Source organism: Mchenga conophoros, linkage group LG1 (genome assembly GCF_057382185.1).
Source record: "Mchenga conophoros isolate Kocher_MC1m ecotype Shallow Benthic linkage group LG1, M_conophoros_male_GT1.1, whole genome shotgun sequence".
Lineage (NCBI taxonomy): Eukaryota > Metazoa > Chordata > Actinopteri > Cichliformes > Cichlidae > Mchenga > Mchenga conophoros.
The window spans coordinates 3596618-3740008 of record NC_140526.1 but is presented as its reverse complement, the minus strand read 5'-3'; the positions used below and the strand labels follow the sequence as shown (position 1 = coordinate 3740008).

At 43.4% G+C, this 143391-nt stretch overlaps 5 protein-coding genes and 1 non-coding gene across 10 annotated transcripts; 3 read left to right on the top strand and 3 right to left on the bottom strand.

Annotated features, from left to right (window-relative positions):
* Nucleotides 1-24959: 24959 nt before the first annotated feature.
* Nucleotides 24960-49972, top strand: hsd11b2 (hydroxysteroid (11-beta) dehydrogenase 2). Its single transcript, XM_085285876.1, has 5 exons — nt 24960-25468; nt 40030-40242; nt 43161-43346; nt 44439-44576; nt 47046-49972. The coding sequence occupies exons 1-5, from the start codon at nt 25189-25191 to the stop codon at nt 47447-47449; spliced, it is 1221 nt and encodes a 406-aa protein (XP_085142002.1). The 5' UTR covers nt 24960-25188; the 3' UTR covers nt 47450-49972.
* Nucleotides 49973-56393: 6421 nt separating this feature from the next.
* On the bottom strand, nt 56394-56465 carry trnaq-cug (transfer RNA glutamine (anticodon CUG)). The gene has a single exon. It is a non-coding gene; the product is annotated as a tRNA-Gln (tRNA).
* Nucleotides 56466-59414: 2949 nt separating this feature from the next.
* Nucleotides 59415-67231, bottom strand: LOC146582746 (calcium and integrin-binding family member 2-like). Of its 3 annotated transcripts, XM_085285805.1 has the most exons (7): nt 67160-67231; nt 64679-64981; nt 64373-64407; nt 62894-63005; nt 62622-62769; nt 61824-62019; nt 59415-60099 (listed from the first exon to the last, which is right to left on the bottom strand). In XM_085285805.1, exons 2-7 carry the CDS (start codon nt 64727-64729, stop codon nt 60078-60080), a joined length of 564 nt encoding a protein of 187 aa, XP_085141931.1. In that variant the 5' UTR covers nt 64730-64981; nt 67160-67231; the 3' UTR covers nt 59415-60077. The 3 variants fall into 3 exon arrangements, with proteins under 3 accessions (XP_085141931.1, XP_085141768.1, XP_085141857.1); XM_085285642.1 differs by having other exon boundaries at nt 59415-62019; XM_085285731.1 differs by lacking the exon at nt 67160-67231 and having other exon boundaries at nt 59415-62019; nt 64679-65101.
* LOC146582745 (isocitrate dehydrogenase [NAD] subunit alpha, mitochondrial-like) lies at nt 65971-74637 on the top strand. The gene is made up of 11 exons (XM_085285632.1): nt 65971-66110; nt 67234-67299; nt 67479-67562; nt 68152-68266; nt 68359-68546; nt 70985-71118; nt 71789-71891; nt 72185-72249; nt 72334-72418; nt 73195-73347; nt 74193-74637. The coding sequence occupies exons 1-11, from the start codon at nt 66084-66086 to the stop codon at nt 74274-74276; spliced, it is 1104 nt and encodes a 367-aa protein (XP_085141758.1). The 5' UTR covers nt 65971-66083; the 3' UTR covers nt 74277-74637.
* A 2035-nt stretch (nt 74638-76672) lies between these two features.
* LOC146582744 (ras-related protein Rab-8B) lies at nt 76673-91735 on the top strand. The gene is made up of 8 exons (XM_085285540.1): nt 76673-76976; nt 85454-85514; nt 85650-85710; nt 86257-86334; nt 87733-87822; nt 88099-88164; nt 88249-88299; nt 88520-91735. Exons 1-8 carry the CDS (start codon nt 76853-76855, stop codon nt 88607-88609), a joined length of 621 nt encoding a protein of 206 aa, XP_085141666.1. The 5' UTR covers nt 76673-76852; the 3' UTR covers nt 88610-91735.
* A 689-nt stretch (nt 91736-92424) lies between these two features.
* plekhg4 (pleckstrin homology domain containing, family G (with RhoGef domain) member 4) lies at nt 92425-139211 on the bottom strand. Of its 3 annotated transcripts, none has more exons than XM_085285331.1 (24): nt 139109-139211; nt 116173-116370; nt 111648-114525; nt 109424-109591; nt 109117-109240; nt 108947-109040; nt 107677-107763; nt 107476-107592; nt 106826-106924; nt 105829-106116; nt 104769-104891; nt 104460-104651; nt 96314-97194; nt 95974-96223; nt 95737-95826; nt 95421-95645; nt 94526-94696; nt 94262-94442; nt 94072-94188; nt 93839-93980; nt 93667-93767; nt 93389-93543; nt 93199-93261; nt 92425-92692 (listed from the first exon to the last, which is right to left on the bottom strand). In XM_085285331.1, the coding sequence occupies exons 1-23, from the start codon at nt 139109-139111 to the stop codon at nt 93223-93225; spliced, it is 6723 nt and encodes a 2240-aa protein (XP_085141457.1). In that variant the 5' UTR covers nt 139112-139211; the 3' UTR covers nt 92425-92692; nt 93199-93222. The 3 variants fall into 3 exon arrangements, with proteins under 3 accessions (XP_085141457.1, XP_085141370.1, XP_085141549.1); XM_085285244.1 differs by having other exon boundaries at nt 93199-93257; XM_085285423.1 differs by having other exon boundaries at nt 93199-93257; nt 113571-114525.
* Nucleotides 139212-143391: the final 4180 nt, after the last annotated feature.

Genomic DNA, 143391 nt, shown 5'->3' with positions numbered 1-143391 from the left:
TGAATTGTACCATTATCCCTGAAACTAAAGCTGCAGAGGGGGCTCTTACCAGCTCCTGAAGATTTAACTCAGAATCTGGCAGCAGAACAGGGAGCAGCTCACTGACAGAATTATGGAATAAAACTACCCAATTCATCAGATTTTTTTCAAATGAATATGACTCCATGATTTGCTTTTTTGTTGTTGTTTTAAATTATTTGTTTGGGAGTGTGAACATATTGTACCAGCTGCTTCACTTTAGCTGTCTCTAGACTTCAGTCTCTCAGCTAGGTGTGCCTGACCAGCACTGAAGTTGGTCTAATGGGAGCGTGTGGTATTTCAAAGCAATGAGACGGTGCACAACAGCGCAGCTTTGACTCCTGCATAATCTACAAAGGAATCTGTGTGTGTTTAAAATAAAAACAAACCAAAGTGTCCTCAAACAAATAAAACTCAACTAAAATTAACTCAAAGATAATCAAACTTGTCATGCTTGACTGCCTCCAACTGTGTCAAAGGCAACAAGCAATAGGTGGCTGAAGGTGAGGCTTGCAACAAACTTGCACAAAGGCAAATAGAGAGATAGCCGAATATGTTTTGGGTTTTTAAAAATGTTAGCAGTTAGCTCGCAAGCTTTCTGACTTAACCCCCAGGTAAACATGAACAATCAGATATACCACAACTGTCGCTGGAGATTCTGAAACTTGTTCTGATGCTACTTTTGGCTGGTGATATAGAACTAAATCCTGGACCTAATTCAAACATCAGTGATTTGGACTGGCTACAACTAATTAGCCTAGTTAGCCTAGGCCTGCCTGGGCCTCCATTTCAGCTGCCTGGGCCTCCATTTCAGCTTCCTGGGCCTCCATTCCAGTTCCATGGGCCTCCATTTCAGCTGCCTGGGCCTCCATTTCAGCTTCCTGGGCCTCCATTTCAGCTTCCTGGGCATCCACCTCAGCTGCCTGGGCCTCCATTTCAGCTAGCTGGGCTTTCACCTCAGTTGCTCGGGCCTCCACCTCGGCTGCCAGGGCTTACGCCTCAGCTGCCTGGGCCTCCAACTCAGCTGCCTGGGCCTCCATTTCAGCTTCCTGGGCCTCCATTTCAGCTGACTGGGCCTCCACCTCGGCTGCCTGGGCCTCCACCTCGGCTGCCTGGGCTTACACCTCAGCTGCCTGGGCCTCTAACTCAGCTGCCTGGGCCTCCACCTCGGCTGCCTGGGCTTACACCTCAGCTGCCTGGGCCTCTAACTCAGCTGCCTGGGCCTCTAACTCAGCAGCCTGGGCCTCCACCTCAGCTAGCTGGGCCTCCACCTCAGCTGCCTGGGCCTACACTTCAGCTGCCTGGGCTTCCACCTCAGCTGCTCGGACCTCCACCTAGGCTGTCTGGGTCTCCACCTCGGCTGCCTGGGCCTCCACCTCGGCTGCCTGGGCCCCCATCTCAGCTGCCTGGGCCCCCACCTACTGTACCCAAACTACAGTCTCCGGTAAAGGGTTTCTCATCATTAAATGCTCATAGTATTGTCAACAAAAGGACAAGAAATCCTGCTATTAAAATTTACAGAGGAACAAAGATCTGCAAGACATTTAATCAGGCTAAAGTAATCTGGGACACTAAAAATAAACCAAAGGGGCTTCTATGTGGACACATTAACATTCGCAGTATGTTACCAAAGCATGAGCAACTGGAACATATTCTAAGCAATTCCAGTATTTCTATTTTGGGTATCTCTGAATCTTGGCTCACAAGTTCTTCTCCTGAGTCTGCGGTTGTCTTTCCAGAGTACACAGTATTCAGAAGGGATAGAATTGGAACAAGAGGAGGAGGAATACTTGTGTATGTAAAAAAACACCTGGATTGCTCTTTACTTAGTTCACCAATAGATGTCGAAATAGAACATATTTCTGTTAAAATCACTCTTTCCCCAGAAATGTCATTTACGTTGATCTGTTTATATCGCCCTCCTTCAGCAAAGAATATTTTTTATGAACAACTACAGATATTACTTAAATATCATGCTATAAATAATAAGTCTAATGAAATAATTGTAATGGGAGATTTTAATGTCAACTGGGACTGTGAAAAGGACAGAAAAACACTCAAGGACATAATGGAGACTTTGAACTTTACTCAACACATTGAACAACCCACAAGAATAACAAGACACTCTAAAACTAAAATAGATCTGGTTTTCAGTAATAAGCCCGAGCGAATTATTAAATCTTATAATTTTATCACTGGTATTTCAGACCACAATTTTATATTATTTTCTAGAAAACTTATAAAATCACGGGTTAAGAATGACTTTCAAAGTTCATCTAATAGGAGATCCTTTTATGAATTATGCTCCTCCCCTTTGTGAGTGTGGACGCTTCATCTCTTTGCTCTTGAATGCTTTGCTTCTTATATTGATTTTTATTGATTTTTATGCTGATTTTTTCCCTTTTTTCCGTGTGCGCTTACCTGCGATAACTTCTGGACACTTGTAGATCATTAGGACTAGAGTGTTCTTAACAGAAACAGCAACATTTTATGGTTACCTTGTCCTCAGCGCTCCGTGTGTCTGTGGCCTAGACACAGCTGAAGCCTGATTACAGCGTCTGGGCACCGAGCAGCCTCAATAGCCTGGAAAGGTGCTAACCGCTAGGCAAACTAGCAACAAGATGCCTTCCCTCTCCACAGATGACTACCACAGCCTCCTGCAGAAGATTGCAGTACTGGAGACAAAAATTCATCGCTTAGAAGTAAACGTGGAGGTAAATGGACTGTGTGGAAATGAAACAACCTTGCCTTTGATTCAAAACAATGGCGATGAGCAAGCTAGTACACAGCTAAGGAGCACAGATAACATGACCACGAAAGTAGACTATGTGCATTATTATAAATCCTCAAGTGATAATCCCCCCTTAGACTGTCTTGGTGCAAAACCAAGACATAAATCATGTCTCCTGGAAGGGGGAGGACGTATCACAGGCAGGGCACAGCGAGCTGAAATCTCTGAAACCGACTGGCCTTCACTTCCTACGAGACAGAGAAGCTCTTCTACCCCTGTATACGGGAGGAAACAGGACTGGACAACCGTTAACAACAAACCTCCAAAACAACTGAATGTGAAACTGCAGAACAGATTTGCTGCACTATCAAAGGACCCTGGATCTATATCGGACAACCATCCATCTAAAAGCAGCGAAATAAGGTCTGAAAATCTGTTGAAAAGTGAAAGGCCACAGGGAAAGCTAAAGGCTAGGCCTGAAACTCTGATTGTGGGTGACTCTGCCGTAAAGGATGTACAAAGGATGTGCGGTAAGAACACTAAAGTCCTCTGCTTTCCTAACGATATGGTCAACAACCTGAAGGAGAGAATTCTTCAAATTGCAGATGAATATCCAACTGTGACAAACATTGTTCTGCATACAGGGTCAAACGATGTGTCCAAACAACAGTCGGAGGTTCTGAAACGGGACTTTACTGGATTATTAAATACTGTAAACTCTCTGAATGCAGCTGTATTCATCAGTGGACCTGTACCGCCGGTCAGAGGAGGAGACGAGAGATTCAGCAGGTTGTTTACACTGAATAAATGGCTTATATCAGCATGTGCTGACCACTCAGTGCATTTTATCGACAACTTTAATATTTTTTGGGAACGCAGGCATCTGTTCAAAGCAAATGGATTTAATTTTAACAAGTCAGGGGTGAAACTGTTCACCTCCAACTTGTTTTATTCCATACGTCATCCATCTGTGCTTGGTGCCAAGGCTGAGATAAACGAGGAGTTATCTCATAAAGAGGAACAAACAGTACTCCAAGAACAGACAAAGCCCAGCAGAAACCTTGAGGAGGAGCTCCATTTGCCCCCACCCGGGAAGAGCCTCAGAAAGGAGAGACATCCATGGCATCTGAGGAAGAGCCTCAGAAAGGAGAGACATCTAAGGCAAGAAGAGGGGTCCCTATTTGCCTCCAACTCTCTCAACAACACCAACGACCAGGACAAGGGATCACGACCTTCCCCAGTCCCCCAAACCCCTGACAGGCCATCACCCTCCTCCCCCTCCCTTTCTCCCTCCTCCCCACACCTGAAATTCACTGAGGAGATGATGGAGCGGGTCAATGCTGGGCTCAGATCTACCCCCCGTCCCAATCCCTTTTTGTCCCCCATAAACCCCCCACCAGAGCGGCCAAAGGTTCGCCATCGAGCCCCACCCTCAACAGAGCAATCGAAGTCACATTGCCCAGCCTCGCCCCCCTTAGTTCCTCTTCATGCCCTGTCTCCGCAGTCTGATGTGTGATGTGTGAAGGGTCCGGGCTGTGAGGATTATGGCAGTGATGACTTTTCCCAGGAGAAGCTGGGACCCTGTTTACTAGAAGGTTTTAAAATTTCTGTACTTTTAGGTGACAGGAGACATGTGGCCTGGTCAAAACACAGAGAGCTGCACTCTAAAAGATCTTTAAACATAGTAAACATACCTTGTGTGCCACAGACTGCTCCCAAACACGAGGGGACAAGTAATACCTCTAAAACACTTAAGTTGGCTTTATTAAACATTAGATCTCTAGCTGGGAAAACATTTTTAATTAATGATTTAATCACTGAGCACAGCCTTGATTTTATGTTTTTAACTGACACTTGGTTGGACCAAAGTAACAGTGGAGCTGTTCTCATCGAGACGACCCCTCCTAACTACAGTTTTATCAGTGAGGTCAGGGCGAGCAGGAGAGGAGGAGGGGTTGCTGTCTTATTTAATGAATCATTTCAATGTAAGCAGCTATCTCCTGGAAGTTTTCAGTCTTTTGAATATGTGGCTTTACAGCTGAAGGCCCCATCCAAAGTTGTGTTTCTTAATGTTTACAGGCCTCCCAAATACTGCACAGACTTTTTTAATGACCTCAGTGAACTGCTGTCTGTGATCTGTGTTGATTTTGACTGTGTAATTATTGCTGGGGATTTTAACATTCATGTGGACAACCCTCAGGACAAAGGGACTAAAGACCTGAGTAACACTCTGGGCAACTTTGGGCTGACTCAGCATGTAACAGAGGCCACACATAATAGAGGACACACTCTTGACCTACTGATCTCCAAAGGCCTGAGCATTTCAAAGGTTACTGTGTCTGATGTGGGCGTGTCTGATCATTACTGTGTTTTCTTTGAAAGTAAAATCTCAGCCCACACAAATATATCAACAACAGTGATCACAAAACGGTGTATAACTGAACACAGTAGTGCAATTTTTAACCAGGTCTTCCCATTAACACCTGACCTGTCCAGAGGGTCAGTCAATGAGCTCGTCAATAGCTTCAATGCTAACATGTTAAATGTAATGGACACTATTGCTCCCATTAAGGTGAAGGTTATCTCTGGAAGGAAAAAGTCTCCATGGAGAAACTCCACACTGGTGAAAAATGAAAAAAGAGAGTGTAGGAAAGCTGAGCGCAGATGGAGAAAAACAAACCTCCAGGTTCATTATGACATTTATAAAGAGAAACTTCACAATTATAATTTACAACTGAGGAATGCAAGGAGGTCCTACTTCTCTGACATCATCACTAAAAACAGCCATAATGCTCGGGTCTTATTTTCTACAGTTGACAGGCTAACAAACCCTCCTGTGTCAGTGGCAGCTGAACTTCATTCAACCATGGCCTGCAATGACTTTGCCAAATTCTTCACTGAAAAAATCCAAAAAAATAGACAAGCAATTGGTACATCAACAGCAGATCCAGGATATGTACTGTGTCCACCAAAAAACTGCTTAAATACCATGAAACAGTTTAAACCTATTAACAGCAAAGACCTGGAGGACATCTTAGGTCAACTGAACTCCTCCTCCTGCTGTTTAGATGTCCTGCCAACAAGTTTTTTCAAAAAGGTCTCAAAGACTTTAGAGTCAGACCTGTTACAGATCGTCAACTTTTCTTTATTATCAGGTGTGTTTCCAGAATCACTAAAAACTGCTGTAATCAAACCTATACTGAAAAAGGACAATCTTGACAAGACACAAATGAACAACTACAGGCCGATCTCAAATCTCCCGTTTTTAAGTAAGATCATTGAAAAAGCAGTTTCTCAACAGCTCAGTTACTTCTTAAAACAGAATAATTGCTACGATGCCTTCCAGTCAGGTTTTAGACAGAACCACAGCACTGAAACCGCTCTGACCAAAGTGTTTAATGACATATGTCTGAATACAGACAGTGGAAAAATGTCAGTCTTTGTTTTACTGGATCTCAGTGCAGCATTTGATACAGTTGACCACAACATATTACTCAAACGACTGGAGAACTGGACAGGTCTTTCAGGAACTGTACTAAACTGGTTCAAAACATACGTAGAAAACAGGAAATACTTTGTATCAATAGGTAACTTCACATCTGAGCAGACAAGTATCACATGTGGAGTTCCCCAAGGTTCCATCTTGGGACCCCTTCTGTTTAACATTTACATGCTCCCACTGGCACAGATTATAAACAACAACAAAATAAACTATCACAGCTATGCAGATGACACACAAATATATATCACAATGTCACCAGGAGACCGAGGCCCTGTACAGGCTCTTGGTAAATGCATTGAGGAAATCAATGACTGGTTGTGCCACAATTTTCTCCAGCTAAACAAAAACAAAACTGAGGTAATAGTCTTTGGCGCCAAAGAAAAACGATTACAGGTCACCAGAGAACTTCAATCTATACATCTAAAAACCACAAACCAGGCGAGAAATTTGGGTGTAGTGATGGATGCAGACCTAAACTTAGAAAAACACATTAAGACAATAACAAAGTCAGCTTACTATCACCTCAAGAATATATCAAGGATAAAAGATCTGATGTCTCAACAGGACCTGGAAAAACTAGTCCATGCATTCATCTTTAGTAGGCTTGATTACTGTAACAGCATCTTTACAGGTCTACCTAAAAAATCAGTCAGACAACTACAGCTCATTCAGAACTCTGCTGCTCGAGTCCTCACTAAGACCAAAAAAGTGGACCACATCAGTCCAGCTCTGAGGTCCTTACACTGGCTGCCTGTCCGTCAGAGGATAGACTTTAAAGTTCTGATGCTGGCCTATAAAGCTCTGAATGGTTTAGGACCAAAATACATCAATGACCTCCTGAACCATCCAGATCCCTCAGGTCATCTGGATCCGGTCTTTTATCAGTTCCCAGAGTCAGAACCAGACACGGAGAAGCTGCATTCAGCTTTTATGCTCCTTATATCTGGAACAAACTCCCAGAAAGCCTCAGATCAGCTGAAACACTCAGTTTATTTAAATCCAGGTTGAAGACTCACCTGTTCTCAGCTGCATTTTTTTTTTTTTTTTTTTTTTTTTTTTTTTTTTTGCCTGTCCCGTTTGGCTCTTTTGCATCAGAATTGTTGTCTAAAGGCAAAGAAAGATGCCCAACGGATTTACTTTACCAAACTGACCATCCCAGCCTTGCCGTAATGGTCCATTTGATTCACCTTTTATTGTTCATTTTATTTTCACTTACTGAATACGGGACAGACTTGACTGGGGGAAAGAAGGGGAGAAAGAAAGAGGGAAAGAGAAACAGCTGAGAAGAGGGACGGGGGAGAAGGGCAAAAGACAAAAACCAACAGAACGGGCAGAGAAAAAAAAATGCATATATCAATCACCTGGATCACCTGCTGAGAAAGAAAAAAGAAAGCAAGCAGGAGAGAACAAGAGTAATAGAATTAACAACATCACAATGATATATGGGAATATGACAGTAAATACTAAATGTTAAACATTATTGTGCAGCACATAAGATCAACAGAACACAGTGTGCTTTGAGGTAGGAGCCAAAAAGGGTGTAGTTTGTGGGTGTGATCACCCGTGTGTACACCTGTGAGCATGGACGCGCTTGTTTTTTGTTTTTTAAAAGGTTCCTTCATGTAATAATCTGCTAGAGGGTGTGGGGGGGCCACAGCCCCGTCCTCCAGGGCGTGAAGCAGGTATGGAGGAGATCAAAACTCCAGACATCCAGAGGCCCCCAGAACACAAGAGACCAAGGAAGACCAACAGAGGGGCAGCCGCGCCACTGTCCCGGAAAGAGCTGAGGAGAGTCCCAGATGAGGGCTCACTCAGCAGCCGCGGAGCAGAAGCCAGGGGGAGTTGCAGTGACGCGCCCGTGAGCTCCGCCGGCAGCCAGCTGCGCCTGAGTGACCGAGCCCCAGGCCAAGAGGCCAGTGGCACCCCACCTCCGAAGTGGCCCGAGCGAGCCCCAGGCTCCAGGCCCCGATAAGCGGCCGCCAAGGAGTGAGCCGGTGTGTACCTGGACGCCCATCCCCGGACACAAAGAACCACCAACGCACCGATGTCTGAGGGGGTCCGCCACTGGCAGGGGAAGTGGTGGTAGGGGGAGATAGGCCTCCAAACCTTGGAGGGCCTGAGATGTCCCCAGAGAGGTGGCGCCTGACACCCAACCTGACATATAGACACAGACATACAGGCACACACAGATACAAACATCCATTCCCACCCTCATGCTCTCATATGCATTTACTCCACACTCAACCAACGTGGAGACAGACATAAAGAGACGTTGTACACACGATCACACTCCCCAAGCGTACTCTACAAACCGGGTCTAGGTGCCCCCGCCCCTGGAGGGGGGAACTGCACCCAGACCCAGGTGGTGTTTCCCTTTTCCCTGCGGTGGGGGGAGGCAGACCGCCCCGACTCCGCAGCAGCAGGAAGGCTCCACACTCCAGACCGCAGTCGGACGGCCAACTCCTCCTCCTAGTCCTAGCCCCCCTGCTCCAGCAGGTCGCAGAGAATGGGGGTGAGAGAAGACTCCAAACCTCCCTCCACCCGCTCATTGTAATGTTGATGCATGTGTGTTCTAAGGTGCATTTAAAACCCAGGAGGGCTTGGAGCTACCTGCCAGAGAGCAGCAGGTAAGCGCATGGTCCCTCCTGCTAGCCCTCAATGTTCTCAGCTGCATTTGAATAAAGCACCAAATCCACACTTTAAGCTTAAATTTCAAAACTTACATTTAACTACTGATTTTATCTACTGTTCTGATTTTATCTGTTTTGATTTTATATACTGTTGTTTTTTTGTTTGTTTGTTAATTAGTTAGTTAGTTTATTTGCTTGTTTTAATCAATTTTAAATCATGCTTTTTATTTGTTCTTGTTTCTAATGTCTCTGTAAAGCACTTTTAATCACCTTGTTGTTGAATTGTGCTATACAAATAAACTTGCCTTGCCTTGCCTTGCCTTGAATTCATACCAAGAAGTCAGCGACAAAATGTAGCAGAAGCATTAGCATCAGTTAACTGGGAGCCTTTATTGTGTAGTGATGATCCACAATTCTGCAGCAGTCACTTCACTGACATTGTCAAGGATGTTATATCAACATACTCCATTAGAGGTCGACAAAAAATAAAGACAACATCTAATTTGCCCTGGTTAAACAAAGAGTGCAAGAATTTAATGAAAACAAGAGATCAATTACTAAAGCAGTTTCTGAAAACAGGTCTAACTCTGGATAGACAGAGATTTACTTCAATGCGGAATAAAGTAACAAGAAGTTTGAGACAGGCCAAAGCAAAAAATTTTATAAATATAATTGAAAGAGCCAAAGGTAATGGTAAAATTATCTGGCAACACTTAAATTACTCGGCCGTCATTCAAACAAAAGTAAAAACACAATTGAACTTTATGTAAATAACTCTATTGTTAGAGAGCCTCTATCTATTGCCAGTAACTTAAACACTTTCTTTATTTCATCTGTTAAGGAGATCAGTCAGAGCTTTGACTCAGTCATATGCTCTGATAATGTGAATGATGTTGGTCAAAATTTGTTCACCATCACTCATATTTCAGACACTGAAGTTGCTAAACTAATTACAGGTTTAAAACAATCAAAAGCACTTGATGTATATGGTATTAACACAAACTTCCTAAAGGAACATATGGATTTTCTTGTACGTCCAACAACTCATGTTTTGAATATGTCTTTCAAACACTCCATTGTTCCAACAGATTGGAAAATTGCTGCAGTTACACCAATTTTCAAAGCAGGTGTGAAGACTGACATGGCTAATTATCGCCCCATAAGCATACTCCCGGTCGTATCTAAAATAGCTGAGAAGTGGGTGGTTAAACTCCTCACTGCTCACCTAGAAAACACCCAACCCTCATTACATCCATTGCAGTTTGGCTTTCGGGCACATCACTCCACAGATACTGCCCTGTGTATGTTAGTGGAGAACTTGAAGAGCTTGCTGGACAAGAGTCCCTGTGTTGGAGCTGTATTTTTAGATCTGAGGAAGGCTTTCGACTCTGTAAACCATCAGATATTGTTATCCAGATTGACTCGGTTTAATATCTCCAGTCAGGCTCTTCAGTGGTTTGCCTCATATCTCTCACACAGGAAACAGTGTGTGGTGTTGGATGGGGTTAAATCTCCATATTTAGACTGTGATACAGGGGTTCCTCAAGGATCTGTTCTTGGGCCCTTATTGTTCTCTCTTTTTATCAATAACTTACCTGAAGTCTGTCCAAATATATTTACTCAAATGTATGCAGATGATGCAGTTATATATACGCAAGCAAATAGTGTCCAGCAGGTGGCAAAAGATCTTACAGCTGCTTTAGCATTAATACATAGCTGGCTGGAGGACTCATGCCTAATGTTGAACACCTCAAAAACTGTCGGTATGTATTTTTCAAAACGCCCCTTAAACTTGAAGCAGTCAAACATATTCCTGGATGGAGTAGAGCTTGAATTAGCTCCAGAATTTAAATATCTTGGGGTCATTCTAGACCCAACATTATCCTTCAAGAGTCACATAAATAAAGTGTCCCAGGTACTTAAATTTAATAATCGAAATTTTAATCATATACGTAATACTTTAAATATGAATGTTGCAAAAACTTATTTTTACTCAATGATCATCTCTCATATGGACTATTGTTTGACGTCCTGGTCACTTGCTTGTCCAACAACACTTAAAACTATTGAAAACATTTATAAAAGAAGTTTAAAACTACTTGACAAAAAACCGACTTCCCACCAGAATCAGAATCAGAAACTTTATTGTCATTGTCATGAGAACAACGAAATTAAGAATGGTCCCCGATCATTGCATCATCCCTAGCAATATCAAAATATAAATAAAACAATAAAATTCAATAAATAAAATAGATAGAATACTTAAAATACTAATAAGATATAACAGTAAAACATTCACATACATTCCCACACACATGCTTCAGACCGTGCATAGATTAACACAAGAGTGGCGTGATGGACATTTTTTTGTAGTATTCAGATGTGTTATTGCAGTTGGATAACAGCTGTGTTTGAGTCTATTAGTCCTTGCTCTGATTGCCCTGTACCGTCTGCCTGAGGGCAACAGTTCGAACAGGGAGTGGCCAGGATGTGAGGTGTCTTTTATGATGTTTTGGGCCTTTTTAAAACAGTGGGCGTTGTGTAGAACTTCCAGTGTGGGGAGAGGGCAGCCAGTGATCTTTTGGGCGCCACCACTGTCATGTGTTAAAAAAACATAAATTACTGAACTTCAATAACTTAGTGAAACTTAAAAGAGTGAGTTTAATATATAAAGTCTTACACTCCCTTGCTCCACCACCACTAAAGCAGTTCATTAGGCATAAAGAAAGCTCAGACAGGACCACTCGAGCTACAATCCGAGGAGACTTGTTTATACCCCACAGACGGACAGCATTTGGGCAGAACGTCCTTTCTGTCCAGGGTGGCCATCTGTGGAACAGTCTTCCTCAACCCATTAGAGAATGCTCGACATTCAATTTGTTTAAGGCAAAGGTTAAAAACTGGTTATGGACAAATCAAGTGTGTGATCATGTATAAGTTGTATAGTTTTACTGTTTTATTTGGGAACAGAATGGTGTGTATGTGTAAGTTTGGTGATGGAGTTTTTATTATGAATGAATGATGAATTTTTATGAATTATTATGTCTATTTTTATGCTTAAGGACAACAGATGGAAATTAGCCCTTGGCTATAATCTGGTATGTTTACATTCATGTAATTTTTTTTTTACATTTATGTTCATTAACATGCACTGTCCTAAATAAATAAATAAATAAATAAACTTGATTGATTTTTGCAGGAAATTCGAGAGTTAAAAACAGAAATAAGGAGCTTTTTTAATATTGTAAAATATATGGATGAAAATAAGAAAGCAGAATAAAATAACAGGATAAAAACAAAGTTTAATTGTGGTCAGACGTTTACATTCATTCATCGTGACCATGAATGTCAAGATTTTTAAAGATTTTAATGTGTTCTTTGAACTGTTGTATTTCCATAAATATGTACAATACATTTGTACATTTACTTAATCTTTTAGTTAATGGTGCTAAATATTCCACATTGTCTATTAACTTGACAAGTCCAGTGTTTATTAACTTCTCGTTAATAAGCAACTGAAAATACCAAGATTACCAGTTCCAACAATTACACATAAGTACAAATTATTTTGATGTGTCACTAGTTCGCCAAGGTCAAACTGTCACCATTAGATGTAAGACAATTTGTTAGCATGTTCGAGAACAACTCAGGAACCACCAAGGCTCAAGTCTGCTATGAACTTGAACCCGCTAGTTTTATATCTCCATGGACTGAGAGGGTGCCAGCCAAGAAAGAAACCCCCTGTTTAAAAGTAAACACTTTCAAGCATGACTGAAATTTGCAGCTGTCCACATGGACAAGTCAAATGCTTTCTTGAGACAAGTTTGATTGTCATGTGAGACAAAGACTGAGCTGTCTGGCCACAATGATAAGAGGTTTGTTTGGAGGAGTAAAGATACCGTATCATTTTTGACGAGCATGATGGTGGTAGAGTCATGCTCTGGGGTTGTTTTGCTGCCAGAGGTGCTGGTACATTGTACAAAGTGGATGGAATAATGAGATCACCTCCTAATTCTTCCATTTCACTTCAGATCAACAGCTAGGTGGTTGAAATTTGGACACAGTTGGGAGTTTCAGCAATAAATCCAAAAACGTTCCCAAAGCTCTGTCCTCAGTTTGTCTTCCCGTTCTTAAGGATGTTTTCTTGACAGCCACGTTTCCACTGAGACCCTTTATGATGGCACTTCAGTGGATGGATCTACTGAAGGGCTAGATATACAGTTGCAGTCAGAAGTTCACATACACTCATCATCAACATGAATGTTATGACAGTTTGGGGCTTTACGTGGTTTCTTTGAACTGGTTTTTGGTTTTTCTTGGTGGAGTGATTGTACAGATGTACAGTATGATTTTACATCATACTGCATAATGACTTTAAAAAACAAACTTCACAGAAAAAGTATGAAAATATCAACTTTAAGGTGTATAAACACTCTCACCGTGGACACTGGTATATATTATACAGTTGTGGGAAAAAGAAAGTACACCCTCGTTTTTATTGTAAGGTTTTATATACCAGGATGTAACTAAGGACCTGGCCACCTCAAAGTCACTGAGTCCACCTTGAACTTCAGCTGTCCGACAGCTAAAGCTGGGACCAAACTGGGTCATGCCATAGGGCAATGACCCCAGGCACAGCATAAAATCTCCAACGGAATGGCAGAAAAAGAAGAGAATCAATGTGCTGCAATTACTAGGGGTGCAACGATACACAAAATTCACGGTTCGGTTTGATACTTTGGTGTCACGGTTCGATATTTTTTCGATACAATAAAAAGTTCATGCCTTTTTAATTTGTCATTTATTAAAATTATAAATATATATTTTAACTCAAAAGTACAGTTTTAAAATTTAATGTTGCTGAAACAACAAAGTAATAAAAAAAATAAATCTATCTGATCGAGAAATCGCTCATCTTTGGAAAAGAGAGTTTATTACAGAGAAATGTCTCTTTCCAAAATAAAAGCTATACTATATGCTTCTTCTGGGCTATATTCTCAGCAGCATATTAAACATATCAGGTCCCCATAAGGAGAATCATGTGCTAACGGCTGTCTAAATGACTCGGGTAAAGTTTGTAGCATGCGTGCTTGTTGTTTTTGTCTGCTTCCACTTGTCTTTGCACTAGGATGATGTTGGAGTAAATGTGCAGTCATATTCGTTGTGTTCCCACTAGTGCTGTCAGCGTTAATCTCATTAAAATGACTTTAACGCCATAACGCGGCAAATCTCCGTTAATGAGCTACTGCGGATCGTCCCGTGCGTGGGGCTGGACGGCGTCAACACGTTAACAAGCTAACGGCGCTAACGCACTAGTTCCCACCCATGTAATTGAGCATTGCGTGGCACATCCGACATACTGTTTTACTTTAGTCCATGACGCGCTTACCTTCAGGGTCATACGTCACATGAAGACCAAAATAGTTCCAAACGCCAGATCTGAATGAGGGTTGGGGAGGTTCAATTTGCCATGTTGCAACGAGCTTAGCTTCTGTCTCGCTAGCTTGCGTTGCGCTCAGTGGATCTGCGCTCGACAGTGCAGCCTAGGCGGAGTAGTCGAACGCAGATCCACTGAGCTCTCAACACAGACAGCATCGTCAGAAGAAAAGTTGATAAAATAAATTAAAAATGTTGTATTGTTCGATACATATGCGCACCGAACCGAAAGCACTGTATCGAACGGTTCAATATCGATACAAGTATTGTTGCACCCCTAGCAATTACCCAGTCAAAGTCCAGACTGCAACTTGATTGAAATGCTTTGCCAGGACCTTCAGAGAGTTGTGCATAAACAAAAGCCTGCAAACCTCAATGAACCCAAGCCTGCTGTAAAGAAGAGTGGACTAAAATTCCTCCACAACAAGAGGAGACAGATAAAGTCACAGAGAAAAGCATTACTTGAGAGTTATTGCTACTGAAGTCGGTTACAGTGCAAAAATTTTGATCATGGGTTATCATTAGTTTCACAAACTCTAATAAGGACTAGATTATTTTCTAGTAATTGACAGAGGGTGAACTCTCTTTTCACTATGATGTTTGCCTCTTTCGGTTCTGTTTTGGACAGCTGGAAGCTCAGTGGTGCAGCGCTGAGAATTTAACATTACAGTTACTCAACTCCTCATTGCAGCGACAGGCTTTCATTATATTTGGGGTTTAAAACCTCGTGTGTGTTGAGTTTTACAGCACACCATATATGATTTAACATGACATGATCTATGGGTAGAGTTTGAGCTCAACATGAAGCATTTGAGAGGACGACTTAAAAAGATTTTGACTCAGTGTGAATTCAACCAACAAGCCTTGGTAATATTAGTGCCTTGCTTTGTGCACAGTAACCTTCCCCTGACCCAAAAGCCCTTTGAATCAGTGTTGATGTCTCAAGAAAGAGGTTGGTTCAGAATGTCCAGATTATACGAATACTTTTCAGGGAAAGATTATGATTTGCAGGATTCGTGGCTTGGAGGCGTTGTGTTTTTGTAGGAACAGCACAGTCAGTGGGGGTTTGGAGCCACTGCTGAAGAACAACATGCAGCGGAACTAAAGCTGAATGAATCTGATTCATTTGGGAACAATAAACAATTGAGAGTGCTCTGATGATGGAGAGGTTATCAGGACTCAGCTGAGCGAGAAGAGAACAGCACGTGAAGACAAAGTGTTCTGACAGAGAAAAAAAGAAAATGGGGATTCCCTTTTGTCAAGCATGTCAGTCACACACAGGGAAACAACTGTTATTCTCATTAATCCCAAAGATATTTAGGTTTTTAAGAGAGTAATGACCAGCAAATATCAGCCCAGCTTTAAATATTATCTGTTTATAACAGTGAATGCTATAATTACAATATTAAAATAATAAAAACCAAACCAAACAATAAGAACTGGAGAATATTTCAGGAAAGAGTGAAAGTGGGGTTTTTTCCTAATGTCACCTGGATGCTGACTCTTCGTTAAAGTGGAACATCATGGGAGTTCTGGCTGTTCCACCTTCAGTTACCAATTTACTTGCCGTCCCTGAACAGAGCTGACGGGCCCCTGAGGACATCAGATAAAAGTGACTTCAAGATCACACGTGACATGATAGATGATAGTGGCCTCTGGAAGGAATGTTTTACTGGAGGTCGGTCATAAAAAATTACTCCTAGGAGAGATTTTGGATCTCAGTGACATCTGGGCCGAGTACACACTGAGGGCCGAGACTTTAGCTTAGATTATGTGCATCTGCGCATTTACCGACTATGTAACCTGTGACACTGATTGTAATTGCACTTTATATTTCCAAATTTGTAACGCACTGGGGTTTGCTACGGCTTGTGAAGGTTATATTGTCAGTTTGAATATAAAACCTTGTCTTGTCCTGATGTGTGATTCCAGACGTGAGCTGGACCTGAGGTGGGAAGTAACAAACACTTCTTTACTGTAGTTAAGTACAATTTTCAGGTATCTGTACTTTACTTGAGTAAGTTTTTTTCTGACTACTTTTTACTTTTACTCCCTACATTTTTAAACAAACATCTGTACTTTTCATCTGTACTTTTAAACTGATTTCATTCTAAACAGAAATACATGTCTGCCAGTGCTGTTCATTTATTAATTATGACGTGTGATTCTTTTCCCCACACTGAACTGTTATAACCAGGTTAGTTTTCCCCACCTGCTGAATCCACTTTAACCCCTGGATGTAATTTTTCTTCACATTCTAGCTGAGTATAATAAAAATGTAAAAAAGTTAGACTAACGTTTTTATTCCTGTCTACTGATAATATTTTATCATTGTGTTAACACAGCCCAAGGTTCAGTTAGCTTTGCACAAAAACAGAAACGTCCTCCAAACAGCTACTATTTACTTTCTTACTTTGAGTACATTTCAGGGCCTGTACTTTTTTACTTTTACTTGAGTAAAGACGTTGAATCAGTACTTCAACTTTTACTGGAGTAGTTTTGAACAGTAGAATTTGTACTTCTACTTGAGTATACAGGGAGTGCAGAATTATTAGGCAAATGAGTATTTTGTCCACATCATCCTCTTCATGCATGTTGTCTTACTCCAAGCTGTATAGGCTCGAAAGCCTACTACCAATTAAGCATATTAGGTGATGTGCATCTCTGTAATGAGAAGGGGTGTGGTCTAATGACATCAACACCCTATATCAGGTGTGCATAATTATTAGGCAACGTCCTTTCCTTTGGCAAAATGGGTCAAAAGAAGGACTTGACAGGCTCAGAAAAGTCAAAAATAGTGAGATATCTTGCAGAGGGATGCAGCAGTCTCAAAATTGCAAAGCTTCTGAAGCGTGATCATCGAACAATCAAGCGTTTCATTCAAAATAGTCAACAGGGTCGCAAGAAGCGTGTGGAAAAACCAAGGCGCAAAATAACTGCCCATGAACTGAGAAAAGTCAAGCGTGCAGCTGCCAAGATGCCACTTGCCACCAGTTTGGCCATATTTCAGAGCTGCAACATCACTGGAGTGCCCAAAAGCACAAGGTGTGCAATACTCAGAGACATGGCCAAGGTAAGAAAGGCTGAAAGACGACTACCACTGAACAAGACACACAAGCTGAAACGTCAAGACTGGGCCAAGAAATATCTCAAGACTGGTTTTCCTAAGGTTTTATGGACTGATGAAATGAGAGCGAGTCTTGATGGGCCAGATGGATGGGCCCGTGGCTGGATTGGTAAAGGGCAGAGAGCTCCAGTCCGACTCAGACGCCAGCAAGGTGGAGGTGGAGTACTGGTTTGGGCTGGTATCATCAAAGATGAGCTTGTGGGGCCTTTTCGGGTTGAGGATGGAGTCAAGCTCAACTCCCAGTCCTACTGCCAGTTTCTGGAAGACACCTTCTTCAAGCAGTGGTACAGGAAGAAGTCTGCATCCTTCAAGAAAAACATGATTTTCATGCAGGACAATGCTCCATCACACGCGTCCAAGTACTCCACAGCGTGGCTGCAAGAAAGGGTATAAAAGAAGAAAAACTAATGACATGGCCTCCTTGTTCACCTGATCTGAACCCCATTGAGAACCTGTGGTCCATCATCAAATGTGAGATTTACAAGGAGGGAAAACAGTACACCTCTCTGAACAGTGTCTGGGAGGCTGTGGTTGCTGCTGCACGCAATGTTGATGGTGAACAGATCAAAACACTGACAGAATCCATGGATGGCAGGCTTTTGAGTGTCCTTGCAAAGAAAGGTGGCTATATTGGTCGCTGATTTGTTTTTGTTTTGTTTTTGAATGTCAGAAATGTTTATTTGTGAATGTGGAGATGTTATATTGGTTTCACTGGTAAAAATAAATAATTGAAATGGGTATATATTTGTTTTTTGTTAAGTTGCCTAATAATTGTGCACAGTAATAGTCACCTGCACACACAGATATCCCCCTAAAATAGCTCAAACTACAAACAAACTAAAAACTACTTCCAAAAACATTCAGCTTTGATATTAATGAGTTTTTTGGGTTCATTGAGAACATGGTTGTTGTTCAATAATAAAATTATTCCTCAAAAATACAACTTGCCTAATAATTCTGCACTCCCTGTAGAATGTCTGTACTTTTTGCCAACTCTGCCAAAAAGGCAGTAAAAGAGCTGATGATCCTCTCAAATGTGCATCCTTAGCCAACATAAAGGACAAGTTAGCCACCTTAATGTGATAAAAGAAAGACTGTGCTGACCGGTCACTTGTGTGCTTCACTCTGATGCAGCTTCACTCCAGTACATCTGCCTACAGCAGGATACCTTCACTGTTTTCACTATTTATCTTGAAAACTGTTTAGATTCCTACTCACAACTGCTGCTCAGCAGATATCGACCCACATCATGGATCAATTCGCCAGATCAGGAACATGCAGCTGTGAATGCAGAGAAGAATCAGTACAAATGGGGGAGAGAAAAAGACACAAAGTTAAAGGTCACAGATTCTGCTAATTTTTTTCTTGGCCTCTACTAGAGTAACCTTGCTTGGTTCCCAGTTCAGGATAACCTTTATAATATATTTTATAGCCTCTCAGTTTATTCTGTCTTGTGGCCTCCTGCTTGGGACGTGCTCAGGATGCCTGTCTCACCTAAAACTTGGACTAAAATCTGTGACATGTCTGTTTCCATCTAATATATAAGTTAGTTGCAAGCATTAAGAAACATAATCACAGAGAAAATTGTTAAGTTTAGTTCTTTAATGCTCACCACTACCCACACAGTGGATATTCATCAGCAATAAGTCACTGTGGTGTCTGGGCAGCTGTCAGTGCTTTAGAGATTACATTTCTAATTCAGTAGATCGTCTTCTCTAGTAGAGCTCTGTTGCAGTGTGGTGGTAGATATACCACCACACTGTTGTTTTGAGCCTGAACATGAGGCTTCGTGGCCAGAAAGACACCAGACTGATCCTTTAAAGCTGCAGTGAGGTAGTGCGATCAGTTTAAGTAGTGGCTCGACCCCTGCAAGAACGTGTTATCCTCCAAACTGAAGTTTAGTCTGACTTAACAACTGATCACTGTCAAACATCCCGTGAGATTTTTCAAAGATCGTCAAGTTTTTTTGTTTGTTTGGTGTTTTCCTTTGGTAAAGTACAGTACATATCACTCTTTGGGTTTCAGTTCTGACATCAATTTAGCTTTTAATTTACATTTATAAACAGTGACCAGCACCTGGAAAATAAAGTCTTTTAATAGATAGCTTTAAAATGTTACTGGAAGCCCATAAAAAAGCGTCCATCAGCAGACCATCGGATTGGTTCCAGCACTGCCCCTAATTAGGAGCTGGGTCCTACCCAAGAGTTTGTGCTCGCCCTAGCATGTCCAGGCTCCAGTTTTTGCAAAGCTTCTTGTGACAATTTTAACTGTTGATGGTGCCTTACACAACACAAAGTAAATAGAACTAAACAGATAGGAGGAACAAACTGCAGCTTCACCAAGGTGACCCGACATCCTCTTATCTGTCGGTCAAGTTCCTGCAGTGCCTCTCCTGTCTTTAATCTTGCAGGTTGCAGGACATCCAGTTGAAACCGGCGGTCACGGTGTGAGTGGAAAAGCTGATCTGCAACACGTGGAGAAAGGCTCCTCGGCCCCTCCGGGGTGTGATACGTGTCAAACAGCACTGAGATTAAGGGAAGGGGGTTAGAGCTGCAGTGTGACCGTGCAGCTCAGCAGGCATGTTCGCAGCGGCGGGTAATCGTGTCAGACAGGTGACAAGACTTGCTGTGAACTGTTGACCTGAACCCGATGCTGCTCACGCCAAAGTCACAGAGGAGAAGGAGAAAAGAAGCAGGAACAGGGTTATTAGTGCTGAGACAATGGGCCTCGCTCTCAAACAGTGTGTACGACTGCTTTTCCTTACCTCAATCTGTTGCAGTACGCTGCAACCAAAGTTAGAGCTACCTTAGCAGCTTCCATATTTGTACCCAGAATGATTCATGTTTGGATATTTTACAAAATGGTAACATTTATGTTACAGTTTTTCAAAGCAACAATAAAAAATGCTTGTGAGTTTAAGTAAACAGCAATGAAGAAAGGTTTCATGCATTTACCACAGTGATCATAGCTCACATTTAAATGTTTGTCATATAAAATTAATATTCAGAGAACAATCAATTCTTGTTGGATTTTATCGCTTCCCCTCTGGTTTCAGAGAAACATCCCACATCTGGGTGTTTTTTTCTGTTCTCGTGGGGAGTTTCTCAACTCATGCTGACACATTAGGTGCTTTTTGTCCTCCAACCTCCTTCCTTCTTTTTCGTTGGTCTCTAATTCTCTTTTTGATGTCAAACCTTCTTTTGTTGATCTGAGCCACAGTCCCAGGGGGCAGGCAGCCTTCACCACCTTGATTATTCCAGCTTTAGCACTGGACTACTTCTGGCTTCAGCTTTTGTTTGACACTGATTTTTCAGACTTTTTCAGAACACATCAAATACATCACAGCTGTCACAGTGATGCACACACTAAGGTAAATGAATTTACTCAAACAGAGAAATGAGCTTGGACTGACTGCTAACGCTGGACACATACAACCAACAAATACATTTTCGATTAAAAATCATACTCAGTGTGTACCCTTAATTAATCTCGCTTAATCTACAGTTTTGTGTGTGAACAAGGTATATTTCACATCAGTGTCTCTGAACTAACCTTTTGTGCTTAAAGGTCCACAGGGACCTTTGCCCTATGTCCAGGGAAGACATAAGGAACACTGGAAAGATTTATTTACATTTTGGCTGAGGTGTAGTCATGTTTGAGAAGAATGCAGCTCATGAAGAGCAGTTTGCTCAATCCTCCTAATCCTGAATGTCCTCTCAGCCTGTCACAGTACTTTGTTTAGTCCCTGATTAATTTGGCCCACAGCAATTGAACTCTGAAGGTTTTAATACCAAAAGCAAACAAAAGCAACTCTCAAAACATTAGCTGTCCCCAATACAGAGTACAGCATGTTAATACTTGCTGAGATTTGAAAGCTCCAAAAAGTCCAAAGTGCAGCGTTCAGTGGAACAGCAACGGGTCTGCTTTGTGGTCTCAGTTCACCGTTACCCGCCTGTGCACAGATCAAAAGTCTACTGACTGCCTCTGAAGTCATCTGATACACCAGTCTTGAATGAAGTCTTGGTTTTCAAGTATATAAGCACTTAAAAAGAGAACAGCAGACTAATCCTGAGTCACCCTCTCTGCGCGCAGGACTTGATGAGATGCTGGAAAGCTTCCTCTGAGAGTCTGCTCAGGGTCCACATGATTCATCATCTCTTTCGTGCACATCGACGGTTTGCTCTGTTACTTCACAGTAAGGAGTTCCTGGGTTCAAAGCTGAGCTGTGTAAAGTTTTCATGACCTCCATCTGTGTAAGATGTTATCAAAAACATGCTAAATGCCCTTGACGTTTTGAGCTGCCCCCCTACAGATGCCAACCTACGCTTCCATCCATCTTTGTTCTTAACTGCTTGTTCCATTTGGGGGAGGATGGAGAGATCCCAGCATGTCCGACATTGAGTGGGACTATGATGGTTTGGCTTTGACCATAGGACAAATGTGTTTTATCTGAGTACCACTTCTCTTCTCTCAGGTGTTGTGTCAGTTAGCCGTCTTCAGGTTTTTTCTTTTTGAGCTGTTAACTTTTGTAAATTAGAGCCAAATGAAATGTGGGACATAGGATAGAATCCAATACAGTCCTGCATGAAGTGGAAAAGCTAACGATCCTAACTTAGAGTTGCAGGGGGGCTGAAAGCTAATCCAGCTGTAATAGGATGAGATGTGGGCTGCACCTGTCCACCATGGGGCCAACGCAAAGTCAGACACACTCACTCTGACATCACAGGCTCAGGGAGGAATACGAACTTCACACAGAGATGGAAATGCTGACCGAGGGGCTTCTAGCTGTCAGGCGACTGCACTGAAAAACTGAAACTCTTTAGAAACAGCCTGGATGTTATCAGAAGGTTTCTCGTAAACATGATGTGCAGATGCAGGTCTGTTCCCTGCAGCACTTTTATGGTGAGAAACATGAAAGACCACCTAAGGCCAGCAGCACCTGCTGTTTGTGGAGAAAGTAAATTTACTGTTGACTTTTCCATAAATTCTTGGAAGCAGCAGCTCACCTGAGATGACGCGTGCCATCGTGCTGTCTTTAAAACGTTTACAGGTCCAACAGGTTCTGGAAGAATACAATAATAAGCTTTATTTATAAAGATCACAAAGTGATTTACAGCATGTCCAGATAAAACAAATCAGCACAATAAAACCTGATAAAAATCAAACTTCTAAAGGCGTGGAAAACAAATAACCAAATTTCCCATCATCCTGTTCTCATATCAAATTCGTCTTCCTGAATTCTAGCTAATATTGTGATAAATAACCAAAACAAAACAAGTCTGATCGTAGAAGTGTTACACAAGAATTTAAAAAGTGGCTACTCAGCATGTTAGATGTGAACACACGTGGGTTCAGAGAAGACCTAAACCGCTTTGATCAGATTAAAAGAAAAAGCAAAGACAAACCTAGAGCTCCGAGACCAGCCCCGTCTCGTACAAATAACAAACCAAATTATTTGATGTCTTTCAGCAACACATTTATTCCTGTGTGTGCATGTTCAGTCCTTGAATGAGGTCCCTTGGCTGCAGCCCTGACACTGATGTGTAATTTACAGTTGTAGAAATAATGGATGAATTCATGTCAGCGTCCATCAGAGTACTTTCTTGGAAATGTATCACTTCTTTTTCAGAAATCATGAGCACAGTTGTCTGGAAATTAGTGTTACCCAATGCAATATACAAATGAAATCAATGACAGCATAAAAAGGGAAGCTTGATGGAAAAGAGAACAAAGTTAGTGTGAGCCGAAATAGTAAATTATGTAGAATTTGGCTCTTTGGAGCCAAAACAGAAGGAAATAAAAGAAAAGCTTCAGCATGCACTCTTTAGTGATGTTAGCTAAACAGCAAAAATTGCAACTTGTACTTTCCAGTTCTTATTCTATAAGTAATTTGGCCTCACTGGCCAGATTTAAACTGTGAGAATTTTGACTTTAGAGTAAACCCTGAAAAGACGTCATCAAATCCAGCTTGTCACTTCTTTTAATGTTCAAGCCTCTCGCCCCTGCAGTCAAAGCTCATCCCAGCTGTGTGTGGACTTGTTCTCCGAGTGTGCGATGGGATTTTCTGGCTTCTCCTGCTGTCAAAAACATACCAGGTTAACGCTCCTGTCAAAGTGGCGTCCTCACTCTGAGCCATCCTCAGATCAGCGGCTCTGAGTGCTTCTGCATTTTTTCAAATGATATAGGTTAAAGGCTTGGTTGGAGTTAGACAAAGGACAAAATACACTTTATTTTCTTTCAGCTCATCATTAAGAGCCAAACGTCAAACAAATGCAACGGCGCAAGAGTTAAGGGGTCGGCATTTGGCTGTTGCTCAACAGCTGTTAATCAGAGAACAGCCCAGCTCCTCTCTTTGTCCCTGGCTGGGAGTGTCAAGCACCAAATTGAAATGAGTCGAGAAAATTGTTTCTGAGCCAAGTTTCAGTCAGAAGAAAGCCCAACAGTTCCAAGTCTCCTTTGTCTGGTCAATCTCAGCCGGCGCAACTGGAGCAGGTCGCGTTAACTGTTCGATGAGCAAACGTCGACCCATAAAAAGGAATATCCTGCATCCATTACTCAAAGGTATATAGGCATCATTACAGTGCAAATACAAATACAGCGATGCAAAGAACTTAAAGGAGACGAGAGAGGTGCAGGGGGGTGCTGGTGCTTGTTTGAAGGTTTCGATTTTTAAAAAAGAAAATGTGTTTTTTGCATGATGTGCGGCAGTGTGACAAAGTAACTCCAACTGGAGCTTTTGTGTTGACCTTTAAGAGTGCAGTGCAGTCGTTATTGACGTCACTAAATTCGATTCATCAATACACTAATCGGTAATCTGTCTCAGTCTTCTGATGAGCTCCATGTGGCGCTGTAATGACCTCATACAAATTTCAACATAAAGTTCAAGCACAAAAGTTCATTCTTAAACCACTGAGCCCAACATAAGGTCTGCTTACTGGTTTTTCCTGAACACCGGGCGCTCAGAGCTCTGGAATTGGGATTTTATTTGTTTGTCTTTTTTTTAAACAGTGAATGAGATTTTAATGCGAGCTGTCAGTCGAACAAAGGACTCAGTCTGTCCGCTGAGTGAAAACCTTGTATCTCCACTTCTGGCAGCTTTCCTGCTTTCAGATCAGCTGCTGCACAAGTCAAGGTCACATTCTGACCTGTGAAACTCATAAAAACATTATCAGTAGAAACAGAGAAGTCATATAAGACATGACGTTTCCCGCGCCGTGTGTGTGTGTGTCAGGTTTGTGCTTTGTTTTTATTTTTATGTTAATATTGCATAAAAACTTTGATAAATGATCAGGTAATTCACACTCATGATTGTTCTTGAGCCAAACTTGCTCTCTCAGTGTGTGTGTGTGTGTGTGTGTGTGTGTGTGTGTGTGTGTGTGTGTGTGTGTGTGTGTGTGTGTGTGCACGCGCGTGTGTGGGCTGCAGATTAGATGCAGGGCTACAGCCTTTAGTCCCTCCTCCTTCCCCTGCAGATCTCTATATATACAGTGAGTGAGAGAAGCAGCCGAAGAGCTCTGTACCGGCTGCTCGTCAGAACACAGAGTGTGAGAGGGAGTGTGTACAGCAGAGAGGGAGAGCAACAAATAGACACACACTCAGACTGAGTTACTATCTGACAGAGGGGACAGCACGCTCTTGTTTCTTTAAACTTCAAACTTGCAGCTGCAGGAAAGAAGGACAGACAGGTAAAAATTAGGCAGACAGGTAGAACAGGTGAAAAAGCCACTCATACTCTCCTTCAGTGATGGAAGACTACACTCTCCCCTTCTGGATTTACCTGGCCATTGTGACTGTGTTCATCGGCGGAGCCATGAAGAAGATCTTGGCGTCCCACCTGAACACCACCTCCACCGTGGTGGCCTGGCTGGGGGCCACCGTGCTGGTGGAGAGGCTGTGGGCGTTCTGCCTACCGGCCATGCTGCTCCCGGTGCTATTTGGCATCACCTTCTGCATCTACTATGCAACCAAGACCAGCCAGCCACGAGCCATGCTGCCTGCCCACGGCAAAGCCGTAATCATCACAGGTAAGAGGAGGCACTGCCCACTCATTCGGGTGTTTTATCGACACTAGAAATCAGACGTTTGTGTATTTATTCTGGGTTGGGTCTTATTTTCACAACAGTGTGTGTATGCAGTCTTTTTAGTTGTTGTCAGTTGTGCACTTTAGGTGAAATCCTCCTAATTTCTCCTCAATGATAAGGGTTTCTGTCAGATTTAGGATCCTGGGTGTCGGGAAGATGGGGAACTGGTTGCTCCAAAAGCATGAAAACCAACAATCTTTGCTTGAAAACAAGCAAACTTTGTAAATTTCTGAAAAGTGCATCATCAGATTTTGCTCAAACTTGTTTTGAGTTTATCAACGTATCTATCAGCAGGAGCATGTAATTTAAGATATGCTTATTTTACCCCGAGAAAAATCTGTCCTGAAATTACAGTACATCGGTGTTCTCTGTCTAAAATAAACCTCAAGCTGGCAGGAATCCCAAAGCTTATAAAGATCCCTGATCCTGTAATTTGCAGTTAGAATTTCATGCAAGCATGCAAAAGCAGAGCAGAAAAATATTAAATGCAGCCTTAAAACTTAATATTATACTGTTTTCAACAGAGCCTCTGAGGGGAAGGGTAGAGGCGAGCAGGCTTTCAGAGGTGAAAAGGAGAAGTTTTGTAATCTTTAGTGTGACTGTAAATGATCACAGACGTGGTGAGGTCCCGGTGTACTGAGCCCTCTTTAAAAACCATTCGAATCACCGCTCGGATCAAGGAGGTGATCTGATCCCAAAGGAAAACAGTGTGTGTTGGCTCTCTGTTTGTGTGTGTGACAGGGAATAAACTTTATGCACAATGGGCGCCTGCAGGGAGGGGGTGGGGGAGTGTGGTGGTCAAATGGGATTTCCCTTCACAATAAAAGTCAGCGTATAAGGGAAACGTCAGCGGTGTGTTTGCTGATCACAGATGACTGTTTTTGCTGCGCTCTCTGTTATCTGAGCACTGTGGAGTGAGTCTAATAGAAGACTTATATTCATGGGTGTGTGTGTGTGTGTGTGTGTGTGTGTGTGTGTGTGTGTGTGTGTGTGTGTGTGTGTGTGTGTGTGTGTGTGTGTGTGGGCTGACCTCCGTCTCCATGCAGCCTTAATCACACTTTTGTTGCCTGACATCCAGCTGGCCCAGGCCTCTTTGTGTCATAGTTAACGAGATAATCAGATCTACAGATTAATGCGTCACTTTAATCACACCACGCTTTGCTTTTGTGTAACTGTACTCTCCTGTAATCTCCGTAGAAGCACACATATAGTGGAAACTTTCCCAAACTGCTCCTCAGGTAACCCTGAAAGGTAGGAAACAGCCGTTACTGTGGAGACAGAAAGACGCTCAGCCGTTGTGTTAAATTACCTGTTGCTTCCCTGTAAATGTCAAACACAGATCACATTAAAAAATATAATGAAATCTGCCTTGATCTACTGAGAGGGTGTTCATTGTTATTCATTAGTCCTTACCTGTTGTTTTCTTAATTTATTACTTGTTTAGTTCTCCTAGCTTCACATTTGGAGAAGTTAAGCTCAGAAAATAGGCGCGAAGTTTCTTAATTTGGAGCCCAAGTTCTATCGACCAATCACATCCGAGCAGATAAAAAGTGCGTGTGGAGAAAAAACAAGAGGTCACATTTGCAATTTCATAACAGTGACAATGGTAAGTCTCGATAGCAGCCAGTGACATTCACTGCCATCCATCTAATTTCTTTCTAAATAATTATAGGGTGTGTTTATTTTTTATAGCTCACTTGATTAGATTCTATCAAGGCATAAAGTTAAAGGTGTGGTTCCGGCGATGTCTCTTCTAAGTGCCTGCTGAGCTTTCTTAATATTTGACTGACTGTGTTGGAGCCTATGGAGAATTTTAATGCAGTTATCCCCTGGCTTACATAATAACCTGACACTCCAGCCTCTGGCAGTCACTTTTGGCTGCAAACACTTAAGCTTCAAAACCAGACTTCACAGTGGCTACGGTCACTTTTTACAAACAGCTACTATAATGATAATTTCCCATGACACACAGTTTCTGAGATTTTTTGACATATAAAAAACAGGCTATTACCAACGCACATATTTCCTGTAAGGCAGCACGGTGGTTAGCACTGTTGCCGCACAGCAAGAAGGTCCTGAGTTCAATTCCACCATCAGGCCGGGGTCTTTCTGTGTGGACTTTGCATGTGTTTGTGTGGGTTCCCTCCGGGTACTCCGGCTTCCTCCCACCGTCCAAAGACATGCAGCTTGTGGGGATAGGTTAATTGGATAATTGCCACTAGGTGTGAATGTCAGTGCGAATGGTTGTCTGTCCCTGTGTGTTGGCCCTGCGACAGACTGGCGACCTGTCCAGGGTGTACCCCGCCTCTCGCCCTATGACAGCTGGGATAGGCTCCAGCGCCCCCCGCGACCCTGAAAAGGACAAGCGGAAGCGAATGGATGGATGGATGTTTCCTGTAAGCTGCGCACGATCAAAAACCCAAATACTGGAGCAATTACATAAATACACACAGGTAAAATGCGTCTTGGGAGGTTTTCTGTGTATTTTTCAAACAAATAAAAGTTATGTTAATTATTATCATCCCAAACAAAGTGAAATGTCATTCAGCTGCACAGGATTGGCCCGTATTTCCTGTTATATTTTCTTGCTTTGTGGGGATGTCAGTTTGTTTGCAAACACCTTTACACTTTGAACAAAGGTGTGGTCCAGATCTCTGCCACTCACCTCCCACACAGGAAGGAGTGCTCCTTTGAACGGGAGGAAAAAAATCTAGGTTAAACAAATAAAGCCGTTCACGTTCACGCATTAAACTGCACCGGCACCAGTGAGTATAACACATCACACAGCATCCATCAAGCAGCAGACAGATGTTAGAAAAACAGATGTTAGCCATAAACTGGTCTCGGTGTCAGTCAGTCCACTTCTCTCGTTAAGAGTGAAATGTCTGGATGAACTGGCACAACGTTTGTCTCCAGTATTACTTACCCTACAGGCACAAATGATGGTAGGATACTGGAGGAGCAGAAGTCTGCATGAACAAACTCAAATGAGACGACACCTTTAGGGTGAAAGGATGATGGGGTATTAAACAGCAATAGCAGGAGCAATGAGATGAACTAAAACAATACTCTGACTACTCACCAAAAGACTACCTCTAATAGCAATGAAACAGCCAAAACTCTTAAACCAATTAGTTGGTCTGTGGATTTAATAGATCAATGAATAAAATATTACGTGTTCCTCTAACAGCTAAAAAGTCAGATTCTCACGTCTGTACTAGTCTGATTGTACACATCCGCCATGGCACAGATTCAAAGTAATCCCAAACCAGAACAAACATATCCTGCAGACTAAGCGGTCTGACACCGGAGCTGTAGGGCTTCAGGAGATGGTCTGTTGACATGGCAAGACATAAATCCCTAAGACACACACGAGCATGCATGAAGATCACCACAGCACACATGGCCTTTACAAGATACAGCCTCACATCTTTGCACACCAACCACGTTATCCTACTATCAAGTACTTCACGCAGATACGGTGCGGAGCTTTATTTGAGATCTGATTACAGCCTGAAAGCTCTCTCACTTACGTGGCCCTTTGAACATTGGCTTCAACCCAGTAGAAGGGGAAATATCTACGAGGAGATTTAAAGCTGGTCCAGATCCCAGATCTCAACCAACAGATCGTTCTTAATTGGCTCTGCCGAAAACTGTTAGGGTCAACGTTTGGTCATTTTGGAAATAAGAGCAGAGGGTGGAACAAAAGGCTGCAGTAAACCTCTTAGAAAGCAAGTTGATTTGTTCTAAACAGAGCCACATTCTTCAAAGGATGAGGGCTGAAGTCACAGGGCTCGGTGACTGGGCAGCGCTGCAGGTTGATGTCCTGCCAACGTGTTAAGGAAACCTCTCAGAGCCTTTAGACTCTTTCAGAGGGAGGGAAGGGAGTCATGGTCAGAACTGCTGATGACGGACACCTTAAGATGGTAAGTTGATGAGAATCTAAGGTTTTCTAAAACGCCTGCAGTAGTCTCCTGCAGGAGATGGCCTAGACCAGGGGTGGGCAATTCCAGGCGTCGAGGGCCGGTACCCGGCAGGTTTTAGATCTCACCTTGGGTCAACACACCTGAATCACATGATTCATTCGTTACCAGGCCTCTAGAGAACTTCAGGACATGTTGAGGAGCTAATTTAGCCATTTAAATCAGCTGTGTTGGTTCAAGGACACATCTAAAATCTGCAGGGACAGCGGCCCTCGTGGCCTGGAGTTGCCCACCCCTGGCCTAGACAAATCCCAGTCCTCTACTAAGTCCAAAGCACCATCTTGCCAGAAGCCCACCAAAATGTAATGGTTTCTTTCATTGCTCGGGCTTCGTCTCTCCAAGTCTGATGAAATTTGATCCTGTTGACAGACAAACACAGCTAAAAACAAACTTGGTTCTGTTAGACACATTTGTATCAGAAGCATGAATGTCTAAACTACACATTTCATCAAACCACTTTCTCCACGTTGAAACAGCTGCGTTCAGTAACTAACAATCAAAATATTTCTGTAGCAAAACCTACATTACATCTATAATCCCTTAACTGTGAGTAATCAGATTTTCTTCCTTCTACTTATTCGATCTCAAATCAAATCAAATCAAATCACTTTTTATTGTCACATCACATGTGCAGGCACACTGGCACAGCACATGCGAGTGAAATTCTTGTGTGCGAGCCCCACAAGCAACAGAGATGTGCAAACACAACAACACAAACGAGCAAAATACAAGAATGGCCAACCTGAAACTAATAAATATATGTACAATATATAATAGTGTATGCATTTCTGGATGTGTATACTAAATATTTTCCTACGTGTGTGTGTGTGTGTGTGTGTGTGTGTGTGTGTGTATACACATTTTTACAAATTAAATAGTAAAAAAATAAAATAAAATAATAATAATAATAATAATAAAATATATAAAATATACAGAGTTGAATATGTGCAAAACAAGTGGCATTTATATACAGTGTGGAGTGCATAATGTTGAATGTTGATCTTTGCTCTTTTGTATGCCCGTCTTCTTTCATCATTTTATTCATGTTTTTCTCTCTTGTTCTCTGTATTTACTCAATTGTGCTCCATTTTCCTTCATTGTTTTCCATTTCTACATTTTACTTCCTTGTTTCATAGTGCTGTTTCCCTTTTTTGGAATATTTTTCACTTTCCTTTCCCATTTGACTCGTGCACTTTCTTATGCTTCCACCCCTCGTTTCTCCTCCCTCATCTCAGTCACTCGGTTCAACAGAAAGTTCATCAGAGTTCACCTTTTCATAAACGCAGACTCAGAGTTCACCTCATGTCGTAGTCAAGAGTTTTAAAAGTTTTAAAAACTGTTTGCAGCTGCATCCGGGGTGAAGTCTTGTGTAATACGCCTCTGCTTATTAACAGTCTAGAAACCGAGGCTTTGTTATTCAAAGGTTTGATTCTGCAAGCTTTGCAGTCTTGACCTCTGCTTAAAGTTGGACAATTGCATTGATGAAGCAATGGCAACCTTCATCATGTCCTCACGTCGAGTTCACGCACAGAAAACTTTTCTTTCACGCAGTCAGGCAAATAATAGCAGGATATTAGAAAACATTGCTCAATGTTTGCACCAAAAGCATTTTGTTCATAAAAACACCACAGAAGGCAAGGAGTGAAAAAACCGTGTTCACTGATTCCACATCAACAGGAACAGTAAGTGAAACGTGGAGTCTCATTGTCAGCTTGGTCAGCAGAAACCAAAATGTCTTCAAACCCAGAAAGCTAAATCATAGATTTAAACTGTAGTGCAGTTTCCAGACAAATTCAATTTCTCAAGCTGAATCTTGATAAGATGACATGGAATATTTTCATTTGTAAACATGCAACCCTAGAATTTCATCTTGGATCCTTAAAACCTCTCTGTGAATCATAACAGAAGTATGCTTTAGACCTTTTAGTCCAAAAAGTCTAAAAGAAGATTGGAAACCACTGCATTCTCCCAAATGGTCCATAGAACTTCATAAAATACCCTTAAACATCTCTACAACCTCTGCGGAGACACCAATCATATTTCTCGTTTGCTCGTCCTAGAAGCTCCTGTGAGTTTCTTGAACTCTCGTGGTTACATTCCTGGGTTATTCCCTGTGTTAACGATGAAGTTCTCTGAACACAGATATTAGGTGTGAATGTGATATTACGACAGTTCTGATCACTTCCAGGTGTATCTCACAGCTGATTTATAGACCCCCATGACCTTCCAAGTCCAGCAAAAGGGAGAAATAGAAATCCTCAGACACATTTCTTTCACACCTCTTTAAACTTTTTCATGAAGCTCTAAACACTAAGCGATGGCTCACATTTCGTAGTTCAGCACAAACATTGGCTGTCACCCTTTTTCACTAACAGTGTTGTAACATCACAATCCTGACTTTTTCATCCCACATCTGTAACTTTTTGGGGTCATTTTTTAACCTCGTTTGATTGATGGCAGTCTTTGTATCCTATAACGTTTTCTGTCTGCAGGGTGTTATATTAACCAAAGGATATTCCCCAGTACAGGAAAAATTGCCTTGGTAATCAAAGAAAAACGTTTTTCTTTCCCTTTTCCCCTTGATTAAAAGGGGAAAACAGTTGGAGGGTTTTTGGGGGGGTTTGTTTCTTTTTACAAAGACATATTATTACTTCTCTCCAAACCACAGGGTTAAGTTTAGGATTGCGAGCTGGTGTTGGGGTCTTCACTGATGATCACTTAGACCTCAGACTTCATGAGTGATTCGTGGTATTTTTGTCTTTTTCTTGGGAAGAACATTTGCCACACACTGTGCAAGTTTAATATCAACAAATTAAAATTTTAGTGGTTTTATGTGAGTTAGCTCTCCTGTCGGTGGCAGTTTCTGCATGTGCGGATGGAGCTGATGAATGCAGTTATTTAGGTCTCTACAAAGTGTCTTTTCGACCTTATTCATATTTGTTCTTCTCTGTCTCTGCACACATTGTTTTCTTAACCTCAGGAGCCTCTCAGAGCCTCAGCCATAAATTGCAGCGCTGCTCCCCTTTAGACCTGGAGCCTCTTTTCTGCAATACCGCAGTCACATATTCACCTCAAAACCTCTGACCACAAACACAAACATTTTTTTATTCCTACGTATTCGTTTTTGCCCTGATCATATCTCAAACGGTGTCACTACCTTGACGTACGAATCATGACAAAGCAAACCAAACAAACCATCTCAAATACGTTTTCCACCACAGCATGGTGCAACAAACAACAGGACTTATTGTTTCTGTAAATGTGGTTTCTCCTGTCGCTGTCCTTTAGCCATCAACCAAGAATCTGCAGCTCCCGGGGAACCTGAAGATGAATAGGATCATACGACGATTTGAGCGGACATATCAAATTAATTGTGTTATGTAAGGGGAAGGGGATCAGGGTCAGACAAACTTGTTTGTTCTTTGATGTGGCTAACACAGAAAGTGTTAAGCTGGGCTCAGCTTTTTCAGCACTGTGATGACGTGGTGAATTTTTCATTAGTCAGGCTTCCGCGTCTGCAGTCACACACTCGGTATACCGAGGATAGACCAGCGCATTAACAGGCGTGCTTTTCTTCTCTGCTCTTTGAGATGAAAATGCTCTTTAGGGGGGAAAACAAATTGGATGAATTCAGAATTTCACCAAAAAACAACAAAGATGAAGTACTTTAAATCTGCACACAGTATAGTTCCTTTTGAGACCCTCGGCTGTGTGTGGTGGCCCTTTGACTCAAGACTCAAGAGCTGGTCTCCTGGCCTTATGTCAATTTTGTTTGAGTCTGAGAGCTAAAAGACATCACAGCATGAAACCGGCTCCCCCTCCCCACATTCCCCTCTGTTATCAGATATCAAGCTGCTCACAATAACAAAGCACAGCTCAAAATATCCTGGCAGTTGAACAGCAAGTGGAACTCAGCAGAAAGCGTTTGCAGCTATGAATCAGGTGTTTCTGCAGCGTGGAGCAGAGCTGAGGTATTTATTTCACTCTCACTCAGCGGCTTTTTTCTCAGGACGTGACTCTGGAAATCCTCCAAGGACACGGATAGAAACAACTTGCCAACGCCTCGACACTCTCGCCAGCAGAGCTCTTTCAGACACCCGCTGCACAAAAGAACAAACAGAACAGCGAGTACCGCTGTGGATCAGGTTGTAGGACCAGGACTTCTGGGAAACTGGGCGAGCTGCGGGGTACGTGACAGATCCCCACGGTGGCTGTTTCTGAGGGACACTGCAGTCCTGCTGGAGGAACATATGTGGGTGTGTGAACACAACGGCTCTGCGGTTGGTTCCTCATAAAGTTTGAGGAAAAATAACAGCTCGCTCCACTGATCAGGGAATGAAGGAATTCAGGAATCTGTTAATTATTATTGACTAATTACTTAGTTTAAAAATGCAGTGAAACAGTTCCAAGAGCGTCTGAGACCGCATGCCTCTGCCAAGGCTGAAAACTCCTTTCACACCATGCATGTGTTAATGCCTAATCTTAGCCCAGATAACAGTAAGATTATTGTGTAATGATTAGGTTCACGCATTAACAAAGAACTTTGTGTTTGAGTCAATCTTTTGTCAGATTCTGTTCGAAATGAAAACTCTGCATTTGTGAGCTACACCTGAAGGACTGGATGGAGGAAGTGCAGGGTGCAATGCTGTGACACCAGAAACCAGGTTCACACCCAGACTCTTGCCTGTGGCTGAGCCAACAAAAGCTCTTTTGTGCAGGTTTAGGTACTTTTCAGGACCTGAAACAGGATCTGAGCAGAACCAGGAAGCCGTCATAATGCTGCAGGTAGTACAGGTGGAGCCTGGAGTCAGGAACAGACTGTCAGACACAAGACATGAAAACTTATCCCTAACCTGGCAGCGGTGTCTCACACGTGTTTCTCTGTAAGCGTCTGAGTGGTCATTTTGCCTGTTTTGTAATGTTTTGTGTTTCCAACAAGAACAGTTAACAGATGAAGGTTCTGGTTCGGGGGCCATGAGCTGCGTGACTAGAGTCCCAGATTAGATATTGTGCTAGAACACTGTGTGATATTTTGCTGAAAGTATCATGTATTTATAACATAGGTATATATGATTTATATAAAGCAACTTTTTGGAGTCAAAGTCACATAAACCAAAACCAGTGTTTGCTTTCTTTTTTTCTTCAGAGGCAAAGACAAGTGCATCTCGTTTTCTTTTTCGTTGGCTCTGCAGCTTGACGTTAACAGTAAAAGAGAGATACTCCCATACAGCTTATGACAAAATTTGATCCGAAGTGATTGATGGCCCTAATCATAACCTTTTGACCTCCCCCCTCCGGAAGCGCGCCATCTGTCGCTAAGCGTGTCGAATTGCATCCTGAGAAGGGAGGGGGGAAACCTCCGGAAGCGCGCCATCTGTTGTTGGGGAAAAAAAAGTTTTTAGAGGGAGGGAGTGCAGCGGGGGAGGAGAATAAAAAAGCAGAGAGGTGGAGTCCGTCACAATTTCTAAGGCACAGACGCAAGATGGATTTCCTTCTGCAGCCCAGCAGCGTTCCTGTGTCCGATGAGATCTGCTCTCCCAAAGAAGAAGGCTTTGAATATGACATATTCAAATACAGCATATTTACTATGGAAGGCCTCGATCCGGACCTTATGACCCTACCGGAAATACTCCGGAAGTGTCTAGTCATTTTCAGACCTGATGCGTCATGTTCCCTAAGCATGAGGGGAGGGGTATGGTTCCTGAAGCACAGCGGTGATGCAGCAGATGATTCTGTGATGTATAGAGAGACAGAGCGGCAGTTAGTTTTCCGCAAACTCATAGTTTGAATTCTGTTTCGATATTATGACAATTTTCTCTGTTTTTTACAATAGCGGGTGTAATTTTACTTTCTTAAGCTGCACCGGCGTTTGTAATGGGAATAAAGAGTGACTTCCTGTAGAGATTTCAATAGTATTTTATTTTCCTATAATACAGACGCTGTAAAAAACCTTTAAGATACACCATAGCTTGTGATGAAAAGAAGAACTTTCTATCCGCTTGTAACCTACAGGCTGCCTATGTGTAAAAAATGAATAAATATCCCTTAGTGAATACTACTTTTCCTTTTGAGAGACTGAAAAACAAACCATAATTGCCGCGACAGGCGATCTTGTTTCACACACACACACACACACACACACACACACACACACACACACACAGCGGGTCAAGGAGGAGTGAGACAGCAGATATCAGTTTTTTCTCAATGCTTATAACCTATAACGCACCCCCCAAAAAATATTATTATTATTATTAAAACATCTATATGAGGTAGCTTTTGCACAGCCTGCTCCTTGGTAGAGTTTTTTTCTTCATTACTTTTACAATGGGTTTTCTCAATAGACAGAAAATGATGACGCTGAGGAGTCAACAGCCGATATTATCATTGCTTGTAACCCGGTAAATAATTTCGTACATCTCCCTATAAAATAAGCCTTAGTGGAAAAAAGCTCATATTCGAATAAGTTTATTCCCCTCTGTGGGGAAAGAGTTTTTTTCCTCAGAGTCAACCATGAGGCGAGTTTTGTCAACAGGAGACGAGCAAGAATAACTGTTGCCCATAAAGTAAAACAAATATCCGCCTCAAAGTCGTATTTTTTTTTTTTTTTTTTCTCTAAATGACATCAGAAACAGCAGTATGCGACATTACGTGATGGCAGAGCTTCAGTTCATCCTTTGTCATTTTTTTTTTTTTTTTTTTTTTTAACAAATAGGACAGGGGGAATGAATGAGAGAAAGAGGGGGAGAGAAAGAAAGAAAACCAAAGGGGAGAAGAGACGGTGAGAAGGGGGGGGAAGAGAGAGAAAAAAAAAAAAAAAGAACTCCTGGGTCACCTCCACTTTTGATAAAGATCACGCCACCTGTTTATTTCTAAAGAAATTAAGCATCTTTATTAAGCTCTTATTTATAAAAGTCTACACAATAATAGACACCGTGTGCTCTGTGACATTACAGTCTTCTACTTCTGCTTCCATCGGTTTGCATTTTAAACTCCCAGCCTTTCAGTTTGTTATGAACGACTTTATATCACAAAATGTTAGAAATATAAAGTGAACCATGCGACTTTTTTTTTTTATTTTCTGTTTGATGGAAGGACTTAAGACACGAGTTATTTAAACAATTCTAAATGACAGTGTGATGGCCATAGCACTTTATGTGGGCCAAATGTGTTAAGGATAATGTTTATCAATGTAAAATTGCAAAGAACTTGTGGATAGATTATAACATTTTGTAAACAGTTACCTCAGAAGCTGTACTGGTAGATCTATGTATGTAAGGTAAAACTATCCACAGTACTTCCACTTAAGTAGCTAAACATATAAAGTCACCCTTACCAATAATCCACTGCTCCTTGAAAAAGTAGCGCAAACAGACAACTGACTGAGCAATGATAAGTAGAGCTACCCGAGGCCGAGACTCAAGCAGAAGAAATTAAAAGTTGTTGTTTTTGTGGCTCGAAAAATTAAAGAAAGTATGTTTAATAATTCAACAAGACCCGCACCTTCAACACATGTACATTCAAATTCTGGTACAGGCTCAACATTGCTGCTGTTCAATAGTTTTTATCCGTTCGAAAAAAGTCATTTTACGGCTTTAATGTTTCCAGCTGATAAGGAGAATGAGTGCATTTCAAATGAGCGTCCGAAGGCTTTAAACATCTGCTTTGTCTGTAACGACAGTATCACACTACAGAGCATTGTTTTTACTAAAATTCAACATTTTCAGATGAAAATTTGGCTGCTTTTTGTTTTTCCACTGTAACACCCACCTCATCGCCATTTTTAGGATATTCTTGGTGATCCCATTTTTTTCATATTTATGCTTTTGGCACTGAGGGTATCTAATACGCATGTTGTCGCTGTGTTTTGTACTACCAGCTGCGAGGGCTCTGCCTTTGCTTTGAGCAGTCTGTTTTTATTTTGTCTCGTGACTGTGTGTGTGTGGGGGGTTTTTTTTGTTTTTCTTTTTTTTCTTTTTCTTTTTCAAACGAGATCCTCGTCAGTTTGATTTTGTTACCACAAACTTTGTGTGAAGTTCACAACAGAGGTAAAGAGATTTAAACACCCCAGTTTAAGGAGGCAGGCAGGGGTTGGACCACCTGCACAGGACGGGTGAAGCAGAGAGTGTCCGGGGAGATGTGCAACAGAAGCAGAGGGAACATTTTACTAGATGATAAATGGCACATTTAGGTGATTAAGGATTTGTTGACAAGATTAAAAGACACGTCCGTCAGAGTTCAACAACATTACAGTTTGATTAAATAAAAAGTTTTTAAACTACACAAGGTTCATTTTCTCCTCTGATAGTAAGCATATTAAACATGTCAAGAAAGAAAGAGTATAAAGAAAATAGTAAATGTGTGTCTAATTAAACTCTTCCTGTGAACCTTATATCATCCTTTAATATGTTTGGTGTTACAAACTTGAAGAAGCACAGAAAAGATCATCAGACATTAATCTAATCAGTTTGCAGCCTTCATTCATATTGAAAAGTTGAAATCTTCCCTGCTAGACCCAAGTGCAGCGTTTAACACCGTCGGCCAGAACATTTTATTACAGCTATTATTAAATGGAGAGTCCTCTTCACACACTGAGGTTAATTATGAAGCTCCACAGGCTTCTGTGCAAAGACCAGTTTTGTTTACATTATACGCGCTTTAGAAGGCATAGCATAGCATACATTTTCACTGCTATGCATATGATACCCGCTTTTATTGGTTAAACTGCCGGGATGTCTTAGACGCATAATGAGCTTTAATTTTCTGCTTCTAAGTTCAGATAGAACTAAGGTTATTGTAACGGGGCGTAAAAATCTTAGAAACACTGTGGCTAACAAGATCCTTACTCTGGATGGCATCGCCTTGAGCCGCCTGTTGTAGTGATTTGGCACATTATAAGTAAAATTGAAACATACAATCCCATAGCACAACATCAACATTTATTTATATACAAAAATAAAAATGCTTTTTCAGAAAAGAATTGTAACTTCACAATTCATCACCGATTACGTGGGTACATTTTTTTTTTTTTAAATGCACTATATGTAGAATACATTGTTTGGTAAAATGCTGGTTACACGTTCTAAGAATGAAAAAATCAGTCTGTCAGAGAAAAAATTAGCAGCCCCCTTTGTAAAACTCTGCGACCAACCGTAGCTGTCTGATTTTCACCATGTCCAACCCTACCAGATTGTGGTATGCCTCGGCGATGGCGTCAAAGACTTTCCTTTCCGATTTCAGTTCGTGCAAGAGAGTTTCCGCCACCATGCAGACTTTGACGTCGTCCATTTTGATGTGGCGAGCAATCAGCAGCCGATGAATGGATGGAATGAAACGAGGGGTGAGGAGTCTTTTTCTGATGCTGTAATAATTTTCAGCGTAAAAGTCATCCTCCAACACTCGCGAACACTCGTGCTGTTTCTGGTGGGGTTGATCGGACATACAACCGTTGCATGTGTCAGTGAGGTACTTGTTGATTACGAGGTTGACAAGATGATACACAGCAGTTTTCACGATATCGATGAACAAAGAAGATGCCCAACCGTCAAGCTCGTCCGCTTGCTGCTGCTTTTCCAAGGGTCGATAGTAACCGGACGTGTCAGGTAATATTGTGCCCTCGTCCGCAGAACTTTCCTCCTCCTCCGCAGGGTGGCGCAGGGCTGTAGAGGCCATACTTCTCTCTGTTTTTGAGCTAAAAAAAAAAAAAAATAAATAAAGGTTTGAAGGAATGAGACAGCGGTCTTCTTTTTAAATAACAGAAGAGGGCGTGGTCTGGAAGTGGGTTGATCTTAAAGGGTGCGGGTAGGTGTGGCAGCTATTTTCAAAAACCGTAGAGTTGGCCACTGCGTCTCTAGCAGCTGTAACTTTGGAAAAGAACGGTAATTCCCATCTGTTGGGCTTGAAATTCTCCATGAAAATGGCATCTTCCAGCCCTTCTGCTCAATCAACCATCAGAGTGACAGAACTCGGTACATATTTGGTACTTGGTACCAGGGATACTGAGCAATCTTTAGTCTCTGAAGATTGTGAGATTCATAATGTTCCCGATGATGCTGACATCGTGCTTTAAATGTAGTTCTCCTGTGCTGACTGAAACGTGCATGTTTACAGCATTTAACGTGCAAGAAACTAGTCTTGCACAGTGGGATAATGGAGTGACAGTGTTCATCACAGTTGAAAACAGCTGTCTTCTGTAGAAGTTCTGTAAACACACCTATGTGCATCTCCGATAGTTCCCTCACAATAAAAGCATCAAGCTGAATCACCATTTCAAAGCTTTTAACTTGAAGTAAGAAACGCCGGAAATGTCTCGTCGGCATTCACAATAGCGCTGAGACGTAAACAGTCCTTCACAATTCGACACGCTTAGCGACAGATGGCGCGCTTCCGGAGGGGGGAGGTCAAAAGGTTATGATTAGGGCCATCAATCACTTCGGATCAAATTTTGTCATAAGCTGTATGGGAGTATCTCTCTAGTAAAGAGACATGAACTTGAAAAAAATGCTCGCTCTGTCCCTGCAGGCTGCGACTCTGGCTTTGGGAATGCAACGGCTAAACATCTGGACTCCCTGGGCTTTGAAGTGTTCGCCACAGTGTTGGATCTGAATGGAGACGGAGCCAAGGAGCTGCAGAGGACCTGCTCACACCGCCTCACCCTCCTCCAGGTGGACATCACCCAGCCACAACAAGTGCAACAGGCCTTGCTGGACACCAAAGCCAAACTGGGGCTCAAAGGTAAAGACGAACTGCTTTTTCTGAGTCTGTTCATACCAGACAAACCAGCTAGGATTAGGCTTAATGGATTTAATGGAGCTACCGCCACATTTATCAAGTGTTTCAGGGTCACAAGTTAGGATGATCGCGTGTTCTTATGACTGCGGTTTGAGATGTAACATTTAAATCTCAGCACGAGTTTGACATCTGAAATGGCTCGTGTAGTCTTCTCCAAACTGTACTCTGTTTTAGAAGTAGATCCAAAGAAAACAGGAATGATGCCAAGTTTTACTTTTAATATATTTTATATGGTTCAAAGTATGTTTGACAAAGGACAGATTATTTATTGAACTTAAAAGCTGAAATAAAACTTTTGAACCCCATAAAAAGAACAAATCTCTGCAGTCCAGATGTCGATAGAGCGTAAAAAATAATCTCTGAGTATCTTTCTGGATTTCGTTTGAAATGTTCTGACGAAATCGTCAGCAGCTTCAAGTACATCTTCACCTGTTGACCTGTTATCATCAAAAGTCTTGGGTATTAAAAAAATACAAAGAACTAAACTTCAAAGCGGCTCCATCAACATTAGCAACACTAAATTAGTGACATCTTGACTGCAGGGAGCTGAGTGATTATGAATGAAGTCACCGGGCAGTTAAGGGTTAAACAAAACTGGAACAGGAAGGAGTTCAGAAAAACAACAGCAATCTGCAGGGAACAGGTGTATGTGGGGTTTACCGCAGCGAGGTGGCCTGTCAGTTAACTTGTGACTTGACACGCCGGTGTGATAAAGTTTAATCACCTGCTGAGCTTCTGGTGAACTTCACAAGATCAAGGTTCGAAGGGAGAGAGATTTATGAGCACCGGTAAATGCTGGACTGCTCCTTTAAATGGTCGGCTGATTCTGCACAGCGTGCTGGTTCAGAGCGTGCAGCGATGCACAGGAATGTGTGGTGGAGTTTGTCCAACAGCCTTCTAGGAAATCACAGTGGCAGAGGAGGCGCTCAGGCAGCAAAACCACTGCAAATGGCTCGGACTGCTTTGCGAGTGGAGGACTGTTCGAGAGGTGTCGTGCAGGTGTCTCATATTTCACACACAGATATCAGAGTGTTGATTCAGTCTGTGATTGGCTCAGCCCTGCAGCACCCACTGGCTTTGTAATTAGACATCTTAGACCGCTGGCTTCATGTCCCAGTCATTTAAGGATACACACAGTGTGTGTGCGTGTGTGGATGTAATAAAATATCTGGAAGGAAAGGTCACTTAAACACACGCTGGAACTGCGCGTGTGGTTTATGTCCTTGCATGAGTGTGCACTTTTTTATTCGTGTTGTTGGGACATGGATTTGGCCACAGTCACACTGTAAGGATTCGCCTCCCTGCGAGACATAAATCATGAAACTGTTGTGTGGTTTGCTTGGAGATTTCTAAGAGCGGATTCAGAAAAAGATTCAGAAAGAATCCCCTCTTGCTTTATTTTAATTGAAGATCAATCGAGTTGTAGTTTTTCCATAAAATTTCCCAGCTATGAGAAAATAAAAACATACTTTTAGAAAATCCTGCAAATCTATTAAATGTCTCATTTAGAAACGAATTCTTTGTTCTGGCACCAAACGCCCATCTTCTGCATTCTGTTTGCTTGAATTGCCATTAAGATGTCCTGAAGCTCATTGGACAAAGTTTAGAAGGCTACACACCTGATTATGCAATAAAACATTGATAAGCAGAGATTATGGTGAGGCTAAAACACTCTATTTAAAGCCTCAAGTGTTCCCAGAAGCCAAAGAAAAGAAAGCTGGAGTGCCTCTTCATAGATCTGGCTATCAGACAAAACTAGTGATTGAGCAAGATAGTCCTTGACCAGGGAGGGAACCCAAAGATCACTCCAAGAGAGGGCTCTGTGGGGATGTCTGCCTTACATAAGGACTCTTAGAGTGGTAATAAGTGTTCATTAATAACCACAAAGACACATTAAGGTTGCCTTTCACAATAAAATTCTTTACTGCAGCTTATTTCAAGCAGCTTCGGTTTTACAATTTTAGTTTTATCCGAAGGTCACCTCCAGTTCCAGTTCACAGAACATGAACTGCTGCCTTCTGGTTTGGAAACTTTATGTTTGACCTTTTTACCGCTGACCCAGAGTCAAAGTTTGGCCTGTTGTTTGCCTGCTTATCATTCATCAGCTCAGACCTAAACAAAGTTCCCACAGCGGCCCCCGAAACAAACACTGTGATTCTGGGACAGCCGCTTCAGATGAGGACGAGTGAGGCTTATTTACACCAGCAGAGCGAGAGAGAGAGTTGTTGGTGTACTACAGCTGAATGTGTTGGCAGTCTGAGGGTCTGCGGAACAAATGTTACATAAAAGTTCTGAGAAAACACACCAGGCCTCCACATGTTCGCTGTGAATCCAAGAGATCAATCAAAAGTACTCAGACTCTCACCACAGAGGAAACATGGTCCATCATTAGAAAAGTAATGACTTATTTATTCAAATATACCCAAATTCTTCAAAAGTAAGGTACAGAAGATGATTTAAATTTTAAAGTTCTGTCAGTCAGCTCGATAATTAAAACTAAAACAATTAGAATGGTTCACATTATTTCACAGTATTTGTGCGCAAATATGTGTGTAAAATACAAAATAGCATCAAATACTTGGAGTGCAATTACCTTAAGTTTCACTTAAGTAGCAAGAAATAATACTAAAGTCAAACTCTTTATTCATTTGAATACCAAAGGTCAGCATCTACTAAAAAAGATTTTTCACAATCAAATCCGAAACGCTGTAATTAATTAAATGTATCCTGTCATGTCAGTAACTATTAAATTCGCCTTTTTGTTGTCCTCTGGCCATCTGTTTTACCATTAGTGCTTTCATGTGTCTGTGTCAACACACCACATTTCCTAACCTCTGCCGTGCGTTGGTTTGTCTTTGCAGGTCTGTGGGCTTTGGTGAATAACGCCGGCGTGTGTGTGAACTTCGGAGAAGTCGAGCTGTCGCTGATGTCCAACTACCGTGGGTGCATGGAGGTCAATTTCTTCGGCACGCTGAGCATCACCAAGGCCTTCTTGCCGCTGCTGCGACAGACCAAGGGACGCATTGTGACCATCTCCAGTCCCGCCGGTGTGTGTCTGAGACGTTCACACACACACACATACAAAGATGCTGTGATAAATCTTACGTGAGTGCTCCAAAGTGAGTGAGCCACACTTAAACTGTTGCCTTCAAACAGCCAAAGCAAACAAACAGCGCTGCTGCCGGCCGTTTGTCCAACTCGACTCTGTCATCATGCCAAAACACCACAGTGCAACCAAATCAATCAGAAAGGTTCATCCCCAGGTGCAGTTAATGAGCTCAGCAGCTTCCACTGACATCTGCTGTTGGTTAGACTGTAAGACAGAGTTTAACATTTTCTCTGTATGTGGTGAGGTGGAAAGGGAACAGTTCATGCTCTGGGCCCTAAAAACACTAAACACATCTGCAGAAGATATATATCGTCCTCTTTCTTAGACTCACATTGTTACATCTAACACAGAAATGAATAACCAGGATATCCAAGAGTGGACTTAATGAGACTAATATATGCTGTTATAACAAAGCTAATTTGGCTACTGTGCCTACGGAAGAAATGTTATAGTTAATTTTGACCATAATGTACAAATTTATTTAAGAATTTCTTCCCTGATCAGCTTTTTGCATTTTGTTGATTCAGTTTAATAAAAATTCCACTAGTTACATTTTCTTAGTTTAGTTTTTTATGTCAAATTTTTAGTCCAGTTGGATCCAGCAAAGTGAACTGATGTGGTTCTTTGACCACAACTCAGAAGCAAGACCCACTTTTTTCATTTTTTCATCTGGTAGATCTGTAACTTGAATCACAAGTTACTTTGATGGTTTGTTTATTATGTCTTATGAGCACTGTTGTGAGAAAGGCTGGAGGGTTTTCTGAATTAGTACCTGAGTAAGTGCAGGCGTTGCGCACCAGTGGATGAATACTCTGACAAATTAACCTGCGTAAGTTAGTTCAAGTGAAGGTTTAAAAAACAGGAAGGAAAGAAAGCACTTTAGGGCTCATTTGGTCTGGTTCTGTGGGTGAAGGCAGCTGCACAGCAGCAGAACAAACAAAGAAGAAAATGACCAATTCTTTTGTAGAGTATTTAGCCTTAATCTTACTACATGAAAGAGGTCATGCTGACGCTTTACCCGTGCTTCTAGGTGACCAGCCATTTCCCTGCCTGGCAGCATATGGAGCATCTAAAGCAGCTCTGAACCTCATCACTGAGACTCTGAGACATGAGCTGGAGCCCTGGGGAGTCCAAGTGTCCACCATCCTGCCATCCTCATACAGGACAGGTACCAGTACCAAACAGTACCCTGGACACCTCAACTCACCACAGTTTACAGAGGAATGAGCAGAGATTTGAGGTCAAACAGAGTAGTTGGGTCATTGGCTGCATTCAGTCAATTAAAAACCTGCATGAATGATTTATGTCATGCTGGTATTCGGACCTACTAAGGCACAATAGTCAACGGAAACAAATTGTTATTTTTATATGAAATGTGATAAGATGTAGGAGTTCCACAAGGCTCAATCAACGGTCATCCAATATTTTCATTTTCCAGTTAGAAGCTTTAATCAAACGAAATAAATCTGTTGTTACTGCATTATAAAATTAGACACGGGAAACTAAAAGAAACTTTATTTGACACTTTTTTAAGTTAAACTGTAGTATTTTTAATAGCTTCGTTTAATGGTACCAACCAGAGAATTAGATTTATTCATTGTTTTCAAAACCAACTCGTACTATTCACATCACTTCATATTCTTATCAAATAATTTTCTGTAATATTGACAGACCAAGAAATCTGTAAAAAACTAAAGTAAAAAAATTTTAAAAACTGTTCCACATTCTGGTTCAAAAAGTAAAAGTGATGAGTGGAATATGAAAACATTTGTTTGGCTGCCAAACCTTCCAGAGAAGATGACAAGTTGTGACGAAGGGCTCGCTAAGCGCTGAGGTGAGATGTAGAAATAAGCTTAAGATTTTTATTAATTCGGATCCATCGGGAATAAACTGCACTCCTCATCCTGCAGGAGTTGTACACTGTGGTTTGGCCTCATGTCAAACACAATGACAGCCCTCCTGCTGAGGAAAGTACGCTCGTGATGAGAAACACATGTGTGATGGACCATCTGTTTTCACACACGCACACACTCAGCGCTGACTTGGGATTTCGAAACTCTTCGGGGATGGATGGATATGATTAGAGGGAGGGAGGGAGCATGCCTCAGTAATTCACTTTGTCCTGCAGTTGCTGTGCTCAGGAGACAGATCAACATAACAACTCAACAACCTGATTATGTTGAAATGTAGAGACAATATCTAACTCACAATCACGGGCCAGTGATGGAGTAAGTACTTGCATAATTTACTTTAGGAAAATTAGCAGTAACGCATTAAAGTACTGACAATAAAAAGTCCCTGAAGTATTAAAAGTTCTGACTGTGCAATAGAGTATATTATACTATCAGTGCATTATTCTCTTCTGACTCAGAGTCTGTTGTAACCTGAGATGCAAAATTGCAGAAACTGGGAGAAAATAAACACCTGAGCATCAACCAATAGACGCACTGCTCCATGCAATTAAATTACGCTTTCTAATCTTTAGCAGTCTTAATGACTTTGTAAAGGGATCTAATTCAATGTTATGTCAAAGCTATTTATCATTTTTTCATAAACATTTAAAAAGCATGAAATATCTAATTTTCTTCCTATGCTTCTATAAGAAATTGACAAATCTTAAATAAATTGTTTGGCAGTAACAAAAAGCAAGTTGCAACTTGTGCATAATCATCAGCATAGAAAGTGCATTTTGGAAAATAAAAATTAAATACTTAAATGCTGCTAGTAGGACTGTTAATATTGATCTAAACCACACAAACGCTGATTATTTTTTTCATTATTTATATGATTTGAAAAACAGTGTGATTATCTGTCTCAAAGGCCTTTACAAACCAGTGAAGACTGCAGTAAAAGAAAGTTAGTCTCCTCCAGGAAAACCCCTCGTTAATAGCTTACCAGTGTTTGCCAGGCAGTGATGGGATCAGCTTTAACCCTAAACTCTAAATTACTTTTGTACACTTTATTATCACACATTAGAGTGAAATGTGTTTCTTATTGGTCTGAAGGTAAAAGAAAATCTTTAAACAGTGAAAAAAGCTTTTAAAAGTCCACTTGCACTCAGCTGTAATAAAAACAGGTTGTAATGTTTACCACTGCAGTGTGACCAAAACTATTCTAGTCCTCCTGGGTCCTCACAAAAACAATAAAAGCAAACAGCAGCTTCAAACAGGAAAACGTAGGACAGCAAAAGAACCACAGAGAGGAGTTCCCATCACGCCGGCTGTGGTGATGACAGGGATGTAAACACCGAGCTGGCTCACTTTCCATCTGTTTACTCTTTAATCCTGAAGAAACAGGTTTGCATTTAAGCTTCTTATCCCACTCTTCAACTTGAACTTTCCAAGACCTGCTGACACCATGTTCAACAGTTAAACAGCCAGTCCGCAGCTGAGTCAAGGCTCACACTGAGGCAGTGAAGTGTCAAAAGCTGCTGATTCTGTGCAGGCAGCTACAGCCGTCCCTTTTGTTGAAATTAAACCTGCATGTGAAGCAGAGATGCTGATTCTAAACCTAAAAAACTACACACCGAAGGCCTAAAATGGATTTTCACTTTAAATGTCGAAGTTAAAAAGCAAGCAATATTGGGGTTTGGTGTCATTGATGTTGCTATGGTAACACTGCCCTCTTCTGTCTGCAGCTCAGTCCAGTAACTCCGCCTACTGGGAGAAACAGCACAAGCATCTGCTGCAGAATCTGTCCCCGGCGTTGCTTGAGGACTACGGTGAGGAGTACGTGACCGAGACCAAGGATCTGTTCCAGACCTTTGCCAAACACACCACCACCAACCTCCAGCCTGTTGTTGACACCATCGTGCAGGCGCTGCTGGCTCCGCAGCCTCAGCCGCGTTACTTTGCAGGCTCTGGCTTGAGCCTCATGTACTTCCTCCACACCTACTTTCCTTACAGCATGAGCAACAACTTTCTGAAGAAAAGGTTTTTGAAGAAGAATGTGATCCCGCGCGCTCTGAGGAAGCAGTCAGCCTTTGATCTTAACCTCAGCCTTCATAACAACAACAATGAGGAGAAGCTACAGCAGATGTGAGACAGTCAACACAGAGGGTATTATCCTGCAGATAGAGGACCACTTCTGTAACACACTCATAGAGCTGTCGTTTTATGTTTTTTAAAATGTTGAAGGGAACATTGAGATGCACCAAAATGGTTTCTGTTTGTCTCTGTAATGTCTGGCCTGCATGGGGAGGTCAGGGGGTGGGGTTCGGCAGATGCAACCACAGGCCGATCACGGGACACCTTCACCTCTGCCAGCTGTACTGAATAAACACCGGAAGGATCACACTGATGTCATGTGCCTTTATCACATAGAAAGCAGCTTTGCAGGTGGAAGCAAACACTACAGCAGCTCATTAAACCAACACCAGCACAGCCATACAAAAATATCGTTTGCAGAAAGATATCAATTTTTATCACCTACATCATATTAAATTATTTAGCTTCATAATCATAATAAAAAGTTAATTTTCTATCAACCCATCAACAGTCAGTGTGATTCTTAGATTGAGACTAAGCTAGATGACATAAAATCTACTGACTCAGCACGACTCGTCCCGTGTTGAATCAAATTATATGCCTGATTCAAAGACTGCAGATTATTATAAATTCTCAAAAACCCCAGCAACAACAGTTTTCTTGCTGTCTAAAGGAGCTTTTACTGACTATCGCTCTGGAGTTTAACAAATCAAACACTGGTCTGGTCCATCTCCGGATGTCAGGTCTGGCCCCACACTGATTCGACTGATGCTGCTACCTGAACCTGATGTTCAGCCAAAATTAACGCACAAAAAAAAGAGCCAAATCTGACATTTGTGTCCGGGCCAGAGCAACATCACAGCTGAGTCAAGCCACCTGTGAGCATCTTAAAGCAGCAAGTTACAAAGTCAAAGTTAAAAATCTAAGGGAAACCTCAGATCTGTAACTCAAATCTCGTCCGGCCAGCTCCACGTTTATATTCAGTACAGAAACTGGTAGAATGAGAACACACCTGCTGAATACTGTGTCTTTGCTCAACAGAGTCAACTGACAACAAGTCAGAGGCCCTTATTAGAAGCAGATTTCATTATTTGCAGGCCCTCATTTATGGTTCCTGATGTTCCATCGTCTCTAAGTCGCCTCTGTCAGTGCGCCCCAGGGTGGCTGTGGTTATAATGTAGCTTGCCATCACCAGTGTGCGAATGTGTGTGTGAATGGGTGGATGACTGGATATGTAAAGCGCTTTGGGGTCCTTAGGGACTAGTAAGGCGCTATATAAATACAGGCCATTTACCATTTACCATCTAAGTCATAAACACTTTTTAGTGAGGCACAAAGAACTGCGTCACAGTAAATTCATTACATACATGAATCGTTAGTCATGGCGCAGTCAGGAATCATTTGGGATTTTTGCATTAAATAACAGCGTGTAGAAATACTGAATGAAACTTTTGTCTAATTTTTGCTAAAATCTTTGGCCTTCTGTGAAAAAACAAAAGAAAAAAGGAGTAAAAAGGGAACAAACAGTGAAATGAGCTGCTGCAGTGCTGCGTCCATCCACCTGCATCAGAGAGAAACATATTCTTCTTCAGGTATTTAAAGACTTTACTTACACTTGTGATCTCTGGGGTCCGGGTATTTTCTGCAGGAAGCAAATTGAGGCAAAATAATTTCAAAACAAAATCACGCTTTCAGTTTGACGTATTTTGGTTTCATTTTATATGCAAAACCAAAACACAGTGACTTTATTATCTGATTTTGGCTTGAGAAGTTTGCTCATCAACGCCAAACATGGTTATCAGACTTCCTGTTTGCATTTCGCCTTCGAAATAAAAGCACAACTAACTCTGGTGATGAATGTAGATAGTTGAGCTTAAACTTAATTTTGATCTTTTTAGCCTCTGAAATCCAGATGATCCAGCTACATTTTGGTTCTTGACAGTGAGCCACAGACACGTTTCTGTTATTCTCATGGAAACTAGAAAGAAACATGCTGTTTTCTCGCAGGACAGCCTGCTGGTTTCTCTCACTAAATGCCGACTTCATCTTCAGGATCTTTGTTTCTTCACCCTGTGTCGTCATTGTCTCTTTGATTAAATGTATAAACATGGATCAATAAATCATGTAGCAGTTTTTTTCTGCTGTTGTAAATGCAACAATTCAAACCTCAAAACTTTATACAACACATGTACAGAGCAGATATGGTATTATATGCTGGGGTGTTGCTATGAGTCATGCAGACACTACATAGCTAAAAAACAAACTTTTGTGCACATGTTCAGGGTGTTGTGTTTCTGTGGTTGGAAACAGCCTGTCTCTCATCAGACTCACCTCCAAAAACATCCCCGAGTTTTTTCATTTTGTGTTTTTTGTTCTGTCTATTTGTGTGTTTGTTTTGTTTCTCAGCCCATTTCGAATCAAACTATTTATGGCATCTTTTCTTTTATCACCATTCAAATTGTGACTTTGTTTCTTTTTATAAAAAAAATTTAAGAAAACTAAAAAAAAAAAAACATGATGTAAAACGTTCACTTGGTTGATTCTGTAATAGAAATAAAGTTGGCTTTTCAGACTTCTACCTTTGCGGCGATTTGTGAATTTGTGTAGAAATATGAAGATATCCCCTCTAGAACAGTACACAGTGGTCCCTCCCTATATCACGACGGTGCAATTTTCTCTGTTTTTTTGGTTAGGTTTGGGAGTTGTTGTTTTTTTTACAGCGCATTGTGCTCTGCGTCCTGATTGGCTGTAGACCATTTTCAATCAATCTCGTGCTGTGTCTCCTGTACAGTACAGAATGCGTTCAGCTTGTCAAATTTACATAAATCTTTGCCAGCAGAAGACAACAAACATAACGGTGTCGACGTCAAAGGATTATAAGGCACATTAAGCGAAACAAAACTGTCAGATAATTCAAACTTAACTTCCTCTACTTCCATACCATTAATAATAATGGATTGGATTTATATAGCGCGTTTCAAGGCACCCAAAGCGCTTTACAATGCCACTATTCATTCACTCTCACATTCACACACTGGTGGAGGCAGCTACAGTTGTAGCCACAGCTGCCCTGGGGCAGACTGACAGAAGCGAGGCTGCCATATCGGTGTGTTGGTGGTTCTTTGTGTCTGGGGGTGGGCGTCCGGGTACACACCGGCTCACTCCTTGGCGGCCGCTTGTCGGGGCCTGGGGCCTGGGGCTCGCTCGGGCCCCTTTGGAGGTGGGGTGCCCCCGGCCTCTCGGCCTAGGGCTCGGTCACTCAGGCACAGCTGGGGGCTGGCGGAGCTCACGGGCGCGTCACTGCAACTCCCCCTGACTTCTGCTCCGGGGCTGCTGGGTGAGCCCTCATCTGGGACTCTCCTCAGCTCTTACTGGAACAGTGGCGCGGCTGCCCCTCTGTTGGTCTTCCATGGTCTCTTGTGTTCTGGGGGCCTCTGGATGTCTGGAGTTTTGATCTCCTCCATACCCACTTCACACCCTGGAGGACGGGGCTGTGGCCCCCCCACACTCCCTAGCAGATCATTACATGGAGAAACCTTTGGAATGCAAGCATGCTGATCCACACAGGTATGCACACATGGGTATTCACAGACGCGGACTAAAGCTTTCTTGGCTGCTACCTCAAAGCACACTGTGCGCTGTCTATCTTGCGTGCTGCACAATATCGTTTATTATTTAGTAAATATTGATATCTATGACTAGCTAGTTTATTGTGATGGTGCTTTGTTTTCTCTATTATTATGTTGCTCTTTGTTGTTTGCTGTCTCCTCTGTTTGTTTTTTTTGTTTGTTTGTTTTTTTTCTCCATACAGGTGACCCAGGAGTTCTTTTTTTTTCTCTCTCTCTTCCCCCCCCCCCCTTCTCACCGTCTCTTCTCCCCTTTGGTTTTCTTTCTTTCTCTCCCCCTCTTTCTCTCATTCATTCCCCCTGTCCTATTTATTAAAAAAAAAAAAAAAAAAAAAAAAAATGACAAAGGATGAACTGAAGCTCTGCCATCACGTAATGTCGCATACTGCTGTTTCTGATGTCATTTAGAAAAAAAAAAAAAAAAAAAAAAAAAAAGAAGCGAGGCTGCCATATCGCACCATCGGCCAACACCAGTAGGCGGTAGGGTGAAGTGTCTTGCCCAAGGACACAACGACCAGGACAGAGAGCTCGGGGATCGAACCGGCGACCTTCCGGGTACAGATACGCTTCCCAACCCCCTGAGCCACGGTTGCCCCATTGATTCATTAATGTTGAATTCTCTTGCAGCTGATCTATTCCCATGTTCTGGACCTGAAAACAGGGTTTTTCTACGAAGGTTTGATCTTTGAGAGTTTAAACAAGAAAGAAAAGTGTGGAAATGTCGATGCCTGTCTAAGAAAAGTGTATAAAGTGTGTAGAGAGGGGTTTTACAGCCTTAAAACATCTATAATAATTGTAAAAAAAATAAAGTTCCCTACTTCACCTATCGCGGGTTATTTTTAGAACGTAACACTCGCGATAAACGAGGGACCGCTGTATATAAAAAGTGCAACTTAGAGTGACTTGTTGTGGTTTTCACTCTGTACACTACCACAGTAGACCTGACTGAAGTGCAGACTTATAGCTTCAACTCAAGAGTTTGACAAAAGTATTGCATGAACTGTTGTCTCTCATTTTAAAGCCTCAAAATTAATTGGACAACTGGCTGACAGGCAGGTTCATGGCCAGGTGAGGTCTGTTCACTCATTATTTCATGACAAATTAAGGAGATAAATATCTAGAGTTTATTTCAAGTTGAACTTCATATCAGTGATGCACGTGTAGGAGGCCATCATTAGGCTGACAAACCTAAATAAAGCTATCAGAGAGATAGCAAAAAAATGTAGGAGTGTTCAAATCAACAGTCTGATACATTCCTAAAAAGAAGGAGTGCAGGAAACTCAACAACACCAAAAGTCCTCAGATGTACATGGGGATGTACAATAGCTGATAATGGGCCCAAGACATTTCTTATGAGACTAACAGTCTTAGTTGCTAAAAATGATAATGTCAAGTTTGTCATGGTTTAGTTTGAGAAAGTTCAAAGACATCCAGCAATTAATATTGTTAAGAAAATCTGAACCTTTCTGCAATGTGCTATCAGCACATGGTTTTAGACAGAGGTAGAACTGTGTATCATCTGCATAAGAGTGATAGGAAATTTGGTGTTTCTGAAAAATAGAGCCTAATGGGAGCATGTATAAGGAGAATAAGACGGGGCCCAGAATAGAGCCCTGAGGTATTCCACAAGTAAGTGTAGCAGGGGAAGAGTTTTGTTGCCCTGCATCAAGGAGTTCTGCTCTCTAAGTAAGAGGCAAACCATTTTAGAGCAGAACCTTGGATGCCGACGCACGTCTTCAAACGGTTTCATAGGATTGTGTGATCAACAGTGCTGCACTCAGGTCTAAAAGAATTAAAACAGTACTTTTCCAGAGTCAGCAGGGTAAAGGTCCTTTCGCACATAAAAATTAGATGTAAAGGATTTGTAAACAGCTGAATTCTGTCATTATTAACATTTTACACAACCTCCTAATTTTTTTTCATCCATGGTGAAAGATCTACCGTGACATCAAACGAACCCTGGTACGTGTTTGACGGCGCTGACAGTAATATTTGTCTAACTTTTCTGCGCCGTGTTAACACCTCAGCCCAGTCCAACACATCGGTGATGATCCAAATCCAGGTTTTTTGCAAAGAATCACTGCTGCAGATTTATGATCTGCTGGAAGCACCGAAGCCAGCAGAGCCCAGACTGTAAGAGCAGCACACATGTTCAAACACATGAAGTGAGAATGAGCAATGTCTAGATTTTTGGTTTCTTGTAAACGACAGAAGAAGAAGGAGTCGGGCTCAGGTTTGTGAGTCTCAAAGCTTTGTCCCTCGAAGCTGTAGCCACATTTCACTTTGTACTTCTGATATTCATCCCTTACGTTACATTTTTTTTAGCTTTTACACTGCACACATTAAACCGTCTCCTTTTGCATACCAGGGAAACCATATGCTCTGCACTGTGCACTCTTTTTATTTATTTTTGCCAAACGGCTCTTTTGTAAGCTCATTATGACCTCCTCAGTCTGACCTGCAGCTCTATTAAATAGGCCTTTCTCTCCTCTAGGCTGATAAGGTGATTTCGCTTCAGCTCTTAGACTGCTGACAGACTGCTGAGAGCGGACGGTTTGTCCAGTTAGAACTGATTTCCTGCTGATAAATCCAGAGCATGAACTCCTGCATAAATCACCGATGAGGTAACATCAAGGTCGTGTTCAGGTCAGGTTGACCTTGTCCATCCATTCTGCCAGGACTGCAACCCTCTGTGTCATTCCTGCTTTGTTTCCACTAATGAAGGCGATTTAATGAGGACATTAGGCGTTTTAATGAGGAACTAAGACTTTAAATCTATGATCTGATAAACAGAGAGGATCACCCACAGTCTGGCTCAATCTGGACCTCCAAACGTCTGACTGGTGGCCCGAATCCTCACCACTATACAAAGTGAGGGGTCATGTTCAGTTTAAGGGGCAAATAAGGGACAGCAGCTTGAGACATCACTGCTTCTCATTTACAATGTTTAAAATAATGAGCCGTTAACCATGAGAGACATGTGGAACATCAAACATCCCTGCTTTGTTTCTGTGCACATTCTCTTACATTGTGTGGGATGTGTGCTGAGCCCCCTCCTCTTCACTCTGCTGACCCATGACTGCACTCCATCATACAGCTCCAACCTCTTCATCAAGTTTGCGGACGACACAACGGTGGTGGGTCTCATTAGCAACAGGGATGAGACCGACTACAGAAGTGAGGTGAGACGCCTGGCCACGTGGTGTGCTGACAACAATCTCTCTCTGAATGTGGAGAAGACGAAGGAGATTGTTGTGGACTTCAGGAGAATGCACACCCAACATGCTCCTCTGACCATTGACGGAGCGTCTGTGGAGAGAGTGAGCAGCACCAAGTTCTTGGGTGTGCACATCACAGAGGATCTCTCCTGGACGTACAACACCACAGCACTGGCCAAGAAATCACAGCAGCGTCTCTTCTTTCTCCGCAAACTAAGAAGAGCAGGAGCACCAGCCCCCATCATGTACACTTTCTACAGAGGCACCATCGAGAGCATCCTGTCGAGCTGCATCACTGTGTGGTTTGGAGCCTGCAATGCGTCCTGTCATAGAACCCTCCAACGCATAGTGAGAGCTGCAGAGAGGATCATTGGTGTCTCTCTCCCCTCCCTCCAGGACATTTACAGCACCCGTCTCACTAAAAAAGCCCTTTGCATAGCGGCTGATCCCACGCACCCAATGCAAAGCTTCTTCAAGCTGCTGCCGTCGGGGAGGAGACTGCGGAGTCTCCAGGCCAGGACCAGCAGGCTGAAGGACAGCTTCATCCATCAGGCTGTCAGGAAGCTTAACTCCCTCCCGATTCTGCCCCCTCTCCCCTCTCTCCTCCACGGTCTCACTGAACTCTGTCACACACACACAAACACACACACTCTCTGACTCACTCACTGGCCTGCACCAGTTACCAGTCACTTTGTGGAGCATTGGACTGCCATTACCTCACAAGACTTTGTTGTTACACTTTCTCTTACCGTACACTACTAAATCTCCATTTGCACTATTTGCCTATTTGCACTACTCTGCCTGGTTTACACTCAATGTCACTTACCCATTATATTGTATATTGTATAGCTTTCTTGTTATATGTAAAATTGTATTTATTTAAATTTTTACTTTTTAATTATTTTACTTGCATTTTTAATCACTTTTATATTTAAATATATTTAAATGTTCATTTGCTATTTATCTAGGGATTGAGAGTAACGCAATTTCTATTCTCTGTATGTCCTGTACATGTGGCAGAATCGACAAATAAAGTTGACTTTGACTTTGACTTTTACTGTGTAAAACTCTTGAGCCACACTTCACTTCTTTATCTTTTGCTTCCAAGGAGCCAGACCCGTCAACAGTTTGGACACACCTTCTCATTTTGTTTATTTTTGTGTTTATTTTTATTGCTTTCTACATTGTAGATACATACTGATGATATCAAATATATGAAGCAAGAATTATGTAGCAAAGAAAAAACTGATAAATAACTCTAAATAAGTCTTTTAGATTCCTGAACCACCCTTAGCTTTGTTGACAGCGCTGCAAACCCTTGGCCTTTTCTCAATGAGCTCCATGATGTAGTCACCTGAAATGGTTCTCACTTCACAGACGCCTTATCACCCACTCACATCCTGGGCCTTTTGACCTCAGTAAATCACACGGCAGGGTGGGACTAGGTTTCACAATGGGTTCACCCGAAACCTTGTCTGATTGTGACCGACACCCATTTTCACACCTTGGCTTGGGTGATTAGGCAGAGGAACAGTGGGGGTCCATGATCCTCTTGGAGACACTCCCATAGGGCTTAAAATCTGGGACTCTCCACCAATTGCTTTTAGGACTGAAGGAGCTTCTCAGATGATCCACCATGCAACATCATCTGGAAAAACCTGACAGAAAACAACTTCTTTTTTTTTAACCATTTTTCAGTGTTTGGGACAAGGACTCCAAACACAGTGCCAGTGCAGTAAAAGCATTCTTGGATATAAAAACAGACAATGGAACATTATCAGTCATGGATTAGCCTCCCCAGAACCTGAAGCTCAACATTATCAAAGCAGTGCGGGATTCAACAAGCCTGTAAATCTATTCCTGAATAAGATTTTTTTTAAATGCTTAACAGAGTTAAGGTTGTGTTGAAGAATAAAGATGGTCATAGAAACCGGACTGCTGCATTTACATTTATATTTGCTCTTTTCAATAAACCACTGCATGTATTTCTTGTATTTCATATCAAAAAGTAAAGATATGAGGTATGAATGTCACCTGGTCCTATGACACTTGCACACAGGGCTGCGCTTCTACTAACTGCTGTGACTTTATTCAGTCAATTTTATTTTTTATACTTGATGGATTTATTCCTGTGTATCAGGAGAAAAATGAGGGCAGGTTCCACCGAGATTTGAACTCGGATCGCTGGATTCAGAGTCCAGAGTGCTAACCATTACACCATGGAACCACGTGCTTACATCGTCGGAAATTTCATTATTTAAAAGTCGAACAGACATGACCTCCCCGATATGATTTATGTAAGCTGTTGGGAGGATTTTTTTCGCTGTACAACGATCCGTTTATTTACATACGAATCGTCTATAGATTTCATGTTAAAACCTCAAATCTAGCATCGCCTCTGACGTCACATCCCCCGGATTTTGGACGTAAAGGTTGTATATACAACTGTGAAACGTATTAGTTCCCGGGTCCATCAGCACGGTGGATAAAATCTGACAAAACAAACGAACGAACATGGTTTTGCGACCACACCGGTCACTAATAGTTCGGTCAGTGCTTATTTAATCGTTTTACTGTTTCAGTACAGAAACGTTTGTCAGTAAATCCACCACTCGCCACCAGGTGTCAGTGTAACACAGCAGAACAACTACCTGCAAACAATAAACGGCACAACACAGCCAGCACGGTGTGGAAGGTATCTGTTAGTCATCATTTTTCTTCTTCTTTATATTATTATGTTGTTGATCCGTGGAGTATTTTATTTTATTGCAAATTATTTTTGTCACTTTCTGAGGATGAATTCAACTCCATGTGTTCACTGCTGATTGCACACACGTGATTGCTAAAAACTAGAAGCACTGCTGGATGAATTGTTCTGTGGATGAATTGTGAGTTGGATGTGAAGCGCAGCTCCTGCTAAAATTCTACTGACCTCAGATCAACACTGGTCTCATGTTTCTGTCAGTGAAAACAGGTCGATGTTGTTGCTATCTGCTGATCATCAGCTGCTGTTTCATCCTGCCAACACGTCGATGCTCCTCAGCTTCAGTTACACAACAATCTAATATCACACACTCTCCTCTGTGGTTATTTAAAGTCTGGCAGCGTGTAGTCTGCAGACTTTACCTGCTTCACCTCCAGCATAGACACCACATGGACAACAAAAGCACCTTACTGGTGATAATCCATGTGTATGCGTCCTGTTAGTTTTGAGGTATACTTACAGACTCGGTTTGATTTCAGATGAGTACAGTGATTAGAACTGCGACCTCAGAGCAAGATGGTTCTTTGCTCTCAGGTCCTGGTACCTGCTCTCCGTCTGTTCTCCCACAGTCCTGGCACACCTTCACGGGTTTTTCAAAAGGGAAAAAAAAAAATCACACTGATAACAAAGAAGTCTTAAGTTGTCTGACCTTGGTGTGAATTTGCTGAGACGTCCACTCCTTTGTGATTGTGTTAATGCACAACGGCAAAATGTCAAAACCTCTGCTTTTATAGAGTTGCTCTAATTTATAGATGATCAGCTAAGTGCATTTGATTAGCAGCATCTTAATTCCAATGGAAGCAGTATGTTTGCTTAGTTTTACACATGACTGCATAGAGTCCTGTTAAAACGTGCCTTTTCACAGGACTGTACTATAAAATAGAAATAAATTCATGTTGTCTCAGCAGGTTGTATTGAAAAACATGATGACAATTTACCCACAAAAATGTTCCTTTGATTTTTTAATGTTTTGTTTTTTAAGTGTTTGAGTTCAAATTAGTTGTTAGTCTGAGGGCATCGGTCAACGATTCAAATTAGAGTGCTACTAAAGTGCTACTACTGCAGCTCCACCTGCTGACACACTAACATTACTGACTTCCTGTTTATTGTTGTTGTGACTCTTCTGACTCAGTATGCTAACCTCATGTTTCTCCACCATCACTGCAGAGAGAGAAACCTCGTTTGGCAAAAATCGACATTTAATCTTTTTGTTATTCTGGTTGAGATTAGCATATGCTGCATAGATCATTACAGACTGGTGGCCTTGCGGGGTGCTCATCCTGCCCTGCGTGCAGTGTGCTGTACCTGTAAATGTCAGGTGTGTCCTGGTGGAGGTTGTGTAATCCAGCAGATGAAGGCTGCTGTGCTGCAGCAGCAGGAACGCCGTGTCTTCACCACAGTTGGCTGCTCATGATAATCAGGACGGATGTGCCTCTGCAGCCTGAACTGAACAGCAGCTGCAGGAGGAGGCGCTTCAGCTTATTCACACCACCCAGAGTTCAAACTCACAGCCAGCTGACTGTACTGTGAAGGAGAGGTGAACTCATCTTGTACCTTCTAGTTTCCCAGTAATTCCAGGCCTCTTAGTACAGACGGATGTCTGAAGCTCCGTCTTTACACATCTATTTCTTATTCCTTGAATCACTACAGCCGACTCTGACCCCACAGTTTACAGGAGACCACTAGCAGCTACGCTAACTGATCTGTAGACTGGATCACGTCTCTAGAGGTTAGAACAGGAGTAGTCATTCCTCTGTTGTTAGACATGACTGGGTACAGATAATGCAAATGATTCCAGCCAGTAATTCCTCTTGGCTGCTTTTCTGCAGTCCTCGTTCAGAATTTTAGGGGAAAAATCTTTTGTAGACATTTGAGCTGGGTGAACTAGAAGGAAAGTTATAAATAGATTTGTGATAAAATGATTTTTGTGGGGTTTGAATCTTTCGGTGGATTAGCAGAGTATTTAAATCAAAAGTGATAAGTTTGAGATAACGTGTTATCTGCAGGCTCTAAAAGTGTAACGACTGAACGGCCCATCCAAACTGCAGCTCCTCCACCTCCTCCCCCAGCATGACAGTGCTCCCTGTAACCAACAGCCCAGTGAGAGTCCTACTAGGTGAAACTATGCAGTATTGTAAATCATTTCTCATATAAATTGTGCATTAAGAGAAAGGCTTACAGTGAAAGGTGCTTTGAAGTGTCTTCCTGTAGCAGAGCAAACCTTCAGACCTTCAAAGCTGCAGACCAACAGCATTCCTGGACCTCCTCCTGTTCTTCCTCTAGACACTTGATGGTACAAACCAATGTTAAGACCTGATGTGTTTAGCTGCAGGATGAGGAACAGCTCGCGCCCTCGCCTGAACCTGGATCGGTTTTCTCAGACAAGAAGCCTCGTGAAGCATCGAGTGACAGAACAACCTTTTATTTGATTCTAGCCATAAAATATTTTGTCTTGAAAGAGTGAAAGCTGTCATATCAAGTTAGTAGGAGGCAGGAAAAAGTTTTATCAAAGCCAGGAGTACAGGTGAGATGACAGAGAGAGCCCTTCCATCAACTGAGCTACAGTTTACTATGATTGTCGTTATGCACCAGAATGCTTCACTAAACCAGATGTACAAATTCACCAGCTAGAAGCAATTTACAACATGCACTTTATGGAGAAAGATTGCATAGCTCCTCACTGTTTTGCCCTTTAAAGATGTGCTTTTAAAAAGAATCCAGTTTTGGATGAGGCCTTTCTGAAAAGCACTAAATTCAGAAAAGCCCTGTTCTGTATCCACTGCGGCGCCGTCCTCACAGATGTTTCTCAGAAAATCGGAAACGTCCACAGGGGAGAAGAAAGTCAGCCCTGTCTAAGCTGAGTTCAAACTCCATCCCAGAGAGAGGCTTCATGCAGTAACCGTATCCCCTCTGGAATGACTGCGTGATCGAGACAGTCCAGGTCTCAGGATCTTTCAGGAAAGAAGACTCCCCGCCGGCAGTAGAAAGGACAGGCACTGAGTCGAGCTGGGTCCGAGGTTCAGGTGGAATCGGGGTCGAAGAGAGACGTCTTTCCTCTGCAGGATCTCAGCTGCCTCATATTCGTATGTGGAAATTGCTGAAGACACAAAGCAAGCAGATGTGGGTGACTTCTAGGACTGACTGAATCATCATTAACTGTTTGAACCTCTCAGGCTGTAACTGGATGAAACTGTGAAATTTAGCCTCGTTGTATCAACTGCAGGATGGTAATGGTGCATCTCAGTTGCTGTCAGGAGTCTGTTTTTACTCTTTAAATTAAAACTCTGACAATTATCTTTGCATGTAATGTTTCATAGGATTCACCTCCAGGGCAGAGCGACTGGAAAACATGCTCATGGAAAACATGCTCACTTTGAGCTGCCTCAAACTACTTTACAATGTCGGGTAAATACCCCACAGTGCTACAGAGAAAACTTCCACAATTAGACGACCCCCTATGAGCAAGTACTTGGTGACAATGGGAAGGAAAAAGTCCCTTTTAACAAGAAGAAAACTCTAGCAGAACCGGGCTCAGGGAGGGCCGGCCGGTTGGGGGTCCGCAGCAGGTGCTGCAGAGTCTGTTGTAAGCAGACATAAATGACTGGACGAGCGTAAATGCTGCTATCTGTGCGCCGCACCTTGCAGACGCGCGTTCACGCCGACGTTTATGACAGTCGAGCTGCTCGGCTTTGTGACGTCAGATTAACTGGCCGACCGTAACCAGGGTGACGCGGGAGGTGATGTACCTGCTAGTAAAAACATAATGGCTTTCCAGCTTTCTCTTTTTACAGTTTAACTGCTTCTGTTGCCATAGTAACACCAACCCTTGAGCCCAGTTTCCAGCTATTATCTCTGAGCGGCGGTGCAGTGTGATAGACAAATTAATGACTGAACTCAATGACTTGATAAATGCACCCTCCTCCTCCTCACTCTACTCTTCTTCCCCTTGTCTCTCCCTTCACCCCTCCTCTGTGCTCACTGTGGGACACTGTGATGGATTGCCAGCAGTAAAACTCGTGGGTTTTATCTCTGCAGCTTTATGCAGAGCAGCAGAAGACTCAGCAGCCTGAGTGAGAAACACTCACAGCCAGGATCAGGACCTGGATCAGGACCTGGATCAGGACCTGGATCACAACCATCCTCTGTCCTTTCAGGAGACATCCCGCCGGCAGCTTCACGGTGAAGCTTCTCATTGATTTGATGCTGTCCCTTCATGCAGCCCCTCAGTTCAGCCTCAATCGTGAAACAACTGATGTGTGTTGAGCAGCAGATCAAACAAGAACTACAAATATCTTCCAGCGCACAGTAAGACTCATTTAGTAAGTTTGACACCGCTGCATTAGTGGGAGGATCATACTGAGCCGCAGCACAGTCTGTACGGCTGACTGTGAATTAAAAGGCTAAAATAGTGTGTGCCTTTGTGGTGGATGGATGAAAACTGTTGATAACCCTGCAGATCATCGTGTTTTAGTGATACTGCCAGCAGAACAGAAGAAAACTGACCCTAAAGCATATTTTCCTCCAAAAAATGCTGCTTCAAGAGCAGAGAGCACAGAGCTGATGTGTTATGTGACATTATTGTGATGAGCTGGCAACAGCACCCCATGACAGCCTGGAGGGGAAATATAAGAAACAGTCAGACAACAGTCTGAGCAGCAAAAAACACTTTGGACCGATTCCAAACACAGAAATTAAGGATTAAAAAACCAATCACATACTTTTCTAACTTCGCGCTGTCACTGTGGAGGTTTGTGGGAGAGGAGCAGCCACGTCTCTGCCTTACTTTAAAAAATGAACACATAACAGAAGAGATGACGGTACCTCAGAAAGTCAGGAGCCTTGGAGATCATGTTCTCAAAGTCGGCGAATGAGAGCTTGTTGTCTCCGTCGAGGTCGGCCTCCTCGATGGCTTTGTCACACACCAGCGTGACCTCCTCGGGCGTCAGCTCCCCTTTGGTCAGCTTGTTCAGGGTCTTCTCCAGGTCCTCCTTACAGATGAAGTTGTCCCTGTTAAAGTCTGGACCAGATCCCCAACGAGACGACTCAGTACTGGGCTGCCACAAAAACCTGAACTTATTCTACGAATAATCTCCATGTAATCAACAGTAATAACTGCAAATAATGAAATCATTTTGTAAACTATACATTTTCTTAGACTTTATTTAGATTTTTCATATATTATTTTGAGACCATTTAAATCTATTTAGACATTTAATGTTAATTTAGTGACATTTAATTAATATTTAGAAGAATAATTTTTAGACTAATAATAATTATTTAAATTTTTTGATTATTTTGAATGATAATTCTTTTATTCACATATTTTTGGCCATTTTATTTACATTTAGGAGAGATTTGTGTATATTAACATTTTACTTTCTTTTAATATTTTTAGAAATTATAATAATCATTTTCCAGGAATTAATAATTTTCTCTTAATTATATACTTACGAAGTTGAAATAATTAATTAAAATAATCTTTTATATAGTCATGCTATTTTTGTTTAAATCGGGAAAACAGCACTTATTCTGAAGCGAGTACTCGCCGAGGCACATTGCTGCCACAGGTGTGTCATCTCAGACCCAACCCGAGCTTCTCCACCTGAAGGCGCACGTTACCGTATATCTTGAAGGCGTAAATGGTCTTGAGCTCTCTGGGTGAAGCTTCGCAGAGGGCAGAAAACATATCGATGAAGTCGCTGAAGCTCAGGTTCCCCTGTCCGTCCTCGGAGAACGTCTCCACGATTCTCTCTCTAAACGGGTTTTCCTGTCAGCACAGACGCAAAACATCACACAGTTGAACATAACGGCCAACAAAAACCGGGATGTGAGACACATTTGTTTTAAAGTCTTGCATCAGCCAGCAGAATTTTGACCTGTACAAACTGTACCTTCAGTTCAGGCATGGTGACGATGAGCGTCATCGGGACTTTGATGTCGGGGTTGTTGGTGTAGTCCAGCGGCACTAAATGTGGCGCCAGCTCACGATATCGAGCGTGTAACCTGCAGCACATTAGAGCAAAGTCAGCAGTTTACACAGGAGTCTAATACATTCACTTTAATAACATTTTACATTCAGGATCCCAAATTTCAGACTGATGAGAGAAAAGCAACAAGTTTCCATCAGTCAGTCAGTGATCAAAGCCTTCCTAACAAAATGATGCAACCTTAAGATAAAAGCTGCTGGAACAAGGAAGGAGAATCTGAAACACGCCGACGCTGTCCGTCTGTAGCTGTAAAGTGTTTGTCTGAGCGACTCCAATCTGCTCATTTCCACCTCTAGAGTTTCAGTCTTGACCTTTATTTATCCCACCCAGGGACTGTTTCTTGAAGGTCACCCCCTCTCATGCCATTTTCTTCTGATTGGTCAACTCGCAGAAGCCTGCTGAAGGGCAGCATCCAGACTTTTTGAGCTTTACTGGCACCAAATGATGGAATCAAAGCATTCAGAGCAATCTGAAGTTTGAGTGTTTGGCTCACAGGGATTTCCTTTAGATACGTTTACTCATTATTTTTCTAAACTGTGCAGGTTTAATATGAAGGTCTAACTCTGGGTCATGTGACAGGAAATACAGGAACGGTGAATCAGCCTACGTTACAAGTCATCTTAAAATAAGTTAAAAAATCCAGTTTTGATGTTTGAAATCAGCTCAGTTAATCTCACTTCAGTCTACTGAACAGTTTCACCTCATACTATGAAAACAGGTGGAGCTGCAGGTCCTGGAGGTGCATAGGTGTGGGTGGAAATTTTGCACAAATTTTTTTCCCAGCATTTTTGTTTCTTCACAACGTCATGACTACACGAGATCTTTCCAGTGCTGAAAAACTCATTTAAGCTCTGTTTAAAGCATGCAACCCAAATCCACTTTAAGCCCACTCAAGTGTCACAATCTGAAGCTAAAATGTGTTTTTTGTTTGGTACAATTCTTCCTGTAACCTTTTCTGAGCATTAGTAACATCCACTTTGATGTAGAGGAACAGAAATACCATCTGTACCATGGATGTTTGATCTGTTTCTAATTACTTATTGGAGAAAACTTCAAAAAGTGCATTTTGAGTAAACTTTGAAGGGTCGTATCACCATGCAGGACAGGTGTGTGAAGCATATAAAGTGTTTCCTTTTGTGCTTCGTTAAAATGAGTCAATCAGCTATTAAAATATACTCCAAGCGCGCTGCGTTCAGTGTGAGTTTAGTAGATCCCAGTACAGTAAAGCCAATCATCAAAACCATTGTGTAAACACATCGCGCCTACAATACACAGCAGGAAAAATAGCCGAGCTGCAGTCGTTCCTCTCCCTCAGTGAGTGATGAAGGTGTAGATTCAAAAAGAAAAGAAGACCAGCAGACTTTCGCCGTGCGCCACACTCACCGCAGGATTTCCTTCCGGGTGAAGAAGGTGCAGTCCTGGGAACAAACAGAGAGACGAAGAAAGTGAGTCAGAGCGGCCAGTCCTCAGGGAGGATCTGCTTTCACCATCAGTCAGCATCTTCACCACTACCACCACCACCATCATCATCATCATCATCCAGTGCAGCAGGATGCAGAGCCAATCAGCAGCAGGAGGCAGATCTGATGTGGTCTGCGTTCTGCTGAGCCATGAAGGCAGACACCTCTCCACCTTTCACGCCTCTCTGAAGGACATCCAGCTGTCCGCCTCCATCCTGCCCCCCCTCACCTGATACGCCTCCAGCTGTTCCTCGGTGAAGGTTGTCTGCTTGTTGCCCATCTTGGCCGGCGGATCCTCCCATCACACAGCTGCATCACACTCTGAGCTGGCTTTGCATCCGGCAGCAGGTCTGCGCACAGCCGGGACATCCACTCTTCTGATCCGGGTCTCAGTCTGCGAGCCTGATGCTGCTGCTGCTGCTGCTGCTGGTCCCAACGCAGAGGAAAACAGGATTGTGACGCCTCAGAGGACAGGAGGAGGAGGTGCAGGCATCACAGTGCTGCTTTCAGCTGCTGCTTGGAAAACCATGAACTGTAAATGCAGGAAGAAATTCTGGAATTACATCATTAGATTAGTCTGTACGATGACTTTATCAGAATGTTTGTTTATTTTTTGTTTTGTTTATTTTTATGTTAAATAAATTACTTTTTATAACTTTACATCCATCTTTCTTTATTTCAACCACACATTTCTTCGATCTGCTTTCCAGCTTGGGTTCAATCAGCGTAAAAGTTGTAAAACCCATTTTCTTTTTCAACTGATTTTTCATGTATTGTTTGTTTCTTTTCCTTTTATAATAATAAAGTTATGCTAAAATAAATACAGAAATGTATGTTTGCAGATTTTCTTTCTCGAGATGAATGTTAGACTGGCTGTTCTGTGCCATCAGATCTCAGACATCATTTGAACACTAAGCCACAGCTCTGAGCTTAGAGCCACAGGTTCTAAGCTCACAGTAAACAAAGTAAAGTCAATAACAAAAGTGCACGCACACGAGTCTGAGTGTTTTTTTTGCATGCAGGTCTAGAAATTAAAGCTCTGACAGTGGACATCAAGTGTTGGGTAGAGCAGGAGCAGTGGCTCTTTCTCAAAATATAAACCTCAGAATCAAAAAACTACTCAGACACCAGGGGGTAAGTGATGTACACAGGTGTATTTTTCAAATGACATAAATCAAATTCTCTTGTTTCACACAAACATACATTTTGTCCAATAAATAAGTAAAGAAATAAAACTAAGTGAGCAACAAAAAAAAGATATAATAAATAGACATGGCAACCACTAAAAAAAACCAGCCTAATTACAGCAAATAAAAAAACAAAAAAGAAGTGAACAAACTTTTAATATGTTCTAATCACGGTGATGACTGGAGAGTAGCGCCCTTTTGCCTTGTTTGTGTAGATTCGGATCTTCCTAATTGCTCCTGAAGGCAGCACTAATTCTGATGGTGGTGCAGCGTCCAGCAGGTGGCGCCAAAAACAGCCTGTGGCGCCAATGACTCGTACAGCCACAAAACTCTCTCGGAGTGAGTCATCTTGCTCGCACAGGCTCTTTATCCCGGCTGGTTTTCGGCAGCAGCTCGGAGTGAGTCACCTCTTCCACAGACGATCTCGGAGAGCTCTTCCTGTGCAGAATGGCAGGCAACGCGTGGAGGTCACTGGTAAGAAGCACCGTGTTTATTCCCGGTTTTAGACCACCAAAGCTCTGTGTGTTACAGATGAACGGGGCTGTGTGTGTGTCCTGAAGCCTGTGTTTGTGACTTTGTCTGTCTTTACGCGCTCTCCGCGTGTTTTTTCGGGCTGATGTACCTTGGTTAGCTCTTAGCCAGGAACCCACGTCCTTCACGTGAACGGAAGCTTCTGGAGCTGACGGAGACGTTTACCCTCGTCTCACCTGTCTAATACAACTTTGACTTTACATATTCCCCTCCGCCAACCTCAATCTGGTTACCTTGACAATACGTCGACCTGTCCCGCTATTTCTGCTCTTTAGTTCTCTGTGATCCCCAAATCCATACTAGAGTGACGGAGAAACCAACGTCAGCCTCCGTTTAAATTTGCACGAATTTAAGCTCAGTTTAGAGTTTAGATGGAATCATTAGATCGTAGAAGTTAGTTGAAAACATTTCACGAAAAGTGGATATCCTCTGATAACTTCTGCATACATGAAATTCAACATGTAGCTAGTTCATGGTAGACTCAAACTAGGTGTGGCTGCTGAGAAATGTTTGCTTTAACTAATGTGGAGACGAACACCAGACTCCCTTTTTAAATAAAGCAATTTACCTTAAACTCGTACTATGATTAAATTCCAGGTCCCGTTTTAACTGACGGAAAATATGTCAAATAATGTGAGGCTCCTGAGATAAACTCGGCATTGAAAAAAGTCACCGTAATGTAATAGGCAGTAAAAAATGTGAGAGATATACTACATTATCCAAAAATAATCAGCATACAAAGGATCTACAAAACAGAACAGCGGAAGTGGTGGTAATAATTTTCTCCCTTCTTGTAATTTGTTACTGATGCTTGAATTTAGCCCTAGAACTTAAAGTTTGTACATATAAGCTCCTCAAGTCATTTTTAAATGTTATAATATGAATTATTAGGAGTGTTTCAAGCCTCAGCAGCAAATAATCAAGGTGATTCTTTGCAGTTTTGTTTTACACATCAACAGCAAGTGTTTTCAAACAGCTGAACACAGACTAACCATCATGATCAGGTTGTTTTTGAGCTGCTTTGGTGTGTTTTGTGTTGAGTTGACCTTTACGTCGTCTCTTCCAGCTGACCCAGGCAGTGGGGGTGGCGGTCAGAAAACCGGCTCTGGCTTCAGCCTCCTTTTCAAGAGGGGTGAGTAGATCCACCTCTGCCTTCCTGGGATGCAATCAAAGAGATGCTTTTCGCTTCACAACTCCCAGAAAATCCATTTATAAATAACAGGAAATGTTTTACATGAAAGCAGACACCTTGATCTCGGCTGGACTGTGATCTGCTCCAGCTGTCTGAGTTGTGTCTCTCTGTCTCTGCAGGTGAAGACAGTCACCATGATTCCCGGTGATGGAATCGGTCCAGAGATCTCCGCTGCTGTCATGAAGATCTTTGAAGCAGCAAAGGCAAGTTTGATCAGACTTTAGAGGCCAAATCTGGAAAATGATCTCACCTGAGTCCTCTCAGAGTCAGTGGATTTTTGGAACAGTAACTTTAACATATTTAATAAAGCCATGAAAAAATGTACTTTAATGCTGTGGGTATTTTCTGAGTTATAAGCACCTCGAAGTACATAGCTGGTGCGTTCTAATTTGCCTTGTTTTTTCCACCATTTTTCATCTCTCGTAACTTCTTTAGTTCTTTGTACCCTTCAAGGGTTACCCAAAATACACTTTTTATTTAAGTTTTCTCGAGTAAATGATCAGAATATAGAGCAAACCTTCAGGGGATCCATGCACTTTTCTGTTCCTCTGTGTCGAAGTCCAGGTCTCGAGGCCTGGACTTTGACACCCCTGCGTTAGAGCATTTTGATAAATCTTTAGTGTGTTTTCAGCCCTGAAAATTTCATGTGATATCACCTTTTCTTATAAAGTTATGTGAGCTCAACGTGCTGGAAATAAATAAATACAAAGCACTGCTGGCTATTCTAAGAGGGTCAGGTGGGAGGCACTGATTGGTTTTGGATCAGTTTCTAAATAGAATTTTCCTCTGAAGGCTCCAATCACGTGGGAGGAGAGGAACGTGACGGCGATAAAGGGACCTGGCGGCAGATGGATGATCCCTCCTGACGCCAAAGAGTCCATGGACCGGAGCAAGATCGGTCTGAAAGGTCTGCACGTGTCCGTTACCTTTAGACAGATTTCCTGGAAGATTCCTGCTCGTCAGTGTTTTTTGTTTTTTACATTTTTTTTTCTCCATCAGGACCCCTGAAGACACCCATCGCTGCAGGTCACCCCTCCATGAACCTGCTGCTCAGGAAGACCTTTGACCTGTACGCAAACGTGAGGCCCTGCGTCTCCATCGAGGGCTACAAGACTCCGTACACCGATGTCAACCTGGTCACCATCCGGGAGAACACGGAGGGCGAGTACAGCGGCATCGAACACATGGTGAGTGAACGGAGGCCGAGTGTGCGACAGCTCCAAGCTGAGAGGGTTACAGCGGGCTGTCCTGAGTAATCCTGACAGCTGTGTGAAAGCAGCCGTCACAGGCGATGCACAAACTGCAGACAGAGAGGAGTTCTGCTTAATTTTCTGACACAGTATGTGAAACGTTTGGTAGTGCATTTGTTTAAAGTGCTTCATTTTGTTCTGTTTTTATTTGTGGACTGTGCCAGAGCAGCTTTGCATGATTCACATTTCAAAATAAGCCTCACTTATTCTACACAGTGGGCCTTGCTGCTGCTGTGGTTCATGAAACAAGCTGTTTTAGCTCCTCCCCTTGTAAGTCAGCTTCCTTCCGATTGGTTGCCCCTCAAAAACAGTGTTTGAACAACAGGTGGGTGGGGCTTCTTTGCCTCAGATAACCATATTAGGGATTTCCTCTGTTGCTGACATCATTCAGAGCCAGGAGTAGAAAAAACTGTGTGAGTTCTTTTGGATCACGGGGGTTACTGTAGGTACACTGAGCTCATTATTAGAAGCTTTGGCCGTTTTTAAGGTGAACATCCACCACTGTTCATCAACAGCTAGCAAGTTTACACTTATTAAGGCTGTGCACCCTGCAAGGATTATCCACACCTGTTCATTTAGGAGCTGCATGGCATCCTTTTGTCCTTCAGCCTGTCAGGGTTTTTTTTCTGTATTCAAACAAAAATAATCACCAATGAGCAAATGTGTGCAGGAATCTGTCACAGTGACTGTTGTCCAGTTCTTTAGCGTGTGAGTCAGGATGCTGCTGGAAGCTGTTAGCAGGTGTTGTTATCTGTGTTAACTGGTTGGTCTACCTGCCTCCTCACCTGTTCCCTGCAGGTCAGCTAGCAGCTGCAGGCAGGACGCTCTGCTCCTGTTCGTCTCTCCTGGTAAGAAGGAGGAAGCGGCGCCAGAGTCGTATTCACAGAGCACCTCGTTCCACCTCTGATAGATTCACTTTCATCCCAAAGACACAAACTAAGGACCTGAGACTGTTTCACATTCTGCTCACTGTGCTGCAGACATGATGAGCATGCTAACTATCATCCTGCACTGAGCAGCTCCCTTATTCAGACTGTGGATCCAGGTCTTTAATTCTCTGGACTCCTGATTGGACAGTTAGTTTCTTATGCTGATTAGATCCTTTGATATTTGTTATCAACTCAAGTTTAAAGCACAATCCTCTGAACCTTCAAATATTTCTGCTTCGTTTCAGCCTGTTCTGCTCTCCTTCACCTTTGTAAACATTTGGGCATAGACACACCATAGACAGGTGAATGGAAAGCACAGCAGGCTGAAATAAAGCGGAATGGTCCTTTAAATCTTCTTGGTGCTTCTGGATGTTTTGTGAATACGGCAGAACCACTGCCAGCTTCCTGAAGCTCACCTGTTCACCCACACATTCCCGACGTGGATCCGTCTGCATTCACACTGTCAGCTCAGATCTGGAGACGGTGTTAGCACGAAGCCCAGCAGCAGGGAGAACCTGTTAGCATGAACGCTGGTGTCCGTGTTCAAAGAACGAGGCATCCGAGCAGATCTTCCAGCTGGCAGTGAACGTGTGTGTGTGTGTAAAGTCTCACATCCATCCCCTGGGAACCTCCACCTGTTCTCCGTCTGGTGATTCGTGTCGCCCCTCCTCCTTGTCTCAACTTTTACCCACAGCTGACCTCAGGATGGACTAATAACTGCAGCAGCTGAAACTCTGTAAGGTCAAACCTTATTTGAGAACAAGTTTAACTTGGTAAAGACCTCGAATCTCATGGAAAAGATGTTTGCTAGTGTCCTAGAGGTCTGAAACCTCCCCTTGTATATATCTGATTAATTATGTCCCCAAAACGATGCTTTTATATCTTTGAAAGATTAGGCCTCCCCTCCCTGTGTGCGTCACATACCTCTTGTTTCCTAATCTGGAAACTGTTCCATGTATTTCCACAGAAAAGCTGTGGAGAAGCTTTTTCTGCACCGGCACGGCACCGAAACCTTGACTGAGCACAAAGGTTGAAGCAGCACAGGCTGCAGTTACAGGCTGCAGGAGGGTCTGTTACACTAATTTTCCTCTGCCTGAATTGCAGGGTCTCCTCGACTTCCTGTTTTAAAACGCAGCGTTTAAATCGATCGAACCAGCTGTAACCTTCTATTTTTTGCTCCGTTACCTATTGGCTAACGCAGCAGACACGCTTCCTGTTGCGTGCATGTGTGTGGAGGCAGGACGATCCACTATTAGAATTACCCCGTTTTCCACTGATTTCCACTAGTTTGCCAGATGTGTATTCAGCCGCATCCATCTTTTCCTTCTGTGTTTCTGGTAATAGGTGCAGTCTCTTGCGTCCCTCCACAGTTTGATTGTTGATTCGATTGTGTTCTGTCCAGCTGTGAGTAACTTCAGTGCGTTTCTTATCTTTTTGTTGCCGTAGATCGTCGACGGTGTTGTTCAGAGCATCAAACTGATCACCGAGAACGCTAGCAGACGCATCGCTGAGTACGCCTTCGAGTACGCCAGGAACAACAAAAGAACGAGCGTGACCGCCGTCCACAAAGCCAACATCATGTGAGTGCAGCCCATCGCCCTGTGTGTCAGTCAGTGAGACCGGAATGTTTAGTCCTCGTGTGCCGAGGAAGAACAAATTCAGAAAACTGATCAGGCAACTCATTTATTCACCAGTGTAAGGTTTGACTTCCTAATCATCAGTAACTGCCAACAAAAGCACTTTATTAGCAGGAAAGAAATGGAGGTGAGGTAGATTCATCCAGTCGGAGGCCCATGGGAGATGGACCAAACCCAAAGTCCATCTCACATGGACAGTGGGCAGCCTGCCTCCAGCGAGGGTTACCACCTGTTGATAGTCAGTCCACAGGTTACTGAGTTTCAGCTTTTAGGACGGGGCACAAGTGCACCTCTGTAAAGGAAAGGGGTCGATTAGAGATAACATACAGAAAGAAGGAGAGTGGAAATAAATGAACAAAGAATAGTTGTTGAAAGCCAAAATCCAAGTAATCACTCCACCTTAGCTTGCACGTCTGAGGGAGAGGAGTGATTAGAGGACTTATTTAATTGAATTACTTCAAACAGTTTGGGGGTTATTATTTATGTTTCCTTTAAATAAAATGTCACCCATGTTTTGTCACTCACACACTCAGACTCTGTCCCTGTCAGGCGTCGTGTTCCCCCGCAGTGCAGATGTTGTGTTGCTGTTGTGTAACTCCGACTCTGTTTGCAGGCGGATGTCAGACGGTCTCTTTCTGAGAAAGTGCCGCGAGGTGGCTGAAAACTACAAAGACATCAAGTTTACCGAGATGTACCTCGACACAGTGTGCCTCAATGTGAGTCCGCCAAACAGTTCAGCAGCCAGATGTTCTGCAGCTGTTTCACAGTCTGCATTTAATGTGTTTACCTCATTAATCCAGACAGTGAAATAATTATGTTTAATGAGTGTGTTCAGAGCTGGATGGACGTGGGGGTTAATTTCAGTATTCAGTAGTATTGCTTTTCCAGAATTCTGACTTTTTTCTCAGAAAGAAAGAAAGATGTGCCCACTTTTTGTTTAGTTTTGTTTCCAGTGGCTCTTATCCTCTTCCGTACTTTCCTGACATGTCCCGATGCTTGTGTTTTCCAGATGGTCCAGGATCCAACCCAGTTTGACGTCCTGGTGATGCCCAACCTGTACGGAGACATCCTGAGGTCAGTGAATTATTCGCTCTGAAACCTGTGTTGCCAATCAGAGGCTGTGATTGGAAGTGCTGAGGTCATGTGACTGTGTTTCAGCGATCTGTGCGCTGGTCTGATCGGAGGCCTCGGCGTCACTCCCAGCGGGAACATCGGCGCCAACGGAGTCGCCATATTCGAATCGGTTTGTATGGCGTTGTCTTTTTTAGTGCCGTGCAGCTTCATCTGAGTTTTGATACTTCATCTGTTTTTATTGTGCTCCATACACTGAGTACTTTACTCTTCATGCTGTAGTTTTACTGCACTTGCTTGTTGTTCTGCACAAAAAGCATGTACAATCTTTAAAAGCAGATGCTTTAAAAAGATTAAATATTCTTTTCTGATCTTCTGTAATTTGTTATATGATGTCAGGTGTTCTTAGTCTTTCAACCAATGAGGCAAATGACTCCCTGGGAACAAAAGCTCCATTCCCAGGGATTCATTTACTGCTGGTAGAAGTAGAAATTTAGGGAGGGGGCTCTCACCCCAGAGATGTCACTGTGGTCATTTGGGAATGAGTTTGAGAGTCTGTGCAGTTGCCTGAGTTGTAACCTTACTGTGGACACACACAGTCGTGTCCTTAAAGAGACAGGAGCTACTGAAAATGTCAGTAAAGGGATGAATAAGGATTTAATCTGAACTGTGAATTATGCAGAGCTGCTCCGGTCGAGCCCTGGGGTGAAGTAATGTTGAGCTCCACCTCGACCTGGTACACAGAAAAATCCCATCAGTAAAACTCTTTAAAAGATATTTTTCCCACAAAACTGAATGCTTGGATTGAACTTGTAACAGGCAGTTTTACAGTGTAATTATCTGAGTGTTAACCAGTCCTGTAATCCTGTGACCAAACGTCTGTAATCAGGAGACCTGCAGATTTATTGTTGTTTTGCTGACAAACTAAAATGAATGTTTGTGCTGCAGGTCCACGGCACCGCCCCTGACATCGCCGGCATGGACCTGGCGAACCCCACTGCCCTGTTACTGAGTGCTGTCATGATGCTGCGTCACATGGGTCTGCATGACCATGCCGACAAGATCCAGACGGCCTGTTTTGACACCATCAGAGACAAGAAGGTGAGGCTGAAGTCTCTCCTTGGAGGGCTCCAGTATTTTTGTTCCTTTAAGTCGAAGTTTCAAACAATGAAAGCAGCGTGTCTGTAACTCATTGTGCCAAAAGCTCCGACTGATCCAAACACTGAATTTTTACTCTTGGTTTTGGATGATGACAAAGAAAGGGGAGTGTCTTAGCAGCCCCACCCACCTACCTTCTATTTATGACGGGCAGCCAATCACGAGCAAGGTGGCCTGAAAAGCTCGAGAGAAAGCAGAGAAGCTTAAACGGCATGTATCAGGCGATCTGGTTGGTTTCATCGACGCCCAGAATAAATAGGATTATTTTCAGTTGTGAATCGTCCAAAGCCACTCTAGTGGAGTCTGAGAACCTCTGCTAATGTCATTAATAACAGCTGGAATGATATTGAGGACACCTGAAATGCTCTCAGAGAGAAGCTGCAGTTACTCCAGGACCGCCAGGAAAAAATCTTACACTTACTTTCAGTTGTGCATTCTGGAGGACGACCTCCTTAAAATCACACTTTGTATGATCTTTTTTCTAATGGTTTGTCACACTCCTGTATCTTGGAGCGAAGCAGACGGGAAACATGACACTCTGCTGACAGGGCTGCTTTTAATCTGAGTGGAGGCTGCTGGATACTTCCTGTTGAGCTCTTCTGAGATGACAGTTGATACATTGTTACGCCTTAGGAGGCTTATTCAACAGAAGTCAGTTTGAGCACCACCCAGTGGCTGTGGATGGGTCTGCACTTTAGTCCAGGCTGGCTGTCAGCAGCACCACCTGCTGGTTGGAGCAGATTCCTGTGAAATAAGAGCTGCTGCTCACTGATGTGTTTGTGTTTCAGGTTCTGACGAAGGACCTGGGAGGAAGTGCAAAGTGCTCTGAGTTCACAGCTGAGATCTGCCGTCGTGTCCAGGATCTGGGCTGAAGCTGCAGGGGAGAGGCCGCTGTTGGAGGCTCCCCCCCCCCGCCCGCCCACCTATCCTGCTGACTCGTCATATCTCTCTGGAGCTGCTGGCTGTGGAGGGGTGGGGCTTCTGCAGCAAGATCTTGAGTCCTTAACATTCACAGCAAGCGTAACGCACAAGTTTCACCAAGAAGCATGAGATGAGCGTTTCTTACTGTAATATCAGATGAATGATGGTATCAGTGCTTCGTTCCATTCGCATATTCTTTATCGTATTTTTGTAACAGTAGTACTGCGGGTAAAAGGTCCTCTTATTTATTGTTTCCACTTCCTGTTACTGCTTTATTCACTCACCCGGATATATAAAAATTCTACAAAGAAAGGTCTCTCCTCTGTTTTGTTTTTCTTTTGCACCTCAGACACTTGGACTCAAACATGCAGCTTTAATGCTTCAAGTTTAGCATCTGCTCTTAACACTCGTTTTTATTTGAAATTATTCAGAAACAGTTTAGCGTATCCTGTTAAAGTCAGAGTGGAACACTGAGCAAACCATCAGGAAACATGGCAGCACCAGAGAGAGGTTCTACTTAACTTCAATAAAGGTGCTTTTTGTAATTACTCTCAATTGGGCTAAATTTCCCAAGGCCATCACTGCAAACAAGAATGTCCTCATTATGACCTTGTTAAATCAATGCTATGTTGAGTCATTACGACATCTTGTCGTTCAAACTGGGATTATACATTTTAGCATTATTATTACCCAGAGTTGAGATCATTTAATAACCTTGCCCAATTAACCTAAATGAATTGTAAGAGAAATGGCTATAACTCTATGTATTGACCTTTTAAACAATACCAGTTTAAGGGGGGGGGCAGGATCAGCAGCAGCATCAAGAAACTGTTTATTTAAAAACAGAAACCTGTCTTCACTCTTTTCCATACTTTGACCACCTTGTTAGGTACACGTTCTACAGTCTTAATATCCCAGTCCCTGGATTTCTACCAAAAATACTGCTGTCATCGCTCTAAACCAAAGTTGCTGGGCCCCAAATAAGGACAGAAGGGTTACTGCTAAAAATCCAGCTGTGATGAATCGCCATCGCTCCACTGAGACTGTTTCTGATGAGACTTTATCAGAAACAGTATGTGGATCAACTGGAGGGCCAGATGGCTCAAGACTTTTGCAGAGTGGGTGGAGCAGCTTTAATCCAACAACAGGAAGAAACTGAAACTGAACAGAAATAAGTCATGAACATGAAAATGAAACAAGACCTAACCTTGTGATGGAGTCAGTCTGAAAGTCCAGAGACGTTAGAATCATGATCCATTAGCAAGCACATAATTCATGTTTATAATAATAAACTAAACAGAAACCAATATAAATAATAATATTTATAATTATCACCCTTTCCCTCCCTGCAAATTACGTCATGTGACCCCGCCCCTATTTCCTGGCTGCGTCAAATTGCGGCATACAAACGGGAAAAAGAGCAGTTTTACTTTCAAAATATTATTTGTTTTTACCTGCAGAGCGCAGTGATCGAAATGAAAACTAAACTTTTGAAAACAAAATATAAAAATGTAGATAATTGTGAGTTATTTAATTTAAAACACGAATAACAGAAACATGTTGGAGATTATGTTAAAAAAGGAGCTCAAAACCACTGTATAAAGTCACGGTAAATAATGAATAAAATTAATTAAATAATAAATATCAAACTGAAAAAGAAACAATTTACACATAATATTTTTATATTTTTCATAAATATTCATAATTTGTTTTTAGAAATCCATAAATATAGAGATCAGAATAAACTTTTATATTCGCTGAATTTCAAGGGTAGTCTTTCACATGGAGCTGTTACACGCATCGTAAATGTTTTTGTGTTAGTACAATGCACACTGCAGATTTGCTTTATTATTATACTCATTTAATTATGTCACAGTCAACACTTAAAAACATTTTTATTACTTAGTTGTAAAGCACATACAAATTGTTTAGAGGCAGAGGGATACAAACGAAAAAAAATTTAAATAGCAAAAATACTTACTATATTATTATTATATAATATTCGGATGAGAGGTGAAACGTCTTCAAGCAACTTAAAGAAGTCCAGACGCTTTTCTTTGCAAGCTCCTTTGATTACTATATTAATTCATTACATTTAGAATAAAGAAATAAATAACCATTACTCTATTTTACTATCATAAACCCCTGCACACACCTATTTGCAAACTACTACTACTACTAAATAATAATAATAATAATAATAATAATAATAATTACCTATGATGTTGTTTCTGTTCCAGACTTTATACGTGTGAAATGTTATAATTACTAACGATCATCAATAACGGAGCACGCTGGGAGAGGTTTGCCTTATTGTGAAAAAAAGGGACCGGATGTGGGCGGGGTAGATTCAGGCTAGCTTGCAGCCGGAGCGCTTCCTGCTGCTTGTCGCTGCTCTCAGAGTGGAACCAACACGAAACCAGCGCTCCCAGTGAAGCCAGTCCGCCCAGCAGAAAGGGAGCAGGCCGCAGGTTCCCCGTGAACTCACCGGGACACACGGACGGACCGACGGACGAACGGCGGGAAAATGGCGAAGACGTACGACTACCTGTTCAAGCTGCTGCTCATCGGGGACAGCGGCGTCGGCAAGACCTGCCTGCTGTTCCGGTTCAGCGAGGACGCCTTCAACACCACCTTCATCTCCACCATCGGTGAGTCTTCTCCTCATCACCCTCTTCCCGGTGTACCGGCCGAACGGAGGGCTAGCTCCAGGCCACAAGCTAACTGACCGGAAAAGTGAAAGTGTTCGGGTGGGGTGGTGTGGAGCATGTGACCTCTGACCCCTCAGAAACATACAGTAGTTGTGAAGTGATGTATCTGTTAACTAATTAGTGATCGAGTATCACTTAATGGAGCATTCCCACGGTTTTTCCCATCCAGTTACTAATACTTATTATCATCAATATCATAAGCAACACTGTCATCAATAATATCAGCGCACGTGTCTAACAAACTCACAATCAGTGTGGTTAAAAACAACTTTATTTAACTTTAGAAAAGAAAAGAAACTCAGATGTTACGAAACGTGTTCTAAATCAAAGGGATTTTTAAGAAGATCCACTAGAATTTTTGTTTGTTTGTTTGTTTTTAAAATGTGGACAAACTTCTAATAGAGTCCGCCTCAGTTTGCTTTGGTTAATCATTTTGTATGACCTTACTGAACAATTTTAAAGGAAAAATAATAATAATAATAATAACACAAATAGAGAGAACATTTTACCAAACAAAATGAAACTAGTAAACTGACTGAGACCAAACCAAGTGGAGAAATAAAGTAAATACAATTTGAAAATATGAAACTACAAAATTATAATAACTCTGGTTGGACCTATTTTTCATTTACTTTTTTAACATATTGTAAAAAGTAATCATTGCCTACGAAACCAAACTGAAGCTGATGAAAATGTATTTTTTTTGTGATGAGCCCAGAGAAGTACGTCTTTTGTCCACTTATACAAAGTTTTTGATTTCTTTCAATAAGCCCTAACTTTACTTTGAGGGGAAAAAATGTTTTGTTTCACTGACAGAAATCACAGCTCATACTTCATGAATCTGATTATTAATTAGACAAAATTTTGCTTTCATAAATCTTCATTTTCAAACAGACATTTTTAGATGAAGTCTAACAGTACTATTTTTTTTTTTTTTTTAATAATGCCAAAATCAGAGAGTAAAAGAATAAACGATTCAAAATATTTTTACAGAGTGTAGTTATCCTAAGAATTGTACTTTTAGTTTCCTTTTTGTATACACTATGTGCAGATACCACTGCATTGGGCTCTACGTTTTAGAGCTGATGATGTACATCTGAATGTACAATCATAAAAAGAGTCAAAAATGTACAAAATAGTCATGATTTATTTACGTTTTTTGTAATTATTGTCATTATTTTAATAATTGTCTGTTCTGTCTCCAAAAAATAATAGAAGTAGAATATGTGCCTTTGGGCTCTACATCCTGGGATGAACAGCTGGATAAAATAACAGCTGGACAAAGCAGATCCATGCGATGCTCTCAGATATCTCGGCTTCGGTTTGAAACTTGATGCCACTGGCAGAAAGGCTGCTTCACAGAGAAGAGCGTGCAGTTTGAAACATTAGAAAGATGGCACTGAGTTGCATCATGGGAAATGTAGGCTCCCCTTTTTGTGGTCTAACAGTGAGGATGTGTCCAGCTGTGTTGCTCAGATATAAACCTTCCTGTAGTTAATCTCACAGCAGAGAGTCGGAAACGACAGCAGGAATTGTGACGATCAAATGTGGATGAAAACACGACGGAAACGTCTGTTAATTTATTAGTTTTGTCTATTTTTTTTTTTTAATGGAACTTTTATGAGAAAGATTACTAACTTGTAATTCCCTGTTGTTGTGTTTGATTTATTTATATTACTTTTTAGATTTCTTCTTCATATAATGGCAGTAATAAAGCTCCTTTTTTAAATTTGGAGATGGTCGTGAAAAGCAGGTGGATGGAAACAGATCAGCTGCAGCTTTACTGATTTCCTGATCTTTAGTGAAGCAGTGGAGCTAATTAACATCAAAAAGTCCATCGATAAATTGCAGTAAGCAGCTGCATCAGGAAGCAGCTGTGCTGACGTTTATCTGGAGGAAGATGTTCTTACATGAGGCAGGTCAAAGGTCATATGAGGTGACGTCTCACATTGAGCAGGATGCAGTTTAGGCCTTCTGTCTTTGTGTGGACCCTCGGTGGTCCCTGACCGGGACCCTGAATCCTAAAGGTCCTCACAGAGATAGAGAAGCAAGACTGTGTGTGTGTGTGTGTGTGTGTGTGTGTGTGTGTGTGTGTGTGTGTGTGTGTGTGTGTGTGTGTGTGTGTGTGTGTTTCCGGTGCGTCAGCGGAGTGTGTCGCTCTGCTGTCTTCCTGGTGGAAACAGGAAGTGGGAGCTGTCTTCTTCTATCTGTCGGCGAGTGTTTAAGTAGTAGGGGGTGTGTTTGTGTCTTTGGTATCACAGTGAGGACATTTTTGGTGGTTCTTCAGGCTCTCCCCACAAGGTCTGAGGATTCAGAGTAAAATCAAATATAAGTGAGTGGTTATACAGAGGCTTAAGAACGTGTGTGCGTGTGCGCGCGTGTGTGTGGGATGGGAGACTGAACTGATAGAAGCTTTTATTTTGGGGAAAAAAGAAACAAAAGATTGAGGTCATCAAACTGGCTAAAGAGTTAGGTTATTGCTACTCCTATTTATTACTGATTATTTCCTTAACTTGTTTGGTTATTAAACTGCCAGAAAAAGTCTATGTGACGACTTTACATCCCTCAAAACCTCAAAGATTTTCAGCGGACACTCAAAGAGAGCAGCAAAAATGTGTCACGACAGAAGCAGGAAGTTCCTGAGGCCAGAAATATGACGCAGGATTTGGCGAGGTGACGTCGGGTTTAAGTGTGTTGGAGATGGTTCATTAGTGGGTGATGATGTCACATTTTTACTTTGTCCTGGTGGATCTGCACTGACCTGACTTCACCTGTTCGTCTTTAACTTGGAAGTAATAAACATTAAACGGCAGGTAATTTGCTTCATAGCTGACTGAGTGGATGCACAGCTCCGGATCTCTACAATTAAAGTATTTTTACATTATGTCAAAGTATTTGCTGCATTAGCAAAATGAGATACAATTACAGCCGAATCTGATTACCGCATTTATCAGGGTGTCAAATACATGGCTGGGGGCCAGAGCTGGATCGTCAAAAGCTCCGATTGGGCCCCTTGGATGGCTGTGGAAAGTGTGAAACTGGAAGGAGGGCATAAATTTGGCCACAGCTGATGAGGTGTGAGCCTCTGCAGGTCACTGTGTTTAAAGCTGTAGGATGAGTCAGGTGTTACTGGTTTGAATTCTGGTTTTATTTTTGTTCTTTTATTTTTTTGCTCCCTGACAGTTTAACATCAGTCACATTTTAACACAGCTTTCCTTCAAGGCTTTAAATAAACTTTATTTATACAGCCTGTTTCCTGTCACGCTGAGCACTGAAAGATATTTGCTCTGCAGGCCAGCTTCTCAGATTCATAAAGCAGTTTATCTCTCACGCTCTTTGTTATGTGTTTCATTACAGTTTTGTCATCGGCCGCTCTGCTGCCAGTAGACCTGTCCATGTTTCTGATTGGTCAGAATTGGTTAGATTGTTGAAGTCTAGGCTGATTCATCGAGCTGGTAACATCTTTAGCCTGATTGCTGATCTCAGGTTGCTTCATAGTGCGGGCATTCGATTGGTTACCTATTATCTGAACAGCTGATTGGTGGGTGGACTCTCCTCACAGCTGAGCGTGAGCTGCTGAGCTCTCTGCCGTCTCATTATCTCGGTGTCGCCCTGATTTATTTATTTGATTTGTAAACTGAGGGGTTATTGTCTGTAAATTTCAGGCTTTCCACACAGCGACAACCCTGGTTTTTACAGTGGCACCTGAAGGTGTCATCTTCCTCTCACGGCGCTCCACTCTCTGCTGGGTTGTTCCCAGTTCATTTGCTGGAGCTGCATGAATGTTACATGAGCTCCCACAATCCTCTGCTGCGGCGTTTGGACAGAGGACGCTCTGTGGCTGCTCTGTCAGAGGTCTCGTGAGAGTCAGCTGACCTCTGAGCATGTGTGAGTGTATCTGGCTCTGTGAGGGCCACTTTTGAGGAAGTTGCATTAAAGAGCTGTTTTGAGGGGTCCAGACCTGGTACTAGAGCTCATAGGTCAAAGGTCACCTGCTGCTGCATACAGCAGCTACTCTTTGTGGGATTGCCAGTTACAGTCTTGGATCAATATATAGTTACTGCCTGTATCACAAATTTGACATCACATCCTTTTTCAGGCTGCATGGAGGTGAATTTTAATTGGCTGGAAACGTCATGTGACCACGCTGTAAACTGGTTAAACACAGAAAGTTTTTTTATTAATGCATCTGAAGACTGAACAATAAAAAGTGCACAGAGTGATTGATGATCAGCACTGCCAAAATAACAAAGAAGAAGAAATGAAAACTGTTATTATAGTGATGGAGTCTGGTACAGCCAGTGTGCTTGTCTGTGATGTAAATATGAAGTAGGAGCAGTAAAAACAGGTACGAGCAGAAGCACAAAGGGGGGTTTATGGTGATATTTAGAAGTATTGCTCACTATGATGTGGAGGATTGTCATGTGTGTGTACATACGTTTTTCATCATGCACACAGGAAGGCAGGAAGAAGGTATTAAATGTTATAAAAGGCAGTGATGTTGTGTTTAAGTGCTGCTTTGTGCTGAGTATTTAAACACTGACACTGAGTTACTGGTTTCCTCAGCTCTGATGCAGGCTGTGTGTGTTTGTGCGTGTGCATTCTTCGTGTTGTGTGGACATAAGACTTTACATGTTCTCACCGTGAGGACTTACTTTCCTACTGAGGACACAAAATAAAACCACCACGATGTAAATGTGAGCGCAAATGCTTAGAGTAGGAGCAGGAAATGAACGTGAGTCAACGTGGTGTGTGTGTGTGTGTGTGTGTGTGTGTGTGTGTGTGTGTGTGTGTGTGTGTGTGTGTGTGTGTGTGTGTGTGTGTGTGTGTGTGTGTGTGTGTGTGTGTGTGTGTGTGGTATTCATCTTCCTGTTTTTATTTCAGTGAGTGAGCGGTCGCAGACTTCTATAAAGCTCAAACAATGAGCTGATTGTCAGGTTGGTTAGTTAATTGACAAAAACACTCTGAGTTTGTTCTGTAGTTGTTGTGTTTGAGGCAGAAACTTTGCTTCTCATTGTTTTAAAAGGTAATTTTTAACCTCTCTGTCAGAATCGAAGGCATGTGGGCCAAATCCAGACATTCACAAGTTTGAGTCACTTTAGGTTTCTTAAACCCGGCTGTAGGTGCGACTGGCACAGGGATGCAACCGAACTGAGCGAGCTGGCTAACAGCAGGCAGGCTGAAGCTGTGACGGCAGCCTACATGTTTTAGTCAGCAGACAGAAAAGTTTTAAAGTCACAGACGAGAAACTGAAGCTTCAGAAAGCAGCTGAACTGAAAAGAGTCACAACAGAATTGTACCTTCGCTTAAGCTAAAGCTCCACTTTGCAGAGCGTTAAAGGCAAGTTTCAGGGCGGAAGGCCCGGCTGTTTGAAAAACTACGGGGTCAAAGGTCTTTCACTTTTCTTAATTAAATGTTACAAAGGCTAAGGAGCTATTTTGGACTAGTTGAGAGTTTCATGTGTTTCTAAAGCAGCACACAGAGCTTTTCGATTAAATTTAAGCATGTCTGTAAAATATATTTGTCTGAATGTTTTTGCTGGTCGTCTTCTGCTCTTTGGCGAGTTTGTATATTTCAGTGTTTGTCTCTTTTTTGGTTTTTGTATCGTCGGCCATTTTATTTCTGTTGGGTTTTTTTCCATCATGTTTTTGGCTGTTTGGGGTTGTTTTTCACATTTGTCTCTTTTCTGGAGTTTTTGTCCTTTTCTTTGATCATTTTGTGTCTTTTGTAACTTTGGCCATTTTGCATCTTTTTTTCTGGTTTTGTTTCACTCTTAGACAGTTTTGTCTTTTTGCAGTTTCCTTTTTTATTTGGCAGTTCTTCATTATTTTGGGGGTTTTGTTAAAGCTTTAAATACATGTTAATTCTTACTTCCAAAGAAATAAACAGTCTGTAATTCTTCTGGTAGTTTCATTTTAATGGACAGACTTGAAAGATATAAATTGATTTGCATGTCATATTGAGTGAAATAAGTAGTTGATCCCCTACACACCAGCCAGAACTCTGGCTCCTACAACCAATCAATCAGTCACTCAATCACAGACACTCCTGATCTCGTTATGGATATAAACTACACCACCGCTCTACCACCGCGGGCGAGAGCTGTCAAAGGACGTCAGGTACAGGATTGTAGATCTAAACAAGGCTGTAATGCGCTCGGGGAGAAGATGACAGCTGTTGGTGCAATTATTTGTAAATGGTAGAAATATAAAATGACCGTCAGTTGTCCTCAGGAGCTCTATGCGAGGTCTTGCCTCATTGGGTCAGGATGATTATGAGAAAAGTGGTGGATCAGCCCAAAACTACAGGAGCAGCTTGTTAATGCTCTGAAAGCAGTTTGGACCACAGACACCAAGAGCACCATTGATAACACTCTCTGCCATAATGGAGTGAAATGGATGTTTGTCAGAGAACGTAAATGATTCAGAGAAGGGTTGGAGAAAGTGCTGTGGTCGGGTGAAACCAAGGTTGAGCTCTTTGGAATCGGCTGCATCCGCCGTGTTGGAGGAAGAGAAATGCTGAGTACGACCTTTCCCTCTCCTCTCCTTCCCTCAGCCACAACACTGAGGATGGGTTGTTGGTGGGTCTTCCAGCATGACAATGATTCAAAACACACCACCAAGGCAACACAGGAGTTAACAGCATGGAGTGGGCTAACACGAGCCCACTCTAAAGTCTCATCTGACAATGATCAGCTGATGCCTGGGGGACTGTGACATTACTGTTTTGCTTCTTAAAGCAGAATGCTCGATTTATCAGCAGCAGACGAAACTGTTAGCTGCAGCATTATGTTGTGGGTGGAGATGGCGGAGGTCAGTGACCTCGTCCGCTGCATGTTTCCGTAACAGGCAGCAGAAAATGTTTCACTTCCTGGTGAGAGAATAGAAAGAGCTGCTGAAGAATGGAGGGAAGAGGAGAGGTTTAGTCTGAGCCGAAGAAGAGAAGCAAAGAGGAAATCAGCTGACTCATTTTCTGCCTTTGCTCACATTAAATTCAGTTCTCTACTTCCTACATCAGTGGATTCATAAGAGGAGAGATTGAGAAAGACGGCACATGGAGGCATCACTTTGATGGTTGATCATGTTGTAAGCACAGCCACAGCTCCAGCGCTAACATCCCAAAATAAGAAAAGTTGACACCTTTATAAACAGTTAATGTGCCGATGTGTTGCCTTTACGACGCATGGCAACGAAACAAAACACAGCATACACCAAAACCACAACAGGAAGAACTGATGAGTTACAACCTAATAACAGACTCTTCTAGTGTGCCACGATAAAAGAATGTAACACTCTAATAATCAGGCCCGTTGTGACCAGCGATGATACTCAGCGCAGAGAATAAACGTGAGCCGTGTGAGTCTTTACAAAGTGTTGAAACCTGCCCGTGTTCTTCTTCTCTAAAAGGAAACAGAGTAGCGTTTCATTTTTCTGTTTTTGGGGGGAGGGTGGGAGCTTTATTTTGGCGGGTCTGTGCTGCTCTCTTGAATGTTTGGCTCCTCGGTCGTGCGCCTCCTGTTGGTGGCTTTGTGCCACTCTTTGCTGGATTTCTTTGTATTTTATTGGTGGGGTTTTTTTGTTGCTCTTTGGTTGTCTTTTGAGACAATGAAGTCATTAATTGAGAATGTCATTAATTGTGAGAAAGTTCACTTCTAGCAGGGCTCAGTCCTATCAGTCCAAGACAAAGTTAGTAATTTAACAGTGGGGGAAATAAAAATATTACCTGCTCTCTGCTTAAATCAGCACATCCTTCAAACATGAGACACTTAACCATAGAACGGGTCCATAAGAGCCAGGATGGTTTCATCAGTCATTCACTTCTTGTGTCATTAGTTGTAAGATCAATGAATGAATGAATGAAATCAGTTGCAGCTGATGGTGAAGTGGCGTGAGGAGGGAGGGGTTTGGTTAGAGCTGTAGCCCAGGGATTTGAACCAGCAGCCCAAACAGCTGTGAGCAGGAGGAACCCGAGCTGTCAGGGCTTCACATCCGCAGCTTCTTGGAAGCATTTCTTCTGCTCAGGCAGGAAGAAGTGTTTTTAAAAATATCTTCGACTTCCTCTTTGACCAGGCAGGCACAAACCCAGTCAGCTGACAGATTTAAGACGCAGAAGAGAAACAAACACGCCTCAGCGTTTGTTTTAACCACATGGCCCTGCTAGCAGGGCTTCCTCTGCATCAGACCGCAGTTTTTAAAAGCATAAAACTCCTGCACTCACTGACAGCCGCTTTTATCTTAACTGTTCATTATTCCATCAGTCCTGCTTTTCTGAGTCTGTCGTTGGGCAGAGAATAAGACGGAGTGAGCCCGAGCGCTCTCTGCGTCTGCTCGTGATCGTTGCTATGACGCTTTGGCGTCTCTGGAGCTGTAAATATGTTTGTGTCCGGAGCTTGAAGCTGACCGTTGTTTCTCTTTCAGGAATCGACTTCAAAATCCGAACAATCGAGTTGGATGGAAAGAAAATCAAACTGCAGATCTGGTGAGTGCCACTCTCTGCTCCAACGTCCGTGTGTGAGCTTTGAGAGGAGATGAACCTGAAATCAGGTGTTTTGTTGTGTGGATATTTTTAATGAGCCTCTCAGTGCGGGTGTGTAACAGTGGCTTCTTCCTGCAGGGACACAGCAGGTCAGGAGAGGTTCAGGACCATCACAACGGCCTATTATAGAGGAGCCATGGTAAGACACACCCCCTTCCTGTTACCCCTCTGCTGATGCACAGGTAACGTGTCGGTCACCAGTGAAACAAGCAAGAAAACCTTTATTTATACAGCAAATTTTATTCCAGCTGAAGCACAAACAAACAAAAGGCAATGATAACAGGAAAGACACATTCAAGCTAATCCATAAAGAAATAGAAACCAACAATAGATGAGTAAAACAATAAAAACATGACACCAATAGAAATAAAATGGAAAAACTTGTGAAGCTCAGCATTAGTCCAAATTAAAACCTAAAGTTTAAAACCATTAGAAAAGAAATAACATGATAACTGAGACCATGACTCAATTATCTACTTTAGTTGGATTTAAACTCTGATAATGTGGGAGCACACCTGTACACCTGATTTGCTTCAGTGCCAGGTGATAGGTTGAGACCAGCCACAACCAGGAGGCCTGAGCTGGTTCACATCATGCAGGGCCTTGTTAAAACAAGCTGGTCCTGACCTCAGGAATCAGCTTGCACTTCCTGTGCTGATGTCATTTCCTGTCTTGTGTTCATTAGGGCATCATGCTGGTGTATGACATCACCAACGAGAAGTCCTTCGACAACATCAAGAACTGGATTCGCAATATCGAGGAGGTAGGCCTCGCCCCTTTGATGTCACGTGACTTTTGTTATTTTCAGAGCTCACATTGTTCAGTTGGATTTGAAGAGGTCTTCAGGTGAACTCCACACCTGCTCCCGAAGAAATGCTTGTATGACGTCATCACAGAGTCATGTGATCTGTTATATAATGAGACAGATGCTCGCCATCAGATCCGGCTGAGCTTGAGCTGTTTTTGCAACAAAGAATGGGGGAAAATTTCAGTCTCTAGATGCACACCCCAAAAGACTTGCAGCTGTGATTGCAGCGAAAGATGGCTCTACAAAGTAAGGACTCAGGGGAGCTGAATACAGATGCCACACTTTTCAGATTTTTATTTGCTTAAAATTTTGAAAACCATGTTATATTTGTACCACTTCACAATTATGTGCTGCTTTGTGTTGGTTTATCATAGAAAATCTCACCACGTTTGTGGATGTAAGATGACAAAAGAGTATGAATACTTTTTCAAGGCACTGCATAAAGGTTAGGGTGTAATTATATGGAAGCCCGTTTCCGCCACTAAATAAAAACAAAACAGCTAGTATCCATAACTTCGACTTATTAACTCGAAATTTCGAGTTAATAAGTCGAAATTTAGTAAGTAGTTTAGTAAGTACGCCATCCTTTAAGATGGTTGGAAGATGTGACATCCTCATGACTCATTTCTGGACATCAGACCTGCTGAGCTCTCGTTCCTTATGATGTGTGACAGAAGATAAGATCGGTGTTAGTACCGTTACTCGCGCTCACTCTGCAGGGTGACGGAATACGACCGTGTGCGTTCACTTCCACATTACACATCAATTCCAGCTGTAATCAATACTCAGTAATCAGATATTGAGATCCGTGATGAACAGCTGCAGTTATCTCCTGTTTGAGAGGCTGTGGTGTAGGCCCTCCTCACAAACACAGCACACAGAAATGCTCTAAATCCATCAGTTTGCTTTGAGTGTATGTGGTAGAAATGTGCAAACCTGACACGTGTTCAATTTCCATCACTTATCGAGGTCTTTGTGGCAGAGATGCCAAGACCTCCGTCTCCCCGGTCGCCTCCTGCAGCTCTTCTGGGGGGACACCGAGGCGTCCCAACCAGCAGAGAGATGTGATCTGTTTTCTATCCAGTGAATTCTTCTCAGAAAAACAAGAATTCACATTTTTGAGATCACACTTTTTTTTTTGTTCAAGGATGCAACTAAATAACTTTAATTTATAAATAAAAATTTATTTTCTTGTAAAGCAGTACATTTGAAAATTGAAGGATAACAACAATAATAATTATACTTTAGCGTTAAAAACATGGTGGATTAATCCGTGTGTGTGTGTGTGTGTGTGTGTGTGTGTGTGTGTGTGTGTGTGTGTGTGTGTGTGTGTGTGTGTGTGTGTGTTTTCAGCATGCCTCTGCAGACGTGGAGAAAATGGTTCTGGGAAACAAGTGCGACATGAACGACAAGAGACAAGTGTCCAAGGAGAGAGGAGAGAAGGTCTGAGCCGATCCCTGCAGAGAGCAGGACTCATTCGATCAAACTGAGTGAAAGCAGGAAACCTCCAGGAGATGATATCATCTTATTATTATGCATTTAGGAGCAGACGAGATTTTTACTCTTTGCTTTGCTTCAGGGATTCATTTGCTGACAGTTAGAAACGCTTCACACTGATTTCAGCCTTAATGAGAGAAAACGCTTCTGAACTTATGCTTTAAATGTCACTTCAACCTTTTCTTCTACCTGGGTGTAATCCCTTTCTCTTTGGTTTTCCAGCTCGCCATCGACTACGGGATCAAGTTCCTGGAAACAAGCGCCAAGTCCAGTATCAACGTGGAGGAGGTGAGTCCTGATCCCGATCCGCCGTCTCCTCCGTCAGTCCCGTGCACACGAGGCGACTAATTTCTGTCCCGTTTCCCTTCACAGGGCTTCTACACGCTCGCCCGAGACATCATGGCCAGGCTCAACAGGAAAATGGTGAGTTGAGCAGATTGAGGTCTGCGGAGGCGGCGCTCCGACTCGAGCAGCTGGCTCCAGATATGTAAATGACTTTATCAGCTGAACATGCAGGGGATGAACGTGCCGCTAAAATTAAAGACTGAGTTGGTCACCGTGAGCAGGAGATTGTTAATCGCCATAATCAGCCCCGCTGTGTTCTTATAACTGATGTGACCTTTGACCTCCTTTCTTCCTGCAGAACGACAACAACCCGTCAGGTGGAGGTGGGCCCGTCAAGATCACGGAGCCCCGCTCCAAGAAGAGCCTGTTCAGGTGTTCGCTGCTGTAGGCGGAGCCTCAGCTCAGACCACCTCCTCCTGCAGCAGGAGCTGAGGAACAACCTGTGGACAGTTTAGAAGCCTGCTGTGACTCCTCCTCCTTTTCTTCTTCTTCTTCTGTTTTCTTGTTGTCTGCTGTCAGCTCAGCAGTTGGAGGCTGAGCCAACGCAGCATCTCAGTGTTTGTTGCAGCGAGAACACGGAGGCGACGATGATGATGATGGCGATGAAGGACAAGGCCGATGACTGTTTGTACCAAAGTGGGTGGGGCTGTGGCTCCGCCCTCTCCTCTGATTTTACGCGTTGAGGATGAAGCATTTAAGAATCAGACATGTAGCAGACTCTTGCAGAGGCTTCAGTCCGACTCTTACAGCAACTGACCAATCACAGACCAGCGGCCTGGACTACGAAGCAGGTAACCAAGGATACGAGGTGCGATTAAAGAGTTCAGCCAGGCGGTAACATTCAGTCCTGAGTCAGTGGGAGTCTAAGAGGTCAGGCGTGGACATCAGCAGCTCCACAATCACCCGCGATGACGGCTGGATCTCGCTCGGGTCTCTGTTCTGTCGGCATCTACAAATCCATCCGTCAGGCTCTCACTTCCTGCCTCCCTCACTCATGAACACACTTCTCCGATGGGGCAGCAACTCATTCCCAAAGAGTCTTCGACCAAATTCAAATCAGAATCAATGTTTTCCATTTTTTAATTTTTATTTTTTTTAATAAACACCGTAACTGAACTTTCCGATCGCACCTCGTATGTCTCATCTTGATCTAATCGTGAAAAGTGGGAACACGGTGGTTGTGAAGCCAAACCAGGTTTTCTGAATCTCTGTGCACAGGTTTACAGCCTCGTGCACCGCCGTCACAAACCCCAAAACCTGGTTAAACCTGAGGTCTCTAAGCCCAGGTCCTGCTTCGTGGTTCAGGCCTGTGTCAGATCGCTTCAGCTAATCTCCTGCACGCCGCCTAAAAATAAGCTGAACTACAGGAACTTACCTGATGTTGGTTATCAGAGGCGAAATGTGCAGCTTTGTATTTTAGGAAACTTTGCAGGAAATCAGCTGAAAAAATTAAAATAAATATATATAAAAAATATAAATATATATAAAAATGTATAAAATCATTTTCATTTCAATCTTGAATTTCCAACTCAAACATAGGAAGTAAAAGCCCAGTAAGATCGGCGGGCTTCGAACAGACGAGTGGAAATCATAAAAATATTATCGAGTTTTAAATTTTGTGTTCACTAAAATGTCTTAACCTTCATGTGACCTCCAGCCTTCATTTCCTTTCAGAGTTTATTTTAACTAAACAGAACTAATAGTTTTATATTTTATCTTTTTTTTTAATGCATCTTTAGTTAATTCTGTTCCTTTAAAACGTCTCTGTGATAAATATGTATGAAAGCAGAGAAAGTCCCTGCGAAGCAGCTTTTTCTTCTCTGTTCAAAGACGCGAAGAAGCTTCTGTTTTTACTTTTGATGCTTTTCTGTGTTTTTGTATTTAGTCGTTTAATAGCACACGTGCTACTTTTATTTTGTACGTTTTCAAAGGAACTGTACAACCTGCGCTTTTATTTTGAAGTGTTTTATTTTCATGTGCAGCTGCTGGTGTTAGATTTCCTCTTTCTGACTCCCGATCGGTTCATTGGCTGAAACTATATATTTATTATCGTAAAAGATGTGATTGACAACAACGATTGATTAAATTCGATGAGCACGGCGTGGAAACGTAAAGTCAAACTTTTAGTTTCCTGCAGTTTTCTCTGAAAAGCTGTTTCCGCAGAAGGAGCTCGAGCTCTTAAATTTTTGCAGCCGATATTCTGCGATAACTTTGACCGTCACGACTATCCCAAAACACCCCAAACAACGGCGGGAAGCAAGATGGAAACACGGGATATAAACTGAAGCTACTTTCAGCTTTTTGGAAAGTCCTCGAATTCATATAATCCCTCCTGACTGTTTCCGTGAAGGCAGAGTGAAAACGGAAAGATTTTGTGACGTCTGTCCTGAGCCCGCCAAAAACGAGTGAGGCGCGTTGCCGTTGGTCGTTTTTGTCTGGCTTTAGATGGGTTTCTAGTTTTACAAATATCGTGAAGTATATCAGAAGCAGTGTGTTTTTTATATATTCAAGTACTTCATAAAGACCCTACAATAACAGAAAGCGCCCGTGTGCAAGTGGTGACAGTGGGAAGGAAAAACATCTTTTTAACAGGAAGTACCCTCCAGCAGAACCAGGCTGAGAAAAGACAGCCACCGGTGCCGGTTTAAGTGATTAAATATCCCATTTTTGTCTGAAATATGTCTGTACTCGTTTTTACTGGAGCCTGGTGAGATGCAAGGTGGTATCAGCAAACTTGGCTTACCCCCCTGAGCACTTCCTGCCCAGCTCAAAGCCTGCAGGATCTGTTCCTCCAGTTCCTTCGGAGGAAAAATACTTTCAGTGATTTGGCTTCTGGAAAATTCCTAAAAATTGAATTTTGGCTTGATCCCGAGTTCAGCGGGAACAGACGCTCAGCAGCTGCAGATGAAGCCCGTGTGCAGAAATCAGTGTTACAGCACGTTTGTTTACAGCAGTGCTTTTATTTTACTCCGCTCGGCTTCCTGTCACAGCCACAGACTGTAAATAAAGATGGATGACATGCCGCCTCTTCCTCAGAGTATCCGCCATTCTGGTTTAATGCGGAATAATTCTGACCTCAATCAGAGAAGCTGCCAATCACGGCCACAGACATCAGTTTAAAGCACGCAATCAAAAAACAGTAAGAATGTACTTGGAGGGGGCGGGGTTTGTGACCTGTGTACCACGTTTCCTCACTTCCTGTCATCCATCTTTATGTCCAGTCCGAACGTCTTAAAGATTAATGAAGAGCTGAAGGAGGCGTGCTCGACGTGTTTTTGTACTTTTCAGCACTTTGTAATTCGCTATGCAAAAACCACTTTTTCCTTTTATCAGGAGTTTGTGTTACTGTGCTCTGATTGGTCACACAGGTCGTCAGACGCATCGATGTGTTTGTCAGAGGTCATACTTTTAGTAGGAAACTAGAGTTTATTTTAAATGTGACTTTCAGATTAAAAGCCTTGTCACTTCAGCACATGGAAAGACGGATGGTTTTAATAAAGTTTTATATTTGGGACTTTGGTGTCGGCTGGGATTGAAAGTTACTGATGAGGGTGAAACAGATGAAGGCTCTGAGGAGGAGCTGGATGTTTTCTTTTTTTAATCTGAATCAAAGAAAAGGGCTGCAGACCAGAGGCTCTTAATGTGAAATTCACAAGACTGATTCAGTAGGTTTCGGTGACCTCTGACCCCATCAGTGTCTTCCGTTTGCTCTGAGATGATTGGAGCGTCGTTGCTGCTTCAGCTGATGAACAATAAACAACTTTCTACCATCTGGTTTGTTTTTCATCTTTAATCGCTCAGCTGCTGCAGCGAGGAGAGGATGCCTCGGGTTCACTGAGGTGATCCGGGCTGAGGCTGAAATGATTTCTCCTACAGCTGTTTGAAACACTCGCCTGACCTCAACGTGTGCAGGACATGTTGGGTTATGTGATGATGAAACTTTGGTGATGCTTATTTAAAATGAGTTTTTACACTACATGTGTAACAGGTACAGTAATTTACTTTTACAGGTGGTAAATGAGATCCTATAGGTGTAACTCTGCATGTCACAGTACGATCAGAAGAGAGGTGCTGTATGATTCTTAAAGTTCACTGGAAAAACAAAAGTCGACATCATCATGACCTGCCTGATGAACCTAAAAAGAAATGAATGTGTTTGGCTCCAGGTCAGCTGATCTCCGAGAGAACACAGAACAGGAAGCATGTGAACAAACTCAGTTTATTATTCAAGTAAAAAGTGGCAGCAGACGCTCAGCTGAGGGTTTATTTACACACATGTACAGACACAAACCTGCCATCCTCACAGCACGCCGGCCCGCCCGCAGACTGACCCTGGGTCAGCATGACAAACGGACGCGGCGGCGAGGAGACGAACTCAAACTGTCCTTATTTACAACACAAATGAAAGCAGCTGTCCGACGTCCGGGTCAAACAGGAGGAAACGCAGAACTGCAGCAGGAAGCAGATGAACCTGCGCGCACACACAGACGGATTTAAGGTATGTATGGAGGTCTCGCGCATCACCTCAGAGACATGAGACTGGGGTCATCAGACCAAACAGAGACCAGTCGGTGACCTCCAGCAGACGCTGAAATCGTGTTGTACTCGTTTATATTTTTACCTGGTGATCAGTGTTTTCTTGGGGGCGGGGCTTAGATTAATGCAGATTACTTAAAGGCGACCATCCTGAGCTCACTTAGTCTCTGATCTGTTGCGAACTCATTGTTATAGCTTTTGCTTCATGTGTCAGCCTTTACGTCTGCCTGCCTGTCTTTAGAAAGACTCGCATGGTTAAAGTTATCATTAACAGTTTACTCGGGTTGTATGCCTTTTTTTCTTTTGTTTCCCTTTTTGATTTTTATTCTCATACTTTGCTTTCCCGCTTATTTTCTGCAATAACCCAAAAAGCCGTCAGGGTTTGCCCATTTCCAGTTTTCCCCCCAAACACAATCCCTCTGTGAGGACCTGCAGACTTACAGGAACGTCATTCAGGCGAGCTGATCACACGATGGTTGCCGGGCTGATGACTGCAGCTGCTTTCTGAGGACAGACGGAGAACACCATCAACCAAACATTTATAAACTCAGAGAAATTCCCAGAGAATCACCGAGCCGCTCGGAGAGATAACAAACATATTTAAAAATGCTCTGGCGCTGTCTGCACTCACAGCTGAAATGTACGGGCTGTTGAGGTGCTGTTTGCTGGGGGAAGAGGGGGAGGGCTCCTCGGGCAGCGCTTCCTGGAGGTGGGAGGACACGCAGCCGCTGTCGGAGCCAGTAGAGCCGGAGAGGCAGCGAGACGACGAACCTGAACTCTCAGTGGCTGAAGACAGAAAAAAGAAAAAGAAACTGCAGTCAGGCGTTAAAGTGAAGAGGCTGGAGGATTGGGACGAAGATTACTCAAACCTAATCTGAGACTCATGAGTTTAGGTGTGTGCTGACGTACTCATGGAGGGCTGGCTGCTGGTCTCGTGCTCCTGCTCGTCTTCCTCGATGCACGAAGCGCTGAAGGAGCTCTGAGTGGTGGGAGGAGGGGGGATGCTCTGACTGCAGGAGGGAGAGGAGGATGTTATAAAACCAGCACAAGAACCTTTGACCGCAGGACAGGTAAGTCTCACCTGTACATGTGCAGATTGAGCGGTCCCAGCAGGCTGGCTGAAGACGGGCCTAATGCTGCAGGGTCAGAGGTCACCGTTCCCCTTTTAAAAGGATTCGAATGGTCGAAGACGGAGACGGCGATGGACGCCCGCGTTCTGGCACCTGAAGGACCCAATCACCGTTTTACTTTTTGATCATCAGTAACTAACGAGCTAATTGGTGAATTCTAGTGAAAGTAAAGTCTGAGCGGCACCTCTGCTCTTCATCATGTAGTGAACGGCTCGGTCGCTGATGGCCGCGTCGCTCGGCTGGATGTCCAAGAACGGTTTGTTGCCCACGCCCATCGACACCATCTCCTTCAAACGCATCTCTGCTGGCAGAAAGACAAACGGGTGAGTTGATCTCCGACACCGACGCTCTCCTGAACGCTCCGCCATCCGCACCTTTGTTCCTCGTGGCCTGGGTCCACAGGATTCGGGCGATGTCGTTTGTCCAGGCGTGTTTTGCGTCCGTCGTTGTCGCCTGAAGGATGAAGGTCTGATTCTTGGATGTCCTCCTCCTGAACCAGATCTCAAACTTCAGCCCGCTGTCCCCCGTCGACTCTGTCAGACCAACGTCCGCCGTCTGCAGCACAGGCACACGTTTTCTGCTCAGAAAATTCCTCGCCTCACGGTTGGCGTGGGCTCGCCTGCTCTTGGAGAGCTTACCTTGAAGGAGTGTTTGTAGATGAAGACGTCCAGCCCTCCCTCCATCTTCTTAGGTTTACTGAAGAGGACGAGCTCCTCGAACAGGAAGATGCGACGCTGACATTTCCTCCTCCCACTCCAGACAGTGAACTCGTCCTGCCGGATCAGCTGACCCTGCTCCTTCAGGTTCACCTGCAGGCAGAAGAAGAGCTGATTGGGTTTAATTCCTAAGAGTAGCCGATTTAATTATGTTCATAAGGTCCATCGAAACTTAATTTAAGACGTTGTAGACTTGGGCACGAACGATGACACTAAAACAGGATTATAAGAAAGTAAAAGACCGTAAAAGCGGCTCTGCTGAGGCTCATGGGACACAGCCCTTAGTTTGGTAATCTGAACACAAAGGAATGGCTGGTCAGGCTTTTTGGAGGCTACCCCCAGCCTCACAGGGAGCTGCAGTCTGCTGGAGGAAGCCTCTGAACTGGCTTCTGGAGTATTTCACAGCATATATGGAAAATAGTTTCTGATACTGTTACGCTGTTTAACTTAAAAGAGCAGAAAACACAAAGAGGGAGCTTTTAACGACACGGTCCGATTTAAACGTCTCACCTTGAGCTCCGTCTTTATCATGAAACCCACAAACACAAACCTCCCATCTTACTGTGGTAATCATGTCCATCAAGGCGGTCGTGTGATTGGTTTTTAGTTGGACTACTAAAAAAGTTTTTCAGGATTTTGGATCCAGAAATTTTTAGGAGACCATCATCAAGGATTTTGAAACAAGTGATCAGTTCCAGAAGTTCTGCTCCTTGAATTTGATTCATGTGTGATGTGGAGGGGACTTTCACCTCAGATCAATATTTCTGGTGAGTCTAGAACACGAGTTTCACCTGAGCTCAGATCAGGCTACACTTACATCACAGTCTCGAATGGCGTCCATGGCCAACAGGTCGTTTCCATGGCGAAGCTGGAACTTGACCATATTGGTGGCAGACTGCAGTGCCGTAAGCTCCGCCTCTTGTGCCACGCCCACCTCCTTCATGAGGTCAGTGAGGAGCAGCGCGTATTTGCTCATCCTCTGAACGGGCTTCAGCAGGTAGGAGGACAGGTCCATCTTATCGCCCAGCTCCAGCTGCTTCCTCTGCAGGAACGAGGGGGGCAGGGGTTAGTGCGAGTACAAATATGAGGTCACATGAAGGTCAAAGGTCAGAGGTGGTGGTTGTAGTTCTCACTCTGAAGAAGGAGTGTCCGTGATTCGCCAGAAGAGCGTCAGACTTGGGTTTGTTCTTGCTGTAAAGAGCGTACAGACCGAACTGCTCCTGCTGTTCAACACAAACAACAAACACATTCACACAGAGTACATATGAAGTAAGTGTAAGTGTGTGTGTGTGTGTGTGTGTGTGTGTGTGTGTGTGTGTGTGTGTGTGTGTGTGTGTGTGTGTGTGTGTGTGTGTGTGTCCGTCCCCTACGTGTCTGAGGAAGCAGTGTGGCACTCTGAGCGGATGCTTCGAGCAGGCCTCCAGCTCCTTCAGGAAAAACTGGCTGTGGAAGTCGAGGAGTTTCTCCAGGTTGCCGAAGACGACAGTGCGTTTCCCCCTGAGATCCTGCGGGAGGTCTGCTCGGTCCATCTCAGGGAAGTAGTGATGTATGATGTAACGCAGTGAGCGGACGTACTCGCGCTCCGTGTTCACCATCTCCTCCACAATGTGACGCAGCTTGCTGCGCACACACACACACACACACACACACACAGATGTCAGCAGAGAAGTGTCAGTCTACAAATTCAGTCTGAGAACCAGGATTACCCACCTGCTCCTGGGTCGGGGTTCTCCAGTGGGTGTGCTGGGTGTCCCGGGGCTATGTGGCCCCTGTCCTCCCCAGCTGTGAGAAGGCGTCCTGGGGCAGAGCGTGCGGTCTGCTGCCTCAGTGCTGCTGACCTCCAGACCACGGATGAACACACCCGTGTTTCCTCTGCGCACTGGCTCGCTGAGGGCGCGAGCAGACGGGCTGTAGCGCGACGTCTCCGGGGTGGCGGGGCAGTCGAAACTCTGAGTCTTCCTGAGCTGCTGTCGTCTGCAGGAGAAGGAAGAGGAGAGGGAGAAGGAAGACGACGATGGAGTGAAGCAGGGAGAAGAATCCAGGCGGGGGAGTCTGGGACTGCAGGAAGTGATATCCACACGGTCTGAGGACTCGTCTGAGGAGGAGCTGCGAAAAAGTCGCCGGAGGAGCGGCGTGTGCTGCGGGGTGGGAGGGGAGGCGGAGCCAGCAGGGGTGGAGGTAATGGAAAGAACCGAGGAGGCATTTGTTTTCTCCTCTGGCAGGCGGGAGGAGAGCCAGAGTCCTGACAGAGACTTCCTGGAGGAGATGGAGCTCCTGCTGGTGGCAGAGTCAGAGCGGCGCCTGTGGGCGGAGTCACGCGTCTTGAGTGCTGCCTCCATCTTCCTGTCAAACATCTTCTTGGTCTCTTGACACTTTGACCAAGCGAAGCTCCACTGACGAAGGCCTCGCTCGCCCCGCAGTTCACCCGCAGCCACCTTCATTTCCTGAAAACAGGCGTCTGAGATTGGTGGGTGCAGACGCTGGTAGTCCTCCAGGCAGCCAATCACAGCTTGGCATTTGTCTGGCAGTGTGCAGTCCTCCATACTGATCCCAGCTAGGTGACGCATACCCTGCAGCGCCCAGCCATAAGCCTGCAGAGAGAGAGGGGAGAGTCACATGGAGAGCCGATGGAAAGGCGCCATTCCACTTCCTGTTAAAATGACTGCAGTTTAGCTGAAGTACAGCAGGGGGCGCTCAGGAGAAAGTCAGACAGCATCAAAAATCTGTCAGAAATTAAATAAGACGACTAACTAAAAACAAAAAAACCCAAACAATCAGCAGTCACGCTGTAGTGCGTGCTCATTGGTTGGTTAAGGACAATAGAAAACACTCTCAGTGGCACCCTGTTCAGAATGATAACTAAACATCAGAACCAGAGCTAAAGCCCAGCAGGAACTTTGTGTCCAGCTGGTTGTGATGGATGAAGGAAACGCTCTCTGAGGCTGCTGCTCGCCCGACGCTTCAAATCAACATTTACAGACGCTGTGACACCCCAGCGCTCAGAGGTGTTTTACTATAACATGAAAAACAATCTGAAACTCAAATATCATCGTTTAAAAAATTCAAAGAGCAGAAGATCTATTTTGTCCAGATGACATGACCTTTGACCCTAGACAGCAGCCCACTGAAGAAATGTTTTTTTTTCTTCGTTTTAATAAATTCAAAAGCAAAAAGACTGAAAAAAGAAAAAGGCAGGAAGTGATGGGGTTACTTTAGCTGGTTATGATGGGAACATTTTAAGTTTCCCCAATCAAGTTGAACACCCACCTTTTCCCCGCCCACTTTTTTTTTTTTGCTAGGGTCACACACAAAGATGCCATGGTGCAGGTCCTCTTCTCACATGGAGGAGGTCCTAAAGGGCCCGCACTAAAACAGCTGATGTAACATGTAAACTTTTAAACCATCTCTCTGAGAAGACGTTTTCCTCGTTTGTTTTCAAAGTGATGATGTTTCCTGGTCCAAGCCGTTCCAGCTTTTCCTTTAAAGCGAGCAGAACTCGGACCCGACACTGAAACATTCAGGGCGTCTCCGTTTTTTCTGTCTGTTCGGACAAACAACAAGAACAGACCGACAATGACGTCACTCTGCAAGTGTGTAGTCAGAGAGCTTTGAAGTGTGAGCTCGTGTTTGTGTGCGCACCACGAAGGAGTCGACCGCCAATCTCCTTTTTGCTGAAGGCTGGAGGGGGAGGAGAGTGTGTGTGTGTGTGTGTGTGTGTGTGTGTGTGTGTGTGTGTGTGTGTGTGTGTGTGTGTGTGTGTGTGTGTGTGTGTGTGTGTGTGTGTGTGTGTGTGTGTGTGTGTGTGTGTGGTAAATTAAAGACCAGAGGCCTCCTGCTTCTCCACTGAAGAATGACTGAATGAGTCTTTACCTTCCTGACATGCAGCTAACATATTACTTCACCACTAAAACAGCAGGAGACACACACGCACACAAGGTCATGTGCAGGTTATTCCAAACTTTTCAAGGCCTGGAGAGGGAAAGTTCAGCAGCACTGACAGCGGGTTGGGTTTGGGCAGGGTGTGGCCAGCAGAGGGCGCTGGAAGCACAGCAGGGTGAGGGTTCACTGTGAGGGTGCAGACACCCTCTTCAGTGCCTGCTGAAAGAAAACAACCCACCAGCATCGCAGAACACTGAGGAGCAGCTCTGACACTTCAGTCTCGGCTGATTTGGTGACAGCGGCGATGGTTTGAGTCTAAACGTGCAAAGCACAGAGGTTTGTGGCACAACAATCATCTGCTGCACGCCTGCCTGAGAAGGTGGAGGTGTGCTCCAACATCTATCTCTACCTACACCAACTCTTCAATCAGTCTTCCCAGAAAGGCTCAAAGAGGAGAAAGTGGTCCAAAAACAGACGGATGTGTCAGTTAATATTTCATTAGATAAGGTCTAATAATAATTCATTCAGACGTCTTCATGAGGTCGACGTAAACAACCAAGGCGGTGACACAGATATGATCCGACAGGACGTGCTAACAATGAAACCATATGGACATCGATGTGGCAGGAGGCTACCGGGTCAGCGCTCTCCAGACCGATTAGCTGCTGATGTGTCCTGATCGCTGCAGCCGCTCACTTCCCACATGCACAAAGGTGTGTGTGTGTGTGTGTGTGTGTGTGTGTGTGTGTGTGTGTGTGTGTGTGTGTGTGTGTGTGTGTGTGAGTGAGAGAGAGGATCGTCACAGCAGTCCTTTATTGTAACTGTACTCTTTATCTTCGATTCTACAACACAACAACTGTGGGTACATTTTAGTTGTCAGCCAGGTTTAATCATTTTATTAAGATCTGATTGGACCACTTTAAATGAAGATGACTTGGGGTGTTTTCAGAGGACCTTTTTATAATGAATAGTTTACCTGCAGAGACCGTGGCAGACAGTGGTTGGACTGTGGAAATGACCAATGTAGATCTCAATATTCTGACTGTATAAAAAGCTTTTCATGAACCCAGATGCTGTGTGTCTTTGGACTATTTCAGCAGCAACAGGCTGGAATGTCTTCCACATGTAGCACACAGCAGGCGCTACTCTGTGGTTTAGGTAGAGAAACACCTGGTCGAGCGTGCAGGAGGCAGCACACATGATGGCCGGCCGTTAGCAGTGATTGTCTGGGACGGTTAGCATTAGCTGCCAGGTTAAAGACTGGAGAATTAACGGTTGGAAACTTGAACACGCGCAGCTTCTTTGGACCAAGTTGTGGGCTGCTGTGCATGTACCATTATTACCAAAGGCTGACCCTCCCTCTACTGGAGGTCTCTTCCTGTTAAAAGAGTGTTCTTCCTCCCTATCATCACCAAGTACTGCTCACAGAGCCCAGTGATCACATGAGCCTCTCTAATATTTAGGATCTTTACACTTCAATATGAAGGGCCTTCAGATAAGTGTTGTAAACTGTTCATATAATAATATGAGGAACAGATTGTTCCTTTGTTTTCGTCTACTTTCATTATTTTAGCATCGTTCACATCGATTTATAAAGTAAGGCTGAAGAAATGTACTGCTTTCCAAGTAAGGAAGCTTTGGATCCAGCGTTACTGGACCATTTCCACTTCACAAACCTGACAACATTTGCTTTTAATCTATTTTCAGGCCTCCGACAATCAATGATCAGAACAGATGCCGATTACGTTTCCGTCGATCAATAAATTGATTATTCGGCCGATTGTTTCAGCTCGCCTCTGGATGTTTCCAAACAAGAGAGGGAGTGAAAACGTGGGGCAGAGAAGAGGAGGACTCTAATTAAAATAACATGTGGTTGTTATGGTGCTGCAGAGGGGGGAGGCAGGAGGGGGAGGAGGGATAAACAGGAGCACACGGGCTGTGGTTTTGGGGACAGTGGCCCTGCAGGACTCCAGGCCTGGAGCCAGTCAACCAAAGAGGAGGAGGGGAAACAGAGGGAGGGCGGAGGAGGCCAAAACCCTCCAAACCATATAAAAGGAGGGGGTAGGGCTCCTTTCCTCCTCCTTCAGAGGAGTAGTGGTGAACCTACTTCAAACGGTTCTGCGGTTCCTGGAGGAGAGCGTTTTGTCTTCAAACTCTTGTTGATGTGAAAGAAGTCTTTTGTTTCACTTTGTTTCTTCACTCTTTGCTCCGTTTCTATATTCTGTGCTTTTATTCTGAAGTCTTCATATAAAAGGAAGAAATGTCAAACAAGGCAGAATCCTCCAATACCAGTGTTTTTATGCCCCGACGTCAGAAACAGCTGTGCCCAGAGCTGTCGTGTTTTCAGGTGTCCATTTGTCCCATTCTTGAGATACTTAAACATGGCAAAAAAAATTACTTGAACTCGAAGATGGAGGGTAAGATTTTCATGGTCAAAGGTCACTGTGAGCTCACAATATTCAAGAATTCAGACACTACCTGACAAACTGTCACACATCGTTTTCGGTGCAAAATGGAAAACTTAAAAACATAAAACTGACAGATGCTGTATCCTGTCCAGATCAGAGGAAACTGATCTCCTTCCTTTCAATATAAAATCACTTATTATAAAAACACATCTACATGCTAGCATGTCATAGCTGACAGAAGGGAACTGCTGCCAGAACGCAGTCGGAGGAACTGATCCGAGGAGGTGTCGACGGTTTGGATCACAGCAGGTACCGACGAGGTTCAGAATGAACCCAATACTGTGTTCGAGTGGTGCGTATTAAATAAATGAGCTGACACATGACCAGATCTGGTGTATCGCCATCCGAGAAGAAACTAGGCAACGTGGTGAAACTATTCTGAAAACGAGCCCACGTGGAGCTGCTAGCGCCTGGCCAAACCTCGCTGCTGTGCTAAAAGCTGTTATTTTTAAAGATTCTTAAAGAGGTAACGGGTGAACTGGAAATGGATCAAAATTATAGAATTCATCATTTTTCCCCAATATCTAATCACGATTAAGTGATTTTACCAAAAATATTTAAAAATAAGTAAATACAAGAAAAAACAAATGTTTTCTCCGAATGCTGCTCATCCCTTCTGAAGAGAAAACTTGGTATGAATCAAACTGATTTTGGAGACTGAGCTCTGATAGCTGTGGTGGAGCAGCTGGTTTACTGACTGGAAGGTTAAAGTTTCTTTACTGGCTCCTTGAAATGAAATGACAGTGTGTGTAGGTACAGCAGAATAAACCCGTAGCCTGAGATTGCTCCCTTTATCGTCCACCTATGAGCACAGAGCGCTCTGCCAGCTGTTGGAGTTTTTTCCTGCCACTCAGCTGTGAACAATGTGGACACGACAAAGCGGAAAAGGGAATGATGCTGCCGCTGTGACTGCTGTGAAATGGAGCAGACAGCCAGTTTTGTATTTGCTAATACCCATTTCCTTTCCTTTCCTGCAGACTCTAGCTGGAGTCTCCGTCCCCAAAACGCATGACAAGCAAAATTACCTCCGACACACCATCATCGAAACAGACAGCAACCCTGTGTTGCTTTATATGCAAAAAACACGAGTCAGGGTGGGAATGTCACTGAGCCGCAGCAACATGACAACATGCGTGATCTGGAAACGACACGATAACATCTGCAGCAGGTAAACTGGTAACACACACACACACGCGCAGAAAGAGCGAGCAACAAGCAGCGAGAGCAGCTTCAAAGATCTCTCTGCAGTCAAAGTGACGCCAAGTTAACATCAAACGGCTGAAAAACTGCCACACACACACACACGTGCTGATAAAACTTCTCCAAAGCAAACCTCAGCTGTGTGTGTTTTTAAAAAAACAACAACAAAAAACAGTAAGAAGTGTGTATCGTACCTGTGTGTTCAGCTGAAGCTCTGAAGCCTGAGTGATTCGCGCAGAGAGCAGCATCCTGACCCCACACACACACACACACACACACACACACACACACACACACACAGTGACCCCCCCAAACTTCATCAATGGGCTGAATGGCAGATGGGCGGTCCCAGGAGGAGAGGAGGGGGGGCATCACCACGGCGACAAAGACTTTGTGGTGAAAGGAATGAAAGGGGGATGGAAAGAAAACTTGGCACCGGAGTGATACCTGGACCGACCACACACACACACACACACACACACGCACGCACACACACACACGCACACACATGCTTCATTCCTGTCTGTGTGTGTCAGGTCAGTACTGCCTGCTTAGTGTATCAGAGAGGAAACTTCAGCACACTCTGTGGTTGGTGTTGTGCAGAATTTGGTGGCGTGACTAAAGCATCCGAACAAACTTCACTGGTGAAAGTTTAAACATCGGTCTGAAACACGTGCCTGCCGACCGGCCGAGCCCACCACTGAGTGAGGCGGCTCGGATCCCCACAGGCTGATGTTTTCACCCACAGAGCAGACATGTCAGGACAGGACAGGAAGTGAGGCTTGAAAAGACTTCCACACAATGAAAAATAATCTTCTTGTCATCGCAATTTCAATTTTTGTTTTCCCCAAATAGAAATCTTCTATGTCTATGTTGCATTTCAACAGAGAGGCTGTTTCTCTCCTTTGGTTTAGTTCAACTTTGCAGCAAACCGAGCGAGTAAAAATGTGTCGGTCCGTCATGTTCATTCGCACGAGCTTATGAGCTATAGCAAAAACCATAATTACTTTGTTGGTAATTGTACGCTTGATTTCTGTACCAACTTATCATGAAGTGTCTTTTTACAGGGAATTTGGGATCATCCTTTCGAAAAACAAATGAAACAAATGAAATGAAAGACAAAGGTCTACGGACGCGCGAGGTCGTCAGAAGGGACTTTGGATGAGCGGCTGTTTTTTTTGAAGAGGCAGCAGGAGGCCCAGCAGCTGCTGCACCTCGGGAGATGATATAGAAAATATAGTTTGTTGCAGGAATGTGGACCATGTAACTTCTTCGGGCTAAGTGTGGCTGGGACCCAATGTGTGTGTGTGTGTGTGTGTGTGTGTGTGTGTGTGTGGTGGGATCTGGACAGATCAACTGGATTCTTGATTTTTCAGTTGTCACAGGACTTGTTGCCGCCCCACGTGGAGGAGTTTAAGTATCTCAGGGTCTTTTTCACGAGTGAGAGACTGACAGACTAGATTGGGGTGGTGTCTGTAGTGATGTGGACGCTGTACCGATCTGTTGTGGAGAAGAGGGTAAAAGCAAAGCTGTCGATTTACCGGTCGCTCTACGGCCCTGTCCTCATCCTACGCTGTGTACGTCCTAATATGACACGAGTCTGAATCTTTTCTGAAAGAAAACCGAAAGTGCGCCGGAGTTCACACCGTGTCGCTCTTGGTTATGATGTGAACAACGATCGAAGAAACTTTTGTGGTCGGTGCGTTTGTTTTTATAGGATGTCTGAGGGACAACTTCAACTATTTCATGACTGAATTTCAAGAATCTGCACATTATAAAAATATCAGCATGACATAAAAACACACAAACAAACCTACAAGACAGAGTCATGTGGACAAAGACCATCACCCCCCTCACACCCCTTTACAAAGAGTCCAGTACACAAAGCAATATTGACACTCTCTCCCCCCTCTTCATCCTCCTGGCCTCAATACAAGCTGTCAGTTTCACTGCAGGGAGACGATATGAGGAGGAGGAGGAGAGACACGACAAACCAGCTGCTCCGATCCACATTCAGCTGTTTTACATGCAGCTAAAATTAGATTTCTGAAGATGGATTAGAAGCTGCTCAGACAGAGCTGACAGGCTTCTCAGATGGTTTAAACCAAGAGACAGTAAAACATGAAAAATCAGAGCACAGCTGGAGCTATAATCAGAAAGAGCAGCAAGTACTGTTCACAACACTGAAATTCACTTTAGCTAATCTCAGAAAGCACCAGATTAAATATAGATTTACACATTTAGATGACTGTGAGGCTCAAACTGCCATTAAAAACCGATCCGATGAGCCACAGCCTCAGTGACTGTACCTGATCTAAGAAGCCGTAGAGTCGGACGGCCCGCTCGATGTTCTGCCCGGTACTGCTGACCCGCTGAGTGAAATCCTGCAGCTGAGCCCAGAAGGAGTGAACTTTGTCCTCGTAAATGTGGAGGTCAGCGGACGGCACGTCGTCCCGGCGCTCCAGCCGAGACAGCAGCTCCTTCCCTCGTTTACACTGGTCCTGCACACAGAGGAAACAGACCTCATCCTCTGTGGGGACCAGTCCTCAGTATGGGCTAAAAGAAATGTTTGAACGAGTGAGAGAGAGTGTGTGTGTGTGTGTGTGTGTGTGTCGTACGTATGCCGTTGTGCAGAAGTCCTTGTAGTCCTGCTGTTTTTCATTCAGCAGCACCAGAGAGTCTGCCGGCTCTTCCAGACTCTTCAGACGAACTTCACCAACCTCCTGTAGCCACGTCTTCACCTGACACACACACACACACACACACACACACACACACACACACACACACACACACACACACACACACACACACACACACACACTTCTTAAAAAACCAAACAGAACTCCAGTCGACACTTTTTTTTTATGGTTACGAAGTCAAAGAATGACAGAAAAACAAAAAATAAGGCTAAGAAAGGAAAAAGAGAACCAATCAATGCTGCAGCTCTGTCAGCTCGTCTATGCCTGAGGGCCAAATGTCTGACAGTTCATCCACACCCACAAGCAGCAAATCACTCACATATGGATCTACTTTAACCTGAATTACCCATTTATGAAATCCATATATCATCTAATGTTTATTCATTTTCCTAATCATTCATTTGTGAGTGTGCTCAGGGAGGGAAGTGTTTCATCCTGTCAAAGCTTCAGAAGACGAACTCGTTCCAGTTTAACTCCAAACACATAATTGGTGTTTTTCTGTTGATGGTTATTGATCTGATATTAATCTGATGTTATCAGGTAATAATTCGATTGCTTACAGCTTAGAGCGCATATTTCCAAACATGCCTCCATTTCACAAAAAAGATGTAGTAAGTTAAAACCTCCCTACATCTGACAACCACAACTCCACTTTAGTTTTTTCCTCCTACTGACAAGATACAAGACACCAGAGTTCAGGTTAAAAAAAAGAAAAACATCTGAAAATTATATTTTTTTAATGTATTTATTGTGCATTACTTCTTTTGGCCTACTTGCAGTACCTTCACAGCACACCAGGGGGCTGCTGTCCACACTTTGATCACTGGCTAAGAGCGTAACCAAGGAAACAAAGGAGGTGGGAGTGTCTCAGTGTCACTTAGAGTCACGGTTCATCATGAAGTCAACTCCTCACATTAAGACGACACTGATGTAAATGTCAGTATGAACGATGCATACTGAGCGTGCTCAGACTGACCTCGCTGAAACCTTGCTCCAGGTTCCTGAAGTCTGCGATGAAGTTCAGCTCCTGCGTTTTGGAGTTGGACAGCATCACCAGGCGGTGGAGCAGCTCGTCCACCTGCTCGTACAGAGCCGACACTGACTCCACCGCCGCCCGCTGGTCCACCGCCACGCCGACGCTGCTCTCCTCCCTGCGCAGCCACGCCAGCGAGGCGCCGCCCTCCTGCTGGAGCTGCACCAATCGGCTGTCTGCGAGGATGCTGCACATCACTGCCCTGTAGCGGGACAGCAGCAGCTCGGCATCCTGGCAAAGACAGAGAGGTTTGAGCTGGTGTCTGAACCTTTATGTGAGAACAGAGCAAAACCACAAACTGTTCAAGTGAATAAAAACACGCAGAGTGGATTTTAATACTTGTGAAGGGATCAACAGCCTCCTGTTGAAACTGTTCATGTTTTCAATGAGCCCAACTTTTAGACCTCATTTCCAGTTTTATATTAAACCCAATTTGTATAACATAAGAACAGGAAATGATAAACTTTACAAAAGTTTTGAAAAAGTTCTGGAATAGCACCGTGAATTTGGTCAGAGTGCCATTTGCCCAGAAAGGATTAGGAGCACGAGACAGTCTTTCAGTCATCCAATCAGATATCTTAAAAAGACGACTGTATCTCAAACTCCAAGCAGGGAAGATGGTTCAGAGTTCAACTGACTGAGTTGTAGTCCTTAGCTCTCCTAAAGACTACAACCTCCCCCCGATTGTTCTTATATAACTAACAAATTTGTTGTTAATTGGACAGATTTAGGTTCCTAAAGTAAAAATACTGGCTACCCCTCAGCAGACACACCTATGGTATCAATTTGAAGCTCCTCTGCTGCCTCACTCTCGCATGTACAAACTAAGGTGTCCACGCGCACCCGGCTGGCGGGGTAATCACAGTACCCCGTCGGCCTTTTACAGGTGAGGAGTAGACACAGATCTAGCACTCTCTTTCCATGCCGTGTGTGTTTTTACCTCAGCAGTGTTCGGTAAAGGTGTGGATTGCAGCGCGTTGATGCTCTTCTGCAGCAGGCTGATGACGTCCTCACACTGACGGGTCAGCTGCTCCAGTCTCTGAGGGACAAACACACATTTTCATTGTGTGAATCGTTTCCAAAGCCGCACACTTAAACTCACTTATGAAAGAAGAAAAGAAGCTTTAAATAGTCAACTGGAAGGTGAATAAAACCTTCCACTCTACGATACAAACCTCATGTCATTAGCACCCCAGGAATGTGGGACAACCTGTCCAATTATTTTTTAATGAAGCATGCAACGTTTCAGCTGCAGAAAAGCAAAGAGGAGCTGTGAAAGTCCAGAATCAGACATGCCTCACCTGCACCAGCGAGCAGGGATTAACCTGTGCTGACTGATTTGGGTTTGTCGTGACACTGAGACGTCTGTCCAACACGCATCAGTACAAACATGGAATAATAGTCTGAGTCTTATACTCATGTAGGTGAAACAGTTTTCTGATGACTACAAATCATCGAAACACTTAAGAAAGGTTTGACATTGTTCTAACAAACAGACTTCACCGCGTTCGTGTGTTTCACTGTTACACGTCTGCCTTGTTGTTTCTTTTTGACTGTTCATTTTAATCTGTGTGCGAGTTTTACACTGACCAATCTGAAGCTGACCCAGCTGCTCTGACTGAAGATGAAGGATCCTCCAAACTCCACGGGAAGCTGTCGGAGCTCCACGTGTTTCTGGACAGACTTTGGAGAGCTCAGCACCTCCACCTGCACAACAGAAACATCAACGCACACTTTAAAACATACATTCACACAAAGGTGTTTGTGAGCAGCTGCGGTGTAAAGTGTTACCTGTGTAGCTGCAGGTTTGTCCACACGCAGAGATGAGTCCTTGTTAGCAAGGATCAAAACACCGTGGATGGAGACTGGTGTGTCCTCCTGCGCGCGCGCACACACACACACACACACACACACACACACACACACACACACACACACACACACACAAGTTGTTCATGTATTTAGAACAAGAACCAATTGACCACATTTTCAGAGAAAACCACTAAAAACAGAATTAAACTAATAAAATACATCAGGAAACAAAACCGTTCTTAAAACGGGGCTAAAAACTGGAGTCTGGTTGATTTTCAGGTTGTTAGTCTGCTGGGGGTCGAGCTTTTCAGATGTTCTGCTTTCAGGATTTAAAGTTTGATTAATGCTAATAAATTCAGATAGAAATAGCTTGTGAGTCACTGAACCCATATATTAAAGAAAAGCACTGGTAGACAAAGAGTGCTGTTGTTGATGCGTTATACTCACGACCTCTGACCTCTCTGGGTTCAGTCTGTCAGTGAAACCAGCTGACTGGAACTATACAAAGCTGTGTGTGGACTTGTTTCTAATCCATAAACGATAAATTTCAAAAGCAGCAGCAGAGCAGTCCTCCAACCACCGCAGTTTGTAACTAACGCCCCCTGTTGGTCACTGACCAATCAGAGCACATCATTAAGGAGCTCAGTTGGCCTCTGTAACCACACTTCTCTCTTCCTAAGTTTTCCAGTGAGGTGGAGATAAAGTTTACGGGAAAAAAAACTTCTTTTTTTTAAACTAACTGACTGTCCCCTCGTTCCTGAAGGTCACTGACGATGTTCAGACCTGGATGCCAGAGGGGAGGACAGGGTAAGGATCCATAATCCATTTCCTGTTTGACCAGAAACTAAAAAACTGTGGCTGCACAGAAACCTACAGCTTCAACTTTGATACTTTAAACAGAAACAAGAAATCATGATTGAAAATGTAAAAAACATTCTCAGATTCATGGTCGATCAGAGATAAGAAGGACGACATATTCTGCTCTCTACAAATGTTTCTCCACTATTCACGTTCTGCATGTATTCCTCATCAGGAGCAGCTGCATCATTGTTTTAATAGGAGCTGAGATGCTGTCTCTCACGCGTGCATGTTTCTCTAAATGACTCCTGGAGAATAAAACGACTCTGAGGGGCTGAAACATGAGAGAGACTCCAGAATTAGTAAAGCCACCTTTTCTCGCACGCGCTCAGTCTGCAGCTCCACAGCACAGAGCTCCTGTCTCCAGGTAGCTCAATCATAACCAACTCACCTGCAGCGACCTGAGGGCGGAGTACAGGGCGGGAGAGGGAGCAGCTCCACGGGCATCCACCAACACCGTCAGCCCCGAAGCTAGCACCTCCTTCCTGTTCCATGAAAGAAGTGATATCAGAGGGTGGACAGCACAGAGACCTGGGTAACAACAGTAACAGAGGAGTGTACCTGAGGGTGGAGGTGTAGTAAAGGAGGAGGCGGGGCAGCTCAGTGCTGTCACAGTCCAGGTGGGACCACACGGGGCTCGTGGTGGAGACGGTAAGCAGCGCTCGCCCACCTTTGTCTCTGGTTCCTGCAGGAAGACGCAGCAACTTCATTTACACACAGAAACAATGACTCCAACTCTGAAGTTCAGTCTCTGCTCCACCTGCCCAACTTTATAAACCTCAGGCTGGAGCTTCTGACTGCCCTGCTCTTAGTCTAGTCGGGTCTGAGGCCTGAAACTGGTTGGTACATGACGTTTGTGTTTTCTCACCAGGCAGACAAACAGCTCCAGACCTCAGCAGCATACTGTACAGTCTGGACTGGGAGGACTGGGTGACAGGCTGGACTACCCTTGGAACAGCTGCTGGTTGTTCTGTCGGATTCGAACCAGCAGCCAGAGCAACCTCTGACTGGGCAGGACGCAGCTCACTGCAGAGGCCTGTGAAGAGATGCCGAAATGAACCTGTGTTACTTACAGTGTACTGACACAGCAGGCCTGTGAGGCCCAGTTTTCATGTATGACACAGATAATGGACATGTTCTCACAACTAGAAATACTGTGCTGCTGGGGTTCTCTCACAGATGCAAAAAAAAAGAAAGAAAGACCATTTATAGTCCAATCTGGCCATCAAGGACATTTTCATTCTGAGATTCAGCTCCGCCGGGTCATGCCTGCTAAATTTCAGGGCTGCGGTTAATGTAGTTAATGAAGAACTTTAACCGTTAACCTCAAAATGGCAAAACAGCAAAACAGCTAAGAACCAGACAAAAGTGTCCTCACTGTCAAGGTCTCCACATCTGAGGACACAAATACAACAGTGCACGCACGCACGCACGCACGCACGCACGCACGCACACACACTGCCTGAAGACTTTAAACCACGAGTGTCAAACTCCTTCACCGTCCACAAAGAGCTGAATTTGATCTCAAGCACAACCAAAATCATTCCCTTCTTCAGTTTTCAGTTTTTTGTTCACTTAAGTCAAGATGTTGTAAATAAGCTGAAACTCAAGTGACGTACGCCCCTCACCTCACTCCTTTAACATTTAACAGAAGGTATCATCTCTTTTTTTTTCTCATTTTTCTCATTTAGTGAACTCGAAGAAAAGCAGATGATAAACAGTCTGTAACATCTTAAGATAAACAACAAACTCCAGCAGCAGATCTCAGTTTTTCCACACTACTGGACAGGCATGGAGGCTTCACCTGTAGAGTTTCTAAATCCACAAAACTAGAAATGCCTTCATCTTTCATAGACTATCGCTGGCGTCACTGCAACAGGAACAGCAGGGGATTTTATTGACCAATAAAGTAATTCATAATTTTACACTTTTTTTAAAGCCATCTATTAGGTCCCACTGGATGATATAATTTTGATTTTAAATAAAGAGAGAATGTTTTCAGTTAATTCTCAGAGTCCAAGGCTTCATCAGGGTTTCACAAAGTGCAAGTCAGTCGCAGGTGGGAAACAACCCCTGTGCTGTGGGGTATAACCCACAGGGGGTGCTATAATGAAAAGCAGAAAAGTGTACAAATATTAAAAGTGTGGAAAAACTTAAGTACAATAATATAAATATAAATAAATCATGCAGCTACTAAACAAAACAAAACAAAGTTTTCATGACGTTCATGTCTGAACTAACCAAATTGACCAAACTCAAATTACAAAACAAAATAGTTACGTGCTGATACACACAGACAACGTAGACTCCCTGACACGCACTCTCACCAAACCTAACATGAAGACAGAGGATCTCAGCAGTTCCTGTGGTTATGCTTCCTCTGCATGAGATCTATCCAGGCTTCCGTGATTTTGTTCAGTAAACAAATATATCACCTGTGCATCCTTACTCAGTATGTTACTGTCAAGTGTTGGAGCCTATAAGGCAGCGCTCAGGGCAGCAGAAACTGACCTCTTACTGTTTTAGGTATTCTGGGTGATTTGTTTACATTACGATGCACAGAGTCGTTTTTTAGTTCAAAAGCTTGAGGTCATCAAGACTCTGCTGCATCTGAACACATCGTGATAAATCTGCATATTTTACTATTTGTTAAACAACCGGAGGGATGAGACGTTCAGCTTTCTCTGAACTGAAAGACACTGCAGAGAATTCCCCTTAATGGAGCCTGGAGCGAGAGCACAAGGCACACAACTTCCTGTCTGCTCTTGGGTAACAGAGGCAGAGCAGGCCGAAAAAAAAAGTGAATGGTCCTTTAAATGATCAACGCAGTCGTGTGAAATGTGAGATTTTATAGAAAAAACTGAAAACCTGACACAGACTCGTTCACAAGCTGCTCCTGCAGCCACACAGGTGAGTTAAAACAGGAGGTGAAGTCGAGGGTAGTTTTAGTGAAAGAGATGCAAAGGAAGAACCACTCAGCCAATGAGGAGGAGGAGGATGTGATAGAGGAGGAGAAAGAGTGAGTCTGATGGTCTGTGGGAGGAAAAGCAGGAGAGGAAAATGTACTGAGGAGGAGAAACGGGTTCATGTACCTTCAGTGTGACACTCTGAAGCTCCAGCACCCTCCTCACAGCTCCACCGCTCCTCTTCTTTTTGGACTTCCTGTCCACTGTTGGACTCCTCAGCTTTTGTCGGAAGCAAGTTTTGATGTGCTGCTGGTGTGGAGACGCAGTGCAGTGTTTTACACTCCTCCGCATTATTCTCACCAGTACTGGATTGATCAGATTCTTCTGTGGGTCCCTGAAGTGCACTGCTTTCAGAATAAAAGTCATCACAATGTGCTTTGTTTTTAGAATAAGAGTCCCCAGGGTCAGGTGTACTTTCAGAATATGTGCTTGCTAAGTGAGAGTCTTCTGTATTATTTTCAGAAGAGCTCTGAGGTTGTGTTTCTTTTTCAGAATTAAAAGTTCCTTGATGTGTTTGCAGTGTGTTGCTTTCACAATAAGAGTCCCTGTGTTGTGTTAGATGTGTGCTGTTTTCAGAAAACAAATCCTTGATCTGCTTGTATCCTGTGCTGGGCCCTTCAGAGCATGTGTGCTGTGTCTGTTTTTCAGAATAAGAGTCCTTGTAATATGGTTCTGTTGCTGTTTTTTCAAAATAACAGCACTCAGTGTGACGCTGTTTATTTTTTTCTGAGTCAGCGTGTCGTTCTCTCGCTGTACTTTCAGAATAATAGTCCGCAAAGTGCGTTTCTGGTGCTGTGTTTTCAGAATACGAGCCCTCAGTGTCTGTTTCTTTTATGTTGCTTTCAGAATAAGAGTCTCTTGCCATCTCTTGCTTGTTATTTTCAGAATTAAAGTCACTGGAGTCTGTCTGTTTAGTGTCACTTTCAGAATAAGAGTCTTTGTAATGTGCTTCTCGTACTGTGTTTTCAGAATGAGAGTCCACCGAGTATGTTTCTAGTACTGTGTTTTCAGAATAAGAGTCCTGAATGTGTGGTTGTTTGTTATTTTCAGGATAACAGTCCTCGCAACGTGACTCTGTAGCTATGTTTTCAAAATAAGACTGCTCAGATTTACTTTGTGGTTTGTTGCTTTCAAAATAAGAGTCAACAGCGTGTGCACGCTGTGTGGCATTTTCAGGATATAAGGTTTCTGAGTCTACGTTTTTTATGTTTTCCGAATAGTCCACAGAGTGCGTTTCTGGTGCTGTGTTTTCAGAATAAGAGTGCTCAGTGTGTAGTGGTTGTTTGTTATTTTCAGGATAACAGTCCTTGCAATATGATTCTGTAGCTATTCTTTCAGAATAAGATTCCTCAGAATGTATTTGTGTTTTGCAATTTTCAAAGCAAGAGTTACTGGAGTGCGATTGCTGTGCATCACTTTCAGAATTTGAGGTTTTCACTGGTTTTATGTTTTCAGAATAAGACTCCTCGTAGTATGGTTCTGTAGTTTTGCTTTCAGAATAAGAGCCCTGCCAGTGTTTCTGTTTTGTGTTATTTTCAGAATAAGAGTCTTTATAATCTGTTTCTGTTACCGAGTCGATGGAGTGTGCTTGTTGTGTGTTATTTTTTAAATAAAAGTTTTCAGATTGCTTTTGTTGTGCGTTACTTTCAAAATAAGAGTCTTTATCTGTGTGAACCTCTCCACATCCCTTTTCTTCTTCTGTCTCTCCTCCTCTTGCATCTTCTGTCACCATTTCCTCATCCTCATTTCTTTCTTTACTTTGTTGCACAATCACAACCTGTATCTCCTCCTCGACCTCTACTTCCTCTGGGCCTTCTTCTACCTCATCTTCTCCATCTTCATTCAACTCGTCTTCTCCATCTCCCTCTGTATCTTCACTTTCAGCTTCCTCCTCATCACTTGGGAACTCTTCCTCCTTTGGCACCTCCTCTTCTTCCTCAGCAGCTGAAATTACAGCTTCCTCCTTGTTACTTTGCTCCTCCCCCCCCTCCACGCTCATTTCTGTGCAGGTTTCAGGTTTAGTGTTCAGATTTGTGCCTGTGTCAGTACCTTTTGTTTCTTCCGATTCACAGATGGATGTTCCTGTGACTTCAGGAGGGGCAGAGGAGGAGAAAGGGGTCGGGACCACAGCTTCACGGTGGTCCTGGTGGATGCTCTCTTCCATGAGCCTGCAGGTTGCATCCTCACAGGGCTGCGGGAAGTTGCTGTGTGCGTGAGCAGTGAGTGTGGAAGCAGCAGAGTGTATGTTGGTGGTTTGAGGAGTGTGTGCGGTAGCAGCAGACAGTGTGTGTGTGGTGGTATGTGTACTTGTCCTGGCTCGGTGCTGCAGGCTGATGGACTGGGTTAAAGAGCCTTTCTGTGGGGAGAAGCGAGGAAGCGGGAGCTCCGTCAGCTCCACGTACTCCCCCTCCGAGTCCTCGCCCCCGCTATTTGCTGGTGATTGGTCGGTTTTAGGCGAAGATGGGAGGTGCTTCACATCACTTGAAGAGGTTGCTTCTCTGTTGTTGTCAGATGATGTCTTGATTGCCACATCTTTGCCCTTAATGGAGGGGTCCTGGTCCTCCTTCGGAGCAGCACAGGGCCGACTGATGAATTGTGGGTAGACCAGATCCTCCCAGGGGACCCTAAAGACGTCTCCGTGGGCGGAGAGGAGGCAGCGCTCCAACCTGGATGCTCCGCGCTGCTCCCTCTCCCTGTTGACGGAGTCTAACCAGGCCATGCTAAAGAGCGACTGCAGAGCTACGCCAGACACCTCCTGCTGCTCCACATGATGGCTGCCGGCCGACTTGCTGCACAGGAGCAGGCGCGGTTTTAACGGGATGTCGCCCCTCCAGGAGGCCCTGTGTGCTCGAGGAGGGGGTGGGGCTGCAGAAGGAGAAACCAGCAGGTAGAAGTCTCCTGGACGGAGGAGGCGTGGGTCCAGATGACTGAGCTGAATGACTACCTTCTCGTGGATGCACAAAGGCCAGCCTTCATGACGAAACAGGAAACCACAGTACTGCAGCTGAGGAGAGAAGAGAGCATCCCAGTCAAGACAGAGCGTCATTAAAATCCTGGTTCTGAAGAATATCATCTGTATGGGTGCAAACTAACACCTTCTCCAAATATTGGAACAGAGCAACCACAGAGATTCAATTAAATCTGAGTAAAGTTCCCACCTGATCCCCTCAGAATCAGCTGATTTATCTCTTACAATAACTTTAATCTCTTTAAAGAAATCATGCAAAAGTTTACCTTCATTGTCAAATAACTTGCCCTAAAAGCACACGGGTATAAGTTGCCACTACATCTCTCCATGTGTAACAATGCAAAGCTAAAATCTTGCTAACTTTCAGCATCAGTATCACAGGATACATCATAGTTTTAATAGCAAAACCTGCACTAATTTAACATCTATGGCATAGAGCAGGGGTGTCCAACATGAGGAGCACAGACTCCAACCTGTCCCACTGGAGCATGTTGGAAAAGGTGAAGAAGAGGATAAATTTTGGAATTTCTTTCTTTAATGAAGCGAAATTCCTTTAACAGGTAGAAAAACACATAATTCTGAAATTGCAATGTGTAGTCAAACGTCTTTTCACTGCCACACACAAGAGATTCACTGATCCGACCCACTTAAGATGAAAGTGGGCTCCATGTGGCCCAGGTTGTAAAATCAACTGGACATCCCTGGCACGGAGGAACAGAAACGAGCACTGGAGCACGGAGGGCAGGTGGCTGGTCAAAACACTCCAACAGCTCCATTTTAAAACTTGTGAATTTCACTGTGAAATGAAGAAACCACACTGTTGTATATAACAGTCTCAACATGATGATCAAACAACTTTAGGCCCTGAAGATTTTCAAAGTTCGTGAAGGACACAGAGGATCCACGGATGATCTGTCTGCAGGTTGTTGCACCATCTCCTGTTCAGCTTGTGACAATTTTCTCTGGCGTAAGATGCCACGTCCCTTTTATTTGGTTTACTAAACTTTAGAGGGGAAACTAAAAGTTCTGCATCTTCATCCGCTATTCAGATCATGCAGTGATCCTGAGACTTCCTTTAAACCCACTCCTCTGTATTCTGAGGGCCTGTGACTTGGAACATTTTGCATAGCCTCATTAACAAAAGTGAAAAAATACAAAAAGTGAAAAAACACAAAAGCTTATTTTGAAGGGCAGGTACTGGTTGATCTGTCATTAATATTTTTTTAACAAGAGAACAGTGCTTAAAAGTCCATGTTTGGCAGCTGTGGCACATCTGTATCCACTTAGGCTGCTGTAGCTGCTCAGTTAATGAGTCCCTCAAACAGTCTGACATCTTTCTGTTCATTTACAGTCAAAAGTTGCATCACGAAGAAAAACACGCAAACTAGAGAGCAGCAGAGCCTCCCCAAATCTGACGGGACGTGAACGCCCAGCAGCGAGCACGTGAGCTTTGGAGTCGAACACGTACGACAGGCAGGAACAGACACGAATATTCTGTGAGTCGTTTGATTCAGAAACAGTGATAATCTGTGCAGAGATTCCTGTCTGTTCTTGTGTTCACCATCCAAGCTGATGTAACAACAGACTACAGCAGAGGGAATCCACAACAAACAGACACTGAGCGTAAGTTAAGGACGCTTAAAGGTGTGACGAGATTACTCGGGGAAATGCAGAGATACTCACACAGGCATCCTGCTGGAGGTTTTGTAAGAACTGCTTTGCCGGCAGCAGGAAGTGGAGGAGGTAGCGGAGGCCGTCTCCTCGGTAACAGCGCTCCACAACGCTGAGGACCTGACAGAGGACAGTTGGGGATGTGGCTTGGAAGGGTGGGTAGAGGGCTGCCAGAGCCGACTGGATGCACCGGTCCAAAGATTCAGAGTCCTGCAAAGAGTATGAGACGTTTTACTTCAAAGGTAATTTATTTCAGCTGGCAAATCTAAGAGCTCTGCTACACTTTAACAGATGCCACAAATGAGAGTTTCACATTTTCAGATCCCAAAAAAAAATCAGACACACTACAGAAGAACCTTTAAACACACAAGGTTTCAATCTTCTTTAATCTGAGCTTCAGACGACAAGATAACATCTCAACTGTGGATTGAAGTTGAGAGCTGGTAACAAATTGTCATCACCATCTGAATTTTATGCCTCTGTGCTTATCAAACAATCAATGCTGGCATGTTTTCCTGAAAGGTGGAGATTGCAAAACAGCAATGTCAAACTCACTTGTCAAACTCACTACCCTGCGTTAAGAGACGGATAATAAAACAGTTGCGCTGACGCTGAAAACAATGTGCAGGCCTAATTCTTTCCAAGTTTACTTTTACTGTGCGCTGTACAGTACAGTATCTGATGCAGACTGACTGTTTTGTTTATTTGTTAGTTTAAGGAAGTCCTCTCTGGCTCCTCTGTCCTGATTTTATCATACTGCTGATAAAAGACGTCTCTCAACCAAATCACTCTATAATGAGCCGCTCAGACCAACAAAAGGTGCTTTCATGGTATTAAAGAATAATCAGTTTCAGCTCATGTGGCCTTAATGCTGGGCTGTGTGTCACAATCAGCAGTAGAACAGCCCAAACTGCAGAGGATACAGGAGAGAACATGTGAGTGTGTGTCTGCAGAACATCCAGCTGTTGTCTTTAAAAACGCCACACCTCTGCATCACATTCCAGAACAGACAACAGCTCCTCTGTTCCCATCTGTTCAGACCGATCAAAGGGACTGATCGGATCGCCTCGGAGACCACAGCAGCTTCCTCTCCCGCTATGACCACACGTCATGCGAGTGTGCTGCACCTCCACAGTCAGCTGTCGTGTGTCCGTAAAGCTGCTCTCACACTCATGTGCTTCCAATTGACACATTTGATTAATGTTTAAGGCCAAGCACAGAAGGCAGGCCCTGGAGGTGTGGCTGGGAGGCCCCGTCTGCAGCGGTAACTGGATCCACTGGTCTGGAAGTAGCGGCGACTGGTCAGGTAAAAATATCCGCACCCCGTCTGGCTCCAGACAGCCCTCTGAGGTGCGTGCGTCCATGCCTCCTCTTTAATTCAACATGTCTAACATTCCAGGCAGAAGCACACTGACTGGCAGCTCCACCCTCAGCGTCGGCTTCACTCACACAGACAAATAAGCTCAGTTTTCCTCCTTTTCCTGTCGTTAACGATCCAGGAGCAGCAGGTCGCCGCTGTGCAGCACCTGAGAAGCACCTGCAGCTACAAACCAGCAAGGAAGCGATAAGAAAATCTAATTTTCAACCAACTCTTCACCGTGAAGAGGAAGTAACACAACAGAGACCATTAAAGATCTGCAGTGGACAGTTATCGGCATTCAGTTTTAAATATTAAAAAAGAAAACCCTTTTCATATTTTCCTGTGTTTTTAGCACCGCCAGGAAGGACGTTTCTATGGAAATAAAGGTGACGCTAACACAGCTCAACACACCAACACACCAGGGTAAAGTGTGGTGGGATGGAGTGCCAAGTGTCAGAAAAATAAAGGAAAAAGAGGTTTTGGCATGAGTTGAATGAAACCTGCCACGGCCTCTCTTTTTTTTTTCTTCTTTTAATTGTTTCATGTCAAATGTCTTGCTTTCATAGTCGCTGGAAACCAGGATTGTAACCAAGATTACATTTTGATGAATTGCACAACTATACAGAACTATGCACAGCGTCACTGGAGAGTGGTTTGGGGTGGAGCGCGTTCTTGAATGAACAGTGTAATAGTTCCAGATAGCTGAAATGCCCATCCCTGATAATTAACTGTATTTATAATGAAGTTAAAAACAGGTTTACCAAGTGCTTTACAGCTATACATCCAAGCAAAGTTAAACAAACGCAGCACATTATAAAACAGAAAATACAGAAACTCAGTAATCGAGACTGATACATAACTTGTCGTAAAATACATAAAAAGCTGTTTTATAAGCTTTAAAAGTGGATACGAGGGCAGCTCGTGTGATTATCAGCTGAAGCTTGAAGTGGAGTCTGTCTGTCGCCTGGCCTTCGGGACCAAAGGCAACAGCTGGTCCGAGTCTACAAGGAGGCATGCGAGTTTAATATAAGACTGGGGTTGGGCAACTAATTTTAATGTCATGAGCGATTTTGGCATCCGATGGTTATGAAAACAAGATAATTGCTACAAAAGCTCTCCCTCTCCGGTTTATTTTTGGCATTTTAAGTCTTTATTTGACAGCATTGTGTAGCGAGAGGAAGATACAGAGAGGGGGGGAGGGGCAGCCTGGTGCTGCCCAAGTCCAGTCCAAACCCACGTCCAAAACCATCCTCACCTCCATCCATCCTTATCCTGTCTGAGCAGGACGTTCCAGATATCTCCTCCCAATAATGTTTTCCAGTTCTTCCCAGGGCATCCAAGTTGCTCCCAGACTAGACAAGATATGTAATCTCTCATGAATTGAAGGTCAATCCCGTTGTTTACTCCCAGTTGGGGTTGTTTGGAAAATTTAAGGCTGAGCTCAGTTTGGCTGCTTTTGTCCACCACAGCTCACGAGCACAGTTGAAGGCCGGAACAAAGATCAACTGGCTCCACTTTCTCTTCCCCACAACAGTCTGGTACAATGCCTCATGCTACCTCTACTTACCCATGTCATGCTCCACCATCTCTAGAGATATCTGCACTCCCTTGGTTGGTGCAGCAACGTTCCTCGATTCCCAGAAGGAGCAATCCACCATTTTCCAAGAGAGAAATGTGGCCTCTGACTGAGAGGTGCTGACCCTTATAGCAGTCACTTCTCACTTTGCTACAAACCGCCACATTGCAAGATCAAAGTCACATCCTGATGAACACGTCTTTCATTCACATTTCACTTAAAGTTCTAAATGCTTCGTGTAAAACACGTTCTTAAGTGAAAGCTGCTTCTTGTTTAAGTTTGTGAATACTCAGATTCAAGTACTGACCCAAATAAGCGCATGACTCCTGCTGTAATCAAGCAGTTTTAACATAAATCAGTTGAGATCGTCTCTGGTAGCAGTGCAGGGAGGGGGAAAATGGGAGACATGCTCGCCGTTCTCAGCTGCACACTTCGGCACATTCTGTTGATGATTTCTGGGACCGTTACAGAAATCCAGATCACTGCAGATAACAGCATGACAGAGTTTGTGCATCATCCATGGTCTCTGTGATAAAGGACGCCTTCAGTGTGTCTTCATACTAAACTGATACCATCAGTCACACCGAGTTGCGAAAGAAAATCTACCTTCATCTGTCCTCCAGAGGGCAGAACTCACGAGGCAGGTGCCTTCAGGCGCCAGCATTAAACGACTGGAGACTTACAGGTGACAGTTGTTTAAGTCACAAAAGCTTATGTCATGATTTTTAATGCACCAGCATCTTTTTCTATTGAATGTAAGCACAACATCGGCAGTGAACTCAAGTCCAAGTTCAGTTTAAAGACAACCAGTGTTGACTAAATCATGGATATAATCCTGACAACATAGGTTATTCCTAATTTGCTAATAAATTCATAATAGTTTAATCAGAAAGATGTAAAAACTACAAATATGACAGAATGTGTAACTGAGTGTTTGTGTTTTCTTTTTCACAGCGCAGACAGATGGTGATGTAAGACAGCACCACGATCAACATCAGAGTCTTATTTATCTGCTGTATGAGTCTCAGATGCAGAGATTACGTCACTGCATCACAGCAAATAAATAAATAAATAAAATAAATTGAACATTATTTTCTGTTTTTCTAAGCAGCTTCTTTAGCGTTTAAATTCTCCTTATTTGACTTTGTCCTGACTGTAAAGTTTGACGCTTCTGTTTATCGCTGTATTTGCGCCGTATTCAAAGCGCCCACAGACCTGTTGAACTGACCCTGCGGTGATGTCACTAACAGTTTCCAGTTGTGTCGTCCTGCTCAGCCAGCGTTCCCCTTCAGCCTCGGCTGAATATTCTGGATGTGAATCAGGCGACAACTGGCAGCCAAATGCAACACTGAGGCCAATATTAGCAGCAGGATATCAGATGACAGCTGGTGCAGGGGGACAGGGGACCGGGGGGGGATTTTTGTGCTGCTGAAAAGCACCGCGGCAGGTTGTGGACGATCATGAGTTTAAAGTGCTGATGCAAACAGAGACCGATCGTAAACACAGCAGCGCTCCAAAAGTTACAACCGGAGTGAAAATAAATGGGCACTGATGGACGTCTCTGCTGACGTGACACTGACACAAAGCTGGCAGCTTCATCAACGACAGAAATTTACAGATTCATCGCTGCACCACCAAACTTCAGATCGTTTTGTAAACCGTGGACAGTTCGTATTTACGACATTCATATCTTATACTGTCTATGGCCTACAAGTAAGAAAGCACTGTGAAAATACAGCATGCATATGTAAGAGCTATTTGAAAATGTGAAATATAGACATTCTTAACTCATCATAATAAGGCCAGTATGTTAACGTATGTTTAGATCATCTTCTCTGAGGTGCGATGAGCTAATGGTCTCTCCTTTTCTGCATTAGGACTCTTAATATGCATTAATACGTGTTTCAAGAACCAGAAAACCTCAGTGACACAGTCCAGGAGGAGTAAACCCATTAAACATACTTCACATCTTTTATGTTGCGGATATAAACTGTAAACCTACTCTGTTGTGTAACGGCATGAAAAGACTGTAGGAATCACGATGTATATAAAAGCGAGGATTACAGTATTGAGACTGCAGCTCAGGCTTGCTTTGAGAGGGTGAGGAGGATGATGGGAGGGGGCCGCATCAAAGCAGGCTGAGAGAGGTTCCCATGGGAGAAAGAGAGAGGCCACCCACTCTGAATAATAACTTCATTATCCTCAACACACCAGAGTCCTGTGATAAAAACACTGCTTTTACTTTCATTCAGATTTACAGAGTTTCAGTCAGTTCGGCCTCTAATCCGGAGTGCAGCAACAGAAGAGTCTCACTCCTGAGATCACTTCACAACGTAAACACACCAATTAGGAGGAGGTCAGAGGTCAAACCAGTGGGTTTAAGCTCCTTCCTGTGTTGCGCCTCAGGCTGAGCAGTGATATGGATTCAGTGTCAGTGTGAAGAAACAGAAAAACAAGCAGAAATATTGGAGGTCAAAGCCTAAAATAATTGGGCCGACGTGGGACTGAAAGTGAAATTCTGGAGTTTAAGACAAGATTTAAACAAATCGTTTGCCGTCTGACTCACGAGCTCCAGGTGTGTAGGAACAGTGGAGAGATCAAACAGGCAAAGTAAACAGAGATAACTCTGTTACTGAGCTTACTGTACTGAGATTATTTTGGTATTGTGAACCGGAACGGGAGGGACCAGACAAACCTGATCAGCATACCTCATGCGTTTCACCACCCCTTTGGATAACACCACGCTACCAAGACAGAGGACAGTGTGTCTGTACAACAGAGACCACGACCAGCTGGAACTGGAGTCCAAAGCTGGTCGCATGAAGAAAAACCACAGGAGCTCTATTACTGCAGATATAGGAACTGAAGGAAAGACATCAACTACCAGGCGTCATTTTACTGACAACCAGCCAATCGCTGGGCTTCACGTTCTTTATAGAGCACACTATAAGTCACTATAAATAACCCACTGTCAATGGCAACAGCATGTAAGCAAGCCAGTAAACATAAACCTGCAGGCAATATGTGGACCAATAAGGAATATTTACACTTAACCAATCATGTGATGCCCCCTCAAGTTTAACAGCTTGTTAGTGACCAAACAGAGTAAGGGAAAAACGATGAGTGGATAGTCTGGTGACCTGTTCAGAGCATGCCCTGCCTCTCACAGTGTGACAGCCCTGAACATATGGCAACAATGGCTGGATGGATAAATATTACACCTACATTATTGTATGCTTAATGTTAAGCAGCTATCTGCAACCAGATGGTCCACGGTTGTTGGGAAATGCCAAAAATCTGTTATTCTCGGTCTGATCTCTTGTTAACAGTATTAGAGTGATATCTCTGATACAAGTAGTGGAAATTAGCTTTCTCCGAAAGGTGGATGGGCTCTGCCTTAGCGATCGGGTGAGCAGTTCAGTCATTCGGGAGGCGTTCAGGGAAGGGCCACCACTCCTCCACATCAAAAGGAGAGGACTAAGCCTGTCACCTCCTGGGTAAGGTGTTCCGGCCAGGCATGTGCTGCCAGTAGGAAGCCCCGGAGTGAAACCAAGGCAATTTGGAGAGCTAACATTTATAGGCTGGCCTCGGAAAGGCTCAACGTTATCGTTAGAAGGAGATGGTGAGATGGAAGTCTGGGCTTCCCTACTGCCCCCACGACCTGACTTTAGATAAGAGGAAGAAAATGGCGGGATGATTTATTGTTTTAGATTTGAACTTTTATTGAAATGGTTGGCATGAACTTTTGAACAGCCTGCATCATTCTCAGTGCACAGCACAAAGCACCATACTTTTCCGTCGCAATGTTTTAGTTTTTCAGATGTTAATTTAACACATTTTAATAATACGTCAACATCTTTTGTTGTAACATGTTTTCAAATCATTTTTAACATTTACGACTGCTCGTCATCTGTCTGGACTATAATGTTGATAATGCACAATGTGAGGTGCCGCACAGTTAAGCAGCATGATTCATTATTGAAAAATGTGTTAAATATAGGGCTGCCACAAACGATTATTTTGATAGTCGACTAGTCACCGATTATTTTTGCGATTAGTCGACTAATCAGATCATCATCCATTGAACGTAAAACTGGCTTATTGCACCAGCAGCATCTGCTCTTATATAACTATCATTAGCTTACAGCTTTAAGTGTTTAAGGTATGTTTCTAATTACTGGTTGCTAGAGCTGGGCGATATGAGATTTTTTCATATCACGATATGTTTTTTTCATTTCAGGCGATAACGATATCTATCATGATATAAGCCAAATAACTATATTTGTAAGATTTAAATGTGCCGTTGCTCACAAGTAAAATGTGAAATAATCAGCAGCTTGTTTTTATTTAAATATTTATTTCCCATAATAAGTTCAACAGGGTAGATGTACTTAAGGAACATGAGACTTTTTCAGATAAATAAAGGCAAATATTGCAAACTACACAAAAGGCAGCCGCTAAAGCGTTTAAGTTTCAAAATAGAACAAACGAAACAGACTAAATTGTCAATTCCACTTAGAAACAAAATATTAATTCTAAAAATAAATCTTAGTTTGTTTTACAGAAGAACAGACAAAACTGACTAACTTTTGTCAATATCAAATAAACTGAGAACTAAAAGGAAATTCTCAATCTCTCCTTGTTGTATAGCTGAGCTTTTCAAACAGTTTTAACAGTTACTTTAGTCTGACAAAAGCCGAATGACGAATTAGCGCTTCCAGTCAGAGACTGAGGCTACGTCCACACGTACACGGGTATTTTTGAAAACTGAGATTTTCCGTTTTCGTTTTAAAAAATAATCCCGTCCACACATAAAGGCAGAAATGAAGGAAAACGCTGCTATGAACATGCCAAAGCAGCAGGTGGCGCTAGATTCCTAACTGTGCGGAAATGTTGGCCAATCAGAAGTCTAGAAGCCTCGGTGGGAAAAAGTAAACAAAGCTGGGGCATAGAAGCAGAACCGAGTCGTATGTGTGGACGGACAGTAACTGTGTGTATATGTAAGCATTTAAACACTGCAGAGAGTAGAATTAACAGTATTGTAGAAATTCATTTCACCGAAACAATAACGTGCCGCACAGTGTGACGCATGCACCAGTTTATTGTATTTCCAGACTTGCTTTCGGCACATTTACAGTGCACGCTACTCTGTTTTTTGTCAGACTTGAAATAGCCGAAATACCTTCACACTACGGAACTTCTATGGCTCTTCCGTTCGACAATCTCTCCGGCGTTGGAGCCATCATCTGTTTTCTCTTCGGTCACGCTCGGTTGATTTTTCTAGTCGGCACACTCATTTCCTCCATTACCCGCTGGCTGCTTCCCAAACAAACACACGTGCGGCTTGGCACTTGTGCTGTACGTAACAAGTCACGCGACGTGACGCTGCGGCTGTGATTGGTTCGGCTCTGCGCTACTTAATTTGGATTGGCTGACCTTTTTTTTTTTTTTTTTTTTTTTTTAAGAGGACAAGAGCGGCGAGGTCTATCGCGATAGCTTAATTTCTCTATCGAGTAAAAGTTATATCGCGATACATATCGTTATCGTTCTATCGCCCAGCTCTACTGGTTGCTGTGAGACTTTTTTCTGTAGCTACTTCGTACTATATTTGAAATGTCCATTCAACCATCACGTTATGCTTTGCTCTCATTCTTCAGATGTTACTCTTTCAGTTTCACTGTTGCTGTCAGTACTTGGTGCCATTTTTAAATGAGCATGTGGATGGAAGAGAAAAGGGCTCCTGTTTAATAATCAGGATGGAGCCTCTGAGATAAACTAATGTAATATCTCAGGTTCAGCTGGTTTTATGAATAGTTAGTGGCAGCCCGTGTCTCCCCTGAGGGTCATGATTCATCCTTCCAACTGTTCGGCTGACTGCTCAGCGGCAAACCAGTTCCTGTTGGGTGTGGAGGAGGAGGAGTCAGCGGCGTGCTGAAACTGTTCACATGTTTAAACAGCCCAGCCACAAAAGGGGGTCACGGTTCCACAAAGCAGAGGTCATGACTGTTTTAGTTACCAATCATGGTAACATGGCATGGGGAGGGAGGAGCTATATAGGCGAGGGACCCACAGGACATATGACCTTTTAACCCCCCCGTTCCAGAGACGTGAACAGTGACAGGCCAGCTGTCAGCTAAAGGAAAAGTAGAGATTTCTGACGGCACAGACCAATTCAACCAGCGACGGAGACGCGCTCAATCCAGATACTGAAAAAGCTGTACCTCATACCAGGCTCAGTCTGTCCAATCAAGGCAGTGATTGAGTAAAACACCCGATTAAGAAAACTGACCTCAAAGGTATCTTTAATGCTAGAGATTTTTCCCTTTCTCCTACATTTCCTTGCAGGGAAAAGCCTGATATGCACTTCTATTGGTCAAAGTCAGCCACATGTGAGGGGCGCAGAAAGGGAACATTGTGATGTTGATATATAAGAAAGCACGAGGTCTCTTAAGTCCTGCTTGCATCAAACAATGTTTTGTGCCACAATAATAAAGTCTATGAAATGATAATAAAAGGATGAAGTGATGTGCGCAGAGGGAAGTAATTATTTAATCCCTGTTGAATTTGTGAGTTTGTTCACTTACAAACTGAGTGAAGGTAACAACTGTTGCTCTCATTTTTTGGACATGGAACAAATAAAATGACCGTCAGTTGCCCTTAGTCTGGAGTATGGCTGGGCTATATCATACCGTTCACGGTAATACCGTTATAACGTTAGGCAACGATAAGAAAATGAAATATCGCGATAGAATATGGGTAAAACACGCATGCGCGGTGCCTTTGTTTTCATACGCACATGGCGGAAAAAGCATGGCGGTGACGCAGAATGAGAAGGGCGAAAGTGGACGGTTGTATGAAACGGATGAACCAGAACTGGTTTGTAAAAATGCTGCAACTTCAGTGGTGTGGAACTGGTTTGGCGTTCGTCCGTCAGATATGCACCAAAGCACTATTTTTGGTAGCACATGCTAGCGGGCCGTCGTTATTACCGTGTTTTTCGGAAAATAAGGCACACTTAAAATCAATCCTTTGATTTTCTGAAAAAAAATCGACAGTGCCCCTTCCCGTGTGCCTTATGTATGAATTCTGGTTGTGCTTACTGACCTCGAATCTTACGTGGTACACAGCGCTCAGAAATCTGTCAAAACTGTACGTGTTGGCCTCCTTCACTGCATGCAAACAACACTCTGCACATAAAATAAAAAGATCCATATTCTCATATCTGCAGCTGTATTTGCACAAGACCACAGTTCAACAACAGCCTCATGCCACTCACATATTTATGTCCATTTGATGTGGCTCCCTTACTCCGGACGAACACTATGAAACCTTCAGTGCAGATGGTTTCTGCAGAAACACACAGCCAACAGTTGATCACAACAAAAACACCCACACCACAGACACACACACGTCTGGCAGTTCATGTTGCCGATTGTGGCTGGGAGATAAAAATCAGATGCTATTTTCCTTCTCCTCTGTTGCGCTGCTGCGATGCGGCTAACCACAGGCGGCCCACCCTGATACAAAACACGCTGCTTTTGAAATCAGTGACGATCCTTAACAGAAAAACACCTCGACACGGTAAACTAGACAGATGTTTGATTGTCCCACAGGGATGTGCAGCCTCTGTCACTGTGGCTCCACATCCCTCATCACAGCACAGCGTCAGAGGTCTGTGAAGCCTTTTCAACAGCTTCATGTTATCTGATGACCTCTGGTGAAATGTGGAAATTACAAATGCAGACAACCTCTGTTTCCTTAACGATTACAAATCTAACAGGGCCTGCGGGTCACACAAGTCCCGTGTGAAAATAATAAAGCATGTCTGCATCGGGAAGCTCCACGGTGTCGTTTTTCATCTCCTGCTCCATTCATCAATATTTCCTTTAACCACAAACTGCCTTTTTCTCATTCAGAGACTTGTTTCTGTTTGCTGTGACCTGTTGCAGCTTGTTTAAAGTAGAAGACAATTAAAGTCTCCTCTGCCTGATTGTATCAGACAGATGAGACTTTAATTGTCTAATCTGCAAATGATGAGCAAGAATGAACAGAATGAGCATGCCTTTATTCTGAAAATCCCAGCTGTAAACTCATCATGAGAGGAAAACATGACAGATGAGACGACGTACCAGGCAGCGATCCACAGATAATAGGAAAGGAATGCTACAGATGCACATCCACAATCACACAGAGGAAATCAAAGCCCTCAGCCTCAGGCTCGGAGTCTGCTCAGGTATTCAAAGTCACCATCTAATTGGTAAAATGCCACTTGGTTACCACAGGTGAATATTTTAATCAACAGTGACTATTTGAATTATTTGATGGGATTTTCTGACAGATATAATAAGGCTTGCTGTGTGGTGCAGACAGTCCAAGAAGTCAGGTTCAATTCTTCAGAGGAAGTTCCAAAAGCCGATCGAGGCCTACTGCTGCTGCCGGAGTCCGACATGACTCAAAGTGGGAAGGCATCAGGAAGTTAACAGGAGGCAACAAGGGCCAAGAAAGCTGGTAATCAGCTACTGAAAAAGCAAATGCAGATCTGCCAGGTCGTCCACAGCACTCCAATCAAACTGGCATCAAAACAAAGCTTACTCCTAAGCACCGACAGCCAATGAGAGTCCCTCACGCCGACATCACAAGCTGAAACTTCTCTCAACACCTGTTAGCACTGCAAACAGATCTCACACCTGGGAAGAAGTTTTCCAGTTGGTCTGTTTCCAGTGACCTGGAACTCTGTTTTTACCTTCCATGCACTCAAAAAGCACGAAAGGTAAAAACACAAACGGAAATGCTGTTATGCAAGTGGATATGGGACCACCAGCCTAGAGTTTAACTCATACGCTCTGGACACCATTCAGGAAGGCTCCGTTTCAACATTTTGATCTCAATGGAGGAAAAAATAAAACTAGAGAACCGATACCAAGTCATGGAATCAAGCTGATTCTACTGCATGCCTTAGATTATCAGCTCTGTCAGCACTGGCAAGTTTTGTTTACTTTCCTCCACAGTTGTGCATTGCAAAATAATGATGTCATGAGCATATGCATTCATAGTTAAGCCTACCTGGTAATCCGTTTCCTCGCTGCCTTCAGACAGAGAATAATACACCTGCACTGACACTTTAAACCTGCACAGGGCTACTTTTTACCCATAGAAAATTCATTAGAGAAATCAATTACGGGATTGTGGTATCAATAAAATCTCATCAATCTTCTTTCTTGTGATTGTAGCACAAAGGAAGAGAAAAGAAGAAGAGGAAGACCTCAGGTTGTTCTGATGAAGCTGCAACTTAAAACTGACAGTCACAATCTGCCACAATAATAATAGCATAAAATGTCACAACAAAGTGACCGTGATGATCCCTCAGGTCAGACGCTGTCAGATTCATGGGAGGCAAACATGTCTGAAAGAGCCTTGAAATGAAATGCAGATTATCAGGAAATGTCTTCAGTTTGACTCTTCAGAACTAAAAGTGTGTTTGTATTGTAGTATACATTATTTAACTAGAGAAGAAGAAACAAAACTCAGACTAACAAAGCCTGAGCAACAAAACTAAACTGGAAGCAGCAAAGACGTGATATAAAATCAGCTAAAGTCAGCGAGGTCCTCGGCTTCAAAGCAAACACTCCTTTCACTTTGCTTTCACACTGCCTGTGGTCTTTGTTTCTGCCTCCTGTGGAGTGTTTTCACAGGAGTTCACACCTTCATGAGGCCAGGCAGCAGCTGAGCCACCATCCATCCCACATGAACACAAACCTTTCTCAAACCTGAAGGGGAACAAAAACGTCTCCGCGTCCGGCGCCACAGCGCTCAGACCGATAGCGTAGAGCCGTGACCTTGACACACAGAGTTTCTAAAACATGAGATTAGATTTGCAAGTTTCTCACAGCGAAGAGCTGACAGGCTGCTCAATAAGCTGAGCTCAGCTGGCTGAGTGGGGAGGACAAAAAGCCCAACTTCAAGGCCCTTTATAGGGGAAAGAGGTAATGGCCGGTCCCTGTGGGACACGATTTGATTTAAGGGCCGAGCTAAACTCAGACCATTGAGAGGATCAGAGGGGCTGCAGGGGTACTCGACGGGGGAAAGTCTAAAGCAAGAAACATCTTCTCCTCAAGAGGAGAAAATCAAAAAGCCAGAAAAACAGTGAGCTGTCCCAAGTACCTGCACACAGTCAGAGCGAAATATTTCAGTTCATCTTCAAACTCAGCCTGAGGTGACTTTTAACAACAGAAGCTGGTCTAGGATTTGGTGTGGACAACCGCATGAAACCTCATGGTTCATCTGTGTATCACATTACAAAACCCCAGTATCCCACATCAAAGGTGTTCCTCATGTTTGCTTCACATGCTAATTATTACTGCAGCAAACTGAGCCAAAACTGAAGCTCAACCTGCAGCATGATGAACACTGCTGCACCCTTAAACCCCAAACTACAGACAGGACATGAAGGAAGTCTGTCTGCAGGATGGGGCGGCTTACGTTCAAGTGGCAGCAGGTAGGACTGTAAACAGAAAAAATGCAGATTAATTGAAAGCCTCTCTCTGATGCGCCGACAATATGTTTTCCCTCAAACGACCTTCAGTGAATTCTGAATGTGTTTCAACTCCAGTGCAGAGAAGCAGCAGATTTCTGAACTCCATTAATCTGCTACTGCAGATTTCTGCAGGTGCTTCCACCATCTTTGACTTTGTTAACTCAAAGATGCCTGCAACAAGCTGCCAACAGTTCTTCATAACACATTGACCCAAAACGGTTTCAGCCACATCTGTCCATCTTAAAGACAAATTATCACCTAGTCATAATTCTGTCACCTCAAAGGTAAAAAGTCACCAAACAAGTCCACAGATACATAATCTGAGTGGATTTAACCTGATATAACAGAGAAGAAACATATTAACAAAAAAAAAAAAAAAACAACACAAAAGGGGTTTTTTTCTTTTGTAAATAACTTCACTAAACACAAGAATCCTCGACAAACCAGCTGGTTTAAATAAAGTCATGTAAGGAGTGGATCTAGGACAGCCGTGAGACGTTTGCGCTCAGCATTAAAGCTGCAGCTACTGTAAATACCACCATAAACGCCTTCATGTGGGCTGTTTAAAGTTGCCCAGTTACAGACCAGAAAAGCAGTCATGCTCACTTTATCGCCTTCTGTTTACATTAAATTGGCGGAGGACTCAACTGATGCACCGATTGTAACTCCAACTCCTACGTTTACCTCTGTGCATGCTGCAGACTCATCTCTGCCTCAGCACTGTTATTCATCATTATACATACATAACATTATTATGACTGATTACATCTGTAATGCAGTTGAAGTCTGATTACACCAGTCTGACATTTATAAAAACAGGTTGTAAAAAGTCATTAAAAAGAAGTTTAAAAAGTTTGATACTTGATATACATTATCAAGTATCAAACATACATTCAATTTACCATTTAATTTTTTCTTAAAAGAAATTCCAACACATAGGATCCATATGAAAAAAAAGAAAAAAACAAAACAAAAAACACCTACGATCATTCATAAGTGATAGCGAATATGAGAGCAGACACAGGCCTAGAATCACCAGCTGCAGTCCAAAGTGGTGGAGTTGGAGTCTGTCAGGATGATCAGCATCCTCTCTGGGCAGCTGAATGATATCATGAACTGCCACGACAGCAACCTGCCACAGAGCCTTTAGAGAAAATGCACGACAAGAAAAAGCTGGGACCGGCTGCTCAGCTGTGACTGAACTTTTTAATCAAGTGTTGTTTGGATCCTGCATGATGAATGAAGATAATAAGATGAAGACAAAAATGCTAAAACGAGTAGGGAATTATAGTGCAGTGGACCACCCATGTAAAGTTTGTAAGTGGAAAACAATGAAATGGATCTAATATCCCACATGAGGGACCCTGAAGCTCTCTGCATGTGTGGCAGGATTCACCTCACACTGAAGTAGGTCAGAGAATTTATTGGCCTGGGGGGGAATCTTATTTTACGGGTGTTATATTCAGGTAGCGTGTTCTTCGGTGGAGGGGTGTTTTCCCAGACGGAGTTGAGGGTGAAGGGAGGGGGAAGAGGCTTCATGTTTCAGGCAGGCTGGGGCAGGAAGATGACAGGGTGCTGAGGTACAGTGAGGACCTGCAGGAACACTGGCTCTTTGTGCTGCCTCCTCCGAAGCGCATCGCCGCGGGTCCATCCCAACAACGCAGCACTCAACACCGCGGACGACGACCACTTCCTATCGCTGACGAGTCCCAAGAGATAAAAACATTTCCGGCTGAGCTGCAGCCTGCAGGTTCAAAGGCTGAGCTTTTTTCCTCTGACATCTGACCCGAGAGGCAGCGTGAAAAACAGCTTCCATCAGGCGGTGAAGTGAAGCCCACTGGGTCAGTGTGTTAAACCCGATACGCAAGATGAGCAGCCCGCTCATGGAAACCTCTTCCATCAAATCCTGTTTACTGGAAGCGGATTTCTTTAACCGTTTTAAGAAGTATTACCAAATCTCATGTCATGAAATCTTTTTTTTTTTTTCTTTTTTTTTTTTTTTTTTAAAAATCACCCAAACTAATTATCTTGAATTACACTGAGGCTTATCTGTGACATGTTTGTTGTAAGAATGTCAACGATCCATGACCACACCTTGTTTTCTGTCTGTAACCTCCATCAGTGCGAGTCCATTATCTGAGTGCCTCAAACATTCCTGCAGAGCTTCAAGGCTCTGTAAATCAGAGGCGCTTGGGCTTGTCAAGGGTCTGCTGGGTAAAAAGACGGTGTCGCAGGAAGAGCCTGAACACATCCGCTGATCTTTATATCTCAATTTAACCCGTGTGAGGTCCAAGGCATCAATGACGAGGAGTAACCCTAACCCCACTGTTTGAGAAAAATAAAAAGGCTTTTGGGGAAAAACTGAAATAATTTTTAGTGTGTGTGTTAACTAGGGCTGCCACGATTAGTCGACTAGTCACGATTATGTCGACTATTAAAATCGTCGACGACTAATTTAATAGTCGACGCATCGTTTGAAGCTTTGTAAGATCACAAAGGATGCAGGAATGAGTAGTAGGATTTAAGAGTGTAATAATGGACTGAAACAGAAGATGGCAGCACTGCATGTACAAGGATGCCAGCTGCCATTAAACCCCGAAGAAGAAGAAGCTGTGTCCCAGAATTCATAGCGCAGCCCAGCGCAGTTTCCAACAATCGCGGCAGCTAGTTAGTTTTAACTTTACTCTTATTATTCTTTCTTGGTCACAATATAAACGTTTAACATATGTTCAGGCGAGAATGTAGCTGTGTAAACCTCAAATATCTGCTCAGTTTATCAGGACACCACATATTTTCAAAAGCGCTCCGACGTTTTCGGAGACGTCTGTTACCCACTAGCTCGTTAGCTAGGCGGGGGCAAGGCTAACTAGAGCCGTGAGAACACCGGACTCCCGGCAAATCGTTTTCAAACCCACCGCCGTCTTTCGCTAGTCAGGTTAAACATATATGAGTCACTTAGATAACTTAAAAATGTTATTGTTTGGCTTTCTTTAGTATTTTATTTGTTCCTGAGTAAATCGGTTTGGCTGAGATTAAAGTTATAGTTTTTGCACAGCTAAAACTGTCAAGCAGACAACTGATTATCAGAAGTGTGAGACGCTGGAGAATATACTCCAGTGTCCTGTTATATTTTAGAAAGCAAGGAGTTTATTAAACTTCACCGAAACAATCTGCAAATTTCATTAAAAATTAATAAACTACCATCTTGTCTTTATTTTTAGTTAGCACAGACCTTGAACACTTAAAGCTGTAAGCTAATGATAGTTATATAAGAGCAGATGCTGCTGGTGCAATAAGCTGTACGCTGTATGTCCAATGGATGATGATCTGATTAGTCGACTAATCGCAAAAATAATCGGTGACTAGTCGACTATCAAAATAATCGTTTGTGGCAGCCCTAGTGTTAACGGGAACTTTTTCTTTTTTTGCCCCAAATGCTGGGTTGGTTTTCGGGGTTTGGATCAGGGGGTACTGAGCCCTCACCTTAAATCCAGTTAAATAAACACAGCTTATTCCACAGTTGCTCTGAGGAAAAGAGTACATTTATCTCTATCCTAACATCACGTGCAGACCGGCAGAGGTTATGACAGGCTGTGTGTTGCTTCTGGCACTGTCAGAGCAGCAGTTTGTCAGATGAAAGCTGTGATGTGCTGAGATTAAATGTTTTTATCTTACAGAATAAAAATAATCAGTGCAGGAATGTGTTGAATAATGTTAGGCGTTTCTGCTTATTTAATAGGCTGTTTATGGAGATGATGATAAGTGCGCATCACCAAAATCTCAAACACTGATTCGCATCACAGCATAGTGCCATTTGGGTCATCCCAGCAGGGGGTTGATCTGCTAATCACAGAGAGAGGACTGCAGGCCAGGGAGAAAGCAAACTGCTATAAACCCGGTTAGAAACGTGTCATTCATGAGGGACATTACAGACCAGTATGATGAAACATGATGGCATAACATCACAGTCTGAGTCAGCTGCTGGGGTGAGGACAACTTCAGTTCAGAGACAGGAACACGGAGCAAAACATCTGGAAAACTGACCAAAGATGGCTGTGCTGCGACTGTAGTGTAATTGAAGTGTTTTCTGAGTGATTTTCTGCTTTAAAAACAGTTGAGCAGGACAACCTCCTGTCTGGTGGACTCCTGGTTCTAACTCCTGCAGAACCTTTATGGTTCCCCAACATGCCTGAGCACGTGTTCTTCAGCCTCGCAATATTTCACCTTTGTGTCAAACACACCCAATCACACTCCTCCATGGCAACAACATTTCATCTCTGCTCAGGTGTGTGTGTGATTCAGCCTCCAAAATGTGACTCACTGAAACAACAGCCACACACTTATTTATCTCCATTGTTACCAAGTTGCACTGTGGCAATCGGAGCAGACTGGACATGAGATCCAGGGCCTTATTTTCAAGCCTTCTGGTCATGAAGAGTGACCAATCAGGGCTTTTACTGGATTAAAATGGACCTTTGAAGGGTGACTTATTACGACTGGTCCACATACAGCCAAGGCTGTGTCACATTACCTCACAGAAATCTGTGTATTTTTAGATATTTCATTTAAAATAAATAAAAATCATATTTTTTATATATATATATATATATATATATATATATATATATATATATATATATATATATATATATATATATATAAATAAAAAACACCCAGCACGCCCCTGCGGGCGGTTTATCCTTCAAGCTCGGGTCCTCTACCAGAGGCCTGGGAGCTTGAGGGTCCTGCGCAGTATCTTAGCTGTTCCCAGGACTGCGCTCTTCTGGACAGAGATCTCCGATGTTGTTCCCGGGATCTGCTGGAGCCACTCGCCTATCTTGGGAGTCACCGCACCTAGTGCTCCGATTACCACGGGGACCACTGTTACCTTCACCCTCCACATCCTCTCGAGCTCTTCTCTGAGCCCTTGGTATTTCTCCAGCTTCTCGTGTTCCTTCTTCCTAATATTGCTGTCATTCGGAACCGCTACATCGATCACTACGGCCGTCTTCTTCTGTTTGTCTACCACCACTATGTCCGGTTGGTTAGCCACCACCATTTTGTCCGTCTGTATCTGGAAGTCCCACAGGATCTTAGCTCGGTCATTCTCCACCACCCTTGGGGGCATCTCCCATTTTGACCTCGGGACTTCCAGGTTATACTCCGCACAGATGTTCCTGTACACTATGCCGGCCACTTGGTTATGGCGTTCCATGTATGCCTTGCCTGCTAGCATCTTGCACCCTGCTGTTATGTGCTGGATTGTCTCTGGGGCATCTTTACACAGCCTGCACCTGGGGTCTTGCCTGGTGTGATAGACCCCAGCCTCTATGGATCTTGTGCTCAGAGCTTGTTCTTGTGCTGCCATGATTAGTGCCTCTGTGCTGTCTTTCAGTCCAGCTTTGTCCAGCCACTGGTAGGATTTCTGGATATCAGCCACCTCCTCTATCTGCCGGTGGTACATACCGTGCAGGGGCCTGTCCTTCCATGATGGTTCCTCGTCTCCCTCTTCTTTCTTGGGTTTCTGCTGCCTGAGGTATTCACTGAGCACTCGGTCAGTTGGGGCCATCTCTCATCCTGGACTGTGGTGCTGACACTCACCAGTCCCCGGCCCCCTTCCTTCCGCTTAGCGTACAGCCTCAGGGTGCTGGACTTGGGGTGAAACCCTCCATGCATGGTAAGGAGCTTTCTTGTCTTTATGTCAGTGGCTTCTATCTCCTCCTTTGGCCAGCCTATTACCCCAGCAGGGTACCTGATCACGGGCAGGGCGTACGTGTTGATGGCCCGGATCTTGTTCTTACCATTCAGCTGACTCCTCAGGACTTGCCTGACCCTCTGCAGGTACTTGGTGGTTGCAGCTTTTCTTGCGGCCTCTTCATGGTTCCCATTCGCCTGCGGGATCCCCAAGTACTTGTAACTGTCCTCTATGTCTGCAATGTTGCCTCACAGCCTTGGCCTTGGCCAGCCGCTTGAGGAGGTACACCAGAGCGATAGAAGGCAGGAGAATAAACCAGCTGTTCTCCACAGAACCAGCAAAGGTGTACTCTCAGTGGCAAGGGAACAATAAGAGAACAGCACCACCAAGGCTGGAGACGGAGCAATACTGGAAGAGCATATGGGAGAAGGATGCAACCCATAACGGCAATGCTCAGTGGCTAGAGGATCTGAGGGCTGACCACAGCGACCTCCCTGAACAGGGTCCAGTAACCATCACAGTGGCAGATATCCAAGAAAGGGTCTCCAGTATGAAGAGTTGGACAGCACCAGGGCCCGACATGGTTCACGCCTACTGGCTGAAGAAGCTAACTGCACTCCACGAGCGTCTGGCAGCACAAATGAACCAGCTGCTAGTTAACGAGAGACACCCGGAATGGCTAACTGAAGGCCGGACGGTCCTGATCCCCAAGGACCCAAAGAAGGGACCGGTCCCCTCCAACTACCGACCAATAACCTGCCTCAGTACTACATGGAAGCTCCTGTCAGGCATCATATCGGCTAAGATGAACAGGCACATGGGTCAATACATGAGCGGGACACAGAAAGGAATTGGCAAGAATACCAGAGGCGCAAAACACCAGCTACTGGTAGACAGAACAATCAGCCGAGACTGCAAGACCAGACTGACCAACCTGTGCACTGCCTGGATTGATTACAAGAAGGCCTATGACTCAATGCCCCACAGCTGGATACTGGAATGCCTAGAATTGTACAAGATCAATGGGACCCTAAGAGCCTTCATCAGGAACTCAATGGGGATGTGGCGTACAACACTAGAGGCCAACTCCAAGCCCATAGCACAAGTCACCATCAAGTGCGGGATCTGCCAAGGAGATGCTCTGTCCCCACTGCTGTTCTGCATAGGCCTGAACCCCCTCAGTGAGATCATTAACAAGACTGGCTACGGATACCGACTACGGAACGGAGCAGTTGTCAGCCACCTCCTGTACATGGATGACATCAAGCTGTATGCCAAGAGTGAACGAGACATCGATTCACTGATCCACACTACCAGGCTATACAGCAATGACATTGGAATGTCGTTCGGACTGGAGAAGTGTAGTCGGATGGTAACAAAGAGAGGGAAGGTAGTCAGAACTGAGGGGATTGAACTACCAGAAGGCAACATTGCATATATATATATATATATATATATATATATATATATATATATATATATATATATATATATATATATATATATATATATAATAATTTTATTATTTTTATTTAATCCTCAGGTAAAATAGTAGGAAAAGGGGCAAGACCTCCAGCGGGAGCCAACATTTCTGAAGTCTAACAATGAAGCACTGAAAGCCCACAAAGCATTTCAGTCCATAATAAATCACGATCATTAATTTTGAGTTAATCCAAGCTTCGACAGATGACATTTTACTCAGCAGCTTCTCCTCTAAGACTTACAAACCACAAACAAATCCCAGTGAACCTGATATAAAGCCACTGAATTATAATGTGATTGGAGGAGGAACCCTGCGTTCATGCAGACAAGCTTTTAACACCTTTTTTAACACCACTTCATTTACTTCACTGCTGCAGGAAAGCAGGAAGCTCTTAACTCCCTGAAAGAAAGGACTTCTTTAACGTGAAAGTCTTCAGGTTTTGATAAACTAAACTTTTTTACCCTCTGACTTTTGTTCCAGGCATTTTGTTCAGGCAAAGCGATCTGTTTATTACACTTTAATAAAACTGGAAAAACAGGAATGTTGTACAATTTTCTGGCCAGCAGTGAGAAACCTCACAGTGTACAGTGTAATAAGAGCTCACGGGAAAGACAGAGATATCTGTGGCAAACCGTTTTGTGTTGTTACACTTCTTTTCTTTTTACACTTCCCAGGCACTGGGATGTACTGCAGGGAGGGACGCTGCTGTGGCTCTTTGGGAACAAACTGAAGGTCAAACCAACACTGTGAACTTTCACTAAAACTTTGTCTCGCCTTCTTCTGAGTGTGATAAAATGTGCTCCTCGGGTCTGATGTTAGTTAATGAGCCCAGAGTGAACTAAACTACAAAAACACTACAGGTACAAATTTAAGTGTTCTACCATAAAATAAATGATAACCACTCTTCTGTTCACCCCCATATTAAAGCCATCTTTACACACAGACTACAACGTTTCTATAGCATGACACAAACAGGCAGTCAGTTAAATCCATTACGAGGCAGAGATGTTTTTGTGCCATTGCCATCCTGATGTTAGGTGTGACACTAGCTGTGACAAATGAGGGGTAGACAGTGAAGCCGCATGCTTACTGGCTAACGTGTGACTTTAAGTCATTAACCAATGAGCACCACCTGGATAATCCTCCTTCCTAACTGTGAAGGGGCTTCCACACAGGAAGTGAGTCACTAGTAGTGAGTCACTTTGCAGCTCACTCTTTGTTGCTAGAAAGATATTCCTGCAATTTATCTAATCACTTTGTGTTGTGTGGATTGATGGATCGATAGAGCTTGATATAATCTTCATAGCAATGATGAAAATGTATTTTATTTCAAATAATATAATATAATATAATGCATGCATAATGCAAATAAAATTGGTCCTAGCATAGAACCCTGTGGAACTCCATAATTATTCTTGTGTGTGAGGAGGACTCCCATTTACAGTAAGTTTAAGACGTTGTGGCCTTAATGATCTTACTTTGGTAAAAGTCCATCTGATGCTAAATAGTCATAACTGACAGCAATAATAAAACTACAAATCTACTAACAGCTCAGTAAGAAAACCAAACTAGGTTTAAAGCCTATAAGGAAATCCTGAGAGGTGACGCACTGACCACAGGACCAAAACAAACAACCGATTTCAGGAGGAGCTGAGGGACAAAACAGGAGTACAATCCAAACCAGCATCATGACAGCCCACAACATCTAAATGCATTAAACATCACCACATTTTACATTTAACCCCAGGTTTCTCTGAAGGCTAGAGAAAAGCCCTCACGTTATTGCAGCTCTTCATTAAAGACACACAAAGGTCCTGGTATACATAATTTTGGGGGGGTTGTTTGTTTTTTGGTTTTTTATGGAAACCTTCAACCACAAACTGACACTTAAAAACTTTAAAATAAAGATCTGAGAGTTTGGAAAAACACAAGAGGGTGAAGACAGGGACTCCAACTAAATGTGCATCCAAAAAAGCCATTACTGCTGCTTTTATTTACTGCACTTTAGCTGTCTTTGTGAACTGTTACATACTCGTTTTATTGCATTTGTTTTGCTTTTTCAATCATGGACATTTTAAACTGCTGAACCAACAGATGATTCTGCTTTTCTCTGTTTTGCTGCGAGTCTGAACTCAGAACTCAAGAGGTTTGAATTTAGAGGTTTATTTGAGCTGAACACAGACTCTGCTCCAAACCACACAAACACACTCACACACACACACACACACACACACACACACACACACACACACACACCATGTGCTGCAGACTGCTGTTGGAGACTGAGTGTGTGATCTTACCATGTTTGCAGTGTGCTGTCAGTCGCTGTGTATTCCAGTTTAAGACCATTTTAGCTCCTCTCTTCCCGTCTGTCTGTCTGTGTGCCGTGTGTCTCGCCTCCGGTGAGGTCTGATTCACTGCAACTCTCAGTCTAGCCTCTCACATGTTAAGCCCCGCCCACCAGCTGCCAATCATGCATCTCTGGATCCTCCCCCTGCCCTCCTCACCTCACCTCTCTGTCACTCTCTGCTGGCAGAACTTAAGGTACATCAACAAGATTCAAGTTACAAATACTGAAAATAAATAATTTAAATACCAAACAAAGTTAATCCAGTTTCATCACAACCTGCAGAATAAAACCCAGGAAAACCCAACAAGGAGCAGGTGAGGACAGATCCTCTGTCAGGGGAAATCTTGATAGCTCCGAGCAGGTTTATTTTTCTGTATTGTGTTCCTGAGACTTAAAACAGTTTGATTCAAAGAAGCCGTTCTAAACCAATTCCAGCTCATTTTAACTTCCCACACAGTAAAACATGATTTTTAGTGCTGTGTCAATGTGACTTGGACCTTCCTCAGAATGTGACAGGCCTGTTTTCCAGTATTACCAGCTATAAACACAGCACACCGATCCGATAAGACAGTGATAACTGTAACACAATATACCAAGCTAACTTTATCTCTTTTAATTTCTTTAGAGTGGACGTGTGTCGTTTTTTTCCCCACTTTAAAACTCTGATAATACAAACAGACGCAGTTTGTTCTAAAGTCTTCTCTTTGTTCTGTATCAGGAAAAAGCTGGTGTCGTTTATCAGCCCCAACTCCATTATGATCAGTTCGGTTTTACTGATAATGGCAGAAACCAACCTTCAGCCTTCATGTATCATTTTACTTCGCACTGAAGAATGATACTGACATTCCTAAGCTGGGCTCTGTATTTGTATTCAGTTACTTGTTTGTCCTGATTTGTCCTTATTTTTGTCTCGTGTCTCTTCATGTTCTGTCCTTGAGGCAAAAAAAAATAAAAATTAAAGGACCTCTTTGTTAAATAAAAGTTTAAAAAAGGTCAATTTTGTTGTGAACAGACATGAAGCAAAGCCCCTGTGAAAAGACTTTCCACTTGTAGCCTTTTGAGCAAAGCCTTTCCCCAGCAAAGAATAGTCACCCAAATCTTATTAAAAAGACTCAGTTTGGTTAATTACTGCATTACTCTAATCACATTACATTTTCCACTCGTGCACTAAAGTAACAAAAGTTACCTATTCAGACACACATTAAGGATGCACTGGGATAACCAGGAGTTCAGCATCTTGCGGCACAGACCGGAGGAAGTGTGGATCAAACTTTCCGACTAACAGACGTCCAACAGCCGCCCCTAAGCTTACAGCACAGTTCCCAGGTGGTCTATGAGCGAGTGCTAAACAGGCAACATCCCACTTTGGTTCCAAGATCAGATAAGATCGAGTGTGCTCAGGATGCCCAAAATTATATTCATATGTTGAATACAGTAAGCCAAGACGGACAATATGCACACTCATTTTCTCAGACGTTGTAGAACGTTTGAGTAACAATGCAAAGAATTTCAGTTACACACACACACACACACACACACACACACACACACACACGAAAAGATTTGTTTTAGTTCCACCAGCAGGTCAAAGTGTCCACAATGAAAACAACAGACATGCTATTTGTTTTCATGTAAACCCAGAGAAAATGTGTCCAAGAACACGGACGATCAATAAATGCTCTGAAATATTCGGCTGATTTATCAGTCCTGTGATTAATCCTTTTGCTCTCCAGTCTCCTCAAATTTTGGGATGTCTAGTGTTTCTGACAAGTATTCACTGAAATCAGGTATAAAACAGCTGCAGATGAGTCCATCGGCTGACTCCAAGCAGTAACCGAGGGACGCTTGCATCAAAAGTCCTGAAGGATCGTTTTTGGCTCCTGCTGCCACCGAGGCTGAATGTGGTCACTGTTAAAAACATCTGCCTTGTGAATGCACAGTAATGGCTGAACTGAAGGGCACTAGAGGCCTCTGCTGAATCCATTACTGCCCTAACAAGTCCCACATGTGACGCCGCACTGCTAACAGTTTGCCGGCTGGGAACAAAGACCCATACAGAACTGTACTGACTCCCACAGCCTCCAGTCTGAAACAAGTTGATGGTCACAGCTGGAGACAAACAGCTGCTGCTATCATCACAGCAGAGAGACCTCTGAGTTTGGGGTCGGGGGTCAGAGATAATGTATGGCAGTGGGCTAGTGAGATGCTGAAATGGGCCAATGCCTGAAGCAGAGTTCCTGCTGATATAGGTCACCTGATGACAGCTCAGACTGGACCAGAAACCAGCTGATGGTGACAGCGATGAAGGGTTTTCCCAAAGTTCTCAAAGCTCGAGAAGATTAATGCGAGTCATTTTTGCAGTTTCTAAGATGTTAAAGTGACTAAGCCGGTCATGAATGTCACACGATTCAGTTTGATAGTCAGAGAAAATGGAAACACAAAGCCTAAAGCCTGTTTTTAGTGCCTGATATTAGACTCCTGCACAGTGCTCAAACTGTTCACTGAAGCTGGACTCCACAGAGAAGCTGATGCACCACTGAGACCAGCATAGGGTCGAGGGGTTTGTGCTGGTTTCCAGGGTGCTGCTGGGAGTCTGTCTGTGGTTTCCAGGAGCTGCAGAGAAAAACTGCTTTCAGAGCGTCCGTGTGTAGAAAACAGAGACAAACTGGCAAGGTCACAATGGCTGAGGCTCTGAAAGGATGACATGGAGTCCCCCCACCACCAACACTACTACCCGGACGTTTATGATGGGAACACTGGGGACTCTGCCAGGGTCTCCTCGAATTCCCAGCTCTCCCTTCAAATTAGAATTGTGGCGATTGAAGATCTGCTTGTGTCATTCATCATGTATAATCGCAGGCAAATGAAAAACAAAAGACAGAGATGCCAGAGCAGAACCAGCAACGGGCTTTATTTTTAACCTTTCAGTAAAAGAAAAAGTCATCCTTTACTTTGAGGTAACTTTTAAATAATTTGATCCAATCAGAGAACGGTACCCACCTGTTTGTTCTGAGCAGCATTTCCCTACATACAGACTTTACTTGCTCACTCTTATTTTGAAAGTTGGTAACCAGCCAGCCCTACCCTTTCCAGTGTTTCCCACCAGCAGGCTGATCAGGTTGCTGTTGTGACAGTCTGATATCATTCAGCTGCTCTCCAGAAGATTTTTCTTTACTCGTAGATTAAAAGAGTGCAGCTGGAGACCATAGTTCAGGTTCGGTCTACTCCTACTTAACCTCCAGAGAACAGGTTCGCCTGCTGAGCAGAATACAGTCTACCATCACTACCTGGATCTGGAGTCCATCCATGAACTGACTGAAGAAGCAGTTGAATATTGATCCTCTAGTTATTGTGTGCATATGATTTATTTACACATAAATACACTACAAAAGTTTCCTGTTGACTAATATACTACTCATTTAAACTGGAGAGAAAAGGAAAAAAGAGAAAACAGTTAAAACTGAAGAAAAGGACAAGGTTTACCACCACAAACTATTTCTGCAGGAAACACAAGATCATAACATATCCGAAAGGTGCGCAGGTGGAGGATACAAGCATCTATGCTCTATTAGCCCCACCTTTTTTATAAATGATGAGGGATTTAGGCAGGTCTCACACATATCCCGTTTCCCTGTGTCTTGGAGGAGTATTGCTCAGTTATCTGCTAACAACACAGATCAGGAGACGTGTCAGGATCTGGGGGGCTCCTCTTCTAAACAAATGCCTGAGGGGGGAACAAAACCCCCTCTCAGCCCCTGTTACATAAATGTTCCTGCAGCTTCACTTGTTCTCTCATGTCTGAATAAATGCAGGAACTTCTTTTATGTGAAAGTCCTGGCGGCGATGTGACCTGTAATGTTTCTGCTGCAGCACACAGAGACAGTCAGCGTGAGTCATTCACAGCACAGCAGGCCCCTGTTTAGCAGCTCTGACAGCCCCTCTTATGACCAGAGGCCAAATATCACCAAGTGCCGTGTCTCTACCTAAAATGAACATGAATGTAATCGACACCTGGGTTTTACCAGCAAGTGAGAACAAACGGTTAGGAAACTATAAGGAGGAAAATCTGTGAAAGATTTAAATTTGGGAGGGACCACTTTTAAAAACCGACACACGGTCCACAGTAGGGCTGCGACGATTAGTCGGCTAGTCACGATTACGTCGACTATCAAAATCGTCGACGACTGATTTAATAGTCGACGCGTCGTTTGAAGCTTTGTAAGATCCCAAAAG

Coding starts and splice junctions, on each gene's coding strand:
- hsd11b2 (XM_085285876.1), top strand. CDS start 25,189: ATGGAAGACTACACTCTCCCCTTCTGGATTTACCTGGCCATTGTGACT. Junction 43,347..44,438: donor GACCATCTCCAGTCCCGCCG/GTGTGTGTCTGA, acceptor CCGTGCTTCTAG/GTGACCAGCCATTTCCCTGC. Junction 44,577..47,045: donor GCCATCCTCATACAGGACAG/GTACCAGTACCA, acceptor TTCTGTCTGCAG/CTCAGTCCAGTAACTCCGCC.
- LOC146582746 (XM_085285642.1), bottom strand. CDS start 64,729: ATGGGCAACAAGCAGACAACCTTCACCGAGGAACAGCTGGAGGCGTAT. Junction 63,006..64,372: donor ACCCGGAAGGAAATCCTGCG/GTGAGTGTGGCG, acceptor AATGTGCTGCAG/GTTACACGCTCGATATCGTG. Junction 62,770..62,893: donor TCACCATGCCTGAACTGAAG/GTACAGTTTGTA, acceptor CTGTGCTGACAG/GAAAACCCGTTTAGAGAGAG.
- LOC146582745 (XM_085285632.1), top strand. CDS start 66,084: ATGGCAGGCAACGCGTGGAGGTCACTG. Junction 68,267..68,358: donor GAGCAAGATCGGTCTGAAAG/GTCTGCACGTGT, acceptor TTTCTCCATCAG/GACCCCTGAAGACACCCATC. Junction 68,547..70,984: donor ACAGCGGCATCGAACACATG/GTGAGTGAACGG, acceptor TTGTTGCCGTAG/ATCGTCGACGGTGTTGTTCA.
- LOC146582744 (XM_085285540.1), top strand. CDS start 76,853: ATGGCGAAGACGTACGACTACCTGTTCAAGCTGCTGCTCATCGGGGAC. Junction 76,977..85,453: donor CACCTTCATCTCCACCATCG/GTGAGTCTTCTC, acceptor TTTCTCTTTCAG/GAATCGACTTCAAAATCCGA. Junction 88,300..88,519: donor CCAGGCTCAACAGGAAAATG/GTGAGTTGAGCA, acceptor TTCTTCCTGCAG/AACGACAACAACCCGTCAGG.
- plekhg4 (XM_085285244.1), bottom strand. Junction 109,592..111,647: donor TTCAGAGTGTCACACTGAAG/GTACATGAACCC, acceptor ATCTCTTCACAG/GCCTCTGCAGTGAGCTGCGT. Junction 106,117..106,825: donor CTTTACCGAACACTGCTGAG/GTAAAAACACAC, acceptor TGTCTTTGCCAG/GATGCCGAGCTGCTGCTGTC.